General features: G+C 47.1%; 15 protein-coding genes, 1 long non-coding RNA gene and 1 pseudogene across 24 annotated transcripts; 6 read left to right on the top strand and 11 right to left on the bottom strand.

Moving 5' to 3' along the window:
* Positions 1 to 567: 567 nt before the first annotated feature.
* On the top strand, positions 568 to 2,118 carry LOC117836285 (protein BIG GRAIN 1). Its single transcript, XM_034715679.2, has one exon. The coding sequence runs from the start codon at positions 892 to 894 to the stop codon at positions 1,873 to 1,875; it is 984 nt and encodes a 327-aa protein (XP_034571570.1). The 5' UTR covers positions 568 to 891; the 3' UTR covers positions 1,876 to 2,118.
* A 7,181-nt stretch (positions 2,119 to 9,299) lies between these two features.
* On the bottom strand, positions 9,300 to 12,950 carry LOC117838352 (omega-amidase, chloroplastic). The gene is made up of 10 exons (XM_034718351.2): positions 12,721 to 12,950; positions 12,506 to 12,622; positions 11,629 to 11,853; positions 11,129 to 11,222; positions 10,861 to 10,935; positions 10,492 to 10,570; positions 10,219 to 10,234; positions 10,027 to 10,107; positions 9,740 to 9,822; positions 9,300 to 9,657 (listed from the first exon to the last, which is right to left on the bottom strand). The coding sequence occupies exons 1-10, from the start codon at positions 12,916 to 12,918 to the stop codon at positions 9,579 to 9,581; spliced, it is 1,047 nt and encodes a 348-aa protein (XP_034574242.1). The 5' UTR covers positions 12,919 to 12,950; the 3' UTR covers positions 9,300 to 9,578.
* Positions 12,951 to 16,155: 3,205 nt separating this feature from the next.
* LOC117838353 (uncharacterized) lies at positions 16,156 to 17,970 on the bottom strand. The gene has a single exon (XM_034718352.2). It carries the CDS (start codon positions 17,500 to 17,502, stop codon positions 16,510 to 16,512), a length of 993 nt encoding a protein of 330 aa, XP_034574243.1. The 5' UTR covers positions 17,503 to 17,970; the 3' UTR covers positions 16,156 to 16,509.
* A 5,998-nt stretch (positions 17,971 to 23,968) lies between these two features.
* LOC117836574 (nuclear transcription factor Y subunit A-7) lies at positions 23,969 to 27,372 on the top strand. Of its 2 annotated transcripts, none has more exons than XM_072291215.1 (6): positions 23,969 to 24,209; positions 25,424 to 25,561; positions 25,731 to 25,843; positions 25,948 to 26,016; positions 26,574 to 26,747; positions 26,918 to 27,372. In XM_072291215.1, the coding sequence occupies exons 1-6, from the start codon at positions 24,188 to 24,190 to the stop codon at positions 27,116 to 27,118; spliced, it is 717 nt and encodes a 238-aa protein (XP_072147316.1). In that variant the 5' UTR covers positions 23,969 to 24,187; the 3' UTR covers positions 27,119 to 27,372. The 2 variants fall into 2 exon arrangements, with proteins under 2 accessions (XP_072147316.1, XP_034571922.1); XM_034716031.2 differs by having other exon boundaries at positions 23,974 to 24,209; positions 26,577 to 26,747.
* Positions 27,373 to 32,453: 5,081 nt separating this feature from the next.
* Positions 32,454 to 36,180, bottom strand: LOC117836573 (uncharacterized). Its single transcript, XM_034716029.2, has 10 exons — positions 35,751 to 36,180; positions 35,580 to 35,654; positions 35,448 to 35,501; positions 35,264 to 35,342; positions 35,029 to 35,156; positions 34,758 to 34,841; positions 34,583 to 34,666; positions 34,358 to 34,509; positions 34,011 to 34,161; positions 32,454 to 33,297 (listed from the first exon to the last, which is right to left on the bottom strand). Exons 1-10 carry the CDS (start codon positions 36,090 to 36,092, stop codon positions 32,980 to 32,982), a joined length of 1,467 nt encoding a protein of 488 aa, XP_034571920.1. The 5' UTR covers positions 36,093 to 36,180; the 3' UTR covers positions 32,454 to 32,979.
* Positions 36,181 to 38,368: 2,188 nt separating this feature from the next.
* Positions 38,369 to 41,170, bottom strand: LOC117835807 (uncharacterized). The gene is given in 10 exon segments (XM_034715126.1): positions 38,369 to 38,455; positions 38,550 to 38,630; positions 38,721 to 38,762; positions 38,848 to 38,939; positions 39,048 to 39,117; positions 39,209 to 39,289; positions 39,355 to 39,500; positions 40,732 to 40,796; positions 40,882 to 41,026; positions 41,113 to 41,170. Coding segments are annotated over 10 exon segments (867 nt in total).
* Positions 41,171 to 42,994: 1,824 nt separating this feature from the next.
* Positions 42,995 to 47,343, top strand: LOC117837727 (adenylosuccinate synthetase 1, chloroplastic). Its single transcript, XM_034717472.2, has 4 exons — positions 42,995 to 43,322; positions 45,536 to 46,228; positions 46,307 to 46,618; positions 46,850 to 47,343. Exons 1-4 carry the CDS (start codon positions 43,026 to 43,028, stop codon positions 47,018 to 47,020), a joined length of 1,473 nt encoding a protein of 490 aa, XP_034573363.1. The 5' UTR covers positions 42,995 to 43,025; the 3' UTR covers positions 47,021 to 47,343.
* A 196-nt stretch (positions 47,344 to 47,539) lies between these two features.
* Positions 47,540 to 49,822, bottom strand: LOC117837728 (dehydration-responsive element-binding protein 2E). The gene is made up of 2 exons (XM_034717473.2): positions 48,766 to 49,822; positions 47,540 to 48,686 (listed from the first exon to the last, which is right to left on the bottom strand). The coding sequence occupies exon 2, from the start codon at positions 48,640 to 48,642 to the stop codon at positions 47,677 to 47,679; it is 966 nt and encodes a 321-aa protein (XP_034573364.1). The 5' UTR covers positions 48,643 to 48,686; positions 48,766 to 49,822; the 3' UTR covers positions 47,540 to 47,676.
* A 138-nt stretch (positions 49,823 to 49,960) lies between these two features.
* Positions 49,961 to 55,246, bottom strand: LOC117837726 (uncharacterized). 3 transcript variants are annotated; one of them, XM_034717469.2, is made up of 14 exons: positions 54,366 to 55,245; positions 54,190 to 54,283; positions 53,160 to 53,346; positions 52,817 to 53,075; positions 52,484 to 52,696; positions 52,311 to 52,397; positions 52,057 to 52,191; positions 51,863 to 51,976; positions 51,516 to 51,763; positions 51,361 to 51,441; positions 51,005 to 51,236; positions 50,764 to 50,862; positions 50,499 to 50,687; positions 49,961 to 50,238 (listed from the first exon to the last, which is right to left on the bottom strand). In XM_034717469.2, exons 1-14 carry the CDS (start codon positions 54,681 to 54,683, stop codon positions 50,143 to 50,145), a joined length of 2,352 nt encoding a protein of 783 aa, XP_034573360.1. In that variant the 5' UTR covers positions 54,684 to 55,245; the 3' UTR covers positions 49,961 to 50,142. The 3 variants fall into 3 exon arrangements, with proteins under 3 accessions (XP_034573360.1, XP_034573361.1, XP_034573362.1); XM_034717470.2 differs by lacking the exon at positions 49,961 to 50,238 and having other exon boundaries at positions 50,546 to 50,687; positions 50,764 to 50,810; positions 54,366 to 55,246; XM_034717471.2 differs by lacking the exon at positions 49,961 to 50,238 and having other exon boundaries at positions 50,546 to 50,687; positions 50,764 to 50,818; positions 54,366 to 55,246.
* Positions 55,247 to 56,402: 1,156 nt separating this feature from the next.
* On the bottom strand, positions 56,403 to 59,401 carry LOC117838707 (uncharacterized). The gene is made up of 7 exons (XM_034718835.2): positions 59,004 to 59,401; positions 58,740 to 58,795; positions 58,576 to 58,646; positions 58,041 to 58,481; positions 57,838 to 57,957; positions 57,564 to 57,747; positions 56,403 to 56,872 (listed from the first exon to the last, which is right to left on the bottom strand). Exons 1-7 carry the CDS (start codon positions 59,164 to 59,166, stop codon positions 56,714 to 56,716), a joined length of 1,194 nt encoding a protein of 397 aa, XP_034574726.1. The 5' UTR covers positions 59,167 to 59,401; the 3' UTR covers positions 56,403 to 56,713.
* Positions 59,402 to 59,842: 441 nt separating this feature from the next.
* On the bottom strand, positions 59,843 to 64,361 carry LOC117838705 (polyadenylate-binding protein RBP47B'). Its single transcript, XM_034718834.2, has 8 exons — positions 64,124 to 64,361; positions 62,585 to 63,068; positions 62,385 to 62,461; positions 62,182 to 62,312; positions 61,399 to 61,495; positions 60,855 to 61,001; positions 60,299 to 60,399; positions 59,843 to 60,208 (listed from the first exon to the last, which is right to left on the bottom strand). Exons 1-8 carry the CDS (start codon positions 64,241 to 64,243, stop codon positions 60,118 to 60,120), a joined length of 1,248 nt encoding a protein of 415 aa, XP_034574725.1. The 5' UTR covers positions 64,244 to 64,361; the 3' UTR covers positions 59,843 to 60,117.
* A 500-nt stretch (positions 64,362 to 64,861) lies between these two features.
* Positions 64,862 to 69,888, bottom strand: LOC117840354 (E3 ubiquitin-protein ligase BIG BROTHER). The gene is made up of 8 exons (XM_034720862.2): positions 69,470 to 69,888; positions 68,638 to 68,799; positions 68,139 to 68,373; positions 66,991 to 67,028; positions 66,461 to 66,505; positions 65,615 to 65,742; positions 65,315 to 65,423; positions 64,862 to 65,217 (listed from the first exon to the last, which is right to left on the bottom strand). The coding sequence occupies exons 2-8, from the start codon at positions 68,776 to 68,778 to the stop codon at positions 65,164 to 65,166; spliced, it is 750 nt and encodes a 249-aa protein (XP_034576753.1). The 5' UTR covers positions 68,779 to 68,799; positions 69,470 to 69,888; the 3' UTR covers positions 64,862 to 65,163.
* A 7,198-nt stretch (positions 69,889 to 77,086) lies between these two features.
* On the top strand, positions 77,087 to 80,383 carry LOC117836636 (transcription initiation factor IIE subunit beta-like; annotated as a pseudogene).
* Positions 80,384 to 80,644: 261 nt separating this feature from the next.
* LOC117836107 (uncharacterized) lies at positions 80,645 to 85,011 on the top strand. Its single transcript, XM_034715479.2, has 10 exons — positions 80,645 to 82,132; positions 82,705 to 82,769; positions 82,852 to 82,956; positions 83,038 to 83,142; positions 83,224 to 83,273; positions 83,441 to 83,537; positions 83,615 to 83,707; positions 83,793 to 83,960; positions 84,228 to 84,416; positions 84,686 to 85,011. Exons 1-10 carry the CDS (start codon positions 80,788 to 80,790, stop codon positions 84,833 to 84,835), a joined length of 2,367 nt encoding a protein of 788 aa, XP_034571370.1. The 5' UTR covers positions 80,645 to 80,787; the 3' UTR covers positions 84,836 to 85,011.
* A 2,430-nt stretch (positions 85,012 to 87,441) lies between these two features.
* Positions 87,442 to 95,657, bottom strand: LOC117836108 (uncharacterized). Of its 4 annotated transcripts, XM_034715483.2 has the most exons (8): positions 93,989 to 95,657; positions 93,792 to 93,901; positions 92,483 to 93,720; positions 91,441 to 91,699; positions 91,045 to 91,173; positions 90,147 to 90,214; positions 88,182 to 88,300; positions 87,442 to 88,041 (listed from the first exon to the last, which is right to left on the bottom strand). In XM_034715483.2, the coding sequence occupies exons 1-3, from the start codon at positions 95,411 to 95,413 to the stop codon at positions 93,657 to 93,659; spliced, it is 1,599 nt and encodes a 532-aa protein (XP_034571374.1). In that variant the 5' UTR covers positions 95,414 to 95,657; the 3' UTR covers positions 87,442 to 88,041; positions 88,182 to 88,300; positions 90,147 to 90,214; positions 91,045 to 91,173; positions 91,441 to 91,699; positions 92,483 to 93,656. The 4 variants fall into 4 exon arrangements, with proteins under 4 accessions (XP_034571374.1, XP_034571373.1, XP_072147261.1 ...); XM_034715482.2 differs by having other exon boundaries at positions 88,182 to 90,214; XM_072291160.1 differs by having other exon boundaries at positions 90,147 to 91,173.
* A 7,911-nt stretch (positions 95,658 to 103,568) lies between these two features.
* On the top strand, positions 103,569 to 106,442 carry LOC117836111 (uncharacterized). The gene is made up of 5 exons (XM_034715486.2): positions 103,569 to 105,027; positions 105,599 to 105,663; positions 105,749 to 105,853; positions 105,934 to 105,983; positions 106,150 to 106,442. Exons 1-5 carry the CDS (start codon positions 104,601 to 104,603, stop codon positions 106,181 to 106,183), a joined length of 681 nt encoding a protein of 226 aa, XP_034571377.1. The 5' UTR covers positions 103,569 to 104,600; the 3' UTR covers positions 106,184 to 106,442.
* A 155-nt stretch (positions 106,443 to 106,597) lies between these two features.
* Positions 106,598 to 109,118, bottom strand: LOC117836112 (uncharacterized). 3 transcript variants are annotated; one of them, XR_004636017.2, is made up of 3 exons: positions 107,612 to 109,118; positions 107,317 to 107,509; positions 106,598 to 106,990 (listed from the first exon to the last, which is right to left on the bottom strand). It is a non-coding gene; the product is annotated as an uncharacterized lncRNA (long non-coding RNA). The 3 variants fall into 3 exon arrangements; XR_004636018.2 differs by having other exon boundaries at positions 107,317 to 107,476; positions 107,612 to 109,116; XR_004636019.2 differs by having other exon boundaries at positions 107,317 to 107,467; positions 107,612 to 109,115.
* Between the last annotated feature and the right edge of the window lie 2,254 nt (positions 109,119 to 111,372).

The following is a 111,372-nucleotide window of genomic DNA, read 5'->3' on the forward strand; positions in this document are numbered from 1 at the left end:
GTCCTGCCGGGTGCACGCCCACGCGACACGTAGTACGCGCGCGCTGTGAAGCCGGCCAAGGACTGGGACACCACGTTCACTCTTAAGACCTCGGACGTATGCGTAACGGGAACCTTACTCATGCTACTTCATACTGTACTACCCTTCGTAATTAACGATCGAGCTTAGTACTGAGTCCTGATTAAACCAGCATGTTCGCGGTGGACCATCACCGACTCACCGGATCGGAAGGCACAGGAGGACAGGGAACACGGGTCGAAATAAAACCTGGGACGTAGTGTCGAAATAGAAATTTGGTTATCCTGCAGTACAGCAGCAGTAAAAACCTTCCGATGAAATGCAAATGCAACGCGTGAGCTGCAGCAGCACCAGGCTCGCACCACAGGACCAAATGGGACATGGCATGGGTACACAGGGGCGCCGCCGTACGCTTTACACGGGTAACTCCACCGGGAAGACCGGAAGGTGACGGTAAACGGGTGTGTGGGCCCACCGGCAAGGAGATCGTCATCACCCACCCGGCCACCCGCACGCCCAAACCGAATTAGCCGGGCGCCACCCCCGTTTCCACCTCCCCGTCGCCACGTCAGCGCCTCCCTCCGCCCGCCGCTATATCTTCACGCCGATCCCTTCCCCCCTCACCCTTCTTTCCTCCCAGCTCTCACTCTGCTCTGTGCTCTCCTAGCCAAGCTTCCACATTCCCAGCAACCTTCGCCGCTTAATCCAGCGCGCTAGACACCACCAAGCTCTCCTTCCGTTCCATGAACCACTGCTCCTAGACAGGCTTGCATTGAGCTCGAGCGAGTGCCTCTGCCCTCGTGCTCTGCTCGTGGCTGTGGTGTGTGTACCAGAAGTCCAGAACGCGAGCTTTCTGCGTGTTCGTCTGCTGGGATGGAGAGGTGGGGGGAAAAGGGGGCGGCTCCGGCGCCGGGGAGGGCGAGGCGGTACGCCGACCAGCCGTCCTTCTCGTCCACGCTGCTCGACGCCATATACAAGTCCATGGATGAGCCCGACGCCGCCGCCGCCGCCACCACCAAGAAGCAGAGCCAGGACCTGCACTACAGCTACTACTACAAGGCGTCGCTGGCGGGGAGCTACCGCGCCGGAAGGGCGGCGTCGGCGGTGGCGACGCCGGGGCCGCACGCCACCACGTCGAGCTCATCCGAGTGCTCCAGCTACGGCGGGTTCTCCTCGTCCGAGGCGGAGTCGTCGCAGCACCGCCGCCTGCGGCCCATCCGCACGAGCGTTGCCGCCGCCGGGGAGGCGCCCGCGCCCGCGCCGGAGAAGACGAAGAAGGCCGCCAAGAACAAGCCGGGCGCCAACATCCGCGCCAAGCTCAGGGACCTCCGCAAGCCGGCGTCCCCCGGCGCGCGGCTCGCGGGGTTCCTCAACGCCATCTTCAACGGCAAGCGCGCGCCGCCGACGCCGCCCTCGGCGTCGCGCGCGGCGGCGGCGTCGGAGTCCGCGTGCTCGTCGGCGTCCTCGTACTCGCGCTCCTGCCTCAGCAAGACGCCGTCCACGCGGGGGCAGCCGAAGCGCACCGTGCGATTCATGGACAGCGACACCGAGGCGGCGGCCGCGGTGCCGGCCGCGGGCACCGAGCGCCGGCGGGTGCAGGTCGGGGTGGTGGAGCTGGAGCGGATGCTGCTCCACCGGATGGAGATGGACAGCGACGAGGACGACGAGAGCAGCGACGCCAGCTCCGACCTGTTCGAGCTCGAGAACTTCGCGGCCGTCGCGCCGGCCGCTGGCGGGGCCGGCGCGTACAGGGACGAGCTGCCGGTGTACGAGACGACGAGGGTCGTGCTGAACCGCGCCATTGGGCACGGGCACGGGCACGGGTACGCGCACGGGAGGAGTGCCAGAGTGGTGTAATTTTTTTTCTGGATCCGGGTAACTGCAAAATGGTGGAGTAACTGTAAAATACGAGTGGTTTGGGAGGGAAATGGTGATTGGGGCAACAAGTGTTTGCTACTCTGATCTACTACTACTAGTGATCTTTGGGAGGCTTTCCGCTGGGATCTTTTTCCCCTTTTAAATTTTTTCCGGTGTCGTTATTGTGCGGTTGGTTCTAATTCTAGTGGAGTAACTCAGCAAATGGCATGCTCTTTTGTCCTCCTCTTCCCTCTGTTTTTTTCCCATGATTTTGCTAGACGATGTTGTTACCCATTTTTCACTTCAATTTAAGCAAACCCTGCATTTCCTCTTTAAATCTGAAGCCACTCTAAACGTGAAATCTCTGCAAGAAGCCAAGAAAGCCACTATCTAACTATACATGTTAATTTAGTCTTTGCCACGTGTTGTCAGCTGTTCAGCAAAGCACTCATAGCGTATGAGAACACTTTTCTTTGGGGTTCAGCCTTGAAAAAAAGCGAATTCCAATCGAAAGCAATCGATTCGGATACTGTAAGGATCGCGAGCCCCGCCTCAGTTGGATACCTGACGACGTTTCCATCTCATCGATGGCGAGCGCACTACCGCGCCAAAGCGTACTAGGTAATCAGTATACTCCTTAACACTGCGGCAGCCTCCGCATCGCTGCAATTTTTATTCCCCCCCCCCCCCGGGATGAGCGTGCGGCCGACGGAGCACGACGTCTGCAGAGAGATCAAAAGGGATGGATCAAAAGGTGAGATCCGGGGTAGCGTGATCGGCAGGCAGGGGCTCAAGTCCACGGCGAGGGATTTGACGGGGGCGCACACGCGCTGCCTGCTGCTGGTGCTCTGTTAATGAGTGAATTGCCAATCATTACTGGAATCATTTCCAGGAGTTGCCACAGCCTTACAGAGTTACAGGTAGTGATAAACAGCATGGAGCGCCATCCCTCCTGAGTTATTTGTCAGTCGACTGGAAATGGAAAACGTAGAGAAGGTCTGGAATTGAACACCACGGAAAAAAAAAACAAAAAAAAAGGCACCAAACTATAGCATTGCCATTTATTTTTCCATTCTCACTCGTGGTGATCAGCTGGCGGCTACAGGTCTAGGCGTCATCGATTATTGGTCACGTTGTAGCTAGCTCCGCCTCCATTAATGAGTCAGGTTGGTCGAGCAATGCACGCGTGTTTTGCCATGTTTGTGGCATGCCTCAATTTCGCAGTGCGAAACCAGGAAACAAGCCTTCTATCCCGGTTACCCGTACGGCCCTCAACAATCAAAATGCTAATCTTGGAGGCCCATGACTTGCTACCAAAGTAAACTCTTGTGAGGTGCTAGCTAGCCCTGTTCTTACCTTCTCTTGTTTATGTAGGCTAGTGAATGTGCATCCATTAGCGACAGGTCTACTACAGATTAAATATCAGGTAAATTAATGCTCTAAATACTCCGGATTAATGGTTTAGGCCGGTTCCGGGTTCGGTCAGGTGTGAAAAAGGACAGTCAAGTATTTCGGCTGCCGGGAAGGGAGATTTGTTTGAGCCAACTGGCTAGGCTACACATGCATGCAAGCTCGGAGGTGGCTTTCACCTTTGATTATTCAGCTGCAATTTTCTTCTGCATGTTCTGTCCGATATCGACTTTGTCATCCTTACAACTAGTATTGGAAATTTGGGAAACAGTTTTCCAGTGCTGTCGCTCCGTCGAAACTGACTGCAGCGTGTCCTTTCTACGCTCGAACGATTTACCCCTGTTGCTTATCATGGTACCGTCGATAGGCACACGGAAGATCTGGTGCTAGTGTTAATTCATGTGGTGCCTACAGGGCTGACTAGAAATTTCGAAATCAAATTATTCCGGGTCCCACGGGATCACAGTCATCATCGTGTAAAATTTTGAAAGACAAATTAAATCACTTCTTGTCTGCATCCCCTTTGATCTGAACTGATCTCTGGCGGAAAGGAAACTGTGCGCGCTGTATTTTACCATTATATTCCACCGAATTTCCTTTCACCTTTTCCCAGCTTTGGTGAGTCCCCCGGTCAAAAAAGATGAGAGTTCATCGAGCAGCAGCCACTTGAGGCTGAGGGCAAGCCGTCGTATTCGTGCCATTTTTTTATGGCTCGTTCCATCAATTGATTCCCATACTTTTGGAGCGTGGCTGCACCTGTACTACAACTAATGGACTTGGCAATAAAAAATAAAATACACTGCTGCTTTTTATACAGTTCTGATTATACTGTACAGCTATTTCTAAATCCATATATGCTCTGCTCCACTCATCCTTTTTTTTTATAAAAAAAAAACTATGCTGTGCTGGTTTTTTCTCTTTGCTAGAGAGGAGCAAATACCATGTCCATCAGCATATTTGCGTGCGGCTAGCTTGACGACAATATTTGAAGCCACTCGATTGATCTTTGTGCAAAATCATTTCAGACGCTTATATGAAATGACTGCATTTGCATGGACCACAAACACGTCCAAAATCAGCCTCATCTAGCACGCAAAGCCGCTGATGCAATTCAATTCAATTCTTTGATTAGCAACTAGGATTAGATAGCTACTGCAAAGTTGATTAGGACTTAACTGCACCAATTGGTGGGCTAAATTGTACAACCAGTACATCATGCTTTATCTCTTCGGAACAAAAAAACATCATGCTTTATGGACCACACACACATGCAATGCAAAACTGTTAGAGGCCGATAAGCATCATGGAAAGATAAGCACTTCCAGCTCAGAGTGGCTGCACTCTACTCCCTGCACACATTCTCTATTCTCTCCTCAAACGCATACATGATATATGTGGCTATGTCCGTGTAGGCTCTAGCTAGTGTTCCCTAAAAATGGGGTAGCTAGTACCATTGCCATCCTAGCTTAGCATATGCAGCCTTGCCAGCCAAGCTATAAATGTAGAGGGACAAGGATCTTCAGGGCTGATGAGGAAAGCAAGCCGGGGACCCCCTGCACACGGAAAAAGAAGGGCACAGCAGCACAAGTGTTACGCTCACGCAATAAGCATGTTAGTGATGAACTGTGCCTCAGCGATTTTAGGCCGCGTTCTGGAACGTCATGAAGGAATTTCTGCAACAAACTCCGAGGAGAAGTTGCTTCACTCAATCACTCTTTTTCATTCTAAACAACTACTACTCCATTATGTGATTCATTTCGTGAATGAAGACAATGATTGCATTAGATATTTTGTTCACAGTAGTTATTAGGACAAGGATGTGCCCGACAATTACTCTATTAACATTTCATTTACATAAGGCAAAACTAGAATCGTAAGCAAACGCTTTTGAAATACAAGGATATCAATGTGTTGGTAAAAAAAACATGCCCTGATATCGAAACGAAATAAGCATTATGATTTCCAATGGATGGTACGGTACGGTGTATGAAATTTATAGTAAACATACATGAAATAAGTATACTGTTGAGGTTTTTTAAAAATTATATTCAGGATCGGAAGTTCTAACATTCATTTAATAAGTAGGCGAGCATGTGGGTTGAACCTTGAAGGCTCTCCCACAACAAAGCAAGCCAGTGTACACAGGCACTAGGCCTGTGTATCTCTATGGATGAAGAGGCCTGGATAATGTTTTTATCCTAATAAGCAAATAAGTGAATAAATAGTACGCACAAAGTTACATGTGGAAAACCTCCGCGGAGGCACATGCACTGCTCAATCCTAGGATCAAACTAATAAGGCTGGCTACTTGTTCCTTGGACGATGCTAGCCAATAGAGAGAGCGCGAGGTCAAAACGCAGTTTGGGTCGTGATTTTTTTTTAGCATTACGGTGATAAAGCTTTCAAAGAACAATTTGGCTATCAAATTATATAGTATAAGAAAAGGTATGGGCTCTTGTTGAAGTAGCTCGCTAGTGTTTAGGATGAACACATATAGGTTTAATTTCTAGATGCTGTATAATTAAGAGAGGTTTTACTTGCCCATTGGCAGTTGACCCTTGTTTGTTTCTCCAGGCACTAAGCGGGTGGGTAATGAAAATTGCCCTATACGAAGTTAGGAAAGGACCATGGGGTTGAAAAGCGGGATGAAAAGCTTAACATACGAGAGATTCACTAGCTTTCATTAAGCATAAAAAAAAGGGTCGAGCAAACACTGCACTAGCAAATTCCTTTTGGGTTTTGTAATTGTGGTGTGGTTGCGCGAGGTAGGTGCTGGGATCTAGCTAGGGCGTATATGAGCTACAAGGCCTATGAGCCTAGCTAAGATATTTGTTATTATGACATCATGGAGCAGCGTTTGCGTGGCCTTACATCCAGCACCTACTGCTCACTCACTCACTCACATGCCTGTGCCTGTGCCTGTGCCTTGAAAAAGGCTTTGAGATTGAAAATTAAGAATTAAAGCTAGTACCAAATGTTGCCGTGGCTCAACGCGATGTATGGACATTTATGCCTGCAGTATAATCAACTTCCATATGGATCGGATAGCTGTGCAGTTTTAAGTTTTTGCAATAATCTGGTCGTGCGAGTATCGATCGAACGCTACGTGATTCGGTTTGAAACGGATGGCGGGGAGCGGTAATCTAGGCGTCCGGCCGTAGCAAAAAATAAAGCACGAACTCATGCACGTATGTACACGCTTACTAGCTAGCTTCCCAACAACAAGCATAGGCAGGCTTCGATGCAGGATGCACATGCATGCAGCCATGCAGGCAGGCAGCGTTTGACGTTTCCGCGCCCCGCCGCATGCATTATTGTTACCCCACTTCACGTCAAAGCTTGGTACAGTGCTTTCGCTTTGGCTAGCACGCAGGTTAATTGTTGGTGTGTGACTGTTGACTGTTGTGCGTTCAAAACTAGAGGTCTTGTTCAGCCGCAGAAGGTCAAAAGGGGTTGTGACTTGTGACCCAAAAGATCCAAGGTCCCCAACTAACGGGCGATCAAAAGAAGAGCGCGGTCGCCGCCGATCCCGAGGCGCGGGCACGGGCCTTTAAGATCATCGGTGGATCACGCAACGCGCGACCACCGGCGGACTCCTCCCCTCTGGAGTATGGACTCGCAAGCCCGGAAGCGGAAGGAAAGCCCCCCCTGTGCTGTGCTGCTCTGCGAGCCTGCGATGCCGCGCGCGCGCGCTTTCGCTTGGATCAAGACGAGGCGCGGTGCCGCCCCCGCACCCCGCGACGCCAGCGCACGCACGCACGGCCGGGCCCGGCCCCGGGCCGGAGACATGTCCGATCCGGCGGCACCTCGGGGCCCAGCCGACCGACCGATCGATCTCGGCGGATCGGATCCGATTCGATCCTCGCCATCATCTCGTCTCATCGTCCCCCTGCTCTGCTGCTGCTCCTGCTCAGGTCGATCCGTGTGTCCGATTGGTGTCTTGGTGAGGCCACCACCGCTTTACGTTCTCGGAAGCTGCGATGCGGTGCAAACCGGCCCTGACACGGGAGCCGAGAAAGAGCCAAAGAGGAAAGCGGCGGCAGCCAGCCAGCGCGCGCGTGGCCTCTCCGATGACATGCGGGCCCGACGTGCCACCGGATCGCCGCGCCGCGCCGCTTTATTTACCGCGTGCAAAAGTTACGGTCCCGTGCGATCGAGCCACGTAGTACAGTACACTTGCATGCGGTACGAAAGCGTATACGGCCAAAGCCGCCTCAAAAGTCTCGTGGGCGTTTTTGTAATCTTCCACTGTCGGATTGGATCATTGGATGGTTTGTGATGGGGAGTGGAGACGAGAGAAAAACTTCGCGGTAGCGGCCGCCGGGCGCCGGCTTGGCATGGCAATGCAATGATGGCCTGGCGGCTGGCGCCCTGCCTGCCACGCGTGATCTGCTCCCCACGTGCGAGCCTACGACGCTACGTGCACCCCCGCCTTTATCTTCTTTTGGTACTGCTAGTAGTAGGAACCGCAGGGGCACCACGTCGCTTCGCTTTGTTACTGCACGAGCACGGCCGCGGCCGTACGGCGCCGCTGGCCGGAGCAACTACTCACTCCTGCAAGGCTGCAAACAGCGCAGGCTGCTACTGCAACGATGCCGCATGAGCCATTGCGCTGAACGGACGGCGCAAATCCGCTGATCCGCGCAGCTACGATAGAGGAGTATCCTTGTACGTATCGCGATCGGCGCTGCACTGCACGTCTGCTGCCATGCTACCTCGGATCCCGATAGCCGTCACATGCTGTGCTAGCTAGTAGCTCAAGCTGGCTAGCCAGCACAAGTCTACGACAGTTTTGGCCGTGATGTCAGCTGAGCTACAGCTACCTGCGCGCCCCGGGGTCCGGAGGAGCAGGTAGAGGTAGTGACCTACTCCTAGGTACCTGTCGACACTGCTACGGCACAGCGTCCACAGCTGACACCAGCCGTCTGCGCTGCAGGTCCAACACGGAGGCACGCACGGCGCCACGGCGGCCTCCTTGAGTCGCAACGATGGCACGGGGGGTAGTACTCGTGTACCGGTGTACGTGCGTGTGGTCTTTGTATGCGCGCGCGCGCCAACACGTGAGCGCCCCAGTGCCGCCTGTGCTTCTGGGTCTGCTCTGATTCTGAGCGGGGTCTTGCGGTAGCATAGCAACTGCGAGATCGAAGCCTGCTGGCGGGAAGCGACACAGCATGAGGCCCATCCGATTTAAGCCAGAAACCGGTGAGAGAGGAGGCCCATGCGACGACGCCGGCGAAAGGCACTGCGGGTTACCACGGACACACAGCTTGCAATTTAAGCCAGACCATTGAGGCTCTGCTGATACTAGTGCTCTCTTCTCTTCGGTACGAGCTGCTTGTCGTCTCGCTAATTCATATACACAAATTCAGCAGAAATAATGCATCCAGTACTTTTTTTAAAAAAAACATACAGTACAGGATTTTCCCATACTCTGATTGTGGTCTTGTTTTCCAGATTACCACTAAGCATTCGGTACGCTCTACAGGCTAAACTCAACTCCTCAGTCTATCTATATAGTACATTGCAAAAAGGACATAAGGTTAAATTGCAAAGTAAATTGATGTTCTGAATTTCTGAGACAATCGACATCGGTTCTGTAATGTGGCAAAGCAGTACATTGAAGGGAAGTGGATTTGAACCTCGAACACAATTTGAATGGAAGGCCTTAAATTGGTTCACAGCTCCGGCGGCTGCTTCTGGGATTCATGAGCTCCCCATGCCTGCCTCAGCCACTGACAGTGTGCGCCACCTGCGGGTAGCAGCAAGTGCCTGTCGTCTTCGGAAGCCCTGTTCTTGAGGAGGTGCAGTTGCAGCGCTGCAGCCTGCAGGCTGCCCTGCACCGTCGCCAGGGAACCTGCCTCATCATTGATGGTTCTCGCATGTCACAGGTTGCCCTACCCCTGCCATCATACACATTTACTCTAGTACTGTGGATGCAGATGGCCGTGCAATACAAATGGGGGGATGGGTTCCGACAGAGAAATCAGTTCAAACTGGTGGAGCCAAGAAACAAATCAGAGCAACATCTTCCATTTATCTTTGTTTCATGAAGGCAAGACATCGTCTTAATAAACAGGACTAATTATCTTTGGCAACACGGGGCGCTGAAGGTACTACAAATTATGAGTGGCCTTATTCATCTTCTCCATCTTCCCACATCATAATTTCTTTAGGAGTATTACTCTAAAGACAAGGGCATGCATGTGCATCTCATGAACGAAGCAGTACGAGCAAGCCTACAGAGTCAACGACTCTCCTGCTTCTTCACAGGCTCACAGCTGCATCCAGGCTCGCTACTGAGAACCCAGTCTCTGGACATCTACCAGCTGGTAGAGATCGCCACGCCGTTGGTATTGCAGAGGAAGAAATTGCCTGGAGGACATTTGGTCCAGATGTCAAACAAAGGTGGAGATTGATAAGGTTACTGTAAAGTCTAAGATTTCATTAAGCTTACCTCCTCTGCTCAATCAATGAATAATCAATCTCTGCTATTATAGTTGTCTCCTCATGCTCAGTAGTCACAATCACCTCTCCGAACTAGCAAAAAAATGCAATGAGTTACTAATTGCATCACCACACTTTGCTACAGTACAGTTTTCAGATTATTGACCAAATCACAAGAAGTTTTTGCTACAACAGAACTAGTTTAGTAGGGGTGTAGAGTCATAGGCTGGAAACAATATATCTGGTGGTTACGGACAGAACTAAGAGGTGGCATATGGAAATCTCAAATCAACTTACAGGCCCAACAAGAGTGGAGTGCCCCCAAGCAACATAACCTGCACTGGCATCTCGAGCCGGACCACATGTTGCAACAAACAGCTGGCACCAAACAGTCAATTAACATTTGAAAGCTAAAGGCTAAAGCTGGCAACCAAGAATGTCAAGTTACAGCTAAGAAAAATGAAAGACCAGCATAGTGGTTCAGTATACCTGGTTGTCTGCAGCCCTGCCATTGCAAAAAAAAAATTAAAATGATGTCATCAGTACATGGGCAAAAGAAAAGTAGTGGAGACATTTCAGATTGATAATTATCCTGATTGAAAAGTTCTAATCAAGTTTTCACTACATTTAAGCATATTTTAGGTAAGTTAAAAAGCATAAATAGAAGTATGTTATCATATTTTAAGCATAAATAGCATATTTTAGCTCATAAAGTTTCCTTTGCATTGTTATCATATCTCAAGGTGCAAACTAATGTATTACCTCGCCCTTTGCAGCAGCTCCCAGTGCAATGGTCCAGTGGTCATGTTGAATGCACCAGGATAGCACAACAAATGAGCACCTGCAGTCGAATGAGCTTAGTCTATTTCATCAGTTTCATTATTTTTCAAATTGTCAGAAACAGTAGGAAGCTGTATTACTGTGTTCTTGTTAATAGTAACTAAAAATCCGAAAACTGAAACAAACACAGCATAATTGGAGTATGCTTTACTAGGAGATTCTGAGACTATGTGTATACCCATTCCACATGTCAAGACAACTAGGTTAGCATTCTAACAGATGCCATGGTCCAAATACAGTGGCACAGGCTATGAAGCAGAAGTTTATAAACAATAGACGAGGAAGTCATACCTCTTGCAGCATACAGCATTGCTAATTCCTGGAAACGGATGTCATAGCATATACCAATACCAATTCGGCCGACATCTGAAAAATAAATCAACACTGCCATTAGAAGATATGCTTCAGCAACAAAAACAAAATGCATTTCACAGACAAGTGACACTAACAAACAACCTGGTATTGCTTGAACATACCACACTAATAAACAAACAAGTGTTCAGAAGCATGGATGGCCCAATGATCTCATAGCTGCAGATGGAAGATTAATTGGACAAACCTGTATCTACAACAGTAGGACTCTGCCCAGCAGTAAGAGTCTTTGATTCCTTGAAAGTAATCTTCCCTGGAATATCAATGTCGAAAAGATGGATCTGCAAGTTCCACAATTTTCATTATCAGAATATGCAGGACTGAACTAAACTAGCTACTCATGATGAGAACAATGAAAGTGAGAGGGGACAAAAAAGTGAAAGTAAGATAATCAGCATTCCCATAAAGATGGATGTGGTCAAATATGCATCTACCAAGTGTCAACACCGCAATGTGTTCAGTGTTCACATTCACTGGAAGAGTGAGGTAATACCATTAGTTGGAGCTGCCAAGCTGGCATGATTCAGGTATTACTGCGAGTTGTTATAATGTGGGATACAATATAGCATTAATTAGATATATAAATTTGCCACAGTATTATGTGCATTGAGAAACGTACCTTTTCATGAATCTGATCTAGTCAATAAGAACAGAAAACTGTATTGCTACTAGGAGTTTCAACAGTACCTTTCTATGTTTACCCTTAAGCTTGCCATCTGAACCAAAGACGCAGCATGTATTGTACAAGTTGTTACCAGAACGTTCAGCTATGGACCCACCAACAAGAGTAATTTGCAAGCTGCGAGCAACCTCCGACATCATTGAAAACGAAGGGGCTGCATTTCCACCAGCTTCAATGTCCTCAGCGTACTCTGGAAAGCTGTCATTTGAGTACGGACCGTTCCATATCTCCTACAGGTATATGTAACAAAGCAACGTAAGCACGGATCATGCTTCTAAAGTGTTGCCTCATGAGAGAATATGATATCTGCGTGAAAATTTGCAATGGGTAATGTGAGAAACTTTTTCAATGATCTGAACCTAAAGTCAACATTACTGAACTGCCTGATGCATAAAACCCTTGAGTTGGATCCAAAGCGGACCCATAAGATAAATTTTGCTCCAATTTAAAACAGTGATCTTCCTAAGCCTAGATTAGTACGCATATAAAGCTTCAGAATTAGACCTCTGAACATGATATGATACAGTAAGCACTACCTCAAATTTCAAGCGATAATCTGCCAAAGCCTAGATTATGTAGGTATGTAACATTCCAGAGCTAGACCTGACCGTGATATAATACAATGACACTACCCCCAAAACCAACAATCGAATCCTCGGTCAGAGGCATAACAATAGCAGTCAGGGCTTGCACCTTGTACAATCACCGATCAATCGACCAAATGATGTGATGAGCACAAGCTCCTATGCACAAGTCTTCAAAGCGTTAAACAATTAACGCGATCACTACTAACCGACGATACCATTCCACTTCGAGGTCAACTAGCAGACATCAGTACCCAAAGAGCAGATGATAGCAGGAAGCTTGTTATTAGAGACTCACGGGGAGGAGCACGAGCTTGGCGCCGTCGGCGGCCGCCGCCTCGATGGCCGCACGCGCGTGCGCGATGTTGCGAGCCTTGTCCGGCGTCACCGAGAGCTGGCACATCGCCACCTTGAACTGGCTCACGGAATAGAACCCACAGCGAGGTCAGATCAAGCCCCCACCTAATTCAAAAGTCAAAACCGAAGGAATCCGAACCAGGAAGGAGGCATCACCTTGGAGAGAGGCGGGGTCGGGAGCTCGAGGGCGGGAGGGGAGCGCGCCTCCTCCGGACGGAAGGAGGAGGGGGCGGCGGCCATGGCGGCGATGCGGCGGAGTGGGAGGCGGGAGGAGGAGAGGCGAGCGCGGCTGGCGGAGCACGTCAGGCGCGGGGCGAGGAGCGCGGCGGCAGTGGATGTGGCTGCGGCTCTCATCTCATGCGGGGTGCGGTGGTGTAGCAGTGTAGCGGCTGGCGAGGAGGCGTGCGCCGTGACGGCGACCGGTTGGGGGAGTGGTTGGGTTGGGCGGATGGATGGGCATCAGGCCATCAGCTGCTCGTGGGCCCGGTATGTCAGCGAGTGATGTGGCTGCAAACGTTTGGTGATGGACTAGTGGCTGACAGCACTATTCGTGCTGGATTTTTACCTGAAGGCAAGGACAGCGCCGCCACCAGCAGTTTAGATGGCCGTCACGTCACCGTGCCAATCCAGTCGCGCCGCCGTCCGGTTCCAGCTCGCATCGCGAATTTCTGATCTCCACAAGAACCTTTTCAGCGAGTGACACCATGACAAGCCGGAGCAGCCTTGCGCGATGTTCCTGCCTTGTGCTGGGCCCTTTCTGTTGAGCACGGAGTACCCCCAGAAATCGGCCCAGCTCGACACGGAGTGCACACCCACCCAGAGATCGGCCCAGCTAGACGATCGACCGAGGATCATCAAGCCCAGCCAGCCTCTTTTGTTCAACAAATCGCGGGCCCGTGTACCAGATTTCACAAAGCTTCTCCTTTGCTTTACCAAGCCTAGTCCAGGAAACTCGTCTGCTCATCTGCTGCCGTTGCACCTCAAGCTGGTGCCTGGTGCACAGCACAGTACACTTTCGCCCAGCTTAACTCCGCATCTGAGCTCACACTTGATGATGCCTTAGTGTAGCACCATAGAATGAAACATTGAATAAGGTTGCCCGAGAAATGCAGTGGCTCCACTGGCGTGGCAGAGCATCATGCAGACAATTAACACTAATAAAGAAGGGAAGAATGAAAACATAACATTTAGTTTTAGTACACCCATCCTTTTTAGGAGCCTATGAAAGACCGGTTGATGCGTGCTGAGATTGATGAAATCATCGTAAACGGGAGACGTTGTGTATTACCACCGAAAGAACAATTAGCTGAAATAATGCTCGAGTGGTAAACTTAGAAATTGGTTACCATCTTTCATCTCACTTCGCCGGAAGTTATTGACTTACAGGACCAGTGAACGAGAATTAAATTGTGTATGTACTCCCTCTGTTCTAAATTGTAGGTTATTTTAGTTTTTTTATTCATAAATATAGTGTATGTCTAGGTGCACAATAATATCTATAAATTTAGAAAAGTCAAAACGACCTACAATTTGAATTTTTAAAAAAGTGCGAAAAATCATCAACGTCATTGCAAAAAAGTGCACAGTAGGTTTTTAAATGCGATGCTTGATACAATTGACACGACATTATAGCAGAGCTTGTGCGCGTTTTCGCCGCACGTCGTTGTTAACCGTGAATGAGGGGCAGCGACATTATAAGCTTCTTTCCTGTGTCACACTTGGTCTTAGCCTTGCCCTTGGCTCCAAGGAGATGGGAGAGAATTGGCAGGCGGTGATGACTCCGTTCTGCTCATCTGTATCCGCCTTGCAGGGGACTGCTCATCTGCTCCCGGACTCATTTTGCTCTCTTCTCGTGCCTTTTTGCGGCAGTGTCAAATGACTTGCTCGAACCACGCATGATCGATGGGTTGCCTGATGCCGCTGCAAATCAGGACAGTCTTTGCCGTCGACAAGGTCGTGCAAATCTAGGACCCTGCAGCCTCCTGATTGCGAGAGCGCGAGACAACACGTCCGTCCGTAACCTAGAGCCCGTAGCCTATCAATTGGGAGTAGTAGTAGGCAGGAAACGAGAATCTGTCCAGGGAAACGAAACGAATCGATCCTTCACCGGTGTCGCATATCAACGGCACCGGCAGCAGCCCCTGTTTTTCTATGCGGTGACGAGTGGATGTGCTGTACTGCTTATACCCCTGATTCTAATGCGCGAAGGTTTCTCGAGGCTTCTTCGACCGATCCAACGAGTCGGATAGGCATTGGTGTGCGAGAATTGGGGAGCACACGGTTGTTTATATTTAGTAATATTCCGCTTAGCAAACATCACCACCTGCCGCCTGATCCCTACAGGTTTTAAAATCTGCATTTCTTTCGCTGTCACCCCAGGCTTTCCCTCCTCTAATCAATCGTGCAACTGTTTCCTGCCCTCCAAGATCAAGGCCGCGTCTACCTGCAGTCCTCTCAAGTGACCAAACTCAGAACGGGTCGTGAGTGTCGTGACCATCACTAGTGCACTCACCTATCATGCGAACGAACTTTTCTTGCGCTTCCGCTCCCTTTTTTCCCCCTCATGTCCCAGATTCCGGGAATCCGTGAGCGTGAGGCTCATCGAAGTGGCGACACAGTGTTCCTTGTTCCATTGCAACTTCCGATGTGCGCGAATCACCTCAGGAAAGCTGTTGGATCAGGTCAGGTCGCAGCAGCGTTTTCCAGGGTACAACGTAGAAGGAAGCGAAGAAGATGGTGAAGAGACGCGACGCGACCGCGGGCACCACCCACCAAACCCAGGTAATCCATTCCAAGAAGCAAAGCAAGGTCATGACAGTGATGCAGCTAATGCACAACACACAGCAGACTAGGTAAACAAGCTTCAACACTACCACAAGTGATAAGTCCATTGACTAACGCAACAATGCATTATTAGGGGATCGTGGCTTTAGCTGAAACGATTCCGACTGTAGCTTCTCTGGTGGAGCAATTTTTTCAACCTCCAGCTTGTGCGGTTAGAAAAATGTTTGTCAAAACAGCTTCTCTGGATTGTTTCAGATATATAAAAATGTGAAATGTCCGCTATAACTTTCCTTATTTTTTTCTTTCCTTTTTCTTTTTTCTCCCTTCTTTTTTTCTCTTTCCTTCATTTCTGTATCTTTCTTTCCTCACCTTATTCCCAGATAACGCCATCCGCTCGCCTTGTCCACTCGCAATGGCATCCGCTATCCATCCGCAGGCGGCAGGCTCATGCTTCTCTGTTCTACCGCTATCCAACGCCTCCGCTCCACCGACAGCCCCTAGTGCCGCTGTTCGTTGCCCCATAGCGCAGGCTCCCGGCGCTGGACCCCAGCATCGCCTTACTCCACCTCGCGCCCTACGGCCCCAACGCTGCCTCCCCCGCCGCGGGGTCACGGTGGGCAAAAAGGTCAGTTGCCCCCGCGGCTGAGGGTGAAGCCATGGGGAACCAATTTGTTCGGCTTCCCCCACCAAAAAGCTAGAGTGGATTTCCCGAAGCTCCTGGATGGGAGCCATCTTGCTCGTGCTCCTTTGGTAAAGCTTCACCAGAAAACAGTTAAAGGGACCTTAAGAGTAGTGAACACAGGGAGGGAGATCAACACGGGTTTTGAGTTTTGACCGGAAATTCTCCATTTCCATAGAAGTTTTCATCATCATCATAGCAGCATCTGCAGCCGCAGCGCCACAGCAAAAGCCAGCAAAATTTCTGCATCCTAAAACCCTTTCTAGTTCTTCTTCCTGCCCACAGCCCACCCTCTATTACTCTATAGCGCCGGATCAAGAAACAAGAACGGCAAATAACTTGAGCTTATGTACAAGAGAGGATTCCTAATCAACCACCCCTCATGGATCATCGATCGATCTCGCTTCGAGGACGGACGGACACGGACGGATTCGGTCGGCTCATCACTTGAAAGATCATCGCTAAGGTTAGGGACGGAGGATCTAGCCCAGGGAGCCCTCCTTGGCCGAGAGCCGCTTCAGGAACTCGTAGGTGGTCACCATGGTGGCCGCGGACAGCGACATGGACCCCCACCTCGGCCCAAGCCCGCGGTAGCACGCCGCCCACCCGCCTTCCTTGAGCAGGCCGCGCACGGTGCTCGCCAGCGTGGGGCGCGCCGCGTCGGCCTCCATCACCTGGAGCCGCGTCTTCACGGTGTCCAGCGGCATGGTCACCAGCGCCGCCGCACCCCCGGCCACGGCGGCGCTCGCGCCCTGCACGGCCATCAGGGACGGGTAGCTCTCGGAGCGCTCGGCGCCGACGACGCGCCAGAGGCACCGCTGCGCCATGGCGTAGGTCGACCACCACACGGCGTTGGACGGCGCGTAGGTCAGGATGGAGAGGCCGAACCCGCGGTACAGCCCGCGGACGCCGTCGGCGAGGAGGATCTTTCTGAAGGCATCCGCGCCGCCGCGGTAGCGGCAGGTGGCGGAGGTCTGGACCATCAGCCGCTGGCTGATGACGTCCACGGGGGTCCACACGACCTGCGCGGCGACGGCGGCGGAGACGCCCGCGGCGGCTGAGGCGGCCGCCGACGCGGCGGGCTCGGAGACGCCGAGCCGGACGGCGGCGGATCCGACCGAGCTCTTGGTGGCCTCGAGCGCCGCCATGTAGAGCGCGCGCGCTGGCACCGTGCCGGCCAGCGACGCGCCGAACCCACGGTAGAACCCTCTGAGGCCGTCGCGCCGGAGGATGGCGGCGGCGGTCGCGGTAGCCGCCGCGGGCGGCGGCGCCACCTGCAGGTGCGTCTTGACCACCACGGCCGGGTACAGCGCCGCGGACACGCCCGAGAAGAGCGCCGCGCCGAGGACGAAGAACCGCGACTTGTCGAGCATCTCCCAGTTCACCTCCGCCGGCAGCCGCCGGATCTCTTCCGCCGCTGCCGCCGCGGCCGCAGCGCCGCTCTCCTCCTCCATATCCACGGCGCTAAAGCTCATCGTTTCCTCCACAGCTTCCTACCAGCAACTCTCTCGCCTACCAAAACCCAATCGAACCTCGCAGCCAAGAAATTCAAGCCAGCACCAGATGAACCACCATCTCGCCGCTGCAGACCGACGGCAGCTTCCCTTCCCCCCTCTCCGGCGAGCACACACCGAATGAACGAAGTGCAAGAAAAGAGGAGCGCTTCGGATCCTTGAATGAAACGGAAAAAAAAGCCAGGCGAGATTGGGAAGCAGCGCGGAGTGTGCGATTCTTTGGGATCCCGAGGGGGTAAGTGAATATTTATACGGAAGGTTGGTGGCGTGGCCACACCCGCACTGCCTTATCGGGAGAGGATATGGCCGGACGGCGACCGGCACGTGGCGGCGAAGATGCGTGTCGGGACGCTGGGTTTATCGGTTACTGTTGCGAGGGGTGACTGGAGACCGCCGGTGGGACGGTGGGCGTCTCCCATTGGCTGGATCTCGCGGGAAAGGTGGCCACCGTCTGTGTGAGAGGACGCCATTTTTAATGGGCGAGTTGGAGTGTTGCGCACACAGAGACAAGGAGCTCGCCCACAATAAAAAGCAATCAATATTGAGAGATGGGTCGCCGACACGCCGGCCCAAATATTTCTGTGTGCTATCGTTCGTGGGTAGATCCGAACTTGTAGCCAATAGGGTTTATATTTGAAGATGCATCATTGGCGATTGGACATAGGAGCTGGATTTGCATGATGAGGTGGAGCAGTAGTCTGCAATTTTAGAAGCTTACGAGTTTGATGCCGTGACAGGGAATGGTCTACCGAAACGCTCGAAATGATAAATGTTGGAAGAGTGTACGGTTTTTCTATGTAAAATGGTATCATTTTCGTTTTATGCATAAATACAAGTTCACTTTTTGTGTAGTTGTTTCACACATTCGAGTAACGCTTATTCGCTTTATGCATAAATACAAGTTCACTTTGTGTAGCACATTTGAGTAACGTTTATTGGCTTTATGCATAAATACAAGTTCACTTTGTGTAGTTGTTTCACACATTTGAGTAACGCTTACGTGCAAAATATTCCACACAAATAAAAAAACAGGTTGCTCGAGGACTTCGTGCTCGCAAGAGTCAAATGTTAAGGGCATTGATATTGTGCAGGCAGGAACCAAAAATTGCACATAAAAAGCTTTGATCACATATTATCTTGTTTATTCACATTTCTACAGTAGATGTAAATAATGAGACTAGCAAGGTAATAAGAGTGTTGCCAGCTTTCAATTGTATGGACTCATATGAGCGGTTCATTTTTTGCTCCACTGCATGCATTTCCTGAATTCGTGCTCTTGGTGGCGCATATCATGCAAGCAAACATTCCTTAAGTTGGGTGATTTAAACATTTTTTTGGAACCATCTTCCCCGCCAAACAAACAGAAACACAATCCCAGCTTGTCCTTAACAATTCGCAAGAAAAATAGTTAGGGAGTCACGCGCCAAACATGGAACAAGACGAGAGTGCGGTATACCAGCAGTCTAGTACTGTGACGTTCAGCCACAGTTCGGTTTTTCTTTTTCTCCCCTCCGGAGATGCCGGCAATGGCATGCTGCATTGTAGACGCGGGGCACCATCATTCGTCTCGGTTCTGTGGCCAAAAGTGGCTCCACCTCCAACCTCCAGACGCCACATCCACCACCCCTTGACGGGCGGGTCGCACCGAGCGGCCCCACGTACGTACGGTTTGGATCGCCACCTTTGTTGCGTTGCGATCTGGCTGCGTGTGCGCACGCACGCGCGAGGCGGGCGACGCGCGGTTCGTTGGGCGCCCGTAGAGTTGGAGAGGAGGATCCATGGGCTACGACGGGCGGATCTAGTGGGCGGGACGGGACGGGCCCAGCGTGCCCGGCCGTTGGATTCTCGAGGGGCCACGCGCCCACGCCACACGCGCGCGCCGAGGTCTGGGGCTCATGGCCTCCACGGGGTGTGCACACCTGCTGGTGGCTCTCTGTTGCAGACCACGACGTGTTTCGTCGTCGCTTGGCAGTCCGATTTTCCACGGGTGACGGGTCCGATATGTTTTCGTTCGACGGTGCTCCAGCTTGTGCACGCCGTTTTTTCTTTCAAATTTGTTTCGTTTTCGTTTTGCCAATACTTTGCTTGGAATTTGGCCGAAGAAGATGGCGAGTGTCCCAATGCTCAGAACCAAGACGAAAACAAGGGGAGGTAAGTAAAACCGTTAAACCGTTGGTACCGCAGCGCAGATTCCACATTCGTTTTAGCAGCACGTGGACTCCACGATTTGACCAAGTTACTGTTCCAGTAACACCGAATCCAGGGAATCAGGGATCGAGATGTTAGACAGGACAGCAAGCACCGAACTTAAGATTTTTCAAAGGTTGAGCGGTTGAGCCGAAGCGAACTGTACAAGTGAACCCTGTAGCTCTAGGTCACGGTCAAGCAGGTAGACGACAGAACAGTCGGTGGCGACGGCACTGTAGCTCTCGCCGGGAGTCATCTGAGGGGCTAGTTCCGCCCTGCGGCGGCCGAAAGGCTGCGGCCTCGACGCTTCCTTCTCCGACCCATCTCACTCGATGCGCCCTTCCTCGAGCCGTGGAGCCGCGAAAGGGTAGCAACAAATTTTCTTGTGAAAAAAACACATACCAGCCTACGTAGCATGTAAGCACAACCGTAGCTTCTCCTCAAAAGGATCAGACCAGCGCGCCCATACAAAAGAATCGAGAATGCAAACTACGTTATCTGCATTTCTTCTGCGGATCGCAGTAGTGTTCTCCAGCTTTGCTAAAGGATCGGATCAGTGTGTCTTTTCCAGTGGATTTTGTACATTAAAAAACGAACAGATGGCCGTGTGGATTTTGTATACAAGTGTGTCTTTTCCAGTGGATTTTTCCAGCCATTCTGTTTGCCCGCGCATGGCCTGGCTCCCCGTCTCTTCGCTACACTGTTTAGAACGTACGTGGGCTTCAATATTTCGAGCGTGGGCTTTTAGGCCTAGGGAGGAGATGAGGCAGAGAAAAGAAGCCCAGAAAAGAAAGGACGGCCTCGAATATAAACGTGATACGTCCAACCGTTTCTTTCATTTTGGGCCCACCTTCGTTTTCGTTTGCCCTCTGCTCATCTAGTCATCTTCCTGCCGGCGCGGTGGACTGATTCCGTGGGGCCGTTCGGTCAGGATCTACAAGGAGTTGCTCCTGCTGGGGAGTGGAAGACAGCCGCGGTGATGGAGAATTGGAGATGGAGGATATGCGCCAGGTCCCGCCATCGGGAACAGGCCGGAGCGATTTGGCGGGGAAGAGGCGGAGGCGCGGAGAGGCCAAGCAAGCCGTGGCCGCGACATGAACGGCGGCGCACCTGTTGCAAAGGTAACCCGCTTTTCATCTTACCATCTGCTCACTGCATGTCAAGCATTACTGGCACGATTTTTTTCGAATACATTACAATCTGATAATCGACTTTGACTAGCTTTTAGTTCTTTCGCCTAGATTATCAGACTAATAATATACTATCATATTATGAGCTGTTCGCTTACTTCTTCAAGGGAATGCGTAACTCGCACCATTTTTTTTTTCCGCCGAGAGGTTGACTCAATAACAATAAGATCTATAACTGAAGTCTAGCAAGTTTCCAAGACGTGTCGTCATGCTTCGTGGCCAATTCAATTGACCTGGCTAGCTAGTTAGACTTCCTATGACATGTTGAGGGCATATTACAGTCATTCACACTGCTATGTTCACATCATATGGCATTTCATCTGAAGTTTGTTCTAAGAAATATTGACTCTTTACTGCTACTACTAGTAGTTTATCTATGACCGATGAGACTCAGCCAAAATATAAGTTGAACTGTTTTGTGATGACATGTCAGACAAACTATATAGAACCATAAGAAAACAGAATGAACTCACTTGCTAGCCTGCTGTGTTGTTTTCCATTCATTGATGTGAATCGGTGATGCATGAAATAGCTCCTTTGTAGAACTAGCCCGCCTCCGTATAATTCTTTTCAATTGTTCTCCACCCAATACATTGGCATGCTGTTTTATTTTCTAACAAAGGCAGTGTTCTCCACCCAATAAATTGACAATGTCACATTCTAGTATTCTTCAGTTATCTTCCAATGTTTATCAGATTCGGAACTAAGTAGTATTTAACTAAATCAATCTGAATTCACCGTGGAATGCTGAAATGCCTTTACTTATGCAGTTCCTCTTAACGAAAAGCATGCTAATGCACGATGACGTGCAAAAATCACATGAATGCAAAGGGTTTGGAATTGCCAACCTCCATTCATATTCAATATGAGATCTTCTTTTTTGACTTTTTACGGTGGGCGCCTTATCCGCTCTACTTATCTTACCTTCCCAATGCATTTTGCAGAATTTTTTTTGGGCATTGTCTTATCTTATGCACGCCCGCTTTTTTGTTGCTATCTCTTTCACCAAAGTTAATCATGTGGCGCCAGTACAATTTACTAGTAGATTAGCATTAACAATACACGAATATAGCACCATTAGGTTGTCAGTTGAGAACATGGATAAGATTAGCCGTTGGAGAGATGGTGTCGTTCACCGTCCAGTCCAGCGTAAAGGTGAGGATTAAGGGGGGCTTCCCATTATATTTTGTCGTACCCATAAAAATACCCAATCCAATGCAATATAGCATTAGCTTTGGCTGATGGTACGATTGGTGGATAAGGATCAAGGAGGGCACTCAAGTTAATTTGCAATTTTATATATATCCCTTCTAGAATCTTCTAACTGGCCGAGCATTAGGGTTTGAAAGTTCAAAGCCCGTTGCTTTTGTGTAGCTAGTGCCGTGGCATCACGTGTGCTATGGTTTCCGCAGCCGTGGTTAACCTTGTAATGCGTGATTACGACTTAATCCTATACGAAGGATGTGCTTATCCGAACTGCATGGGACTCAGTTGACTTCGTGCATTGGTGTATTATTTCTTAGGCTGATATTATAGCAATGCATTCTTTCCGAATTTTTTTTTTGATGTGGCATCTTGTATAGTAGCTCTTATTTAAGTGTTCTTCGAGCTCTTGCAAGCAAATTGGAAAACAAGTCCCTTGCTAATTTTCTATCTAGTTTTTTGCTACTTATCCGAACAATAAGATTTTGTGGCCTTTTCATTTTGAACAATTTCTTGCAGTTAACTTGATCAGGAAAATACCCATTCTTTTTCAGTGGATAACATATAATTTTGTCACGCTTTTGAGTTTATCACAAAGCCATGATTCCTGACGAATCTTGTTTATATTTGTTATTATCTCTAGCAAAAGTAGCCCGGATATTTTTGGTGTAAAGTTGACATACTATATGGTACACGTCGTGAATCATGATCCCCACTACACTTACAACTGAAAAAACAATTCCAAAATATCTTATCAGCGATAGTGTGAAAATATTCACGAATCTTAACTGCATTAAACAATGATAGATGGGCAAGGATGGACATGCCAAAACCTAGCTAGCTAGGAATCTTGTTTCAATGATTCCGACTGAACCACCATCTAATAGTACTAGGTTTTAGGACCTTCTAGACCTATTACAGAAATAGATCAATTTACAAGTTTCTTGTGCAAAATAGCATGCCACGATGATAAAAAAAATGGATTTTGGTGGAAAAGGCATTTGGAGATGGGCCCATCAATCAGTTTATGCAAACAAGTAGACAAAGGGAGAAGGAAGAAACAAAAGAAAAGGCAGCATGGCTTGGGATGAGTCACCAGTTCTTGCCACAAGTGGCGCCTCCGCGACATGCCGCGATGGCGTCCCGGCTACTGATCTGAAAGCTACAGAGGCATAGTATGTTTTTTAAAGGGAGGATGGCGACAAGGACGACTACTTCTTCAGTGCAGGTCTACGTGATGAGAATACGACGGCAAGCAAGAAAAATCTCTGCTAAGCTGGAGTAAAATATTGAGAAAATCAAAGCTGTCCAAGTTGGTTTAATTTACTTGTGCTCATGGAATTACTGCATCTAGCCCTGTCAATGCAAGTCTTTCAATCTACATCAACTCTGTGTCTTTTCACTAAAAAAAAGGTTGTGTCAGTTTAGTTGATCTTTCATTGGCAATTGAGTAGAAAAGCAATTTGGAATATAGTCTGGTTCCTAAACTCACACGGTAAGTTAATGTTCAAGTGAAGCACGCTAACCGTCTCAGTGGCTTTGCTGCACCGGGCGTGATGACAGGCTCCTGACGTGAATAGGTGATTCATCAAGGTCTGCCTGTGTGACTAACTCAAAGTTGCTTGCAGACATATGTTTATATATATAATAACGATGTGCTAACTGCTGCTCAGAAACTGAAATGTGTAACTGCAAGTTGTTGTTACTCGTTTTGCTAAAGATACGAATTTGCACCCGATTTGTTAAAATGTACGAGCTTTTGTTTTTTTCCTGTCACATATGCAGCTCTCTGACCTCTTAACAAGTAACTCCAATCTGCTTTATTCAGTGTCATTAGACTAAAGTAGTTGGTGAGCAGACAGAGGAGGAGAGATAAGGGCCAACAGCTCAACAGAAAAACCAAGCAAGGCTGCAGACTGGAAGACCCCTCTCAGAGACACACACACACACACACACACACACAGAGAGAGAGAGAGAGAGAGAGAGAGAGAGAGAGGAGACCTTGCAGGGAGGCGAAGCAAGGTGGGAAAGAGGCAGCAAGGGCGCCGGGCTGCCGGAAGGGGAACATGCTCCCTCCTCATCTCACAGGTATTCCTCGCTGACTTGCCGTCTCCAGCCTCTCTGATCTGTGGCCTATTACTTCCCTGCGGTGTGAGCGGAGCTCTGCTTTTGCTCCCAGGCGAGCTGGTTTTCGGACCGTTTCTTGGTGATTCTGCCTGATTTGGGGTGGATCTGACTGGTTTATTCGTTGCTGGGTTGTTTTTTTGAGTTCATACGGCGCTGAGATTTGCGGGTGCATTTCTGGTCGGAGGTGAGGTGGTGGCTGCAGTGTGTGACCTACTGCACTGTGCCAAAGCCTTCTTCAATTTGCTAGAGCAAAACATATGTCGGATACCTGTTGGTTAATTGATTGTTTTATTGCCTCGTTACGTTCATGTCTGAACAATCCTTGTGAATCCACAAGGGTCAGCTGTGCCTGGTTGGTTTATTGTTAGGGGAAAGGAGCTGATTTGGACAGTGAGCTCGCAACACTGCAGCTCTGTTGGATTTAAGTAAATTCATGTAGCAGAGATTTGCATGCAAGTTAGTTTGTTCACGATTTGTTTCAAGAAAACAATTCGTCTTACATATAACTATTGTATAGAATTTTATGAAAACTGGAGGTGGGAAGAACTATTGACCATAATATGCAGCGCTAGTTCACTAGTGGGCCTATAGGTAAAACTAAAGTAATCACGATTAACTTGTCTCAGGCTCTCAACATATAGTTTGATTGCTCAAAAATTTATTGCGGTTGTGAAGAGATGCAGATGTGGTTGCATGAAGGATCAGAATTTCGGAGGGAGCTACCGAGTTGATGCATGGCACTGATGCAAAATATTTCTAGCTACCTTACTATCTTAGATGTGCATGGCTAGGTTACACATCTCAGATAACCAGTTTGTGTGGATTTAAGGGGCTAATAGCTGCACAATGGCTAACTTAAGTTTCCTTTTTCTTGAATATGGTGGAAGGTCGATTACTCGATTCTATTATGTTTTCATGTAAGGTCGTTCCATATTAGGGAGACTGCATTGGTTTGAAATCTCTTATTACTTTTTCTTGGGACTGACCCGTGTTTATATTTGGACAGTATGAACTGAAAAACAAGAATTGAGAATTTCCATGAGATGAGACGTAAGGAGAATCTCCAAGATATCGTCAATTTGATTTTTTTTTTGCGAGCCCTTTGTCCTTTGTAATATCTTTATCAGTCTAGTTTCTTGCAGCTAGATATTAACAACTATTGTGTCCCTCTGCAGAAAATGGCACGATAATGATTCAATTTGGTCATCAAATGCCTGATTACGACTCCCCAGCTACCCAATCAACTAGCGAGAGTCATCAAGAAGTGTCTGGAATGAGCGAAGGAAGCCTTAACGAGCATAATGATCAATCAGGTTTGGCTCATATCCATTCTGTTTTATTAGTACAGAATACTGCCATATCAGATCTCTTGCAAATAGAAAATGGTTAAAAAGAAAAAGGAATTTTCATAGTTGCAAGCCTTTTGTGCATACGTACAATCCAAGTTATTTGACACTCCTTTTTTCCTTGTATTAATTCTAGGTAATCATGATGGTTACTCGAAGAGTGATGAAAATAAGATGATGTCAGCTTTATCTCTTGGCAATCCAGAAACAGCTTATGCATATCCAAAACCTGACCGTACTCAGTCCTTTGTAAGTTCCAATTGTCGCAGTCCTTGACTAATTTTAAGTTCCAACTGTTTGCCAGTTCTCAGATAGGCAATCATGTGAGTTACACGAGATGCTTACATTTTCAGGCTATATCATACCCATATGCTGATCCATACTATGGTGGTGCAGTGGCAGCTTATGGGCCACATGCTATTGTAAGCGATCTTTATGCATCCAGCCTGTTCTTTCATTAACTTCTCCTACTTTCTGGTGCTAGATGTCCTTTATCCACTTTGCTAGCCAATGACTACCCTTTTGGGTCCAACTAATAGGATCTTTTCTGTGCATGCATGTGTGCCTTGAGTATTCTGCACCGGTTAACAGGAATATCTATTGAGACAGCACCCAGCATCATTGTGATTGATTTACCCTTGTATTCACCTTGCGAAATTTTTACTCCGTTATCAAAGCATTCTGCAGCTGTTTTTACATTCTTAGTCTGCATGAATATGTCATTGTCATTCTGCTGGTCACAGTGGCTTGTTTTTGTTAGCTCCAGTATAAGTTGGCATTGACAATTACTCCCTCCGTTCCAAATTGTAGGTCGTTTTGGTATTTCTAAGTTCATAGATGTTATTATGCATTTAGACATACGATATATCTAGGTACATAACAAAAATCATGCACCTAGAAAAGCCAAAACGACCTACAATTTGGAATGGAGGGAGTACAATTATAATTTCATATTTTATCTAATTTTTCAATAATTAAGCAGATGCACCCTCAGCTTGTGGGCATGGTGCCGTCCTCTCGTGTGCCATTACCAATCGAACCAGCTGCTGAAGAGCCCATTTATGTAAACGCAAAGCAATACCATGCAATTCTCCGAAGGAGACAGCTCCGTGCAAAACTAGAGGCTGAAAACAAGCTGGTGAAAAGTCGCAAGGTACTCTGTCGCTGCTAATGCCTTGTGTGATTTTGTTGCTGGAATTCCTCTTGAAAATGGCATTGGGGCATTTTCGCACCACGAATCAGCATCAGATTCATCTAGTGCCTTCTTTTTCCAGCATAAATAGAAGTACCTCACACATGCTACCAAACATAACATCTGTGCAGCCATACCTTCACGAGTCTCGGCACCAGCATGCCATGAAGAGGGCTCGTGGAACAGGCGGGCGGTTCCTGAACACAAAGCAGCAGGCAGAGGGCCCCGGCGGCGGCAGCTCGGACGCGCAGCGCAACGGCGGCCTGTTCACGAAGCACGAGCACAGCCTTCCGCCCGGCGATCGCCACTATCACCCGAGAGGGGGTGCTTGATGAACCCCCCACTGGCAACTCATCCTTGGCTTATCAGCGATTTCGACTCGGCTCTTGTCTTCTCTCGACTGAAAACTTGGGGGTTCCCGCAACTGTAACTAGGTGTGTCCGAATTGGCGGTCGCTCTGTTCTAGTATTACCTGGCACGATTGAGTCTTTGGGGGTCTGGACTCCGTGGAGAGCGGAGATGATGCAGGCGCGGCGCGAATGCCAGCCAGTCCGATGGTGAAACTGAACTTGTGTGACTTGTTCTAGGATCGTGACTGCTCTAATAATTGATGACCATTCTGTATGGTGCCTCGTGTTTTATGTTCGCAGATGATTGGTGCAGACCGTTGGACGTCCAGCCCAGCAAAACGGTGTACACTGTCCGGCCGAAATTGGGCCCGTGACGCCGCTGTGAGCCAGCAGCCGTTCCTTTGGGTAGCGCGTGGCAGCCCAAGCGAGTAGCGAGGGCGGATCAGGATCGCTGATCTTCCCGTCCACGTCAAATTGCTGCAGTCTTTAGTGGTCTCCGTACGAGCAGAAACCCAGCGGGCAGTGGAAGTCTCCTCTTTCCCGGCGGCGCGCGAGGCGTCTAGAGCGAAGCGAGAGAACGTTCCACGCGGAAAGGCAAGTGGAGGAAAACCGGCGGAGGCCGCGGCCCACGGCAGGATGCGTGAGGATGGCAACTGAACTGATGGTCAACTAAAATAAAACCTCTGGCAATCCATCCCATCTGTGCGTCAACCAGGCTCCTGTGGAGAGCTCCTAATCCTTAGGCTCCTTGCCTCGAAACGTAACCAGAAGCTCGACTGTTCCTTTCAGCCGCGCCGCCCATGCCCTGGATTTAGTTACCTGCAGGATGCTTGGCATGATGCACTGCTAATCCCAAGTAACCGTGCAGTTGCATCGCATCGCTGTCCAGATTACGATCGCGTGATGGGAGCTCAGTTGCCTCTCCAACGTGTGGTTCTTAGCTGATCCTATATCTTTCTCTCTCTTATGGAACCAGGTCTCATACATTATGAGGCTGATTCTATATGGAATCAGATCCCATACATAGAACCAGATCCTATGCAATATAATATAGGGAGAATGGGAGAGAGAAGAGAGGGATGGAGGGTTACGGGTCCTATATTCATAGATTCAACCTGTTTCTATACATTGGAGATAATATAATATGTAATATCAAATCATTGTTGGATCCCACCTTAAAATAGGGGTGCACCCATACATTGTTGGTGCCGGCTAATACTACTAGTTTGTTAGCCGTACGTTTTTTCCCATTTAATAACGTCCGTGTTGCGCCGAATCATCATGACGACACTTTCATTCATCACAAAATGAATGGAACCAAACTAACCACCGATCGATCATTTTCTACCCACAAGAACAAGGAGAATAAAAAAGAAATGCAGCACGGGTCGGTTGGCTCAGGTTCAGAGTTGCAAACCACATGATTGGCGGTGTGGCGCTGGTGCGATCGAGCCGCCGGCTCCTCTCGCTCTCACGAGGTTCTCGCTTTACATGCCCACGAACCACAAACTCCCAAACCGGCGGCCAACCCGTTCCCATCTCGCAACAAGGCCTCCGCGTATCAGGAAACCGTCAGACGCATGTCACGTCGCGCGAGGGGTGACGATAATCCCTCGCTGTCCCGGATCCCGGATCGACTAATCAACGTGGAATTCCGCCCTGCTTACGACGCTAAGCGACTTTGCCCTGCAAGTTTAATGATACAATACTATAACCGTGCCTTTCGCTTACACGATGGATCGACAACTATTCTCTCGGAGCGCACTAGAAAACTAGTTCCTCCGACGAAAATGTTGGGCATCGGCACACTGAATTGAATCCCGAGACGGCGAGAACGCTTCCAAGTCCCCGACGTCAAGTAGTGAGCTCACGTCGCTCCCTCCAGAAAACGCTCGCGCTCTTCCCGTCCTTGTGCTTATCCTTGGCCCGGTACCGGCACGCTATAAAACACGGCCACCTCAGACCTCACTCCCACAGCCAAAGCCGCCGAAAACGAGACGAAACCAAACCAAACCTCCCAGCCTCTTCCCCTGCACCGCGTCTCCACCAGACCAGATCACCACCAGACGCCGCGCGATAGGAGAAGAACACGCGCGCGTCCCCCGCCACCAGACGCTCGCCGTGCCGCCCCCACCACACCAGTAGCTAGCTACCTCACCGTCCGTCCCGTCCCGGCGGGCCCGTCTCAGCAATAACAAGACTCCCTCCGCGCCGCACGGTGCCGACCGACCGGCCAAGTCGCCAAGACAAGATCTGGTTGGCTCTTCGGGGGCACGAGGAGGCGCGCTCGCCCGTCGTCGGAGCCGCCGGGCGGAGATGCTGCAGCTGCTGATGGCGCTGGCCTTCTCGGCGGCGCCGCTGACGCTCTACGTGCCGCCGGTGCGGAGCCTCAGCCTCTTCGTCGAGGCCATGGAGGCCGTCTGCCGCGACTGCGCGCCATACTCCCACGGCGCCGTCCTGCGGTTCCGCCTCGGGCTCTCGCGAATCCTCGCCGGACTCGCGCGCGCCCTCCGCTAATCGTCGGTCGGCTCGGATCGGATTCCTCTCCTCCTGCTCATACACCCACGCCGCGTATGGTACTGCATACAACACCTCGTGCTGCCTCTTCTTCTTCTTCGTCTTCAGTTCTTCTTGCTCCCTTTCTGGTAGAGTTCTAGCGCAATCCATGGAGTAGCAGTTAGTTTTGCAATCCTTCTGTTTTCTCCTCCTTTTTTTTTCCTTTTCCTTTTGATGAGGATTGGGTGTAGCATGTAGAGCTGGAGATAAAGGTTGTTAATAATCTGTCCAAAGGGGAGATTTTGTGAGAGATGATGAGGGAATGAATATGAACTAGTGTGTTTGCGTGGGATGTGAGGTAATCCCCCTAGGAATCTGATGTCCTTTGTATAGCAGTTGTGACTTGGGAATGCATCGCTTGAGAATTTCCGCAGTTCAATTTGTCTTGCCAATGCTTGAATTTGACAACTTGATACGGACACGGAACTCTATTTTACTATCTATTTTGATCCAACTGTTTCTGACATGAAACCTCATCCCCTTTTTGGTTCGATCCATTTGTTCAATTGCTGTGTTCTGGAAACCGACAAGCAAATGCCAAGGAACGGCCGACGCGATGTGCTCCCCCAGAGTTGAGTTGCTAGCTGCAGACACGAGGAAGAGATTGGGGGAAACTTATTAGCTCTTTCGTGGGAGCTGATTCTCCGAGAGCGGTTGAAAATGATTTCCTTTTATTTTCTAGCATAAACTTTAAAATTAGGGTGAAGAATCATTTAATAGGATTAGGAGAAGTTATTTTTTAAGCTCGAATCACTTTACAGAATCAGCAGAGAAGCTCTAAAAAATATTTATCAGCTCTGAAAGTTCTACTAAACGCACCCAGAAAAATTATTCGGCAGAGCCTCCATTCGGAGAATCAGCCCTGGGGGTCTGCCAAAACGTATCTTTACTTACACAGCAGCTGTTGCGACTGATTGGTCACGGCATTAGGTTTGACGAGCTGGTGCAGCAGAGCTACCATTCTAATGCAAACGATGCCGACCTCTCGCCGACGCGGTGTTGAATACCAGTTTCTGTAGCCATCTGGCTACGCCAAGCATCCTTAGCCCCTCGCACGTTCCCGCACAAGCGTCAGTCAGATGGTCAGTCAGGCGACCATTTCACACACAGCACAATGCCAGTGTGCCAGCAATGATAAACCCCGAATGGAGTCGGTCAGGGAGATTAGTTTTCTGTCGGAGGAACGGATCGTTCGAATATACTTATTACAGTACACCCGGATATCATAGTCGAGGGATCAGTTTTCTTTATTACTCCCTCCGTTCCAAATTGTAGGTCATTTTAATTTTTCTATATTCATATATATTATTATACATTTAGCCATACACTATATCTAGATGCATAGTAAATTATGCATCTAAAAAAGCTAAAACACAATTTGGAACGGAGGAAGTACGGTCCCGTTTGGCACGGCTCTAGCTCTTGCGAAAATAACTTTGGCTCTGGCTTCTTTGTAAAGCGGCTTTTTCTAGCTCTGGCTCGTGTTGTTAGAAAAATGTTTGTTAAAATAGTTTCTCCTGATTTTTAGATTGGCTTGACTTTTAGATTGGAAAGAATATGTGAAATGTCCATAGTACCTTATCTTCCTTTTTTCTTCTTCCTCTTTTCCTTTTTTTTTTCTTTTCTCTTCATTTCCCTTTTCTTTGTCTTTCCTTTCTTATTTCTCTTTCCTTCTCCCTTTCTTTTCTTTTTCCCTCCTCTCTTCCTCATCTGGTCGGCCTCTCCCTCTTTCCTTCTTGGCGCCCGCCTCTCTCTCACGGGCTCCATGCCCCCACGCCGCGGCCCCACGTGAGTGCCGCTCGGCAGTGCCTGCACGCCGCCGCGCCGGCGGCGGCCCCGACCGCGCCTAGCCCCATGGCCGCCACCGCATCATCATCGTCTATGGCAGTTGCGGCCCACCGGCCGCGCCTGCCGCCAAGCTGGACTTTGCGCCATCATCGTCCACCCCACACCGGTGCCGTTCACTGCTCCTCCTCTGGGGACAAAGATGGAAAACGAGCTGTTGGGATGAGGAGGAGCCGGTACAAGCCACTATTTTTAGCTTCTCCCTGGTGGAGAAACGCAGAGAGCAAGATTTCCGAAGCATCTGCCCAGCTTTCGCTTGTGAGCTATTTTGGGGTTGGCTGTTTGGCACGGTTTCATCAAAAACCAGTCGAGAAGCTGCTCAATGAGCCGTACCATAGGGGGCCTACACGTGGAAACAAGGTAGCGGTCAGCGTCAGCGAAAGTTTCCACTTTGCTCTTCTAGAATGCGCGGATCATCCCATCATTTTATTATCACATTCGCGTAGAAACAGCCACTGTGCTGCCTGCGACTTCGGATTGATTATTGTAGCTGCAGCGTTTACGGAATCCAAATCCACTGGATCCGTTGACTTGCACAAGGAGCACGGGGGCAGCATCTCATCGTCCTGGAATTCCGGGGCGAAATGGCGTTCTGCGCGAACGCCAGTGGAGTCGGTCGCGTGAGCCTGACGCTGATTGTTCTTGCGTTCGTTTTAAGTAGCATCTAGGGCATCGTCCCCGGGACCTCACGATTGGCACTTTTCCTGAGAATCGGTGCGCGTTCTAAGGAAGGTTCGTGCGTCCAAAGTCACAAGCAAGATGGCAGTGTGTTGAGATGCCTCTCGAGCTTCTCTGATCAGACATGAGAATCGAGAGCGCTCGAGGAGAGAGAGGAAATTATCAGAAGATACTGAACCAGAAGTATGGTACGGCAAATCTGGCGCTACTGACAGGCACACGTCGCACACGATACCGATTGTTCGCTACAACCCACGTATGGTTCGTCCGAATTTCTACAGTTGAATCACGCGCCGACGTTATCCTCGGACAAGTTACAAAGTCGTATCAGTATTATACAACGCAACGATTTCTCTGTATGTATTAGTTTACTGCAGTACTGATGACTACTGAATCCAGACCCTTCCGATCAGCAGAGGGCGTGCCCAAACCATCGTGTGCTTTCCCGCTAGATCGGGAAATAACTGTCAACGATTAATGTCAGGTCAACCCATCAATCCTTCATCCTTGTATGGCCAAGGACGCTCGGCCGCCGCTTCTATCCGGAAGCAAAGCTTTTCTCATCTGAGACGCAAGATCGCCAACACATGCCACCGTGTCATCTTCCCAAGGGAGACCTGTAGTTCCGGCTTGGGCACAGCCTCAGTGATAGTTTCCGGAACACCCCGGGTTCCTGAATTGACAGGGCTCGCGAAACTGCCGATGTATATAGCTTTGCGGGACCGCTGCTGCAGTAAGAAAATGCCACCTCGACTGGGGTACCCTCAGGCTACTTTGATTGCCTCCTGTTCTGGTTTAACTATGTGTTCCAAGTTGATGATCCTTACCGGCTTCCCTAGGCTCGACTTGTCCTCCAACTTAGCGATTTCAAGTGCCCTCGAGCAGACGGGAAAGCTCATTTCATCCCACGAATCCAAAATTATGCCTGACCCCAGGCATAAATCTTCACGGTAGAACGCTGCAAACTGACCGGCTGCTAAACCCTGGTCATCTTCAGACAGGCGCACCACCAAAACATCTCCGTTTTCTTCGGTGTGCTCTTTTGTCACAGTGCAATCATGGAATTCAGGGCTATGCCGCACCTGAGGAATCAGAATTTTCATATTAGCAGTTGAGCACAGAAACCAGTAAATTCACACAGGAACATACTACAAAATCTTGACATAAAACAGAAACAAACACAACTCGATTAAGAGAAGGATGGAGATAGATCAGGCATCAGTTGGTTGGAAGCTGTAGAACCTCTTTGTTCTTGATTTTTTAATCAATTTCGAGCTAACAGTTTCAAACTACTTTAGCCATGCTATAGCATCAGGAATCAGCAAGTTCAATTAACTCCACATATCGACTACAAATTTCCAAAATGCAAAGAACCTTCTATTCTGCCAATTCAGATTTTCAAGCCACCAACTGTTAAAACAAGGGATCACAAGCACATGGCACATGCTGATGACTACAGCGGGAAGATTAATCGTTTAACCACTTATCTTTTATGCAACCAAATAATGAGGCCTATTCGATGCTAAAATGTAAAACAAGGGTATTAATGCCAGATCACTCAAAATTGATCAGTCAACTTAAGCTTTTATCAGCTTATCGGAGTCGTATTTATGCAAAACCACCATTGTAACTTGCACGCAGAAGATGGTTATGGCATCCAAATAATACCAGACAGAAAAGGCCAATAACCATGTATCATACTGCCCTTAGCTGAAACCAATACTTGCTTTTGATAATGTAATAGCCAAGGACAGGCTGTCTCGGGAGTAAGTGCTACTCTATGGAACCATGTTACCTTGCATTTAAGTCGCTCACTGTTTCCAGGTCCAGAATCATCAAACCAGTTCAGTGATCCAACACGAAATGTGCGCCTCCGCTTATCCAGTGAATAGTAATTCCTTGATACGAAAACCACATTTTTTTGAACATCTTTCTCAACTACATACCTGCACAAGATAAGGGATTCATTTAAAGAGCTTCAGGATGAACCCAAGCATACACATTTTACATGATCATGGAAATTTTTTGCCATACTGCAACTACATAGGGCAGAGCAGTAACTTTACTAGATAGGTTGTTGCCTAACAAGCTGATAATATGAAAGTATATAGAGATTGAGTACGCGTCAAAGGCTGTACATACCAAGGTCCTCCAGCAAGCCGCAGTCCTTGCCGTTGACCAATTGTGTAGAACCAAAACCCCCGGTGATTCCCTAGGTAATCTCCAGATTCAGCTTCCAATATGATTCCTTCCATCTCACCTATATGTCTTTCAACAAACTCACTAAACTTGACCTAGAAACAGGTACCTGTTTAGTTCCATGATGATACCATTTACCAAAAATAAGAAAGCAAGTGCAATGTTTACCTTTCCAAGAAAGCATATCCCTTGTGAATCCTTTCTACCTTGATTGGGAAGGTCCATTTGAGCAGCCAGTCTGCGCACCTCATCCTGCATAGTACAAGACAAAAACTTATTAATAAAGCAAATTGTGCCATGTGGCCCATGATATTATAGGTTTGTTGTTGAAAATCAACCAAACCTTTTTAATACATCCTAGAGGGAAAAGAAGCCTTCTTAGCTGAGCCTGAGATAGATGAGAGAGGAAATAGGTCTGATCCTTGATCTGTAATAATTAAAAAAAGAGAGAATTAAACGGCTGAGTCATATGACAGTACCAAACCAATTTAACAATCGAAACAAGTCATTACTGTAACCCCAGTTTCCTATTGGTTTAAAGAAAGGATTAGCAAACTGGCATCAAATCAGATCTTCAGAAATCAAATGATCTATCTGAGGGATGCACGAAGTACCTTGTCCTTAGATAATTGTAATACTGATGGCGCTTCAGTATTTTCGACAGAAGGATGGACTACATGTGCATAATGTCCTGAAGCTATGTAGTCAAATCCGAGATTTTCAATAGCTTCTAAGAAAGCCCCTGCACAAATAACAATAATAAAAACATCATTAGAAAAATTAACATCAACATAAATTCAGGCTTCAATAGAAGAATAACATATTGACATCAAAATACACTGGTCATACCAAACTTTATTCTTGTATTGCAAAGAACATCAGGATTTGGTGTACGGCCGCAGCGATACTCATTGATGATATGAGATACCTAGATATCAAATTGATGATATTTTTTTCTCAAAATAAATACCATAACAAGTGCATTGGACAAAGTTCAGGGGCAATAGAAAGGGCTTAAATGAAGCTTACTCACCACATGATTCCAATACTCGTCGGACAGATGGACCACCTCCAATGGCACATCAATCTACAACACCATACAGCAGTCCCTCAGCCAATGTAAGCGAAAATTAGTCGATGCACATATGCTGAACACTAGCCATACCTTGTCACAAACAGCCTGTGCATACTTTAAATCCTCGTCCCACGGGCACTCGGACCAAAAGTTCCTGAAATCTTCCTACGAATTACAGAACCAAATTTACGACACATCCTGCAGCGTAGCATTTCCAGTACTAGCTTGAATGGTAAACAATGATTTTTCTTAAGCGCATACCTGGAACCAGATCTTAAGGTAGAACGCGGTGCAGCGGTGACCGGCGGCGTGGAGTAGGCGGAGAGCGACGCTGCTGTCCACCCCACCGCTCACCAGCACAGCCACCCGCAACGGCGCCCTGTCCGCCGCCGCGCACCGCGTAAGGTGCTCCTCCACCGCAACAGCCCCTCCCGCCCCCTCGACGCTGGGCGCCGCGGCGGCGGCTGGAGGCGCAGAGGACGAGAGGGCGCAAAACGGCCGCGGCGGCAGGCGCGAGCGGAGGAGAGCTTTAGGGTTTAGCAGAGGCCGGCGCCGGAGAAGCGGGCGGAGGCCGGGAAGGGTGGAGGCGACGCTGCGCAGCATGGGTGGCGCTTGCCTCGAGCTCCCGGCGGCCGCGTAGCGCTTCTCGCTAGACTGGATTGGGTCTGTTTTTTCTTCTTCTGATTATGACTACGGATCGTGACCGTGCGTTGTTAGGCAACTATATTGCAAGACATGAAGCATTAAATAAAACAATAATAATGTGAAAACAAATACGAATATTAAAACTATAGTGCAGTATTTACTCAGGTGTAAAAATTTTAGTGATTACGTTTGTAACGTCTTGCTTGACAGTACGGTGACTGAAAATCTCGTGACTGAAAATCTGAAATTTTTTAGGTTGTATGTTCCAACACTACAAGCAGCACTGCTAAAACAGGACAGAAGTTGCATGAAGTGCAGAGCCAGTTGTTGTATATCAGCCTTATTGCTGTTAGTGAGTGGCAAAACTACAGCAGCATGAGTCCAAAGTCTAAATTCATATGTAAAAGGTACAACCTCTAGTTGGGGCAAATATGAGAAAAAGTTCTTCGGGAAAGCGTCTATCCTAATAATGATAGCAATTGATCTATCTATGCTTGAAGTCTATGCACCACGAGCCACAGCTTCTGACCCATCAACGGCTTCGGGCCAGCCAAGCACAAAACACGTTGGTTAACAATTGTTACGTGAACACAAAATGCAATAGTGGTTTCGAATAAAACTACAACACAAGTTCAATAAAATTTCGAGGATCGGTTAGTCGATAAACTCATGTGAGAAAACCTGTAAGCAAGGAGAGAGGTTACGGATCGCATTTCCATAAAACAATTTATGCCTGGCATATGTTTTTTTTCTCCATAAATGAGATACATCACCATTTCACATGGTGCATATGCTGCTAAGGATATTGGTGCCAATATGCACAATAGCTAGAGGTTAAACAGCCAAAATCACCACCATCCTACATACCAACCACTACGGATCAATCCAACAAAAAGACACTTTGACTTTGACAGAGATGACATGAGACAAATATATATTGTACCTCTCAATTCCTTCTCCAATTTGCATTCTTATAAATTTACCAACTGTTACTTTAGAACCAACCTCCTTTGACAAGTCATTCAGCACGGTCTGATAAGAATGATACAAGGAAGTAAAGCTATCAGAGAGACAATTCTGAGTACGTCATCAAATAAGTAAAAGATTCTACCAGACAACCTTAATGTTTGTGCTGTCATTTAAAAAATATTTTTGCTCCATGAGCACAACTTCTTCAAAGTACTTCCTCAATCGACCTTCCACCATCTGATCCATAGCCATTTGGGATTTCCCTGAACTTTCAGCCTAGAAATGTTACAAGTCGTCATGCCATGAAGGATAGAGTGCTAAGAAAGTGTGGCATGCTGCATGCTTGCCACAGCCATGGCAGCAAACCAAACACAGTCTTAAAGAAGTCAAACATTCCTAACTTGAGAGTGGCAATGTTTCATCATTAACCAAACATGCTGGAGGAAGAGTGGTATGTATCAAAAGTGTACCTGAGTTCGGAGTACGTCACGCTCATTTTTAAGAGCTGCAGCAGAAACCAGTTCTTTTGATAAGAATAAAGGCTTTGCTACAACAATATGCATTGCAATAGACGACCCAACTGTTTTGAGAGCATCAGAGAGCACTGCTATCTTCTGCTTCTAGTGTGACCAATCCAGCAATACAACCCAAACCTAAAGCAAAAAGGGAATGCTCTGTTATCTGAATATTTCATCCTTATTCCTGATAAAATTTTAAAAACTAATATTCAGGACCAAAAGGCAAAAATAATTCACCAGGACCCTAAGAAGATAAAACTATCTTTGCCAATGATGAAGATGAAGCCTGCATGGTGGATGAAAATGGAAAATATAAAATAATTAAAGCTAAAAATCTTGTACATGTTGTACAATAATAGTAGGCTTAAGTTAAAGGAACATCACACAGTCCAACGAATTAGCACAACTGAAAATGAGGCAAGCATAATCTACTTTACAGCAGTGTGCCGCCCAACTGTGTGCAGAAACCAAGCATGGACATGGACATGGGTTCCGTCTCCACCAAATCCTCCCCTTTCAAGGTGCGTCTCTTGGGCCCAGCACCGGTTGAATTATTTGGTTGTTGCCTCAAACATTTGTCATGCACTCCTCTGAGCTCCTTGCTTCCTATCATGCACACAACAAACATTGTGAATCTAAAAAAACCAAAACGATTAATAATTTGAAACGAAAGAAGTACTACATGATATCTTTGACATGATGCTCGCTCACATCTAACACCTCGACAACTCGTTGTTGCAAACCGATTCACTCTGCTTCTGCTTCCAGTGATTCTTGAATAACCTTCTCCGTGAGCTCCCTTGGAAGACCTCGAACGCTATCCGCTGTACCGACCTGGGAGATCAATCAAGAAATTACAAGGAGGACATAACAGAGAAATGAATTCACTGTTGTTCTGCATCTGCAAATTAAGCAACGTCGTGCTCACAAGTTCTTTGATGAATGGCAGTACTGACAGATATGTCAGCTTAAGCCCTCCAGTGACACAGGTCATGTCGGCTTGATTAACCTGAAGATAACATTACACAGGCGCTCTTCTCTAACTCATACAGTTTGTTTATAGATTGCATATTTGCAATTTTAGGGTGTCGAGGCTCACCACTCTGTTGATGAACTCGACCGGTATGTGCTGAAACTTGATCTGCAGGACAAAACATATGCCAATGTGATTCTCAGAACAAGGATCTTAACATTTCAGTTTTGAGAAGATACTGACATCTCGTTACCTCAGGTATGTCACATCCTCCTCTTGTAGCCCCAGTGCTTAGGTTGCTCACAAGAACAAAGTTCACCGCAAATGCTCGATCATCCGAATAACCTATCAACAAAATGAAGAAGATGCATAACATCCCCCTCTGAAGATGGCATTTTTTTTCAGCCATGACATATAAACGGTGACAACTCACAAGGAGGGAGAACCCCTCACCCTTGATAAATTCCCTGGCTTCTTCTGCACTCCGTGGTCTTTCCTGTACTATCCCTTTGCTCACCATGACCTTTACCCGCGTGCAAAATTAGCCGAATGGTTACATGATGTTCAAATCCACAAACTGAATCCACCAAAAGACTAAACCTGAATGTTCATACCTGGTCGGAGGTGATCAGAAGGGTAGTCTGGTCTCTACCTGGAGCAAAGTCACCATGGAGCTTCAGCTTGATGGCCTCGGCCTACAGTTGAACAAACAGATCATGTTGTGCTAGTGAACTCAAACAAAGCTAGTAAGAACATTGACCCAGGGATGGTCTATCAAGTCCATTTCAGCAACAAGCTTCTTAAACTATTATCCCCGTAAGAAGTAATTGCTAGTTGTTAGTATGAAGTCGTATCCCTTGTCGGCTAGGATCTCGCGGCCCGCCGGCGATGATGATCCCAGTCTGCCTTGGATGCTCCTTAGGGAAGTACATAGCAAATTGCCGGACAAAGAGGAAGGAACCGAGGAAGTGCAGGTGTTGATCGCACATGAGAATTGGTTGTCCTGTTTTGAATCTTGGCAGGATGATCGGACGACGCGACGGTATGGCGATTGAGAATGCGACAGTGTGGCGATGGACCACTAGCATGATTGGTGGGATGTGACGGGCAGCGGCGGAGGAGAAGGATGTGAGGGGCAGCGGCAGCAGGGAAGGGGAGAGACGAGAGGCACGAATCGATCGTAGGGTGGAAAAATGTTTTACACGGAGGGACGTTTCAAGGTGCGCGGAGGCTGGAGGGGAGTCCTTTGATCATAGGGCGCATACACCTCCGTCGCCGCTTCTACCGGGAACGGAGGGCTAAATTCATTTTACCGCGGGAGACGTTTTGATCTTGGTTTTGGTTTTTTTTAATGTAGAGATGAATCATCGAGCGTTTCAGAGTTACTTAGGAAAATTGGTTCCGTAAGATCGAAAGATCACGACCTCCGTAAAATACTATTCAAAGATATCAACCCTGTAAAATACTAATGAAAAGTGCAAATGTGATCTGAAAATACCAATATGTTAGATTTCAGCGTTAGCTCTGTTTATTTGGAAAAAAATGCCCCCAAACCGGTACCTGGCGACTAAAAACATAAGAAACAAGCACAGGGTCTCAACTGACAGCATTTCAACACAAGCTCACTGTACAAAGTCATCACATGTACTAACTATTGACCAAACATATGAAAAATATTATTCTGGTTCAACACATGGACTAATATTAACCAACACTCTTACAAGCAACATATTGACTAATGAAACACATCCTACAGCCAATATAGTGTACGTGAGCCAACTTAGTGCTCTGGTCCAACACATGCAGAACAACACATTCCCAAAATAGGTTTAGTACGTGACCTTTTCATACAGCAACAGTTCAATAAAATGATTCAGGATCACACTAGCCTAGTTTATGATGGCCCTCTTAGCAATACCTCCTGGTGATATATCTAGTTGTGCTGCCATTCTTGTTGTTGTTGGCCCTGGACTCACTGGTGTGCCCGGTGGTCTTGTTGGTGTAGAAACAGAAGCTGTCATCCTTCTTGTTGTTGGTTCTGGACTAACTGATGCTTGAATGGCTAAGGAAGTAAAGGGGCTAGCTATAGTTGTACTAGGTGCTTCAGTGACTAAAGAAGTAGAGGTTGTTCATGTACCATTCTTCTTGGACTTTTTAAAAGCATTCTTGTATTTTGAAGTACCACTTCCTCCCTTTCTTTTACTACAGAACAACAATGTAATCAAGTCATTTTGCATGTGGAAAAAAAAACCATTAGTAAAAACATGCAGCTTGAGGTTCAACATACCTAGATTTGGCAGGAAGTGATGGTGGTAATTCAACAGCAAGTTCGGTAGGAGGCTCAGAAGCAGTAGAGGTTGTTCTGTACCATTCTTCTTGGATTTTTAGAAGCATTCTTGCATTTTGAAGTACCACCTCCTCCCTTTCTTTTACTACAGAACAACAATATAATCAAGTCATTTTGCATGTGAAAAAAAAATCATATTAGCAAAAACATGCAGCTTGAGGTTGAACTTACTTAGATTTGGCAGGAAGTGGTGGTGGTAATTCAGCAGCAAGTTTAGCAGGGGGCTCATCGCATCCCTTTTGAATATGCCCAAACTGGAAGCATCTCTTGCATTAGTAAGGTCCCCTTTTCCCTGGCTCACCTCTACTCTTGATTCTTTTCACTCTCGGTCTACCTGCAGCCCTTTCTAGCTTTGGAAGCAACATCTTATTGACGCTCATTATTGACACACTTTTAGTGTCATTTAAGTGATATTTTCATACATATTCTTATACTAACCCACCACTTGGCACTTGAAATAACCTCGTTTTTGCATATGCATTGTATTTTAGAGGATATTCTATTTTTGCAGAAAATTGGACCTAAAAGTATTTTTTTTGATAAAGCTCCGAACGAGCAATGAACCTGTAAAAGACGAAGGTTAGCAGGCTCAGAAAGAGCCCAGGCCGATCGACCTGGTAAAGCCCAAGCCAATCGGCCTGGTAAAGTCTAAGCCGATCGGCCAAGGGTCTTCTGGCCTCCTCCGACGCTCATTTTTAGTAAGCACTCCTCCAACATTACTTAAGGGCTAAGTTTCTGAAGATATGGCAAGATGAGTTCAGGATCAAAGAGGATCAAGCAGAGATTTGAAAAGTTATCAAAGATCAATCTCATCCCGAAGCTATCGACGTGCCGAGCCCACATGCAAGTAAAAATAAGTTTCCATAACATCAAAGGAGACTTGGCGACGAAGGAGGGCGCGAAACGATGAAAGGAAGCCCTTAGGCCGATCGGCCTTTCTTCGCCCGATCGCCTTCCAATTTCTGCCACACGGTGTCCAGACTATAAATACTCCAATATTTCATCGAGCACGCAGATCCATCCACCAGAACTCGACGAAACCTAGGGCATTCACCAAAGGGAGCTGACAGCCACCACAAGTCTTCGGAGTTGTCTAGGAGATGGCTTAGGCCAGACCTAGCCGCCGTGGCCTCCCTGCGCGGTTGTGACATGGTGGAGATCAGGAGTAGGAGTAGATCATCGATGGTATGTAATCGAAGGTGATGATTTAAATACATCTATTATATAAGCAATGTTCTTCATGTTATCCGATCTGTTAGCAACTTATTGCCTCCTTCTATGCTTTTTGTCTACAGTGGATATGCTTGTTTCTAGTCTAGTTTCGAATTAGACTATCTAGCATGCTTGATGTAATTATGGTGATTAGATCTAGTATGTCGATCCTTCATGATAGTTAGACATGTTCACCTGTGTTCGTGACCTTAAACTGTCTGCGCCGATAGGAGGGATCGTGATGGGGTCTGCTCTGTGTAGGGTGAGGGTTTTCGAGAGGTTGACTGGAGGTAGTAGTTGAAATATTGCTTTGGATGGGATGCATGATTTGCTTGCTTATTAGCTAGATCTACAACTAGAAGGCAATAGGCTCTTGTTACCCTTGGTATGCTATCTCATATATATTTGTAGATGTGATCAATATATGCTCTATCATTTGTATCTATTATGTTTACCTTTATATGCAATCGATGCTTCGTGTTAGGATTAGATCTGTTGAGTTAGATAGAAAATCCTAGTTAGTTTGCTGCCGATCCACATATCGATAAATTTTGGATGGAATCCATTTTTGGTTTAATATTTTTTTGACATTCACTAATTTTTTTTTATAAAAGATTTGAAAATAGCTTATCTAAAATGTTGAGATAGTTTGTTGGGTTGTTATAGATCAGTCGTCGGCTGCTATAGATAGGAAATCCGAATGGGCCATATGGGGCGCGTCCACGGTCCACCTCGCGAGGCCGCGAGCTTAACAAACTTGCTCGAGCCGAGCCGAGCTTTCTTTCGAGCTCACGAGCCTAGCTCACCACCCGTGCAATCAGGATACATAACCCAGCACCCGACCGAGCCCGTCCTAAAACCCTCGAACCATCATGTCACTCTCCACACTCAGCCACCCGGCCGCCGCCGCCGCCGCCGCCGGGAGCGGGAAATCCCTTTCCCCTGCTTTCCCGGCGGCGCAGTCGGCGCGTCTTCCTAAGACACGGCCCCATGCCCCCGCCGCCGTGTCCGCCGCGGCCGCGGCGGCTGTTCACGCGGATTCCGCGGAGGATAGGGTTTCGGCGCTGAGCCAGGTCTCCGGCGTGCTGGGGTCGCAGTGGGGAGACGAGGGGAAGGGCAAGCTCGTCGACGTGCTCGCCCCCCGATTCGACATCGTCGCGCGTTGCCAGGTTAGGAGATGCGATTCCGTTTCGTTTGTGCGCTAATCCATGCCTGGGAAAGTTGTTCGGTGGCACTAGTGTGCTCTGCTATGGTGAGAATTTGGTAGTTCGCGGCGCGAATCGGTGGTGTAGAATTCACCTTCGTCTGGTGTTACTGTTGCATCCCTCCCGCTGGCAACCATTGTTGCGATATAACCACGATTTATGTAAAATTTGTAGAAGAGAGTAATGTTCCAACCTTATAGTTCCATATAGTTTTAGGGATTTGTAGATTGTTGATTTTACACCTTTTGGATGTTGGCTACACTGCAACTTTTGTCTGATTACATGATTCTTAAGATATTTGATGTTGACAGATAAAACGCTTCACATAAGACTGACAGATGCACCGGCGATAAATTTTCATTGCTAGCATGCTCGAATGTCTTGCCAGAGAAATTTTGGATGTATGATTCAACTTGACAGATTAAACATGTAATTGTTAATTCAAGCAAAAGAGTATACATTTTTTACTGAGTTGCACAATAATCTTGCCTGCGTGGTTATGTCATGGAGAAACTAATAAGCTGCAAGCTTTTATGCTATGTTGGGTAAAGTACTAAAGTACTGGTATGCTGGTTGTTGTGTTCTTAAAGCAAGCCACTGTGAATTACTTAACTTACTCAAGATTGACATTTCACTGTGTTTTGCATCTTCTAGTAATCTATGTACATGTAGATTGTCAGTAGCATGGGGGTACGACCAGTCCCTTATTTATTTGCTTTTTGCTGATTTCTGTGAGGAAAAAGTCTACATAACCCCCCAACCTATTGCAACGGGCTACTTCACCCCCCCAAACTACAAAACCGGATTTTGAACACTCTAAACTATGCAATACCATTCAGATTACCCCCTGGGTGGTTTCTCGGGACGGTTTTGCCACTTTGGCATGCCATGTTGGCATAGGCCCACTTTTCAGATCTTTCTTCTACCCTCACCTTCTCCACCTGCTGCAGTTGACTCGTCCGTGGCGCCTGGCTCCTCGCGCGGCCCGTCCGCGGCCCTGGCCGCCAGACTTCATGCGCCTCCACACTAGCCGCTCCCCGCGTTGCCCGTCCGCACCCCTGGACAAGCTGCTCCCAGCGCCGCCTGTCCACGTAGGCTGTGGAGCAAGGTGATCGGTGGGGGCAAGATTCGCGGCGGAGCATGACCTCGCGGCCGTGGGGCTCACAACGGCAGCGAGTCCTCGCCATGGTGCTGGAGCTCACAGGCGTGACAGGGAGCCGCGCTGGCCAAGCCCGTGATTTTCTTGCTTTTCTCTCACTGCTTTCTGCTCCAACCAGCGCCGGTCAAATCAATCACCGCTGATCAATTATTTGCAACAAGCACGGGTAAAATTGATGGCCCATGGACTCCTCTTCTCTCATGTGCAATCAATTTTGTTAGCTTAATTTACCGTTAGCTGCTGGCCTGCTGCTGCTCATAAGTCGCGTGGTAAAGTCCGTCAATGGCGGATAGTCCTCTTGGACATTGGCGCGTGATGGAACCACGCGTCCCAGATCAGGAGCAGGGGACGAACACGACTACACAAGGTGCTGGGCCGATTCTTGTGGGCGCGGAGGCGGCGAGCAGCAACCTGCGCGGGGTGGGAGCGACGAGCACGGCAAGGACGTGGTGCCTGTGTCGGCAGAGGAGCGCGGCCAGGAGAAGGTGCCAGCATCAGCTAGGACCTCGACTCCAGCGATTCAACGGCGCTGCCCGTCCCGTTATCTCGACGCACGTGTTGGGCTCTTGCCTCCTCTTCTCGTATAATGCGGAAGAATCTTCTCTGCATGACAAGGCGGCACCCGCGTGGAGGAAGGGCAGGGAGAGGAGACTGGCGTCGCTAGGGGGAAACCTGACTGACAAACGTCAGTGTGGAGGTCCACCTCAGCAAAACTGGGTACAAATACCGCTTGGTTGGGGGGGGGGGTGTCAAATTTATGGTTTACACAAGTTGAAGGTGCACAAAATCCGGTTTTATAGATTGGAGGGTCATGTGGTCGATTAGTGATATGTTGGGGGGTTATATAGACTTTTTCCTTTCTGTGATGAATGCTCCCTGAACTCTCAGGAATTCCCTCTGATTGTGTAACTGGATTTTTTTGTTCTTAATATTAGTACACTTCACATGAAGTTCTTGGAACACATCATAAGCATTCAGTATCAGGAGCCTTATCTTAGTTTGCACCATACTGTTACAGGGGGGAGCAAATGCTGGACACACCATCTACAACGCTGAAGGCAAGAAGTTTGCCCTTCATCTTGTTCCATCTGGTATTCTCCATGAAGGGACACTTTGTGTTGTTGGCAATGGAGCAGTGATCCATGTTCCAGGGTTCTTTGGAGAAATTGACGGCCTTGAGTCCAATGGAGTCCGCTGTGATGGAAGAATACTGGTCTCTGATCGAGCACATCTGCTGTTTGATCTGCACCAGGTTGTTGATGGACTTAGGGAAGCTGAGCTGGAAAATTCTTTTATTGGGACAACTAAGAGAGGCATTGGACCTTGTTACTCCAGCAAGGTAACTCGAAATGGACTGCGAGTTTGTGATCTAAGGCACATGGACACTTTTGGGGATAAACTTGATGTCTTATTTAAAGATGCTGCTTCAAGATTTCAAGGCTTCGAGTACAGCAAAAGTATGCTCAAGGAAGAGGTTGAGAGGTACAAGAGGTTTGCAGAGCGCTTGGAGCCCTTCATTGCTGATACTGTGCATGTGTTAAATGAATCTATCCAACAGAAGAAGAAAATTCTGGTTGAAGGGGGCCAAGCAACTATGCTGGACATTGATTTTGGTACTTATCCATTTGTGACTTCTTCGAGCCCTTCAGCTGGCGGGATATGCACTGGCCTTGGGATTGCCCCAAGGGTAGTTGGTGACCTGATTGGAGTGGTAAGCTATAACCACTGCAATTATACAGTCCGCCTTTCATGATTGAGAGCTTATATATTCTGTATACATTACGTGCAGGTCAAGGCTTACACATCAAGAGTTGGCTCTGGTCCTTTCCCAACTGAACTATTTGGAGAGGAAGGTGATCGCCTTAGGAAAGCTGGAATGGAATTTGGCACGACAACAGGTCGCCCAAGGCGATGTGGCTGGCTTGACATTGTTGCACTTAAGTACTGCTGCCAAATCAATGGGTTCTCTTCACTTAATTTGACCAAACTTGATGTTCTGTCTGGGCTGTCAGAAATTAAGGTGGGTGTTTCATATAACCAAGCGGACGGACAGAAACTACAATCCTTCCCTGGGGATCTTGACACCCTGGAGCAAGTACAGGTAACCTTTGACATGCACTCCCTCCTGTTCACCCTGCCAATTGAATCATAGCATTGTTTGGAGAGTTTACGTTATTTTTTAAAATACAATATGATATGCATGTCTCCAAAGGTTTTGGTAATTTGGTGGTGTACCAGTAGCCAACTTGATAATAACAATTAAGACAGGTAAGAATTAAGAAACTAAGAATACATATCTTTCATCTCATATATGCCTTGTCTTGTGTTTTAGGTCAACTATGAGGTGCTGCCAGGTTGGCAAAGTGACATTTCTTCCATTAGAAGTTACAATGAACTTCCCCAAGCTGCGCGCCTCTATGTGGAGAGGATAGAGGAGCTTGTTGGTGTCCCAGTGCACTACATTGGTGTTGGACCTGGGAGAGATGCTCTCATATACAAGTAAAAGCCACTTCATTTTGTCCTCGATTGGGCGGAAAAATGGAGCCCTAACTAGCCTTGAGCATTTTGCTCTTATTATTCATCTTCGTTGCCATGGTAGCTGTGATACAGCAAGGTTACTGACTGGTGGAGTGATCTAATGCGCGCACTAATAAAAAGTCTACCGAAACATCAGCTAAGGTGAATAAGGATGAGTTTTGCACTATGTTCAACTCCACCAATTGTTTGGTGGCCCATCATATATTTTGCACTAATTGTGAACCATGCCTGGTGGTTTAATGTGTGATATGAATCTATACCGGATACCCTGCTGGTGCTTGCCTTTCAGTTTCTGGTGAAAATGAGATACCCGATCGATGTATGCGCATGCTTGCTGAAATTTTGCTCTCCATTGCCTATGTTTTTTGTTCAACTCCACAAGTTTGTTGATGCAATTGAGCTACCGAAATATTGTTCTGGGAGAACAAATTATCAGCTATTAGAAGATGCACAGTTTTTGTAAGCTTGAGAATAACAGACCCAGTTCATCACAAATTGATGAAAGTTCATCATGCCAAACTCATCACTCAGAATAAGATTCCTACATGAACTTGAACGGTAAAGTCGTAGCGAAAGGTCCCATGTGCATGCAGATAGGCAGGACATTGCATGGAACTCAGATTACACGTCCCAGACAGGGATGGGAAGGCAGCTTCCGAACTGGTCGACCTCATGCAGATCGTCCATCTGGAACCCTCCGTTCACGCCGACGGCGCCGCCGTGGCCTCCCGCGATGTCGTTGAGGTCCGCAGCCAGCGCGTCCCAGTCGAACTCGCCGTTGCCGCCGAAGCCGAAGGCACCGGCTACATCGCCGTCGCCGTGTAGGCCCTCCTTGGCGGTGGCGCCGTCCTCGTCGGTCTTGAGCACGCCGATCTGCTGCAAAAACTCCCTGAGGTCGAGCTGGGGCTTGTCCGTGCCAGCGCAGGCGCCCTCGCACGGCTCGGTGTCGTCGTCGGCCGTCATCGCGGCCGTGGCCACCGCCTCCTCCAGGGCCTGGAAGCACGACATGGGCGGCGGCAGGGCCGCGTGGGCAGCCACGCCGCCGCCGTTGGTGACGGTGGAGCAGGGAGAGGTGGTGGAGGCCGGGAGAGGCGGGACGACGAGCTGGTGGGGAGCTCGCGCTCCGCCCCCGCAGGGCGGCTTGGCCGGCGGCGCCCCGCCGTTCTTGAGCTCCTGCAGCCTCTGGTGGATGACGTGGACGTTGTGCTGCGCGTTGAGGTTGAGGAGGCCGTAAGCCGGGACGGCGGCGCCGCCCCTGGCGGAGGCCGGGAGCCACCTGAGGCGCTGGTGCGCGGCGGCGGCGGCGGCGGTGACGGAGGCGCGGAGGTGGGGCAGGTTGAGGAAGGCGTCTGGCCCGTAGAGCCTGCGCGCGGCCTCGTCGTAGGCGAGCGCGGCCTCCTCGGCGGTGGCGAAGGAGCCGAGCCAGAGGCGGGTGCGCTTGTTGGGCTCGCGGATCTCGGCCACCCACTTGCCCCACGTCCGCTGCCGCACGCCCCGGTACTCGCACGCCGCGTTCTGCGGGCCGCCCTTCCCCCGCGTCGGGCCCTTCTTCCACGCGCGCTTCCGCCCGCCGCCGTAGCTCTCCATGGACGTCGACGTCGATCAGCTACCTAGCTCTGATAGATCCTCTCCTGCACGAACCCAACGCCGCTTAGCATTCAGAGCAAGTGAGCAACCAACAATGAGGCAACGAGTGAGACGTGAACGAACCTTTGCCGGAGAGCGGAGGATTTGGAGCTGCTTTGAACTTTGAAGTGGAGGGGAGGAGGGTTTTGAACTTGAGCTTGGAGTGGGCGCTGGGAGCTATAGGAGTGTAGTGAAGTGGGTGAGGAGAGTGTGACGAGGGGCGCGGAGGGTTTAGTAGAGTGGCGCGCGGGGGTGGGGGTGTGATCGGGCATCCCATGGGTTTAAATGTTGTCACGGCCGGGAATGCATGCTCGGCGCATCATACAGTGTCGCGCCTTTTCCAGACCTGTGACCGTGAGCTCTCGTCGGAGGCGGCATGTGACCGTTAGGCATCTCTAGGAAATGCACTGTACGATGCGATTGAAAAAAAACCATGCCGATTTTGAGATGATCTCAATTTTGTTTTTCAGTCTTTATTTGTCGCATGGTTTTGGATACCCAAATCCTTCACTTTTCTGATCGTTGGATACTTGGATTCACTCCTCTCCCTTCTCATTGCGATTTTGATTCTCTACCTTGGAATACCAACTTTTGAAATTTAGTTTCCATTTCAGTTTTTCCAAGTGAACAAATTGGTAGGGCAACTGCCAACAGAGTCTTGCCTGCGTGTACTTCACACATACTTGTTCAGGTCCGTTAACAATTTGCGTCGGTAGAAAATTGAATTTTGAGTATAGGATACATGATGCATGGATATGCACCAAGGAATCGAGGACGTACGGGTCGCAAGGCGATCGAGCACGTTGATTCGTCGTCCTGGTAATAAGAGCGGCATGAATGCGAGGTATAAAGATCCACCTCACAGCATTCTTGGCTCTCACGAGCGCGCTCTTCACATGCTCCTCGTCCACGTCGGATGCATGCATGCGATTCCTGTGCCATCCTGGCTTGTGAAGATCAATCTTGTTTGACCGGCTCTACCTTGCAACCAAGGGAAGAAACGGATAAACATGCCCATGTCTAATCTCCATGCATGTTAAGGCCAACATTGCTAAATGCATGCCACAACATATGGCATTCAGTTTGTTCAGGAATGCAGACTGACATCTATAATTATGTTGTCATAATCACATATCTAGCGAGGCAAGTGATTCATAAAGAACTGACGTTGATCGTCTGATCGTCTGCTCAATTACCTTAAATTTGCTCAGCAAACAAATGTAACACCGAGCAACAAAATTCTTTTTTTTTTCTCAGTGAGAGCCAACGTGGCTTGGCATTGCGAAGAACTTCCCCTTTTCAGGAAATGATTTAACTCGGGCCATCAGTAAAAAAAACAATATTTAGAAGACAAAGGAAAGATATACAGAATGTAAGAACCAAATCTACAGACCCCTTCCTAATGAGTGTGTCTACCTTTTTTTTTTTTTTTGCAGTTGCAATGCTGCCTCACTAAAACTTTCAGGAAGCTCTCGAGCAGATGGTAGGCAACCCAGTTTCCTTTGTTTGCAGGAGACCTTGCCGCCAAGGGTCATTGTACAGTTTATAATGCAATACCTGACAAAAGCATTCTTTCTCAGCAAATATGAACACAGCAGAACATTAGTTCTAGGGTGAAAAAGGATGCATGAGAGAATGGCACATGGTCAGGTAAAATTCAGGTAACAATACTAAACTTAATATGATTCACCAAAGCTTTCTACTGAAAATGTAACATTTTTCAGCTCTATCACATAGCAGATGCCAAGCACGATAACATCCACAATTCCATACCAAAGGTTTGAGGAGCAGGTTTACTTTGAATTTTCTGAAATTACCTGCATAAATGTCGCAAAGACATCATCATCATCAGGTAGTTTTGATACCTCAACAGACCAGGGTGCCTCTTCAGAGAACAGCCTTTTCTGTCTCTGTGCCTCCAGCAATATAGAGTCTCTATAGAAAAACCTCTGCCACATCTGGCGCACATTCCCAAGCATAAACTCTACTTGCGTTTCATTTATTCCCTGGTGATATGGAAACAATAAGCATGCCGTAGGCGGTATATCCAAAAGAAAAGGAAGAAATCAAGTTAAAACGTACTCGAAGTGTACTTATGAGGTTTGGGATGTCATCTTCTTGTAGACGGACTGCAAAACTGTTGTAGTTAAGCACATTTTCATACGGCAGAAAAATTCCATCCTACAATGCAAGCAAGAGAGTAGATAGGCCTGAATAAGAACCGCATGATGAAATGTTCCATCATGTCAACACTCAACAGCCTATTCATATACACATTATATTGTCCCTTGATATGTGACACAAGGAAAATAATGTTGTATACCTGAATTATGACAGGAATACATCCTTGAAGCATGCTGTCTTCCATACGCCCACTCCAGCCATCCCCTGGCAGGACACCACAGAAAACAGAGCTTGCTAGTTCCTCATAATATTTCTCAGTTCGTAAATAGGTCACTGTCACATCAGTGGCATACTGCCTTCCAAGATTTCCCTGCTTGTTTGGTGTGGAACCAAATTCAGCTGCTAGCTTCTGCCGAATCCCCATGCTATACCTGCATTATGCAATCGAAGCAGCTTGAGAAACAAATTATGTTTCATTTTTTCCCTAAAAAATGCAAATTCTGTCACATGTTCAGACAGACAGACACATGCACACACAGATAGATAGACGCGTACGTGTCTTCTGGGCGGCCTCCTTCATATGCTGGACCTAGATTACCGTTGAAATAGAAAAGTGTTGTACGGTTAATCCTTGGCCTGCAAAAGTTGTATTGTAAGGTTCCAAGGAACATAAATAGTTTCATAGGATATGTTGCTAAGTTTCCAGATACCTTGCCCATAGTTTTAACCATATCGCCCCTGGGTCAGGTTCCTTCCATGCCGGAAGCACTAGATCCTTTCTTGGATCAAAACATGGATGGTTGCCTCTTCTATCTAAAGGAATATGATCCCAGTTGTCTGCCCAATAAGCACTTGTTGAATTCTTATGTTTCGTGTTAGTGTTTCCCCAGTGGACAAGCATCATGCTGTTCCAGATTTCTCTTGGAGCATAGCAGGCACCTTCATCCCATGAAAAGAACTGCCTTTATGTAAGTTGAAAGGCAATCAATTAGCACAGCTATTGAATAAGAACCAAATAATCATTATACAGTTAATTTCATCCAAACATGAAACCCACCCATATGTGGTCTCTTCCCGAAGTGCGGTTCCAGTAAGGATACTGCTGAGCTATGTGATCATACGCCATTCTATAGTACTCCAGAGCATGGTAACTCCTGAGGCGCAGGTCCCTCTAAAATTGAAACAAACTCAAATTACTGGAGGGAGAACACCAAGACCACTGAAATACAGCATTTGGATCATGATTCTCACCGGCATTAGCAGATGTGGAGCATCATCAGATCTAGTTATTAGACATGAGTCAAGCACTGGCACATAGAAATAATCAGCTTCGTCCCCATTAAGAGTGCGGTGAGGGCTAGCAAGAATGCTCTCATAGAGTGCCATCTACATGGAAATAAAACATTGGTCAGATCTGCTTGCGCTGGGAAATTCATATCACCGTGAACATGGAACAGCAAACATTAAGAATATCTGCTAGCATCCAAGGTTAAAAAAAAACAAACCTGGGCACCATACAATTGCTGGGTCCACAATGTTCTGTTTCTGCCATCGTAAATTCTGTTCACACACTGAAACTTGAAATGTCGTCCCTGTAAAACATAACATAGTAATCTCAATGCTGCAACAAAGCTTAAAGAACACACACACAAAAAAGAAACTTGCGACATAGACTTACTTCAAGAAGATGATTGTCAAACTCAGCTGGCAAATCATATACATATATTAGTGGCCTTTTTTTCTGAACAATGGCCTTAACATTGATGGAGGTACTGTTTACAATTTTCAAGTCTGGTAAATTCACTGGTGGGTGGAGCCATGAGGGCAAGTCATGTGCAAGTGAATGCGCTGATGGGATACTGCAATCAATCCCAAAATAACCACTGTCACACTGAAAAATATTCAATGAGATTACAGGCTACAAAGCTAGAACATACAAAATAATGCGCCAAGTTAAATTTAAAACAAGCAATTTCATTTCTTTAGATAAATAATTTTCTCTGAGACAGACCTGACAGAAACCACCACGGCAATGTCCATGTCCAGAGCATTGGTTGATGCAGCTGCATTCAACACGTGTCTCACAGAACTGCCCCCAGAGTCCATCATATTTGCAATCACATTCTTCTTTATACTTCACTTTGGACGAATATGCATCCTCAGGGACCACATTACACCAGCCTAACTTACTTCTGTTTGTCGTGAATACGTTTTCCAGGTCGGGTGTTTTCCAATCGGTAAGCTTTGGATCATCAGGTTTTGCAGGAAAACTAGAAAGATGGACTAGAGAAGCTTAATAATAATAAAGTAACTCAAAAACACATATTGAAAATAAGTATCAACGATAGTCTTACATTGTTTTAAAACCACAAGCTTCTGCCACAGGGCGATCTGGGTATTTTGTTCCTGGACCACAGAAGCACATTGCCCTGGTTGTGTCACAGTGAGCTGCACATATGGAAACTATCCATCGTCCTGCAGGCCATTCTGGGGAACTCGGGAGGTTGCATTCCAATTTCAGAACCTCCTCACATCCTTTCCCTGCATTAGTCATATTGTGACTTAAGTTTCGACTAGGGATACAGCACCACAAATCAGAATGTTACGGGAATCTTTAGAAGCAAGAGGAAATATCAATATAAGCAAGGAAACATACATATGTTCCCACCTTTCCATGCATAACACCCATGTTCTTTCATTTTTAAATAAAAGATTTTTTTTTGAAAATCCATAAATATGGAAGGAACAATCCATTCCCTAGCAGAAATATGCAAGTAGATAAACAAGGGTCTAATCAGATAATTGAACAATAACCAGTAGCTGTTTATTGCACATTCCAGTGCCCATTTTTCCTTGGTCACATACTTCACAGAGATTCAAATCAAAATTTAGCTTGGCTGGTCTTTGGAGTATTGCATATAAGGCCTCAATACTGCATTTCTTAAAGTCATGAGTCCAGGCGCACACAACTGAATGGTCTATATTCTTTCAGACACGCATAATGGATGTTCTATGTTCTTGCAGGAGTGCGGAGTAATTTGAAGTCAGTATGCTACAGATCAAGATACGGACCTCGGTATATGACATACTCACAGATAATACTATGGAAAATATGCCAGCAAGCAAATGCCATTATGCGATTACCAAGACTTTGTAGATTGCATTATTGTGTCCAATCCAATATAAACACATCCACAATTAGCGTTTTGTGCTTTCTAACTCTACGGATGTTCTATTTATCATTTTTTTCACTCAATCCCTATCTTAAGTTCTTGAAAGCCAGTCCTTACGATTACTATGAACCATCAAATTTTCAGGCATACAAATTCCTGATGAAAATGTATTCTTATTAATAGAAAGTGAAAGCTGAAAAATAAGACCAACCAGAATATCCATGAAAGCATCTGCACTCTCCCAGATTATAGTTGCACACACCACGGCCACTGCAGTCTTTCTCACATCGCTTTGCACCTATTGCCTGTTATTAAAGAGCAACCCGAATTTAACTCAAAACAAGCTAAATCCAAGTCCAGCGAACAGGGACAAAGATAAGTGCAGACCTCAGTGACATTGACAGACGAGGAATTAGCATGGCACCCAGCAAGCCATCTCCCAACCTCAGCCTTCCATGGTGCGCCACGGAACACCACAGCACCATGCGAATCAGAAGGGAACTGCCCCCTGAGACGCGAATCCACCACCCCAACGCCCGGGAGAGCATTACTTGGGCGGCTTATACTGCTGCGAGCACCGAAGTAATCCAAGGAGGAAGGGAGGATTGGCACCATGAACACATGGACAGCGGTGACAAGCACCACCAGGGCGCCGGCGGCGCCCAGAAATGCCACTGGGCATTTCGTCGAACGGATTGCGAGCATGGTCAAACTACCATCTGGGCATCACACTTGGAAAATGCATTGGAAAATTATGCTTGTTGGATCAGAGCCGGCATAGTTCGGCCCTAATCGGTGGAAGCAACATCAAGGAACTGACCAACAAAAAGATGCTATTGGCCCAAGAAACTTTCATCAAACAGTCTAACAGAGCAAGAACCAATAAACTTGACGAGCACGGAAATTGGCGGCAAGAATTCATGGAGACGCCAACATCCGCAGAATCGACCATAGAAGACACAGAAAGACGCTGCGATTTGGACACAGGGATTCGAGGAATGGCATCGGGATGCAGGGAAGGAGAAACGAGAAGGGAGTATTGGGATGGAGATGTAGAAGACCTGAAAATGATTGACTCACCGGTGGAGAATTTTGGAGGCACGAGCCGTCAAATGTGACACAGGACAGGAGAGGAAAACCTTGGAATCAAATCACGAAGGAGCACGACTGGTCGTGGTCGGAGCGCATCTTGAGAAGCGGTGTTCGGGTCCGACAAATACCCACTAAAATTAGAGGGATTCCGAATGTGGCGTGGCTTGGCTCGACTTGTTGGCTGTGCTATTTGGGGCTGGCTGCAGCTCTGCAGCAGCCAACAGCACCAGCATGCAGCCTCGCTGGCTCGCTGCAGCTTCTACAGTGACCGAAAGCTGGCTGCTGCAGCAGCTGCAGCCCTGTTGTAGCCGCGCAGAAAACGCAGCTCGGCTCGGCTCGGCTAGTTTGTAGCTCGAGCCAGCTCGTTTTGGCTCGAGCCAGCTCGTTTTGGCTCGAGCTGAGAAGGAAAGGGCGAAGGGCGCCCAGCCAGCGAATTTGCGAAAAGCGCATGAATTCAGCACAAGCAATAGCCTTCAACATACAACAGCCAAAAGAAATTCGCAGTTTGACCTAGCACATTTGGCTCGCGAGCTGTTCGACGAGCTGAAACTTCAGTTCGGCTCGTTTCTTCCTACGTAGATCTGTTTGTTTCCGCTTATAAGCAGGTTTATAGGCAGATTACCGATGAAAATAAGCGAAAATCAAACCAAATATCTTGCTTATTTTTTCAGATTCTCACTTATATGATAAAAAAAATCTTCACTTAAATTATAATCAAGCATCCTAAGAGAAGCGGAAACAAAATAGTACTATGAATGAACCACGCAAATGATTTGAGTTATAGACGAGTTACAAGGAACGTCTTGTACATAAAGCCAGTGCCCAAGTACCAACCTTAATTTTTTAATCGCACCATTGTCGATGAAAAAACGAGTTCGTACTCTTCTTGAATGGACGATCAAAGGACAGCTCAATGCAACCCAAATCAAAGTGCTTTCGAATTTGTGTTTCTACTCCTGGTCAGTAACTGGAAAGTCTGTCACAGACCAGCTTAATACTAGTCTTGACAACGAGTTGCAAGTTCTGGAAGACATTTAATTACAGACCTCCGAACATTCCTAGAAGTTAGGACTACATAGTATCTTTATGCAAAAATTGTGAAGTTGCAAGTGAAGAAATAGAAACATCACCAATTCAAAGTAGAAAAGCCAGTACGATCAGGAGTAGAAACCTTCATGAATTAAGAAATTGGGCATTTGAGTAATATCAACTCAAGGAATGGATGCATTAGACTTCAAGCATGTGTGGTCTGTTTGTAGTTTTGAACTGCCAAGTAGTGGCAACTACATTCAAATAAATCATTAAATTGTATCACAACTATCTTGTCAGGAAGAAAAAGAAATATCAAAGTTTCAAATTTACCTCAGTATCACTTCAAGAGACAAAAATGCTGTTTGATTGGCCAAACAGCCAAGCAGCAGAACAACAACATTTTGCTATATCTCGAATTATACATATGGAAAAGACTCTCTCAACCTGTATGACTATACATATGCTTTTTGTTTATTTCCCGGACAGGGTGTCAGGTGCCCATCAAATGAATCAATCAAATAGGAACTATGAATATTAATTTGGGAATGAATGAAGGAATGGATTCTAACTACACCAAGTGTTGTTCGCTAAAATTTCGTATTATTCTGCTGCTACTCCACAAGGAAAGTGCAGGGCTTCAAGAACCAAAACATGCTACCGGAGCTCCCTTCTGCATCACAAGCTCTAGTATTGTTCATATCCTTAACCCCAAAGGGTTGCCTCACAGCATCTTTTTTGCTCTCCAGATCCTTAGTAAGTGTCCCCTTATCCTAAAGAAAAAGGTAATTACAGTCTGATTAGATAACTGCACAATCAAATATTCAAATTCAGATGAATAGCTCATTGGTAATGCCTTCTGTACAGTACAAAACAACGAGTTCAGTTATGAGATCCACAGAAATGTATGGTATGATCACACACAGTTAGCACAGAGTAAGGTGGGAAACCTACTTGAGACCAAAACACCAATATATTCACTATGAGGCTTACCATGAATACCAGGTTACTAACAAGCATCATTGTTAAAAACCCATAACAACGTTAGAAAATATGCATTTACCATAGGCCATTAATACATTTGGTAACTCTCTACTTGTGTTAAACGATGCTAGATATGAAAGGAAGTTACTTCTGTACCAAACCATCTCATCTGCATAATCAGCTTAAGTTGAAGTATGGTGAATTGGTGATGCCAATTTAGTTCATTGTAAGATCTATTAAATCATCAGGGGAAGAATCGGTCATAGGCAGTCATGTATTTTAGGGCAGAAGTCATAGCCAGTCATGATAATATATGATCTAAGATCTAAAACAGACCATTGGTTATTGTGAACATTTGCCGTTCGAGAATTTGAAGATGGTTACTCCCAGCAACGAAGACATTGAAATTTCACCAAGTAAACACCATGATCTAAAGCCACAGCACTGAATAAGCAAGTACTATAGTCATGCCGGATTCACCTTCAGCGGTTTCTTGAGTGGTAAGCCTGCCGCTGCCATCCCTCCAGATTTAACATTCTTAATACGGTTCGGCGATGGGGATGGAAACCGCTGTGGAGTCGGTGGTGTTGCCTTCACCTCCTTCAGCACAGAGGGTGACCTTTGCTTCCCTGCTTCCACCTTCAACCCCACCTTCTTTCCCTTCCTGCAGAAACAAAGATTCAGCAATTCAAGCAACAACCACTACAATCGTCTACGCATAAAGCTTGCATTGTGGTGATAATTTGCAAATTACATTGGGCTTGGACTCTTTTGCACTGTTTCTTGTCTTGCCACCTTCTTGGCTGTCTCTGAGGAAATGGGATCGCTGACGCCAGCATCACAAGCCACCTTCTCCATCGCATCGATCCCATTCCTGCAGAAATGAAACTGTCAAGGACCTGAACGTGCCAATCTGATAGCTGAATTTCTGCATTGCTTCGGTGAGGGAAGAATTACATTGGGTTTGAGCTGTGTTCCTCCTGGGTGTCTGTGACAGGCTGGCCGCCGCCGCCACCAACCATCCGCTTGAGCTCATCGTAGAAGTCTGAAATCTGGCCAAGTATATCCTTTCCAGAAAAGAGGTTCCTCGCTGAGAGGGTGCTCTTGAGCTGCCTGGGCGGGGCGTGCTTGTTGAGCAGCGCCTCCTTCTCAGCATTGTCCGGCCGCTTCTCCGCACTGGACTTGATGGCCTCCTTGGCACTCTTGTTCCACCGAGGGGCACCGAACGGCGGCCTACTTGGTGCCTGTCGCGGGGGCGGCGTCGCCAGCGCAGGGTCCTGGTTCTCGCTGTCCTCCTGGAACCTCTTCTTGGGCGCTGCCTTCGACTTCGGCGGCGTGAAGGTAGGAACGGCACCGCCTGCGCCGCCGCCCCGCCACTTGAGATTGTTATTGCCGTCCCTGAGCAACGCAATGGAACAAAAGGTCAGAACAAAGATTGATCAAAGGGTGTGCGCGAAGAACGCCTGGATTAGCGGGGAAAGTTCTTGGCAACCTGAGATTGGTGGCGTTGACGTCCCTCTCGCCGAACGGCAGCATGGCCGACACTGATCGCAGCAGCTTGCCCTGTTCAGAGTAAGAAGCGTGAGACGGGCATTTAGCTAATCGGGGGAAGAAAAGGGGCTTGCGAGAACCCAAGAAGGGCGAAGAAGAAAAGACCTTGGGACTGGGGCTCAGCCTGAGGAAATCCTCCGCCGTCTTCGGGTGCCGGCAATCTGCAGCGCCGCGAATCAAGAAATCAAGTTCCAATTTTGCAAGAAGAAGGACAAGGAATCCAGCACCAAGGAAGAAAGCTACGCGGATCAAGAACCGGGCCTGTTCTTGAACCACGGATCAAAGCGCATTGGTTCTGTTTTCCTCGCAATCAAAGCGCGGCGTGGGGAGAGCCAACCAAGAAAGAAGGGGAAGGGAAGGGCGGCGTACCGGGGCGACAGAACCAGGCCTCGTCGTCGATGTCGGCGCGGCCGGCGTTTGGGTCGGTGAGGTCGGCCCAGTGCGGGGCCTCGATGCCCTCGTAGGTCTCGTCGCGCACGTACCGCGACACCACCCGGCTCCAGTCGATGTCCTTGGGCTCCATGAACTCCATCGCCCCTCTCGCCCCTCTCCCCCCCTCCCTCTGTTTTCCCCTGCCGTGCAGGCGCGGGGGAGGAGAGCCCCGGGCGAGGCGAGAGCGATAGGAAGATGGAGAGATGGAGAAGGGGAGAGACGTTGCGGGTTCTGGTAACTTGGTCGCGGCGGCTCCTCCTTTGTCGCGCTCGTGAGTTGTGCGGGGGCGGGGGCGAGGCGAGCCGTTGCGCGTGTTATGACCACAGGGAAGAAGAATGGGGAGCGAAGACGACGACTCCGCCCGTTGGCTCCCGGCCAATTTTCCGACCGTTGGAGATCACCGATACAATAATGGCCATGCCCCATGGCGGTGGTGGCTCGCAGCCGGGCCCACATGGATCGGCACGCACATGAACATGGCACACAGGAGGTCAAAGCGAAGGACTCGGTGGAACGTTCCACTGCACAACCATCGAGGAGGATCGTTGGGGGTAGGCAGGCGTCACGCCGTCACCTGAGATTGTGACTCAGATCTACAGCAGGCAGAGATGCAGGATAGAGTACTGACCGTTTCAATCATCAGACGGTAACCATGAGAAGATTATTTTGGTTTTACCATTGGGGGAGAGAAACCCATCAGATCCCCACCAGGTATATTGCTATGCCATTGTGCAATCGAGTGAACCAGTCCAGGATCAAACAGCAGAAAGATCAGGTGAAAAAAAAAGGAGCTAACTTTCACCGCTCTCACAACATTGCACTGATAGTATTAAGCAGCAGCCTAGAACACACATAAGGGCCATGCCGATCATACATGAGATGTGCTCAGCATACACTAAGATGTCAGTGAGCCTACTGTAATCTCGCGTCTGATGATTGATCGCTGTCATAATAATGCCTACTGGGAAGGGGCCAAAATCATCTGCGAGGGAGACCCAGCTGCGTCCACCAGTATTGCAGTCTTCAGAGAAAGGCAACGTTGGATGCAGGCTCATGTCGGCTGGGGCAGCGGGTTCGTCTTCAACCACAAGGACCGCCCTAGCATGGCTCTACCGTGAACAGCCATGTATGAAGCATTCAGCCTAAGATTGCAAGGGGAGGCAAAGAGGACCATGCGTTAGAAAACACCTCTGCAAAAACAACGGCGTTAAGACAAATGTGACTGATCTTACTTGTCGACGTCAGGTATGTTCATTGGATCGTATGGCTCCTCTTTTTGTTCCATGCCTGGATGGCTACCAGCAACACAAGTAGCGTCACCAGTTCCGTCAACCTGCAAGAATGTGAAATTTGTCAAATATACAAGAACAAACTTTGGCCAGGCATGAAAATCACAGATCATTTGTGCACGGAGTATGAAACATGAGAGATCATCAAGGTATGCCCCCACAAATCACTTCCTCACAATGGGTGCAAAGTGCAGTGCTCATGCAAACTAACAAGATTAGCAGAAACAGAACAAGACAACTAATTCAGCAAATGCACATTCTGCCACCCAAAATCTTTCCCTCAGCTATTCAAGGTGGTGGACTATATAGTTCAAAAGGTTACAATTTTCTATTTCGGAAATCCTGCATCTGCTTTAACTTGAGGGCGCATCCTATAATTACATTGCTCATAAAAAATTAACAAGCATCAGGTCTCCACATTCACAACTTACTGATGAATGCACAAGCACACAGCAAAGAAACTCAGAAAAAAATATAATGAATGTTAGAAAATCTTAACCTGTTGGGGATACTGGCTATATCCAGCATAAGCACCATATGCATATGATGGGTCCTGAGCATATCCATATGTATCGTACCCATATCCATAGTAAGTGCTTGCCCACTGATTTGGATCTGCTTGCTGACTCCACACAGCTGATGGATCCTGCATATGGTTTCATGGAATGATAAATAAGAGAACCCATTGGATTCCACTTGAAGAGATTCCAGTAGGGAAAAACACAGAAAATACCATAACAAGAAAAGGAATGACAATTCAGGGAGAGTTATAAGAAAAATGAACAAAAGCTGCTTAGAAACTACATCAAACAAGCAATCCCCTATCAAGCCTGACAGGGAATAAGGACAATATCATGTGGCTCTGATTAATCCTCAATTCTAAGTGTTAACACTGAGTGAAATCTTCTTTAGCATGCTTATCGGTGCAAAGTCCCACACTAACACTAACAAACTGCTTCCACTTGATTTCATCAGGTCCCAGGTTGAAGAGATTTATCAAATGCCATAGGTTTATGCAGTAAAAATTTCAGTATAAAATATACCTGTTTACTTGCAGGACTTCGGCCCCATGAAAGGCGAACTGCTTGTTGGCCAATCATTGTGCCATGAAGACGTTGTACTGCCTCTTCAGCTGATGCCCTGTAATGGTAATAATGTAAATACACCATCTTTTCATTACATAAAAAAATAGATTCTACTAACTCCGTCCTGAAATATAAGGCATCCTGAGTTTGTCCTAGTTTGACCAATTTCATAAAGAAGAGTATTAACATATACCACATCAAAGAAGTAAACTATGAAAATATATTTCATAATGAATCTAATATGCTCATTGGATTGAGTAAATACTATTGTTCTTTTTCTATAAACTAGGCCAAACATAGAATAGTTTGACTTAAACTCAGACTCACCTATATTTCAGGATGGAGGTTAAGATAGGATCAATGTGAAATTCATCTGCTTGGGATAAATGTGAAATTCATCTGCTTTGAAGAGGGATTTTATATTAAAAAAACAATAGATATATCCATACAATATCAATTGTCCTCTCAGCTGAGTTATCAATGGAGTGGTAATACTGCACTGAAATGTTCTTAGTTTTGCTTGTAAAGCATACATTCCCTAATGATGTAGACAGGCATACTTATTTGAGGATGTTAAGACATTTGGATTGTGGACAAGTCCTGATCTGGGTATAAACTTAACCAGACACCATGAGTTTGGTTACTAGAGCCTCCCATGCCTTGGACAGTGGCTAGTAAGAATCTTGTCTATGTAAATTTTCACGAAATAGAGGAACACATAAGTTTTCCTATAGCACTTACCTAGCTGCATACTGTACAAATCCACACCCTTTACCGACTGGAATCTTTACATATATAAGCTCCCCAAACTGAACACATATCTGCCTCAGCTCATCTTCTGTCACATTCGGGTCCAAGTTACCAATAAATATCTGTAAATGTACCCCAAGGTAAATGGCATATTCAACAGATAAACTGACCAGAAATATGGTAGGGGTTCGTACCGTTGTGTTTGTAGGATCACTATCTGGTAGAACTGTCTGGAGCTGAGGCACTGCATAAGCTGTTGCTGGATATATCGCTGCATATTTAACATAACTTATATAAGAAAACCAGTTATAATAAGCTTGCGAAAGAAATATAAGTAAAATGAAGAATATCCAACAAACAACAACATAGTGAATCACAGATCATCTAATATTACCTTTAGCAGCTGAATACTGAAGCTGAGAGCCAGCAGATTTCTTAGGTATTGCAGCACTTATCCGCATAGGTCTTGTTGAGCAGTACACACCATTCATTTCTGTCATTGCACGGTTCTTTTCATTTTCATCAGCGAACTTTACAAATCCATATCCTTTAGATCTCCCAGTATTTGGATCTGTGACAACCTTAGCCCCTCTAACAGATGGATAGTTCACCCGGAATGTCTCCTGTAGTAAGTAATCTGTGACATCAGGTGCCAGGTCTCCTACGAAAATCGAATGATCAGGTCCTGCATCAGGACGCCTCTCACCAGAGCTGAAAGAGGCCCAGTTCAATCTGAACGTGTGCTCAGTTCCAGGCATTTGTGTGCCATTGTAAGTCTGCAGAACTTTCTCAGCAGCTTCATGAGAAATGAATTCTATAAACCCATAACCCTCTGGAAGGCTTGTTACTTTGTTGCGTATTATTTTAACAGATTGTACCTACGCTTCCAAGAAATACAGGTCTTAGTACAATGAATTCAAAACATAATCTCCATTACTCAACAGGAAAAATAAAACTGTACAACACAAAATATGCCTACATTCAATTGAAATTAACATGATACTTCTGATGTTCAGATGAAATGCAAACTTATATGGTAAAAGAAAACATGTATCATTAGCTCAGTGCCAAGTAAAGACAATAAGGGAACCCAATCACAGATCATACATGCAACTTCTGAATGGTCATTGCATTATCTCAAACAGCTGTCAAGGAATACTTTTTTACGCAGCTTAGAAAAATCGGATTTTTTATTGTTCAGAAACGGAGCTGCAAAAATTCACAATATCATCCTACCAAAGTTGCCAAAAACAAGTCCATAAAAATTTTAATGATCTCCTACAAGATCCCTAAAAGGGCTCATTGATATAGATAAAATAGGTCTAGAGTGTTACACTCCCATTCACCAAGACGCAAACAAAACAAGCTACCATTGCTACTGTGACTGCATATTTCAAAAGGCCTATGTGGATAATTTTTCTTGCTCAAGCAATTTAAAAATAGCACGTGTTGGTAAAGTTTTCACACCCAGATACAGTTGCCTGGACAATGCTCATGAATAATCGTATCGCTACTTATACCAGAAGCTCATCAATTTACGCGGAGGAAGCATATGACCACTGGAATGCACAATTATTTAGGTCAATTTCGAACAAAAAGGTTGCTTCGCAACCCTAGACCATGAAACCCTTACCACTCAGAATAAGGCGCGCATATGGATACGGTTGTCAACCTAGGTAGTTAACCTAACCAAACCCAACGAATTAGAAGCCACTACAAGTTGACTCTGAAGTATCCGAGAGCTAGAAGTACCATGTCGCCCGAATTCACCCAACCCGCAGCAACGCAGCCGCCGCTCAATCAGACACTGAGACTAACAAACCCAGCTTGAAATCACCGAATTCGGACCGAGCACCAACAAACCCTAGATAGAAACAGCTGCCTAATCTGGGCGCAACGCACGGTCTGGCTGGGTGAGCAGGGCGACGCGTACCTCCCCGGTGTGGGCGAAGCAGCCGTAGAGGTAGTTCTCGTCGGTCCAGTACTGGAGGTCGCCGATCCACAGCGTGCGGACCTCCTCCAGGCTCGTCGGCTGGTGGTACGGCGCCGCCATCGAGCGGCGCGAGGCTGCTTTGGCTGGGGTCGGAGGCGCGGCGGGGACGAGGGCGATTGGGGCTAGTGCGGCCGCTCTGGCTTCTCCCCTCCTCTCTCTCTCTCGGCGATGCCTGGGCTCGTGCTCGTCTTCCTTCTTCTTCGCCCCGTTTAATCTGAACCAGCTTCACGTGTTTCGGCCTTTTTGGGGCCTTTCTAGACCCATATTTGGGCACACCACAGGCAGGCTGGCCCAGTTCGCAATAGAGTCGGCCCGTGGCCAACATGCTCCAAGCCGCAGTTTGGGTGTGGGCCTTTGGCCCAAACTCTCCGTCTGCCGCCGCCATTTGTCCCGGTGAAAAACGACGAGGAGCTCCGGTTCTTCGGCGACTCAAGTCATACGTCATACCAGAACGGATCAATCCTCTCCAAAGAGAGAGAAGAAAGAAGCAACTCTGACACAGGGGGTACAAGAAAAGTTATACACATGCCGCCGGAAGCCAGGATAGCTATCGATACACAAATCCTGATCAACAACGGACAACGCAAACATGCCACAGACCTCAAATGTATCAACAGGCAGAAGCAGCGCGTAATGAATCAATTTTTCTCCGTCCGCAAAATCTTAATCATATGCAACTAACACAAACTGGCACATGCTCTTTGCAATGAACAAAAACATATCGGAGTGATCGACACGTCGAGCGTGCATTCGTCTAGCAGGTGGTCTTAGTTCACAGTCGAGCTCTACAACAGCCTACAGCAAACCTCTCGGTAGCAACTACATCTGATTATAACCTATATTTGATAATATGATGCTAATACACAATTCTAAAAGAGGGGACGACACGCTGGCTTCAAGCAGAAATCATGCGTCCATTTTGGGGCACTGGGCTCAGCTTTGGAGCGAGACAACTTCGTGGAGGCCACATGACGGATAACTCATTGCCTCTTGGGTTCCTCGCCAGGAACTTCAGCGAAGCAAACAGGGCATACCTGCGAAAGAAATGTACTTTATGTACTTTCCTCAAGCGAAAGAAGCGTGGGAAGAAATGAAAACCAGAAATTTTGGTGCCAATTCTTGGTTCCTGACCTTGTTTATGCTAAGCCATCTTGTCACGCAGCTGGCATGGTATACATGCTTGCAGGGAAGTGTCATCTGCAAATTTCCTCTCCTGTACTCCATCTGGCAAATCACACACCTGTCAACCAAAGGAAAGTCGTGCAAGTTAACTTCATGTCCATCGAAGAAGCAGTACAAAGTTGCTGCAAACAAGTGCATAATCTGATCCACTGCGGTAAGCAAAGATCATCATGTTATATCAAATATATATTGTTGCAGCATAATTTTTTTAACATAAAGACAGCATGAAATAAAAGATTATAAGCTGACCTTTCACGACGTGTTTTCTTCCTTGAAAAGAAACCACACTTGTACTTTGTGACAGGAAGCAGTGAAATGCGTTCTTGGGAGAGACCACGGCTCTGGGTTCCAACTGCCTCACCCAAATCCAACAATTCCTGTCAACAAAACCTTGTTAGTGATGGAGTTTTCAAAATAATCAACTTTGAAATAGTTAAAAGAAAACATTACCAAAGAATGGTTGGCGAAATATAGCTCAACCATTGAAATCAAATTTTATATCAACAGTTCCATTGAATGAACCAAAGAGAAGCAGCTCACATAGGCATTTTTGACAAGGAGTTTTTCAGATAAACAAACCAAAAAAGACATATGATTATTCAAGTAAGAACTAAGAAATGATTTCTTCACCTTAAATATTAAGCAATGAAGATGTCTATTAATTTAGACCAGCCAAGCATCATGTCCCTTCCACTCTTATTTGAGTTCACATGCATGCATCCAGCTCCCTTCCACTCTTATTTGAGTTGAAAAGGAGAGAGACCCATAGATGATGTGATTTGAAATGATCTAAGTAACTTTGTCAAAGGCAACCACAGTATGCAATTTTTTTAAAAAATAAAAGTAGTTGGCAGTGCAGTAAGGAGCCATAGCCTCCATTTCAAATTGAGCATTTGATGATAACTTGGTCGTGGAAGCACCCAAATGATTACAACAATGCATGGTATAATTTATGCAGTCTCTAGCCTATGTAGCTAAGTGTACAGGTCTAAAGCAGAGCAACAGGTACAGGGATACATATTTTAAGTATCTGTTTTACCTGAGATAACCAGCATGAGAACATGGACAAAAGATTGGTGCAGGGAAGTCACTAACCTCATATGTCATATTGTCAGGGTCAATGTTATCTTGCCAAACAACCTACAGATATAATAATGATTTTCAGTGAAACAATTGAAACCTGCCATCCGCAGCAAACAACATAAATGTGATTTTACATAACATATGGAAAAGAAACTACAGCAAGCATGTTTTAATGATTATAAATAAACAATATTTGCGCATGATATGTGGAGTTGAATGCATAATTGTAATATACAATGTGGAATGTAGAAGCAACAAAGATTAGGCATGTATATGGTCAGATATGTCAAGCTATTTGCTATTGGAGATGACCTTTTTTTTCTATTGCAGAACTTTATGTGATCCATACCCAAAATTTATAAAAGGCCCTTTTAGGTGCATCAGACATATAAATTGACTTTGAATTGGAAACATAAAAAATGTGGTGAAAAAACAACAAAAAGAGAAGAGAAATCCGTACAATAAGGGAAAATAATACCACGTGCACTAGCAGGAAATGGACTATTATGTAAAAGATAACCATGCTTAAAATATCCATTTACCTGAGGACTGCCCGGACTTTGGTGTACCTGTTGGATGCCTGTAAAAAGAACAACGTCAGAGTGCAAGGTCAAGATGGAATGATGGATTACTTTTGAGTTAAATTGTTCAAAAAAAATGTGCAAAAGTTAAAATGATTTGAAGAAGTTGCAAAGTGGCTGTCTGACTTTAAGGAAAAAAGCTTTAAACCTTGTGACTTATTAGTGCATGTTAATGTAACGGTCAAATTCAAAAGGAGGTATTTCTTTATGTATACTTGAAATTTTCTGTAAGGTTGTCATGAAATTAAGAGAGAGAAAAATCAAGTTACTGGATATTTCAACATGCACAAGTATGGTTCTAACAGTTGAGACCTCTCGTCTCCAAGCAGTAACATGCCCAAGGTTGACTAGTTTACAACCAAGAATCTATATTGAAATAACAAAATAACAAAGAGTACAGAGGTACGATACAATCATTAAGAAGCTCATTTTTCTGTTCCAATCTGTAATCAATTATGCTCTAGTGGGTAAATGCTAGAACAAAAATCTAAGTAAGATAAGAGCAATAACTGATGGTCAGACACTACAAAACTTTCTTTCAAAAAGGAAAATACACTACAAAACTCTTCCTGTCATGACATACTGGGAGTGAATGAAGTAATGCCTTCATATAGACAGAGATATTAGAGTTTAATGGTTATAGAACCATTGTTATTTGTTTACTGGTCCTCTTAGAAAGGAAACTTTAATGGGAGTATTATTTGCTCCTAATCAATTTAGATGTAAAATTACCTTGTTTTAAAACATTAGCACTCTTGAACAACTCTAAGTGGTATGCATGTCAAGTTGAAATGAAAATGTGATTACTACAATATATTCAGCTCAACAAACAGAATCACTAATATTAGGCTGCCAGAAGCAGATTGATAAGAGTAAAGTTTAATTCCCAGGTGAAATGGTGCAGTGTGCCAGTGTTATCCCATATCTGCATTCACCATCTGAAGATCCATGAAATCATTTTTCATTATTTAAACCCAAGTTACATTGATTGAAAAGGAAATGATAGTGATAAGTTTAAAGCATCACAGTATATTATTAGCAACTTAATCAGATATTAGTTAAAGTTCTCAAAATGATGTAACTTGCAGGACCTCTGTTTTCGAACTTACATTCCTCGGTAGCAGAATTTGCAGTTGAACGGGGAGCTTCACCACCCTGCAGTACAACATTGGCAGAGTCCACATTGTTTACAGGTGCGGTGTTATCCCATATTCTGCGCCCACCATCTGCTCTATGCATGTAATCATCTATGTCGTAGACATGGGCGTAACTATAGTAGTTTCCTGGAGCAGAATATCCATACTTGTACGAGTTTGTATGCATCATTGCCCAATATGGGTTACCCTGCACAATAGCAGCATAGAATTGTGAATTAAAACAGTCAATGGTAAGGAAATAAGGAATTGGTAGCTAAGGCAGTCGATTAAGCCATCTGGATTTAGCCTTTTCCCACCAAGTGCTATGCCAAAAGTAATTACATTGGTATGGCAAATACACAGAGTTACAAAGTCAAAAGTATGGCTATGGCAGGTCAGGTCTCAATGAGATGGAATCGATTGGCTGATGTATAAGATGATTTGAGAAACATGGCAATTACGTTTTGCATACCTGATCCTGAAAGCCATCCGTCAGAGCAAAGTCAGCATGAGCATAGGTGAGACCTTCAAAGAAATCCATGAAGCTCTCGGTGATGGTGTATGGGAACCCAGTGTTTATGTAGTGGAGTTCCATTTGTCGACTGCTGTTCATTCCTTATGATCAAACATGAACCTAACAAAAATTAACCATACAGAGTTGTATTTAACTTTGTCGCATGAAAAGTAGAAACAGAAACAATCGGATGTGTATCAAATGTTGGCACTGCTCTATATCATCTCATGTTGATGAAACCAGAGCAGGAATAGGTTGTTATCTAGAGATCAAAATAAAAGCCTAGTAATTGTACGGACTATAGAATTTGCACGCTGATCTTTAAACTGAACCAGCTGAGCAGCAAATATGCTAAGCAATACTGCAGATCTTGCTTACTGAATCTTAGTAAAGGATGCATATATCAGTTTGCCAGTTGATATGCGCATTGATAAGACAGCAGCCAAATTGTCATCATACGGCAAAATGATTTAACAAAGGTGGCCCTTTTCGCGACCACTGCTATAATGTGCATTCACCAAAGCGGAGGACTACGGACACATTCCACGCATCAACGCGTAATCCAGAAAAAAAAACCGTGCGGGAGGAGCGGAGTTAACGGGGGACAGTTGAACCTCAAAAAAAAAATGTGAAAACAGACTGCCATTGATACTCCATTAGCAGCAACCAAAATCGCAGCAAGATGGAAGATTGGAGCATCCATCCCAGAAAGGTTCGATTGCTCACATCAGAGGAAGGGGAGACTCAGACAAGAACAAAAGAACAAAGCAAAGCTAAGGATTTTACTTACCGAACAAAAGAAGAAAATGCAAGTCCCGGCAGATCTCCACCTCCAGTTCCAGTAACGGAGTAGAGAAGGAGGCGAGCAATGACCCCGTGCGAGAGAAGAAGTCGAGGTGGCGTGCTTCCGCGGAGGAAGAGGAGGATGTGGGGGGTGTCGGAGAGGCGGAGGGCGCGGCGCGCGGCGAGGAGGGGCTCTCCGGGTGGCGGCACTGGAGAGGCGTGGAATGCGCGGGAGAAGAGGGGAGGGATTGGTGCGCGGCACGCGGCAGGAGCGCGACGCAGTGGAACCGCGCGAGGTTGGCTGCCCGCCCGCGCCGACGACGAGGTGGTGGAGGGTGGCGAGGTGAATTTGGGGGGCGAGCGAGAAGGCAGGGCGCTGGAGGACGAGGCGAAGAACTAGTTCAGAGCGAGTTCAGACCTTTGGCTGATAGCATAGGATACCAGGAGTGGGAATGGCAGGCAGATGGTGCCATAGTGGGGACAGGTTTAAGGGAAAACAAATAAGTGGTTTTTTTTTCCCTTCGGTTCACTTTACTCATATCACCAAAATATAAGGATTCAAGATACATTTGCCAGCCTTTTATCGGCTTACGAATTTCTCTAGGCTCTATCCTTTTTTTGGTTTCGTGATCTATTTTTTTCCTGACAATAAATATCCGACAGAAATTAACATTAGTACTTTCTTAGCCAGCAAAATAGTCATGATCACGTATTAATAAGCCTCTTAAAATGAATAAGTTAAACTTGAAAAAAAACTTGTGTATATTTGACATGTATAGATATTTGGTTGATCGAGCCAGTCGACTGTAGAGGGTGCATGGAAATACATGGCACTAAGCAAAGTTTATTTGTCGTACTATATATAGGTGGTTGGTTATATTTCTTGTTTGTCTCTAAAGAATAAAGATCCAGTGCAAAATGCCAAGCACAGTCGACAAACCCACGGTGTTTTTCCACGGCTGCCCATAATCTCTCCCCCAATCTTTCGCCGTGAACCATTGCCCATTTCTAATGGTCCTCTGCTGCATAGCGTGACCAATGACCGTGCACAAAGGCAAAATTCCTCTCTGGCAAAAAAAAAAGAAGGCAAAATTCCTCTCTGGCAAAAAAAAGGGGGCAAAATTCCTCAGTAAATTGAATTACGGGGGCAACCTTAATTAGCCGCGCAACCACCGCGCGCAGTAATCTACTGCTCGCAAGTACAACAAGGAATGGGGGGAAACTACTGCACGGCACCCAAAAGCGCATGGCTATTACTACTGCTATCACCACCAAACCATGGACTTATTACCATGATAGCACCATGAAAAACAATGTAGATGCGGTACGAAAAACTTTATGCTTCGCAAGTACACTGGCCGTGATTGCCGAAGGGTACTACGGAGATTTCGCGAGCCAGTAAAGAGATGGCGTTTGCCTGTGGGTGTGGGACAGCTTGGCTTCACAACAGTTTTATTTCTGAATACGGTGCAGTTATTCCTCCCTTTTTTTTTGGCGAACCTGCATGCAGTTATTCCTAGCTGCGTTTCTGGCATATTTTGTGAGGCTTGCTTGCAAGCAACAGCATGTGTAGATTCTTGGAGGCGCGCGTGTACCCGATCTTAGCTTGCAAGTTACAAATGGAGTGTGCTCGGTTCCTCATCTAGCGTCGTCTCGCGTTACATGTGGTGTGCCCGTTACTCCATGAGCATGCAGAGTGCTCCAGCCAGCTAAGATTTGCCCGAGAAGTGAGTGTGAATTGGCACGTTGATCTCCGATCCGACGTGGCAGCACTGCTGGACCAATCGGGGAAGACCCACCTTGCCACTCCTTGCTCCCTCCCGACCGTGACGTCCAATCCCACCGGGTCCCGCCACGTGGCGTGCTCCGGTTCGAGGGTCTCTCTCGAAAGCGACGCGCGTAGTGATTTTTAGTAACTGATTTTTAATTGCCAGTTTAATCGACAAGCATTAGATAGGTTCGGATAAAGCGAAAAGGCGGCCCAGCGGACCGGGTTCTACTGCGACCTCAACGGGGGGTTTCCGTTCCTCCACAGGGGCGTGCTGATCCAGTCTCACTGTCAGTGGGTCCACGTGAAACTGGACCCACGCTCCAGTGACGGCGTGCCGACCTCTCCCGTGCGGGAAGTACGCTTGGGGTGCACGCAAGGGTGCGGAGGCGCGGGGCCCTACCCTCCCCCGCCGCCGGGTCCAGCTCCCAGGCGTGACGCTTGGAATTCCTCTTCCCCCACGGCAAGGGGACGAACACGCGGGAGGCGAAGGCGAGAGCATGACGTGCGGGCCCGCAACGGAGCGGCCGGCAGGGTGGGCCCCGTGATCCCGCACTGTTTCTCCGTCGCTTTTGTCCCCTCCCCCCCCGCTGCTGCTGCTTTTTCCTGCTTTCGCGCTGAAAAGCGTGCACGGGATGGGAGGAGAAGATCACGAGCGAGGAGGAGGACTGGAGGAGGGGGGGCAGCGAGCAGTCGAGCACAGCGGCGTCCCCGTGCCACGTACACCCGGTCCACCGGCGTCGTCCAGGACTCGCGAGCGTCCTGACAGGGTTTGGATTGGGCCTTTGTGGCTTGGATCTTGCCGTGCTTGCTGGCTCAAGCGTCAGATGCAGTTCATCGTCATCGTCGTCATCCACGAAGCGAACAGAGTTCTGTCGGTGTCGGCGTGCTGGGGCGAAGGAGGAGAAGGAGCCGTGGTGTATGGAACGGGTGCAGGGTCGATGGGGGATTGGGGGCGATGCGGGGGGCGGCAGGGGGATAGGGCGTCGGCGTGGAGGGATTTGATCAGACGAGAGGGGCCGTGTGCCCGTGCCGTCGTCTTTCTCTGCGCACTGCGCTGCCTTCTGGAAGGTACTTGTCCGTCCGGCGCCGTGGAAGCTTTTTCGCCAGATGGCCGCCACTTTGCTCTCGCTGTGCTGAGCTCGGGGACGTGACGACGATGAGGCTGGCAACAGGGCAGTCGGCGTGCATGGCGAAAAGGGGGGCGCCGTATCAAAGCCTCCCCCGACGGCGAAGCAAACGGCGCCCAAGTTGTTTTGTCAAGAGAGATACTAGCTACTCGAGTAGTGTTAGTTCTCAATCGAGACGGGGAAGGGTAGGCTCGTGAGAGCTACGCGACGACACGAGTATAGCAGAACGGAATAGTGGCCGTCGACGGTCGACACACTGACACAGACGAAGCTCACTAGCTAACGCAGCGTCTTGGGTTTGGTACGCGGCCCCCATCTCGCCTGGCCCTGCGCCGGCAGCGCGTGGCGCCGTGTCGCGCGGCCGTGCTCGTGGCGGCGCCCGGGAAAGCGGGGCTAGCTAGGCGGCTAGTGACCTTCGCGCTTGCCGAGATCATGAACAAACGGCGCCACGCGTTGGCGTACTGGTGGGTTACTGGCAGCCTGCCGGCCGGGTGCCCGTCTTGTCTATCGCTGAACGGTGCAGGCGCGACGACGTATGCGTGCCAGAGTTCACCGACTCCGGCGACTCGACATTGGCCATCGCCTTGTCAAGGAACATGTTTTGGTACACTCCCAGTCGCAGAGGTAGCTCGAATCCGTTGAGCTGCAAGCGACCAGGTCCACAGTCGCACCGGTATCTCGTCGACACGTACTGTACTCGCTTCTTTTTTGGCATGGGCAACGCAGTGCTACCGTTCTGCTGGCTTCACGGGGAACAAGTTGTGCGCGGGGGTCATGGGATGGCATGGCTGCAATGTGAGACCTGCACACCAAACCGTGTAACCAAATGCCAATAAGATCACGCATTATCATCAAATGGAACTACATAAGGGGAAAAGAAATTAGGAGTAAACCCAGAATGCAATGCTGAAGGCCACATAAAAGCACTGGGCCAGAAGGTTAGTGGGCCAGAATGGACCAAGAAGCGTAGGCCCAACAAGACACATCTCTCCTCTTTTTTTTGTTTTTAAAACATTGTGCAATATTCCCATGCAATGCAATGGAACAGAACTGTCTCGAGACTCGAGAGAACCTCGCCAAGACGAGAAAGTGGTGTGATCCACTCCGAACCAGTACATTGCATTTAAAGCAACTCCAAGAGGCTGTTAATCTTACCCCCAATACCTTTTTTAGAAAAAGAGAGAGAAAAATTGAACTACAACAATCCACCTAAACCTTCCCCAATTTTTTAGGACACTAAAAAACAGCCTGCCACCGCGTATATTTTAGCGTTGGCATTCCTCCCCCAATCCTGATTCCCGCACGCCCGCGCATCCCTTCCGATGGGCCCAATACGATGACGTGGTCTGTGTTTGAAATATTGGGGGCTATTTATTAGCGATCTGCTGTGGACTGATATGTTTTTGGGGGGAATTTTTTTAGGAGAACCCCCAATACATAGTTTTGGGGAAAAATTTTTTAGGATACTCTTGGAGTTGCTCTTAGACGTTTAATCCCTGTTTGGATGGGTTTCTTCCAAAATAGTTTCACCAGTGAAGTAAAAAATAATGATTTCACTTGATTTCCAGTTCATTTTAACTTCAGTTGATAAAATAGCTTTACACTACAGTATCTCGTTTTGCGCAAAACAGGTGAAGTCGAAATCAAAATAAACCCTCCCAAAGAGACCCTTAGTCCTTATGAAAGGTCATATAACTTCATTATTGCGAAAATTCCTCGTGCGCTATATTTGACATTGACACAGCTTTGCAAAATCGACTGTGAGGCAGGTAAATCAAGGAAGGCTTGTGGGCTGTTCCTGTGTTTTTGTGAAGGTAAAGAACCGACTCTCAATTCTCAAAAGTTCCATTCCAATGTAAGAATCTGATGCTATTCCAGTTGTGATCCTGAAGAAGACGAAGCGAGAGGGAGGTGCCTCGACGGAGCACTCCAGATCGGCGCATTTGAAGGCGATGCCCATGCGGCCGAAGAGGACGAATCTTGGAGCAGGTACGCACGGACCTGGAAGGCGACGAGCCAGACGGGGTAGCAATAGCATAGCCAACGGAATCGTCAGTTGTGCCGCCGCTTTGCGCCATCCCCGTCGCTGGGCACCGGGCGCTCTGACACACCCGCGACGGCGCTGCCTTTTGCAGCATCCCCAGGAGCTAGTGCCGTCAGCGGCGGCGGCGCGCGAGGGGATCCGGCCGGGATAGCGGATTCTCCGGCGGAGATCACCGGCGGCACCGCGACGTCGCCGGCCGCCATGTCGTCGGCGCCGGATTTTGTATAAAGCCCCCTAATCGCGATCCGTTTATTTTCATATAGCCCCAGAGATTTTGTAAATAACCCCCTCATTTGGATCGAGATTAATAATCGCGATCCAATTATTTGCGTGTTGCCCTTTTTTGCAAATAGACCCCTAATTTGGATCGCAATCAATAATCGCGATCCGAATATTTGCATATGGACCCTGGGCCAGGTGCGGCGGTCGCCGTCCTCCCCTGCTGTCGTTCCTGCCGGAAGCGCAAAGCTCCACCCTGCCGGCTACCCGCTCAGGCAGCAGCATCGGCTCTCCGGTCCCCTGGTTCTCGCAATTTGTAAGGAGCGGAGAGGAGGCGCGCCCGATTCGCCGAGGGAATCCAGCACCGCGCGGTCTCGAGCTCCACGCGGCCGGGAATGGCGGCTTGGTTCGTAGTGAGCCACGGGCATCCCTTCATATCCTCCCGGACCGCCGTGTGCCTGCCGCAACCAACCACGACGGTGGCTGCTGGCTCTGCCATGAGAGACGACGACTTCATCGAACGCCATCGCTGCAAACACAACGCTGGCCTCTGGTATTCTTCCTCGCGTATGAAATTCAGTAGCAACGTGTGTTGCCGCAGACACGCAGAATGCCAGCCGTGGCTTGAGCTCAGATCCCTGCAGTCGCCGTGCTAATTCCCCCAGCCAGAGCAAGAGCAGAGCAACACGTGCTCCAACAGAAAACAAGAGGCTCCGCGTAGGCAAAGACGTCACAGCAATCCAAGATGACCAAAAATTATCTCAACTTCTCAAGTAATAGTGTGCAAGCATCTGATTGTGGTTGCTTTGGCAACCCCCTCACACTTGACTGTCTAACTGTGTTGGCAAAATTGGCTATGGGACACCGTTCAACTATGAACTTTGTTATTACAAGCCACTAAAATTTTATGTCTTTGCTCTAAGGTCATGTTTAGTTCACTCCAAAATTCCAACTTTGACACTATGCAAAAAGAAGATTCCTCATCACATCAAACTTGCGGTACATGCATGGAGTACTGAATGTAGACGAAATCAAAAATTAACTGCATAGTTTTGTTATACTTTGCGAGACGAATCTTTTGAGCCTAATTAGTCAATATTTGGACAATAATTCACAAATACAAACGGAACGCTACAATGTTGCTATAGTAATTTTGACACCCCAAAGTTGGGCAACTAAACAAGGCCTAAGACGCTGCTCAAGAGAGATAATTTGCTGTAGGACACCGGACCTACTATTGTATACGATTTTAATAGAAAGCTACCCGAGTTGTCCAAACTACCCTCTGCATCCTTTTGCCTGCGGCGGACTATGCCCAATCGGCTAAACCCATCCTCCCCTCCTCGTCTTGCACGCGAGAAACAAATCGAGTATTTGGGCTTCGTCCCGCTGGAGCTGAGGAAGACTTTCGGGCCAGTTTGGCAGGGCTCCGGCTCCGGCTCCGTGCGCTTACCGAAGCACGGAGGAGCCGAAGCCGCACCAAACGGTATTGACCGCGGAGCCATTTTTTGGCACATTTGGGAGGAGCCGGAGCCGTTTTAGGCCTGCATGAAGGAGCCCAAAAAAGTGGCTCCGCGGCTCCGGCTCCTGCTCCGCACGAGGAGCCCCTCGCGAGGAGCCCTGCCAAACTCGCCCTCCGTATGTTCAGACAGTTCAGTGATCAGCAAAACAAGTGTCAAAACTTGACAAAATGAGCCAAAATAACACTGGAGGTCCAGTAAGACTATCATATAGACCCATTTAAGCCCATTAAACAACCGACCTAGTCGGCCTTTGTCACTCGGCCCTGGCGGCCCATCAACCTACCGGCTACCGCCTCTAACCTGACCACCACACGGTGTCGATCACGGAACTTAAACCGCGCGCCGGATTCGATCCCCCAAATCACCGACCAAACCCTACCCGCTCGAGGCCTGGAGGGGATCGCCGCCATTGAGGAGCCACCCCGGTCGAGTTAGAGGATTCCGCCGCTCTATCAGCCTCTCCGCCCGGATTCTCGCTTGATCCGCCTCTTCGTTGAGGACCAGTAGGTGCTCCCGACGCCTACGACCCCTTCCAATCCTCCATTGCTTACTAATGTTTGTATGAGGCATTGACCAAAGTTCTGAGGATATTATTACACAATTAAGCCCACGAGGATGGTTTGACTAATGAAAGTGCAATGGCAAATACTGCACAATTTTAATGCTGTGTCGTATAGGAAGTCGGTTACATACTACTTCCTCTGTTTTTCTCTTTGGTCCTTTTAAATTAGAAAACTGATCTTAATTTGAAGTTATTTAGAAGTAGGGCATCCTCCTAAAGTGTGTGGCACCTCAAACAGTGGGTAGTCATCTTATAATGCTCAAATCTCCTATTGCCATTGGTTCCTCTGAATTTAGAAATGTGAAGATCCTCCATGTAATCACATTCTTATGTCGCTGGTGCCATATTGATTATTAGCATTTGCATATTTCCTTCCAGATGGCTCTGAATGAGCGTCTCAACAAATTTAAACAGCAGCAAGAGAGGTGCCAGACTACTCTATCTAGCATTGCTGCAAACCAAGCTTCGATTTGAGGCCAAAAGTTGCTCCAGTGTTTCGACCAGCAAATGCCCCATTCGCTCCTGTAAAACCACTGCAGCCTGTTAAATTCTCAGATGATACGGAAAGGCTACAGCACATCAATTCAATAAGGAAGTCTACTGTGGGAGCACAGATCAAGTTAGTAATCGTACTGCTTGAGAAGGTAATTTATTAAAGACCCAACTTGATGCAGTTACTTGAATTGGCTACCATTTTTCTGATTCATATATTTACAAGTGAGAGGCTTTTCCCTTTTGCTGATAATTGGAAAGCGGTTAGTTATTAACATTGCAAATCAATCTGGCGTTGGACAAGGATTCTTTACATATGTTCAGCTGCTACATATTGATGTTATAGTTATTTTGTTAATTGCTTTTTTTGGATAATGATGACGTGCCTGAGCAATTGTACCATGCTATATATTCCTCCTGATTAAATAGAAACATCATATGGTAGTGGACTAATGGAGTAATCAGACATCGGTAACCTAATACAAAAAAATGGAATATTTGTTTAGACGGTTTTACCTCCAACACCGCTTACTTTAGTCCATTTTATTGTTTAAGAGCTTCCTGGAGAAAAAAAAAATCTCTTCGAACCTTCTTTCTGGAATATATGTTTTATATAGTGTTGTTTTTTGAGTTTGCAGACAAGACAAGCTTTTACAGCAGAGCAGATAAATGAAGCAACTTATGTTGATATTCGTGGTAACAAGGCTGTATTTGACAGCCTGAAGAATAATCCCAAAGTTAAATTTGAGGGGGAGCATTTCTTTTACAAGGTAAGTGCATTAAATATCGTGTCGCTAGCGATTTGACTGAATCAACACATTGATGAACAAAATAGAACATTTGTATAAAAACCTTTTAAATATAAAATGTCTCCATTTTCCTCTTCTGTCTCTAGCTTTCTGAACCACGCACGGAACATATATACCAGTTAAAAATCTCAAATGTCAGTTGAATTTCCTCACAGAATTTGTGATGAATCTTGATTGATTGCTCCTGGCAAGCTAAATCTTTTATAGTTTCATTTATTTATTTTTCCGAATTGACTTTTGTGTTATACACACAAATTATTTTTTTATATTTTATATTAGTCCTGGTAGAGATGGATGAAGTATATCTAAGCGATATCTAAATTTGGTAGCTTTTATAGGTCTTCATCCTTTTATAAGGTTTGATTAGATTGTGCATTGACCTACTTTTTGTACTTGTGCAGCCGACACATGTTTTGACAGGAAGAGATCAATTGCTTAGTTTGATAATAAAGAGTAAAGATTGCATTGCTGTCGAGGAGGTCAAAGATGCTTACCCATCCGTATTGGAAGATTTGCAGGTGTCTCTTGTCTGATATTTTGAATTGTGTGAATTGGTTTTGATGGCTGAACTGAATTGAACTAGTGCCAGTAAAATATTAAGAACCAATTACCTATAGTGTACGATGAAGGCTTGGCTTTCTATGAGTTTTCCAATGGTCATTCGAAGGTACCAAAGTTTGATATAATGATACCTTATTTTTTTTATGAGATGCCAAGATTTACATGATACTTCTTGGCACCAGTCCAAGGACTGGTGAAAAGCTCTTTATTTTAAATATAGAGAGTCTTGACTTGCAATTTGCCTTTATGCTGTAGAATTAGGTTTTCGTGGGTCTTCCACTATTTAGTTGCTTCTTACTCTGGTTTATCCATTTCTGGAACGAATAGTGGTTGCCTCATCTTTCATCTTGAATCATGATGTCCTGCCTGATCTGGGCAAGTAGCGTGGATTTGTATCTATTGTTTCCAAGGAATTGTCATGCTACTGATTCTGCACACTTCTGGTGGTGATCTAATGATAGGCAGTTTTGTGCAAGTCGACCGACTGCACAAGTGCACAGCTCCTTAGGGACGGAAGTTGTTTTCTAGTTAGGTTGAACTAGTGCTGAACCTCAAGCCAAGTAATGTGAATGCTTCCTTCGTATATTGATTTATCACTTCTAATTCATAACACTATTCACTTCTAGTTCATGACACTATTTTGGCGCATGAATGCTGTCAGTCCAGTGCACTGAAGTTGTGGGGTGACAAATGTATTGCAGTATTCGTTAAAAAACAAATATATTGCAGTCTGTATTTTCAAGGAAGGTGCTTTGTTCTCTGTCACATCATAGTTGTCACATTGGATGTTTGATACTAATTAGGAGTATTAAATATAATCTAATTACAAAACTAATTGCACAGATGGAGTCTAATTCGCGAGACGAATCTGTTAAGTGTAATTAGTCCATGATTTGACAATACCGTACTACAGTAACCATTTGCTAATGATGGATGAATTAGCTTTAATAGATTCGTCTCGCGAATTAGACTTCATCTGTGCAATTAATTTTGTAATTAACTCATATTTAGTCCTTCTAATTAGCATCCGAACATCCGACGTGACACTGCTAAAGTTTAGCAACTTTTATCAAACATCCACAAAGTTCAGCTCGGTAATCTGGTGTATAACATGTTTTTCAGGCTCTGAAAGAATCAGGTGACGTCTGGTGGCTATCAGGCACCAACTCCTAGGAAGACACGGCGCACTTCAACGACCGTCGATTCAGGATCACGATTGATAATGACCTGAAGCAGCTGTACCGGGAGATAGAGCTGCCACGGGACATGCTGGATATCGAGAAAGAGCTGAAGAAGGGTGGCGAGAAGCCATTAACCGACACCGTCAATAGGCGCGCATTGGCCCAGATCCATGGTGCCGCATCCAAGTCCAAGGCCAGGAAGAAGCAGCGTGGCATCACGAGCAAGACCAGGATCACGAACTACCATCTGCCAGAGCTTTTCAAGAACTTGGACACTTGAGCCGTCGGCTGGCGCAGGCAATGGCGTACAATGTGGTCGAGTTGGCAATAGTTTGGTACCAATTTTATGCGTCATATGGTGCTTTAACCGACGAACTAAGTTGAGTTGTACTATAGTAGTAGCTTCGTTCCAATACGATCTTTGACTTGGGTATCGACTTACCAGGTTATCCTGTCGTGAAGTCCACAGTTGACATGGTTTCTTGAGTCGCTTTAGAAAAACGAGTTGTGATGGACAAATGCGTACACTTGTAAGCTGTGTCCAAATTTTACAGTATAAAGGCTCAAGGGGGGCTAGAAGAAATAGTAGCAGAAGTGGATCGTCTGGATCCTCAAGCCCGTCGCACTGGTAATGCTTTGAGGATTTGAGGTAGAAGCCCAGTCGGAATCCAGCCGAGTCCTTCCTCCCTTTATTTAAAAAAAAAACGAGTCTCCTTCAATTCCCAACACCCGGCCTCCCCACCTCCAGACGGTTCGAGTTCCCCTCCCGACGCCTCGCCCTACCCGCCGCCCCCTCGCACTCCTCTTCCTCCCCGCCGCCCCCCTCCTCCCCTCCCTGCCGGCGCGCTCCTCCCCTCCCCGCCGGCCCCTCCTCTTCCTCCCCGCCGCCCCGCTCCTCCTCCCCTCCCCGCCGGCGCCCTAATCTTCCTCCCCGCCGCCCCCTCCTCTTCCTCCCCGCCGGCTCCTCCTCTTCCTCCCCAAATTCCGTCTAGTTTCTCCTTCAATTCCCAACACCCGGCCGAAATCTGAAGCGCCGATGGAATCCGGATCGATGGTCGATAGCGTCTCCTTCAATCCCTCCGGCGACGCCAACAACGCATCCCCGTGGCCATCCTCGATTCTCCTCGCCCAGGAGGCGTACGTCGTCATCAGCAGGAACGACACCACGGCCTCAGCCAAATCGAGGGCCGACCATACCGTGGAGGTCACCTTCTGGGTTGCTGACCCACCGGCCGTGTCCTTCTACACCTTCCACTGCTCCAAGCCCCCCGTCTCCGATTGCGAGGACGCCGACTTGGAAGTTCAGCCTCATGTGGTCGGCGCACAGGGCCCATTCATTCTTCTCCGCACCCGCTTCGCTTCCGGCGACGACGAGGATGAATACTTCATCTACAAAGGCGACCCGGAGTCGCCGTCCCTCGAAAGCATCCCACTCCCCGATGATGATAGGCTGCGCGGAGTCAGCGAGTTTGGAATTGTGCCCCGCGGTGACGGGGGCCATTATCTCCTTGTCGCCCTCTGTTACACGGCGAAATATTTGGATTACAGGCTTCACATCTTCTCGTCTGAGGATAGGACATGGAGGACTAAGGAACTGCTTAATCCATGCCCTGGAGTCCACACAATTATACCTGCGAAGGTGTTCATGCTGCAAGATGGGATGCTATGCTGGGTTGATTTCGCGCAAGGCTTGCTGATGTGTGACGTACTTCAAGAGCCCCTTCATGCACACTACATTCCATTGCCCGAGTTCTTACCTGAAAACAGACCAAAAGGGAAGCAATATGTCTCAGGAGCTAGTGCCAGGCGTTTTCGAGATGTCGCTTGCGTTGATGGTATGATCAAGTTTATTGAGATGGAACACCGCGTGATCACGGAAGAGATTATAGATGTTCCTACTGAAAAGCCGTTTAACCCCCGCGACAAGGATGTGCTCTACGACTCAGACTTGATCATGCTGAGCAAGCGCAAAGATGTGGACATCAAGCCCAAAATTCTGCGTTCAGTGAATGGTTGGAGTGCCATGACATGGACTAGGGAGGTAGGGTCCAACTGTTGGCTCAAGGGATGTGCCGTTGATGTTGATGACATTTTGGTTGACCACTCTGTTCGTCTGGCAAGTTACAGCCCTTGGAGCTTGAAATTCAAGAACAACTTAGCTTATCCCACCCTGAGCACAGATGCTAATGACCTTGTTTACCTCCAGTCATCCATGATTTTGAGAAATCCAAATAGATTGGCACGGGTAGTTGCTGTTGATCTTGCAGAGAAGACATTGAAAGTGAAAGCACTTGTGGGATATCCTTTTGGAAGAAGATATGACCCTTCCGAGCAAATATTCCATCCCTGTGCATTATCCAACTATCTGAAAAGGACTAAAGGTAATTGCTGACCTTCTGTTGTTATCAAACGTGTTGTGATCTGTATACTGGGAGAACCTGTGTTATGTGATGCTGTTTGCTAATTATCTTGTTTGCTGTTTAGACCCTATCAATGCCAACGTGCAACGCTGTTGGCGAAATTATCTTGTCTGCCGTTTAGACCTTTTAATGGCGACATGCCACACATATCTTTGTTTGGGTGTTTAGAGCTACATATGGTACTCTCTTGTGGTTTCTGCTGTGATTAACAGGGATATCAGTTTTTTGTATTTACCTTTATGGTCATATCTTAACCTATAAACTGTTGTTGGGATAGATACAAGGTGTGGATGGTCTTTTCTCTGCTGATTCATACTTACGTGCGTAGACCAGATTTTATCAACTTACAAAAAGTTAATGCTTCACTGATGTTTATCGAAGAACTCTAATTTTCTATGCATGGGTGAGTGCATATTTACAAACTGCGCGCTGTTTGGCTCTCCATCTGAGTCTGCAGAAAAAAAAAAACTTGAGTGCTATTGATTCCCTGTTTATAGCTATGGCATAGCTTATGGGTTTATTGGTTTTTGTAGGCATTAAACTCTCAGAAAGCGAGATCACACTGGGGAGCTCTTCAAATGAACCAAATAATACAGCTGTAAGTGTTTTTTTTATCATGTGTCTCTCTTCGTACTTCAAAGCACTCCCGCTAGTTAAGTTTCCCTTCGTTGTGTCTGCAGGTCTGTGTGGGTGAGCCTGATTCCTATGAATCTGAGAACAAACATCTCTCAGAATGCGAGATCACACAGTTGGGGAAATCTTCAAATGAACCAAATAATACAGCTGTAAGTGTTTTTTTTTATCATGTGTCTCTTCGTATTTCAAAGTACTCCCGCTAGTTAAGTTTCCCTCCGTTGTGTCCACAGGTCTGTGTGGGTGAGCCTGATTCCTATGAATCTGAGAACAAATGTCTCTCAGAATGTGAGATCACACAGTTGGGGAGCTCTTCAAATGAACCAAATAATACAGCTGTAAGTGTTTTTTTATCATGTGTCTCTCTTCGTATTTCAAAGTACTCCCGCTAGTTAAGTTTCCCTCCCTTGTGTCCTCAGGTCTGTGTGGGTGAGCCTGATTCCTATGAATCTGAGAACAAACGTCCAAGGCAGGTTTTTTACTCAGTTGCGAGAGTTCTCTGTTCTGTGAATATTTGTATAATCATTATCTAGTTTATAAATCATCGAGCTATTGAGTATTTTGAAAGCTATTCACTAATTAGTTTTAGCTGATATATCGGAGCTCTTTTGATTAAATGGATTTGATGTTCCTCAGACTATCAGCTGAGAAAGTCAACCATGCCCATAATGGAGCTCAGAGTCTTGTGCAGAATGTTCTTAGCTCAGAGGTCCATCCTGATCAAAACAATATGGTATGCGCTGAATACAGTATGTCCTGTTTCTTATGTGTCATACATACAACAAGATAATTAGAATGTGCCATTTCCAGCTTCCGCAGCACTTCAACAGATGGGAGGGGCCCGGCTACTGTGGCAACTGTGGCTACTGGGGCTACCCATCATGGCCCCATCGAAGCAATTCGGTATGCTGTATTTCATATGCCTTGTTTCTCATGTGTCCGTTTTTCATCATCATACAGCAACATTAATTAGAATGTGCCACACCAGGTGCCGCCGCAGTGCTTCAACAAGTGGGGTGAACCCTTCAATCCTGTGTATGCACCATCAGCCCCTGGCCTTAACATGCATAGTTACAGCAATTATCAATCGCTGTGGCAGCAGCCATCACTGTCAGAGCAGCAAACAGCACCTAGCAGGGCATTTGGAGCTTATGAGGTTTGTGAAGCTTATGATATGCTGTTGTGTCCTCATTTGACTTGCAGCTGTAGAATAGACAATCTCTCAATTAATTTACTTCTGCAAAGAATCTCCTTTGTGTTTTGTATGATTAGAAAGTTTAGACATAGGCACCATGTTTATAAATTTGATCTAAGTTTGTTTTAACATAATAGGTTACAAAGATGAAATTAGTTATGTTTACCATGCTGTACCGCTTTTGTCTTGTTTCCTACAGTTAAATTAATTAGAAGTTGCTATTCCCAGGCACCCCGTCCATGCTTCAAAGGTTGGTCTGGAGCCAGCTACCATGGGAATTCGCAGTGCTTCAACATGTATGCACCATCAGCCCCTGGCCTTAACATGCATAGTTACAGCACTTATCAATTGCTGTGGCAGCAGCCATCACTGTCGGAGCAGCAAACAGCACCTAGCAGGGCATTTGGATCTTATGAGGTTTGTGAAGCTTATGATATGCTGCTGTGTCCTCATTTGACTTGCAGCTGTAGAAAAGACAATCTCTCAATTAAAATTTACTTCTGCAAAGTATCTCCTTGTGTTTTGTATGATTAGAAAGTTAAAGACATAGGCACCATGTTTATAAATTTGATCTAAGTTTGTTTTAACATGATAGGTTACAAAGATGAAATTAGTTATGTTTACTATGCTGTACCGCTTTTGTCCTGTTTCCTACAGTTAAATTAATTAGAAGTTGCTATTCCCAGGCACCCCGTCCATGCTTTACAGATTGGTCTGGAGCCAGCTACCATGGGAATTTGCAACAATTCCCTGCCGGTATCTCTTATTCCTATGGTGCATGCTCAGACAATGCAACTACAATCAGTAGTGATAGCAGCTTCCCCCTACTCAGTTGACTGCCTGTGCAGCTTTGCAGTAGACACAGTGGTTTTTGGACCTCATGAGCTAAAATATTGGTGCAAATTATGATGTAGTACCATAACCTTTATAAGACAGTACCCGTGGTGTCAGCAATATACTCTATGTTCACTCTATTTCATCATAAAATGTAAGGCGTTTTAGTTTTGTCCTATGTCAAACTTCTAATTTTGATTAAGTTAATAGAAAAATATATTACATATTTACATCTACATTGCCAAATAAATGCACTGTCAAGACATTATACGGTGGATTTAAACAAAAGTTTGATGCTGTGGATGTTAAAGCATTTTTCTATAAACTTGATCAAGAGAAGTTTAACATAGGTCAACTAAAACGACTTAATTTTGTAACAGCGGGGGGCATTGGCTAGTACGTGCTGTGCATCGGAGCATTGTATGTTTCATTCAAATTGAAGTTTAGAAGATTCCATGGTTACCTTTTAGAGCACTGGCATGCAAATATAGCCCTACGCTTTTTTATCTCTTCTAGAATCTCAAAAGGAAACTGTTTTGCTGAAATATGAGCACATGAGTGAACGGGCCTTAATTAACTTCTGAAAGAAGATGAAAGTTCTTTGAAAGGAGCAAAAGTACGATAAAGTAGTAAGGGTCAGATGGTGATCTATCTTACAAAAGTGTGCTATCCAGTGTTTTGATGAAGGCCAAATGAAATATAGATGTTGAACCATGTGGAAACTGGAAACTAATCGCCTAATATCTTGTGAGTTGATCGTGCTAAATCCCTGAAATTTTAAACTTCCGTGTTATTTGATGCTATAAGGAAGTCTTGGAAGCCGTAGTTTTGGAAAAGAGGTGATCTGCGACGCGTATATGTTACGATTTCTTTTGCCTAACTCTTGGAAGCTGACTACTTGATTTTACCGCAAAGAGATGCTCACTATGAGTATGAGCAATGACGATATTTTTATATACTCAGAGTGAAATAATTGAAAACGTTTCTTACCTATAGTTTATCACCTGTACCCCCTCAGCGCAGATTTTCGACCCAATATATCTTCCCTTCTTCCTTATTAACTCAACCCGAGAAGGCCAATCTCCACGTACGAGAACAGTTAGTTGGCGGTAGGCTGCATTGGTCACTGCGATGGCGGCTAATTCGAGCGGCGGTCCACCGCTGCTGTTATCATTTGATCCTCCTCACCGCCCCGTCACCGCTGTTGTAGGTTGTGAACAAAACACTTAAGCTTTATCCTATGATTTCCTTGCACATGGAGTTCTAACGTGTTTAGAGGCTTCAAGTTCAATTTGATAATTACTGAAGCTTTCTTTTTCCTGTAGAAGCAACTGAAATTAATTTGAAATTTCATCTGCATAGATCTTATAAACCTTTCAACAGAGCTATCATAAGCGTCTGTGAAGTTTCAAGTAACAATTATTTATTTATGATCCATGCTAAGTACCGGGTTATAAATCTTTTTATCTAAACTTACTTTTTATACATTTCATAGTTGAACATTGCATGTTTATAATTTTCTAAACATCGTTTGATTATCAGCACCACCCGCCCACACCACCACTTAAGCCCCATCCACACCCTTAACCACTTTTAACTAAACTTTCCCAATGCCGTCAGTCATTGCTCCCCATGCGGTGCCTCGCCGCCTTGTCCACCGGCCCATTACCCTGACGTCCGGAATTCAAAAAAATCGGACGGTTCGAGACATGTTTCAATAGTTATTCGATGTTGCAATTATTGTTTCGCATGTTTCACAGTGAATGTTGCATGGCGAAAATTTCTATCCTAAAGTTAAACGACTTAATTAATTTTTCACATATTTTTTAATGTCAACCGGCTTAATTAATTTTTTCGTATATTTTTCAATGTTGCACCTATAGATTTTTGATATTGCAGATGTTTTATTTCGATGTTGCAATAAAACGTTCGATAAAAAATTCCTATTAAACGTCCGGACACTAGCACTTCCGATAGCTATAATGAGCGTACATGGCCATTGATTTGGTGACACCACCAACAAAAGGAACATGGCGAAACGAGGTGCCACAAGCGGCTGAGCACATACCAAAAGGCAACACTGGACCAGCAGGCTGCTGGGGAGAAGAAAAAAAACTGCCCAAGCCCAGACTCTAACAGGACTTGCCTGCCGTCCACCGTCGTGCCGTGCCCGTAGGCGCACAGCAGCGAAACAAGGAACTCGCTGTAGAATTCAGTCGATGAACGACGTCGGATACCAATCCAATGACTCCCGTGTGGGCTCTGCGCCTCTACCGCTCTGGGCTCTCGACTCCCGGGATAAAACCAATGTGAGCAACTTCGCTGTAAAGTTTTTTTTTTCGTTTATTTTATTTACTCCCCATTCAAGGAATCATTAACATCGCAGATTAATCTCGTCGAGAGAACCCAAAAAATGCGCTAAGCAAACGAAGTGAAGGAGCACTTCGTCAAAACCCACTTGAAGCAAACAAGAAAGAACATTAGGTCTCCAACGGTTTAACTAACAGAATGAACCATGCATTTGGCAACCAACAACGCCTCAGGTGAGATAAAAAAGGAACACAATGTCATCATCGTCATATAGTGGTCAAACAAATAAAAGCCCATATAAAACAAATGCAAAATCTCTAATTTCATATGGTTTCCACATCTATAACTTTCTGACGTCACCAATCACGCATCTTCAGTCTACATAGGAAAGATTTTTGCTCTGTATACCTGAGATCATCCCAGTGAAGTTTACATTACTAGTTTACATTATTCTCCACTTAGGAATATAAAGCATTGGAGAATGGCTTCCCATCTGAGCAGAGGTACCACAGCAGTAAAAACAAATGTGGATTCACCCTACTAAATCCTGGAGATATGAGGTTTAGGTCTTTTTCTGTTGCATGCTTCTTCTCAAAAGGTCGTCAGGTCGAGGTTGAGGTCGTTTTCTGTTGCATGCGCCTTCTCAAAAGGGCGTCAGGTGCTCTCTACGAAAGAACCACAGCACTGCTCCGCAAAATAAGGGAGTCACGACAAGAATGACCAAGGTGAAAAGGCTTTAAGCTGCCAACTGAGCAAGAAATCCCTGATGAAAAGGCCAAGTCGGCAAACATTCCTGAAATGCACACAGCAAAAGGTAGAGCATGATCAAGGTGAAGAGGCTTTAAGCTGCCAACTGAGCAAGATATCCCTGATGAAAACGCCAAGTTGGCGAACATTCCTGAAATGCACACAGCAAAAGGTAGAGCCAGTAAGCATAGTCTGAAACGAGGGAATAGCAACGTAATAAAATTTGTAATCATATATGGACATTTCAAAACGAAGGATAATTTAAAGTGGTAGTGTAGAAAGTGGTTTTACCTATTCCATAAGAGAGATCTGGGAATAGTGCTTTTTAGCCAGAATCACCAAAGATCTTGTAAGGAATATCTCTAACATGTCAATGTCATGCATTGTTGGCAAACATAGACATAATTTTCCTGAAAAAACAAAGGATAGCGCAACACAATTGTCACAAAAACACAATTGTTCAAATTGCATCTTACAATTACCAATCACAAACAATTATCGCATAAAAGAAAATATTTCTGTGTTACTTATCTCATAGCATTTAGAGATGTCACACCATGATAGCAGCCAGGTAACAAACAATTAAAAACAGACTGTTGATCATAAGGAAGCAGGGTGCAGCAGGAAAATTTTAACAGTACAAGGATGGGCTGAGATGCCTGTTTGCACTTTAAACTTGCACCAAATAGATGAAAAAAATGCATACACTCATGTCGAAAGAAATTATTCGGAACCAAAAAAATCTTTAAACAGGAACTGTATAATATAACTGTGCAAAGTTCACGAAATTAGGTGCTAAAAGTTTGCAGGTCTTGTCCCGACAGACTGATGAGAGTTTGTTTGATGATTGTTGGGATAGAGCAAATATGGTCGACGGCCAGATTTGGAAACACCTTAATTCCCTCACCATCTAATGGGCATGGTAAATCTGGAATCATCGCAACCGGTGTGTTTCCGATGGAGATTTTCCAAACATAGCTAGAGTGTTGTCGCTCCCTGGAGAGGAGATGCAGTTTTGGGGAATGGACAAGGCTCGAGACAGTTCTTATCTCATTGCCCTTGTGCCAAAAGGAGATTAGAGGTCTAGGTCGAGGTCCTTCTTTTACTGTTCTTAGTCAAGGTGCGCATGTATTCTGAGTTTATTGGTGTGAATGTTTTTTTTTGTGTTTATGGTTCCAAACCCTTTTTCTTCTTAATATAATGGTACACAACCCTACTGCGTGTTCAGAAAAAAAAAGGTGCTACAAATGCAAAAGGAAAACAATACATGCATGAAACAAAAGCAAATAGAAGACTTGAACATTTGAGGATTTGTATATCAAATAAATTATCATCTTAGAGCCACCCCAAAATTTCATGTGAGCAATTTTGCACCTGATCTAGAAGAAGCCAGTACATCATGAACCGTTAAGGTTAACAGCAAAAGATAAAAGACATCCATAACAGTACCTATTACTGCAGCTAGGAAAAAACAGCAACTGAAACAGGCAATCATCTCAGGTTAACAAGAAACAAGGTACTGTTATTGACAATGCTTAACTGTTTCCATATCTACTGATATGGCACATAAGCCAGAAGAAATTATAAAGTATCATCTGGTATATGTTTGTCGATCAATAAAAATTCAAGAAGGTAGGAGGATTCCATGGATTTCTCATCTATTCAGTGCAAAACTAATGAAATGAAAGAACAAAGTAGACAAACAATTCATACAATGTAAATAATTTTACAAACTTAATAACCCTTTCAAGTAATAGAAGGGAACCATGGCAATGACATAATTTTTAGAATCAAACTGAACCAGAATATAAAGATGCCTTGTACAAAACTTTGCATGGTTTACTCCATATATTGCAAAAATAAAGTAGCCAAGTTCAGTATTACGGAACAGATATGGCCCTGCTGTCACTCTTAGGAGTTAAGACCATATTAAGATTAGATCATTTGATCTAATGCAATCCTGAAAGAAGAGCTTCATCACGAGTAGCATCTAATATTATTCCGTATCCTTCAAGATGGAAAAGTCAAGAATCTGTGAATTACTCGGCAGTGAAATGGCGATAATTAAGAAGACCTATGCCAATTAACAATGACAACAATGAAAATGAAAGTAACTGGTTCGCTAATGCAACAGTGGGAAATTGGGAAGCAAAAAAAAACAAACTTAGTGAGAATGAAACTAATAATCTTAGTAGTAGCTGGTACTTGGTAGCTTAGCTTCACAGTACCAGCAAGCTCATGAAGGCATAGACATACCTCCTCATTCTCCATAGTGAGCAAATGGCTTGACCATCTAGCCCCCAGAAAATCTCATTCGCCAGAACCTAGGAAATGAGCATGGACAAGGTTTTAGAGATAAAGCCACGTATGCATCAATATTCTATCAGCACATTCAGATATATGCTCCCTCAGAAAGCAAACAGTACTGATGGTAGTAGTAGAAACATACAAAGAAAGTAACATGTAAGAATTTAAAATGATTGATTCGAAAACAAAATATCTACATATGTAGAAGTCAGGTTCAAATCAATCATGTTGAAAAGCGTCCAACTCTCTTAACATCTTTTTTCTCCAAACTGGGCAGGAACCTACCAACTCTCTTATGTGCACTCACCAATGCACCTCGGCAGAATTCACAATTTTTACTGCATGACCAAATACCATTAATAATACGTCTTTTAACTTAGAAATAAATGAGGTACAATACTTGAATCAAATTAAAAAGTTAGTAACCTCTGTATACCAAGATGACTAATGTGTGCAGCCAGGAAGCTGTTCATCAAAGTTAAACTGGGATCACATGATCTAGTTAAACTAGAATAACATGATCTAATAATGTTCATCCAAGTGCACATTGATGCACACATAAATTCCAGGCCTCCATGGGCAAGGAACTGCGCTAAGCAGCAAGTGCAAAATTAGATATGACATGGCTGCCTTCACAGATACCAGCATTGCTGTTGTTGCTAATTTTTGTATCAATCACTGCATCAGTACATCTTCAATGCTATCTCAACCCATTATTAGAAAAAAATATCATTATAACAGATAATGGCACCATTAAAGCCCAAAAGGAGTTAAAAGAAAGTATGATAATTTTAACTGGACAACAATATGTAAATCAGAGTTGGACTGAAAGTTTAACGACACTTACCTGGTCAGCCTCTGATTAAAAGTCTGTATGACTGCAGGTAGCCTGCCCAAGGCATACAATACTTCACCACTTATTTATTGAGCAATTTGTCTGAGGGTGCATGGTGGCTGGATGCATAGTAAAATTGAGCTGTTCAAACATGTGTACAGAATGGTATAACCCTCATTAATAATTTTCAACGCATATATAATCAGAAACCTTTTCAGTCATGAAATAAGAAGGTTTACACAAATTGATTATCAGTAATGTTATAGATGAAAATTTACAAATTACAAGAGAAAATTAGGTGAGTAACTAACGTAAGCAAATACCACCTTAATCAATTTCTGGCAACTACTCTAGAAAGCACTTTAAATTGAATCTAATTAAATTATTAATACAAAGTGGGAATCATACCTTAAGATCTAAATGGGCAATCTTAATACACACTCAAAAGCATCTCAGCATCCCACCTCCTCGTCAGGCTTTTGCAACAAAGGAACATTAGCAAGTATACTGTACTAGGTTGTACTCATTATAAAGGTGAAACCAAACAAAACTAGTTTCCCGATCCAAACATATCACAAGGCTGCCACCTTCCATTGTTGCCATGACCAGTGATGTCCAAAAAAAATTAGTGTAGGGACTAAGGTTGTTGGGCACTCATGCTGTAAATCTGTACACACAAGCAAAAAAAAAAATTCACAGAATAAGTGCCGTGTGTCACCAGAAAGGCTAAAGAAACGCCATTAATGAAGTAAATGAAATTTATGCCCACATGCATGCAGACAAGCTCAATTATTTCCAATTTCCAGCTGGAAACATTGCCAACACTCTTAGGGCTTTGATAATCACAGAAACAAGCTGGATAATATTTCAGGACCTCTATGATCTGTACAACACAGTTCTATCATCAAAAGAGAACTTTGCAAAAGCACATGTCAAATCTTAACAGTTAAGTTTTCAGACATCAGTTCATAAAATATGCATGGGCATCTGGTCAGATGATATAGCCTAGCTAGGTGATCAATGAGGATCCAGCAGAATTAGGACAAGACTGCTCAAATATAAGGAGTTATAAGTCAAATGAAATATATGGCAATTAGCAAGGAATCTAAAGTTACCCCCTTGTGGTAGGCGATAAGAAAGGAACCTTTCCATTCGCAGCAATGTGCCAAGACTTCCTTTTATGTTAGAAAGTAACTAATTATACTGACAGAAAACAACTAACTTGCAGATGAACTTTAGTACAGCAGGAAAAAAAGGCATTATTGAGTATTCATAAAATCCCAATCAATGCATGAAGTCCCAAACGATGCAAACCACAGGCAGAGAGGAGCAACCCAGGGAACCATGCTAAATAGCATCAGGCTAATATCACCAAAAATATGTAGTTAGCAGTTAGCACTTCACTAAAGATAGTGTAATAAACCAAAGAACTAGAGAGTTGGCATCTTACCTTTATCGCAGGCAGGTTGAACAAATCAATAGCTTCTCCAAAAAGCCTTTAAGGAACTCTGTGAACATTACTGGCTCTAGTGAACTTGTGAATCTAATGAAGCACCTCTTCGTGTAACTGATCAGCCCACTAGCCAGGTTTATCAAGATTGCCAACTAGGCATCACCCTTTAAAGCAGAAAGTTCTGTTGCTGTGTCAAATGGCTGTCCAGCAAGAAGAACAATATGTTCCGAGTACCTGGCTGGCCTCACTTTAAAGAGCACACCTCCTCTTATACCTCATGTCAAACACTGTCATGTAACTAATTGCTGAAGTCTGATCGTATCTGCTCTATGATCAAAGGGACGCTTCAATGTCTATGCAGACAGAACATTCTTTCTTATCTCAAACCATGCCTCCTGATTATCATTGCCAGTAGGCTCCAACTGGTCACCAGCAGAACTTTCTGAGAACAAGATCCTAATTAACTCCACATTGAAACTTAAGCCCACAGGGAAAACGCGCATGTCAAGACACAGATAATCAGTGGCTTCAAGCTGTCTTTCAATGATATCAAAAGACCCAGAGATATCTGCCACAACCCAGATATCAGTGGCTTCAAAACACTTTCTGAACTTTAGTTTCAGCAAGTCAGACTAGGTCTCCAGAAATTCATAATCTGAGAAGCTTAGTTTTGTTAGTTCCCTCTTAACTTTGTTCCTATGATATTGCACAACTTCATCACCTGTAACTCTCTATGTGAATAAAATAAAATAGACCACTTGCAGCTCTGCTGATAAATCTACCCAGATGAACAAGTATACCATTTGGCCCACAAAAAGAAGTACAGAATGAAATGATCTACCTATAAATAAAGCAGCATCCATGAATCGATAATACCCATAAATGGAGCAGCATCCAACACATAGTCAGTATACGCATTTTTTAGCAACAGGAACTTCTTGCAGCTGGCAGCTTAAAACCTTTCCACTTTGGTCATTTCACTAGAATTCCTCGTTTTGACCAGACTCCATACTCCAACAGTGCATGTGTTTCTGCACTAGCAAGCGCATAAAGATCTCCTGCAGACCTTTTGAGAAGAAACATAAGAGAGACCTCAAGCTCCAACCTTCAGAACTTCAGTAGGGTGAATCGACATTTTTATCTGCTCAGATAGGAAGCTATCCTCCATCCTTTACCCGGGAGCAATTCGAAAAACAGACCTCCGGTCTGCATATGTAGTGAGGATCTCCTTGAGCCTGAAATGGCACATGGTCAGTTCAAATAAAAAATGGAAGGAAACAAAAGTGTTTTGGTATGAAACACTTACATTTCATGATTATCTGTCTCGCTGGAAATTTCATCAAGAAAAATTGCCAGAAATTCTTCAAAGTAATAAGCGATTATGAGATCTAGTTCTTCAAATTCAGCTTCAACCAACTACAATGAAAAAAAAAGAAGGTATGAGTAATGAATATAATATAGGCAATACCAGAATTAAATGCTAAGAGGTCTGAACTCATATACCTCTGCATCATGTGGGCCATGGACAATAAAGTGGCGCAACAGCAAAGCCAGGTATCCATCTTGACTGGTAAAAGGAAAAATATTATGATTCTCATCTGTTTTTTTATTAACATTCGTACTGTAATCTTTCACAAAATGATCCTCTGGACATTGATGTTCCCTCCCTTTCCAATAGACAGTGGAGATGAAAGCATCTTTGGGAGCAATAAGTAAGTGCCATCTATCATATCTTGGACGGTTCATCTTTTTCAAGAGATTTTCCCTGGTTCTATTGTCCAACATTTTATAGAACGTATAGAACTCATGAAGGACCAATCTTCGTTTCGCTGATTCAACCAACAGAGGGTGGTTCCTGATGATCCACATAAGTTTTGGCCGCCGCTGAGACTTTGACTTACGTAGATTCTTCACCCGAGTAATAAAATCATCAACATAAGCAGGCCTCTTGCCATTCTCACCATATCTTGGCTTTAGAAGGACAGTGACCAACTGTTCCAGATCCTTGTTACTGTTTGATATTGAAGCGTCCAGGTTTGGTTCTTTATTAATGGTGACACACAATAGAGGTTCCTCTGAAACAAGCATATCCGTCACATCGAAATCCCCTCCCCAGCTCTTGTTCTTTGCATGAGTATCCTCAAATAACCCAACGTATCCATCCACAACAGATACTCCACTCCTTGTTGTCTTCAGAGTTTGAGGTTCAGGGATACTGCCAACAGTTGATCCCACTTTGAATTCATATGGCTCGATTGGTGGATATTTGTCAAGGAAATCCAATACGGGGATGAAGGTTATCTGCATTGTCACCTTCTTGATTCTTTTGGAATCTGAACATGCCCCATGTTCCAGACGCCTCTTCCTGGGCAGCGGCTGGGATGCCCATGCTCCACATGGAGGCACAATGCCGCCACCTTGTGGCTCACGCAAGAGCGGGCTTTGTGGCCTCCAATTCTGCCGCAACGGCTGTGAGCGTGCGCTCGTTCCATGCTGAGGCATGGCGCTGTATCCTTGTGGTGGAAGGAAGGAAGAGCTTTGGGCATTCTGTACCGAATGAAGTAACGCATCAGCCGGACCAGATGGTGGAACTCGGAACTGGAGGGTGGGGTCCCCGGACGCGGCACTGGGAGGTGGCGCATGAGGGCGAGGCGGTATCACCGCCGCGCCGTACAAGTTGGGGGCGGGTGCCAGATGGAACGGAGGGATGAGAGGGTTTTGTCCCCAGGTGGCGATCACAGGCCGCGGAAGATGAGGAGGTCGCTCGCTCATGGCGACGATCGTCCCCGGCGGCGGCGGCGGCGGGCTGTGGTTTGTTGGCGAGGGTACGGCGGCGGCGACGGGTGCCAGATGAAACATAGGGATGAGAGGGTTTTGCCCCTCGGTGGTGGTCACAGGCCGCGGGAGATGAGGAGGTCGCCCGCTCATGGCGACGACCGGCGGCGGCGGCGGGCTGTGGTTTGTTGGAGAGGGTACGGAGGAGCGGCGGTGGGTGTGCTTGGTTCGCGAGGATTTGATTTGGAGGAGCGGCGGACGGCGCGTGGGCGCTTGTTCGAGCGGCGGCGTTGGGGTTTTGAGTCGATTCGATTCGATTTGGTGGGGATGAAAGGGCGCGTGCGTTTCAGTCCGGTGAGGGCTACAGTACCAATCATTTTGGGCTCGCGGTTGTGCCTTCGATAATTTTGTCAAGCGCGACTTGTGTTTATTATATTTTGCACACTGCAACCAAATCACGTTTCATAAATGCATATATTTCCATTCATTTCAAAATTTCACGTAAAAAGAAAGGGAGGGAAAAGGCCACATTTCTCGCTCAAATTTGCCATGATGTGAGCTGAATAAGGTAAGGTTGTTGTCCTGACACCTAAATGACTCGTCTCATCTTGTTTACCGGATGCTTATGTATCAAGTCTGGACGAGTCACGAAAGAAATTGTTGTGCAATTTACAGAAAAATAAGCCACACGTTGATAGGGTTTGTGCTAATCTAAGGACGGAAGAGGATATGACGCTGGTGGTTGGGGAGGTGGAAGGAAGACAAGTCCTGCTGATGGTGTTTTTGCTTGAGCCCTACATGTGCTCTACTTTCTGCTCACCAGGACGTTTCGGTGTGGTGTGCGTGTGTGTGTGAGTGTGTGTGTGTGTGTGGGGGGGGGGGGGGGGGGGGGGGGGGGGGGGGTTCCAGTGGAGATCAGTAAATTACCTAAATAGGATTGTTATATCTAAAACCTAGCACAATACCTAAAAATCACAAAAAAATTCTCCAGTATATAACATACCTATATGGTTTGCTATACCTAAAATTTTTATATTATAATTTAAATTTCTCTCTCCTATATGTAAATATACCAATCCAAAGTGGATTGCTATATTTCTTTGCTCACCCGGGAACTCCAACAGCTGCTCGTACGAAACTTCCACCTGACGTGCACCCCCGACCTCCGTCTACGGCGCCGGCGGAGCACCGCGCCACCTCGCTCGAACTCACCTCCCCTCCCGCAACCCTTCTGTGACTCGGCACGCACCCTGCCCCGGCTCCGGCCACCGCCGCATAGGCACGGGCGAGGACGACGGAGGAGAAAAACATCATCGAATTGAGATGCAGGTCGTCGGAGGAGCTGGGCCAAGCCTCGATTCGGTGCTGAGCCGCCCAGTGGCGGTGGCCGGACCTCACCTCCGCCCGCCCCCAATCCACTATGCAACCGCTTAGGCCGCCGAGCCCGCAACCGCGCGCCTCGGCCAGATCCTGCGCGGGTGAGGGCGAGCCCCACCGTGGGAGCTAGCTAGGCCACTCGCGCGGGGCCGAGGTGGCCATCGGTGGAGGGGAAGGAGGAGGTAAGGAATAAGCATGGAAGCCATCGATTCGAGGCATCCGCCGTCGACTCGAGGCACCCGCCGTCGATCTGAGCCCTCCCGCCTTCCATATAAGCAGGGCCAATGGTCTTTGGTCTAAAAAGGAAATTGTACGCATGAGGTTGCTGCCGGCGCCAGGTTGCCAGGTCAGCAAACAAGTCCCAAAAGCGGGCATTCACGACAGCGCGAGACCCACGAGAAACGAGCAGCGCCACCGTGCGGGGAGGAGGGTGGATTTGGAGTTTTGGACTGTGGAGGAGGTAGCCTCTTGGAAGACGTTTTTATGCATGCAGCTTGGCGACATCTGTTCATCAATCATGCGCCGAGGGGATGGCTCGCTCTCGCTACCACCCGCGCTCACGCTCCCCCTTCCCCGGTCCCCACGACCAACCCTCGCCGTCGCCGGCTTCCCCTCCGGCGCCGGCGACCACTGCACCGCGCCCCCTTAGCCCGCGTTCCCCCGCATCCGCTCTCTCTCCCAATGCCGCGCCCTTCTTCCCTTCGGGCGCGTCAGGAGGACGAGGTAAGCATGTGAGGTGGCTCGACGCCGATTCCGACTCCGACGACGCCGCGTCCACCTACGCTTCCCCGCGCCGCCCCACCTACCGTGACGTCCTGCTACGACCGTCCCCACCGAAGCCGGCCGCGCCCCGCGCCGCTCCCACGCAGGCTGCCGCTACCGCACCTGTACGCGAGCGTTTGGGGCCGAGGAAAGGGGTCCGCCTTAGCCGCCGTCCAGACGGACGCCGCGGCCAGAGGACCCTGGTTCGTGGCCTTCCCCTGCGTCGGCCTGCTGACGAAGGTACGGGCGGTTCCAGCTACCACCGCTACTAACCCACCCGCTGCTGCCCCGGAGGAACAAGGTTGGACAACTGCGGTGGGGCGACGCACTCGTTCCAGGCGACGTCGACGTCAGCGGCTTGCGCTGCGGCGCCAGGGCGCGGACGGCCCGCCGAGCAAGCCTATCCCGCCGGAGTTCGCCGGCCGCTGCTTCAACTGCCTGTCCCACACCCACCTCATCACGACGTGCAGGCTGCCGACCAGATGTTTTCGATGCCGCGGGTTTTGGCACTTGGCCAAGGACTGCAAGCGGCCTAGGAGCCCAGTCGGCTCGGTTTCTTCCGGCGGGGGAGGTGACCGCCGTCTGGTCCCGCCGTGCCACTGTTCCCCCCGGACACCACGCGAATGCGGCGCCCGCGGACCGACACCCCCACCGACGGCCTCGTCCACCGGATACCCCGTCCGTGGCCGCCCCGTCATGCGAGGGATGGCACACGTCCGACATGCTGCTGGCGGTCATGCGGGAGGTTGGCAGGGGCAAGCACCTCCGGCGCGTCCAGACCGTGGCCTGCCGCGGCCGCCCTTGAGGGAGGGGCCGTCAGGCTCACGAGATGATGATGCCACGCATGATCGTGTGCCACCTATGTTCTACGACAAGGATACCCCGCCCGTCCATCCTGCTACAAGGCCCGCCGAGGAAACATGTTTCCTCGCTCGCGACGTCGAGATGGACGCGGCGGAGGGGCAGACGCGGCTGGCTCTGCTTGCTGATGCGCCGGGCGGGGCACTGGCCCTTGCGGTCGACGCCCTCCGTGCTGCCATGGCCACGCTGCCGGACGCCGCTGACAAAAACCTCTCCATCCGTCCCTTCTATCCTGAATGCTTCTTGCTCATGTTCTCCTCGCAACGTACACGGGACGCCGCGATGAGGGCCGGAAGCGTGCCGGTGGGGGACGTGCGGTCAGAGGGCGTCTTCCCCGGCGGTCCGGTCCAGCACACGGCGCGACGCCAGCCGGTTCAGCGCGCGCGGCCTGCGGTGCCTCCTGCTGCTTCCCCCACGTGCTCGAGTCCCCCGACGGACGACTTCCCGGCCCTCTCGTCCGCGCCGTCGGCGACTCCGGCGAGGCCAGGCCAGAATGCGCCGCCGCGCCCCACGTCGACCCAGCCCGCTCCGGCGTCCGTGCATGAAGCTACGCTGACCGGGTCAGCTATTCCGGTTTCAAACCTGGAGACAAAGGTGCTGCACCGGGCCGTGACGCCCCTGTCACTGCAGCAGCCGTGCCATACCGCGCCAGACGCCGTGCGCGTCCTTTCACCTGCGCGGCGCACGTCTCCCAGGCTACCTACTGCAACGGTAACCTCTCCTAGCGCGGCCCCCCCCCCCCCCCCCCCCCCCCCCCCCCCTGACGCGTCACGGGGGCCTCTCGAGCTCCGGAACAGTACGTCGCTCGACCTACCAGTGGAGAAGCTGCTGCCATACAGGCCCGGTCACGTCGAGCTGTTGGTAGACCCCATGCGCCTGGAGTCAACGTTGCAGGCACCGTTGTGCCCGCCAGCTGCTCCACATGAAGCAACACAGGCGCCCACACCCTTCTTTCGCGCCTACAGGCGTGAACCGGCCCAAGCTCCTACCCCGCGAGCAGCAAGGTGCACTAGCCCACCGCACGAGCTGCCCGTGACGGCACTGTTCTCAACACCGGTCAGGACCTACTCCCGCCGTGCTCGCCGTGGCGCAGACCACGCACCGCAGACAAGCAATCCCCTCAGGTGCTAGCTGACGCCGCTTCCTGGATTCCCGTGGCGAGCCGGGGTCCAACCGCGTCGCCATCACGAAGCTCCCCTACGAACACGGCTCGACGGCCAAGCACTGCTCTTGCAACAACAACTGCTCCTTCATCACCAGGAGCAACGCTAGCGGCGCCTGGCTCCGCCACAATTGCTAAAGAAAAGACTGCGGCCTTCTTAAACTCTATCCGTCTGACACTGCAGTCTCCCCTCGCGGACAGGGCGCCAGTCAGAGCGCCGACCGCGAGCACGGCGCTGACGCCACGACGAAGCGGCCGTCTCGCCGCTCAGCCGTTGAACATTCCGGCCTTCCAAAAAGGGCGAGGTGCTTGCCATGCGCAAATTAGGGATAATCGATTGCGATGCCGACGCTGATCATGTCGCCGCAAAGGATTTCGACAAGTTCTTTAAAGTCTACGATGCAGCCGCAACATTTTGCAACGCTCAGAGACATCTTTCCGCTAGCTAACGATCTGACAGATGACCAACTCATGCAGATCGCGGCCAGCGCTGGTATGGGAGCGCCTGGCATTTTGGTCGCCAGGTGTAATGCAGGAAGCGACGCTATGGAGCGCGGCAGGAGTAGGACCTTCATGCCTGGGGAGTTTTCAGCTGGCCAGCGTCCCTGAGCCACTAGTGGGCTAACGTTATGTTCTTGTTTCTTATGTAAAGGTTGCTCTAGTGCTTCAATGTAACAACTATTATAACACCGAATCCGTGTGCGTATGCCCGGTTGATCCACGTTGTAACAAACTTTCTCCTTCTTAATGGAAAGATACACAGCTCTTCTGCGTATTCTAGAAAAAAAATGCATGCAGCTTGGCTTGTTCGTACGCATGGTTTGTTGACATGTATTACCCCTGTACGCTTCAATGTTGTGTGTCCTTTTGGAGGCTTTCCAGCCAATCGGAGGACTTCACCAAGGTGACCCGGTCTTGTCGAATTTGTTTCTGTTTGTAGTTTATGAGGGTCCAATCGATGAAGTGTCATGTGTTAAGTGTTGATGGACGTGGGAAATATACCTGCACCAAATTTCTTCTCCAGATAGGGATGGAGAGACGTCGGCTACCTGTTTGCACCGTTGCAATTGTTTCTTGACGGGCGTGTGGAGCATGAAACCGGTGTATTATGCGGAGGAATTGATTTCGACGAGGTTCTTTTCTTTGTTTTCTTTTGCGTCGGTATTCAATTCCTCTTTGAATTTCATTTCGCCGGGTGTACCCACGACGTTAGTGGCGTTGCCGGCCTTGCAACCAACAACATGGAAGTTGGAGGATTGCTGTTTGTGAGGTTAGTTCTCCACTGCTCGTTTCTATGGGCTGGTGTTTTCTATCCCCCTGCTGCTTGTTAACTGGAGTTGGCTGGTGAGGTGACCGGTGTTTAATTCCGATAAAAATGGGGATTGCCCAGGGGCGTTCAACGGGAAAACAATATGTTTCTGGCGTACTACCGAAAGGCTTGAATTTTGAAGACTCTTCGTCGAATCGGATTTCGGCCGTGGGCTTCATCCTGGAGGTGGAAGATGACCCGGCTGCGGCAACATTGGTCGGCGGTGGCGACGAGCACTGGGTGCTCCTGTAAAGGATTGTTGTGCAATTTCCTTTTCATTCAGGGTGCTCAGTACGGGGGCTGGTGTAAGCCTACTGTATCAATAAAATCCAACCCTTTCTCTCTTAAAAAAATTGTCACATTCAGAAATTGCTTGAACACCAGATCTGAATACGAGGTACAAGAGAGAGCCATCTGGGCTCATTTCCTGAGTGCCAAGTTCCTATCAGCTCACAATTAGTATTTTCTCACAACTAGTAATGTGTTTGAAATTTTCTAAACGACACTTATTTTGGGATGGAGGGAGTATAATATTGTCATGGATACCCGATGTTGCAGACCTTAGAATACCCGGATCCCATTGCCTAATAGACACATCCCTCTTGTGCTTCATATCCATCAGATATGCATCATCATATAGTGCCACGGGCTGAAATCACTTAATATCCATGATTGGGTTTCGTTGAGCACTTTACAAGCATTACCTGCTAGTTGCCTTATTATATCAAGCACGGCCAAGTCAATGAATATACATCCTGAAAGCTGGTAACCTGCTGCACGTACCTAATTCATGTGCCATATGACCCTCATATGTTAAATTGGCCTCTACCTTTGCCTATTTGTGCTCTGGGCATAGGCAACCCTTAGAATCACCAAAAGTAGCGAGAGAGATATACTGCTGCCCTCTTGTTGCGTGCACCTTTTTTTGATGGTTCGTACAGCTGTATGTCCTCACAAACCTTTCCTGCAGTAAACACATCCAACTCTAGAAATAATGGCAAGCCACCAATACGAATATGCACGTCACTGACGTCCAACCTGGCAATATGATTTGTCTTCTCGTTGTCCATGTACTCATTGCCCATGGCTAGTTGTTCCAATAAGCCACAATGCGCATCCAGACCAGACAGTCCCAAACAGCATCAACGCAAGGCAGTTCATCTGAGTCCCTCTTGTAAAGCATCATCCCACACCACTGAAGCTTTGATAGACACCTGCTTTCGTTCTGCAGCCAACCTATCCTCAAGAGAGACAATTCGTCAAGTACGGCATGCACAGAATCCAAGCCAAGCTCCAAGAGAACAGCAGGACCGTTGAGCAAGTCATCGGTGTTTGGTGCGTCAGTTAGCTTACTCTCCTCACCAACAAAGTAATCTCCGCCTAGAGCTAACTGCAACAGTAAAACGTGCTGGTCGAGCATGTCTTGCACCTCCCTCATCCCATGCCACATCTGCAACATTCACTTGAGTTTTTGTCTTTTGGACGTGATCTGCTCAGCTTGTGCTGGCGCTCCTTCCTTCACTTCTCCCCTTTGCCTCAATTCTGATAGTTCAATTGTTGCTTGGCAATGGCCATGTTTGCCAAATTTCTCCTCCACAACATCCATGAACTGGTTTCAGGGACATAACTCGTGTTACCTGCAACCAGTGCTTTGCCTTACCCTTATATACATGGCCACCAAAATCACCCACATGCATTTGTTGATATTGTAAACATGGAAGTAACTGAGACAATCAGCCTTCCAAGCCTGCAGGTACTCACTTTTGAATATAGGGAAAGGAAGTTTTGAAAGGCTATTGCAGTTTCCACCTCCATTCCTCTCACAACCATGGTTCAGCACCTCCATAGAGTTAACTGTAAGCAAAGTTGTTACTTGTTAGGAACAAAATCATGTATTAGAGGCCCTAGAACGAGACACATGAATTTTGTTTGTTTGCCGCACTCTTAGATCAGTTGCATGCAACATATAGGAAGAAAGAAGACTTCATATCCCTGAGGATCTGTCTTGTACCGTTCTTACTCTGTTAAAATCTCTCCTACCGTTCTTACTCTGTTAAAATCTCTCCTGCAAGGATCCATGGATAATTCATTGATGGGTGATTCCAGTTTTGTAGTAAGGCAGAAACGTTTTTCATCAGAAAAAGAAATGAGAGAGAACTTATCAGAGTTCCAAACTGTAAAAAAACGGGCTTCTGCCTGAGCTTCCAAGGATAAAGGTAGATGAACCCGGAGGCTCCTAGCAGGCACTGGTAAGTTTCAACGTGTTGAGATGGGAGGGGGAGGTTAGGGCAGAATGATTGCTTGAGCTCGCCGTGATGTACCCAGCTATGAACAAGAAGATACCGTGTCGTGGCCATCACCGTACCCAACTACAGCGAAAGGCTACTCAATCGGCTGGCTCTAAAACCTCACGCCATCAAATGTCTACTAGGGGGGTGGGGATTGAAGAGGACGATGGGAAGCTAGGACTCGACGGATTTGGGGTCGGACGGAGGACCGGGTGATTTGGGGGCGCGGGGATGGGAAGAGCCGAAGAGGGATTCCGTCCCGACGTCCGTTGCGATCCCAAATTCCAAATCCAAAAGTCGAGTCAATGGCATCTTCCCCGTTGAGGAAACGCGGTCATAGGTGGGCCGCCATGCGAGCAGGCCCGATTGGAAATCGATTGTTGCACGGCCCACGCAAGCAGTCCCGATTGAAAATCGATATACGAGCTGTATCTGGTGTTTAGAAGCCCAGATTGGAACTGGGTCCATTGAGGTAGAAGCCCAGTCGGAATCCAACCGAGTCCTTTCTAAAAACGAGTCTTTTCTCAGCCAGTTCCCCATCCCCACCTCCAGACGTTCGAGTTCCTCCGAGAGGACGACAAGCAGAGGAGGCGTAACTCTAATACCCAAATTCCGTCTAGTTTCTCCTTCAATTCCCAACACCCGGCCGAAATCTGAAGCGCCGATGGAATCCGGATCGATGGTCGATAGCGTCTCCTTCAATCCCTCCGGCGACGCCAACAACGCATCCCCGTGGCCATCCTCGATTCTCCTCGCCCAGCGGGCGTACGTCGTCATCAGCAGGAACGACACCACGGCCTCAGCCAAATCGAGGGCCGACCATACCGTGGAGGTCACCTTCTGGGTTGCTGACCCACCGGCCGTGTCCTTCTACACCTTCCACTGCTCCAAGCCCCCCGTCTCCGATTGCGAGGACGCCGACTTGGAAGTTCAGCCTCATGTGGTCGGCGCACAGGGCCCATTCATTCTTCTCCGCACCTGCTTCGCTTCCGGCGACGACGAGGATGAATACTTCATCTACAAAGGCGACCCGGAGTCGCCGTCCCTCGAAAGCATCCCACTCCCCGATGATGATAGGCTGCGCGGAGTCAGCGAGTTTGGAATTGTGCCCCGCGGTGACGGGGGCCATTATCTCCTTGTCGCCCTCTGTTACACGGCGAAATATTTGGATTACAGGCTTCACATCTTCTCGTCTGAGGATAGGACATGGAGGACTAAGGAACTGCTCAATCCATGCCCTGGAGTCCACACAATTATACCTGCGAAGGTGTTCATGCTGCAAGATGGGATGCTATGCTGGGTTGATTTCGCGCAAGGCTTGCTGATGTGTGACGTACTTCAAGAACCCCTTCATGCACACTACATTCCATTGCCCGAGTTCTTACCTGAAAACAGACCAAAAGGGAAGCAATATGTCTCAGGAGCTAGTGCCAGGCGTTTTCGAGATGTCGCTTGCGTTGATGGTATGATCAAGTTTATTGAGATGGAACACGCGTGATCACGGAAGAGATTATAGATGTTCCTGCTGAAAAGCCGTTTAACCCCCGCGACAAGGATGTGCTCTACGACTCAGACTTGATCATGCTGAGCAAGCGCAAAGATGTGGACATCAAGCCCAAAATTCTGCGTTCAGTGAATGGTTGGAGTGCCATGACATGGACTAGGGAGGTAGGGTCCAACTGTTGGCTCAAGGGATGTGCCGTTGATGTTGATGACATTTTGGTTGACCACTCTGTTCGTCTGGCAAGTTACAGCCCTTGGAGCTTGAAATTCAAGAACAACTTAGCTTATCCCACCCTGAGCACAGATGCTAATGACCTTGTTTACCTCAAGTCATCCATGATTTTGAGAAATCCAAATAGATTGGCACGGGTAGTTGCTGTTGATCTTGCAGAGAAGACATTGAAAGTGAAAGCACTTGTGGGATATCCTTTTGGAAGAAGATATGACCCTTCCGAGCAAATATTCCATCCCTGTGCATTATCCAACTATCTGAAAAGGACTAAAGGTAATTGCTGACCTTCTGTTGTTATCAAACGTGTTGTGATCTGTATACTGGGAGAACCTGTGTTATGTGATGCTGTTTGCTAATTATCTTGTTTGCTGTTTAGACCCTATCAATGCCAACGTGCAACGCTGTTGGCGAAATTATCTTGTCTGCCGTTTAGACCTTTTAATGGCGACATGCCACACATATCTTTGTTTGGGTGTTTAGAGCTACATATGGTACTCTCTTGTGGTTTCTGCTGTGATTAACAGGGATATCAGTTTTTTGTATTTACCTTTATGGTCATATCTTAACCTATAAACTGTTGTTGGGATAGATACAAGGTGTGGATGGTCTTTTCTCTGCTGATTCATACTTACGTGCGTAGACCAGATTTTATCAACTTACAAAAAGTTAATGCTTCACTGATGTTTATCGAAGAACTCTAATTTTCTATGCATGGGTGAGTGCATATTTACAAACTGCGCGCTGTTTGGCTCTCCATCTGAGTCTGCAGAAAAAAAAAACTTGAGTGCTATTGATTCCCTGTTTATAGCTATGGCATAGCTTATGGGTTTATTGGTTTTTGTAGGCATTAAACTCTCAGAAAGCGAGATCACACCGGGGAGCTCTTCAAATGAACCAAATAATACAGCTGTAAGTATTTATTTTTTTATCATGTGTCTCTCTTCGTACTTCAAAGCACTCCCGCTAGTTAAGTTTCCCTTCGTTGTGTCTGCAGGTCTGTGTGGGTGAGCCTGATTCCTATGAATCTGAGAACAAACATCTCTCAGAATGCGAGATCACACAGTTGGGGAAATCTTCAAATGAACCAAATAATACAGCTGTAAGTGTTTTTTTTATCTTGTGTCTCTTCGTATTTCAAAGTACTCCCGCTAGTTAAGTTTCCCTCCCTTGTGTCCTCAGGTCTGTGTGGGTGAGCCTGATTCCTATGAATCTGAGAACAAACGTCCAAGGCAGGTTTTTTACTCTGTTGCGAGAGTTCTCTGTTCTGTGAATATTTGTATAATCATTATCTAGTTTATAAATCATCGAGCTATTGAGTATTTTGAAAGCTTGGGTTGCTTTGGCAACCCCCTAATACTTGGCTGTCTAACTGTGATTTCCTCTAAACCAATTTAGGATGATGGTGAAGAATCAGAGGACCTTCACATAGTTCTGGAACATGCCATGCCGTCGCTAGAGGCAGTTTTTCAGAATCTGGAGCGTTAAGCTGCTGTTGGTCGTCGCTTAAATTTGTGTTAATCTCAGAACTTGATAGGATTTGAAAACTTGAGGTTATCATTAGTGAGTTTTTTTATAGTGACGTGGCGTCATGGATGAATCAAAGATGAAGATTTATACAAAATTGTGTTCTCAGCTATTGTCCTATGTCATTCATTTGTAATTCATTCGTCTGCAGATTCTTTGTATAATAGTTTGGTGCTAGCTGATGGCTCGCAAATTCAATTTGAAACCGGCATGATCAATCCTGAAATGTCACTCAGAAAATGAAACTGGCCAGTTGCTATCCACGGTGCCTATAATTCAGGCTAGTCATCTTAGGTGAGCACACATGAAGCAGCATATCTAGAAAAAATTCCAATCAGCAGGCAGATATATTTCCTCATCATCGATGGGTGTTGCCACATACATGAAACTTAAGTTCAAGCTCGCAAATTGTTTACTGAACTATCCATCACAAACAACTCCAGAGCAGGACTGCTAAGCAGTAATAGACCAAAACTTGTTGATTTGGTTACAGCTTGCAAACATCGGAACCAGGATTAAGTTTTTGGAGCCCAGCTCACAGCAGACCATATGACTGGATTATTAGTACATCAAGCATAGGTGCCCATAAGTTCTCTTCACCAATCTATGCCCAAATTCCTTGAGGCGAATAGGCCTTTCGACATAGCAAATTACTGCCTTACTGGTGCTGATGACCTGATGACGTTCTGCACTTGAGCTTTTGCGAACTCTTCTGCAAGTGACAAGGAAGCATGTCAACACTAACACAGGTCATATTAACATATATCACCGGGAGAAACCTAAGATATCTTAGTTGCTCTGGATAAATCTGTTCCATGGCCTCTTCTTTTTATGATTCATGAACATCGGACAATAGGCGTACATGAATACTAGTTAGCTCTCACAACTATGTTCAGGCTTTGTAAGGACCCTGAATAGCATTGTGTTGTGATCATTTCAGCGTAAAATTGGTTGATTGCTACTTTGACATGGGATGAATCTTAGACAAACTAGAGATTTCAAGTGCAAAACAAGTAAAAGCATATCAGGGTCACCCACCATCTTAATCCAATGTCCTCTACAGCTGGGACTTTGAGGGAAGGGCATACATTCCAGCAGCAACTGCCTTCCTTATGGGCTTATATGGCCCATCCATGGTGCCAACACCTGGGGATAAGCAACTGTTGTTGCATCCCTCAACAAGTTGCCCCTGAAATAACTATAGCATCATTTGATTGCCGTCAGCTAGCCACTGAGGGGGCATGCAAGAAAGCAAACTTTTCAGTTCATGAGACAAACTTTCAAGTAACTGAGAGTGGAGCAACATTGAGTTTGGTGTGCAACTTATACTTACCCTATAACTAATATTTGCTCAAACAACTTTAGCCTTATAAATCCCACGCTAAACTCTAAGCAGATTCCTTGTATGGCTCCTCGGTTTCCTGGCAGTGTCATTCTGAATGTCCAATCCAACCACAGAGGGCAATATTGAAATATACTAGGATGCCTCAGCAAATCATCAACACGTAAACATTTCAGAATAAGGGATCACAATAGAACAGCAAAGAAAAGCTTAGAAAAGTCTGAACCAAACCAGCAGTGCATCATTATGAAGCAAAGGCCCCCAAGTAAAGTGGTGGCACACTGCACACAATGTCTGCTGTTTTAAGAATTGTAAGTGTCCTTATGGAACAAGAAATTATCCAAGTGTCAAGTCATAACTGTGGAAATCTGTCAAATAACACCAAAAACTTAAAAAACAGGGGCAGAAGATTGGATTCTAACAACTCAATATCCATTGGAAAAAAAAAACAGAACACATTCTCTGAATCAACAGTTCAAGATCATTTCCGCATAATCTCCCAGCTATGTATGATACTAATTTCTAGTGGTCATGTCAATGGTCGTTTTCAATTACAGGTAAGCAGCAGATCACATTTCACAAGCAAAAATAAGGCACACCTAAACAAAACTAAAGCAACTCAACACCATTATCAATAGCCCAAAGTAAAATAGTTGCACACCACATTTGCAGCTACGGTATGCTGTATGCCTAACCATAACCCGAGAGATCTGCCAAACAATATTAAGGAATACCTCAAGTATTCATTGAAACAATAAAAAAACAAGAAGGAACACACAACGGTTCACTTAATCTGCTTGAGGCTACTTCATCCTAACCATCTATAATCTTAGGCGACTCTAAGTTTTCAAATATTACAACATACAAATGCAATACAAGCAAACTAAACATTGGATTAATCACGCCAGAAGATCAATCAGCATTGCAATTCAGAGAAAAATGCAAGGGAGAAGCGGGGACTAGTCTAGAATCTAGAGGGGGAAGAGAAGACGAAGCGAGAGGGAGGAGGTGCCTTGACGAAGCACACTCCAGCTCGGCGAACTTGAAGGCGATGCCGAGGCGGCCGAAAAGGACAGAGCAGTTGGAGCAGGCACGCACGAGACCTGCAAGGCGACGAGCCGGCCCTGAAGGCTCCAGCTGCAGCTGCAGCTGCAGGGGCAGCCCCGCGGCGCGCTTGGTGGTTTTCAGCTCACGAGAAGCCCGCGGAAGTATCCTAGGCAACGAAACCGTCAGTGCCGTCGCTGCTCTGGGCGATCCCCGTCACTGGGCACCCGCGACGGCGCTACCTTATCCGCTTGCAGCATCTCCAGGGGCTAGGGCCGTGAGCAGTGGCTGCGCGCGAGGATATCTGACCGGAGGCACCAAGAGGGATCGTGGATTCTCCGGAGGATCGCGCGGCACACATGCAAATATGCGATGTCGCAGGCGGAGGTCACCGGCACCAACGCGACGCCGCCGGCCGCCACGGCGGCGGCGCTGGTTTTGTAAAAGAAACCCGAAGCCCCCACAGTTTTACAAATAACCCCCTAATTTGGATCGCGAATAGTAATCACGACCCGATTATTTGCATAATACCCCGAGGGTTTTCAAATAACCCCCCTAATTTGGATAGCGATCAATAATCGGATCCCGATTATTTACATATAACCCCATATATGTTTCAAAAGCACCCCTAATTTGGATCGCGACTAATAATCACGATCTGAATATTTTCAAATGGACCCTGGGCTCTAGTTTTGGATCGGCTTGTCCGCCGACGACCGCTGCCGTCCTCCTGCTGCGTGCTGCCGTTCCTGGCGGAAGTGCAAAGCTCCACCCTACCGGCTACCCGCTCAGGCACCAGCACCAGTTCACCGGTCGTCCGGTCCCCTGGCTCCCGCAGTTTGCAAGGAGCGGGGAGGAGGCGCGCACGATTTGTCGAGGAAATCCAGCTCCAGCCACGGGCGGTTTCGAGCTCCACGGCGGCCTTCGAGTATAGATGGCCATTTGGCCTGACGGCCCATGGGCTGGTCCACAGCACGGCATTTTGGCCCGGTCCAGGCACGGCTTGGCATGACGGCCTTGTAGGCCGGCTCGGCCCGGCCTACACCACGGGCCGGCCCTGGGCCGCTATCTCAGCCCATGGGTTGACCCGGCACAGCCTGTCCCATTTGGCCCGTGGGCCATAAACAGGCGGCACGGCCTGCCAGGCCTGACTCAGCCCGGTCGAAACCCCGGATAAATGACCGACCGTAACCTAGTGCCGCACGCCTCCACTCCTGCTGCTTCGAGCCGCCTCCCCGGTCTCCCCGCACTGCCTCCGTCTCCGCGCCTATCCTGCCTCTGCCGTCTCCCCCTGCTGGCTCGCTCCCGACGACCTCCGTGCCTCCTCTGCCTCCACCGCCTCCCCCTGCCAGCCTGCCCCCGGCGGCCCGGCAGGCCAGCCCCTCGCTCGTCGCGGCCTCCCCCGCCTCCCCCTGCCCCCGATGGCCCGGCCGGCCGGTCGCTCGCACGTCGCGGCCCCCGCGCCTCTCCCTGCCCCCGGAGTCGTGCCCCTCCGCCGGTCCTGTGGCCCTCCGCCGCCGCCTCCCTGGCCGGTCCCGTGGCCGTCCGCCGCCGCCTCCCCGGCCGGGACCGTGGCCCTCCACTGCCGCGGCGGCGGGAAAAGAGGAGCCGAAGCCGTGCTGTGGGCCGGCATGGGCACGGCAAGCCTATTAAGGCCCACCGGGCCAGCGGGTCGGCACGGCCTGCCTAAGAAGGCAGCAGGCCGAACCTGAGCTGCTCCTTCGGCACGTGGGCCGGTGCAGCCTGGCACGATTACTATGCGGGCCTAAACAGTCCGGGCCTAATCGGGCTCGTGCTAGGCTGGACCGGGCCGCCCGTTTGGCCATCTATACCTTCAACTGGGAATGGTGGTTTTTTTTTTAATCACAATGGTGGCTTGGTTCATAGCGAGCCGCAAGCGCCCCTCCGTCTCCTCCCCGGACTGCGGTGTGCCTGACACAACCGCGACGGTGGCTGCTGGCTCCGTGCCTCCGCTATGAGACCACGACTTCGTCAAACGCCATTGCTGCAAACAGAGTGCTGGCCCTCTCATGTCATGTTCTTATTACTTCCTCCTCATGTTTATGGTACCAAAGTGTGTTGCCGCATCTCACGCGTACAAGGTGGGTGCTTTGACGCTAACCATTGCTTGAGCGCTGCTGTCGGCTGTCGCCGTGCTAATTCCTGTCAGAGCAAGTGCAAGAGCCAAGAATAACACAGCAGAGCAACACCTGCTCCGACTGAAACATGCACATCAGACAATAGTCATACATGAATAAATCTACATGTCATTGTGAGAAACCTAAGAGGCTAAGATATGTTAGTATGCTTTGGGTAAATCTATTCCATATTTCCATGCCTTCCTTTTACGATTCTTGCACATCAGACAATAAGCGTACATGAATACTAGTTAAGCCCTCTCACAAACAAACAACTGCATCGTGCTTTGAAAGGACCCTGAATAGTGAAAACTAGCATTGTGATGTGATCATTTCAGCATGAAAAGTAGTTGCTTGATATATACTTTGCTATGGGCTGAAGCTTAGACAAACTAGAGATCTAAAAGTGCAGAACAAGTAAAAACATCCATGGTGCAAGAATCTGGTGCTACGACGCTTCCCAGTTGTGTTACATCATTCGGCTGTGTTTTCCTCTAAACCAGGACCACGGTGAAGAATCAGAGGGACTTAAGCATAGTGCAGGAATTTGTCAAGCCGCACTAGAAAGAG

Source organism: Setaria viridis, chromosome 9, assembly GCF_005286985.2.
Source record: "Setaria viridis chromosome 9, Setaria_viridis_v4.0, whole genome shotgun sequence".
Taxonomy (NCBI): Eukaryota; Viridiplantae; Streptophyta; class Magnoliopsida; order Poales; family Poaceae; genus Setaria; species Setaria viridis.

Excerpts from the sequence above, each read along its gene's own strand:
- LOC117836285 (XM_034715679.2), top strand. The coding sequence starts at position 892 with ATGGAGAGGTGGGGGGAAAAGGGGGCGGCTCCGGCGCCGGGGAGGGCG.
- LOC117838352 (XM_034718351.2), bottom strand. The coding sequence starts at position 12,918 with ATGAGAGCCGCAGCCACATCCACTGCCGCCGCGCTCCTCGCCCCGCGC. Across the intron at positions 12,623-12,720 it reads CGACCCCGCCTCTCTCCAAG|TTCAAGGTGGCGATGTGCCA; the intron begins GTGATGCCTCCT and ends TCCGTGAGCCAG. Across the intron at positions 10,571-10,860 it reads AATGCTGTATGCTGCAAGAG|GTGCTCATTTGTTGTGCTAT; the intron begins GTATGACTTCCT and ends ATTCGACTGCAG.
- LOC117838353 (XM_034718352.2), bottom strand. The coding sequence starts at position 17,502 with ATGAGCTTTAGCGCCGTGGATATGGAGGAGGAGAGCGGCGCTGCGGCC.
- LOC117836574 (XM_072291215.1), top strand. The coding sequence starts at position 24,188 with ATGCTCCCTCCTCATCTCACAG. Across the intron at positions 24,210-25,423 it reads GCTCCCTCCTCATCTCACAG|AAAATGGCACGATAATGATT; the intron begins GTATTCCTCGCT and ends GTCCCTCTGCAG. Across the intron at positions 25,844-25,947 it reads CTGACCGTACTCAGTCCTTT|GCTATATCATACCCATATGC; the intron begins GTAAGTTCCAAT and ends TTACATTTTCAG.
- LOC117836573 (XM_034716029.2), bottom strand. The coding sequence starts at position 36,092 with ATGCTGCGCAGCGTCGCCTCCACCCTTCCCGGCCTCCGCCCGCTTCTC. Across the intron at positions 35,343-35,447 it reads ACGAGTATTGGAATCATGTG|GTATCTCATATCATCAATGA; the intron begins GTGAGTAAGCTT and ends TTTGATATCTAG. Across the intron at positions 34,667-34,757 it reads CTCTAGGATGTATTAAAAAG|GATGAGGTGCGCAGACTGGC; the intron begins GTTTGGTTGATT and ends TGTACTATGCAG.
- LOC117837727 (XM_034717472.2), top strand. The coding sequence starts at position 43,026 with ATGTCACTCTCCACACTCAGCCACCCGGCCGCCGCCGCCGCCGCCGCC. Across the intron at positions 43,323-45,535 it reads ACATCGTCGCGCGTTGCCAG|GGGGGAGCAAATGCTGGACA; the intron begins GTTAGGAGATGC and ends ATACTGTTACAG. Across the intron at positions 46,619-46,849 it reads ACACCCTGGAGCAAGTACAG|GTCAACTATGAGGTGCTGCC; the intron begins GTAACCTTTGAC and ends CTTGTGTTTTAG.
- LOC117837728 (XM_034717473.2), bottom strand. The coding sequence starts at position 48,642 with ATGGAGAGCTACGGCGGCGGGCGGAAGCGCGCGTGGAAGAAGGGCCCG.
- LOC117837726 (XM_034717469.2), bottom strand. The coding sequence starts at position 54,683 with ATGCTCGCAATCCGTTCGACGAAATGCCCAGTGGCATTTCTGGGCGCC. Across the intron at positions 54,284-54,365 it reads CGTCTGTCAATGTCACTGAG|GCAATAGGTGCAAAGCGATG; the intron begins GTCTGCACTTAT and ends CTTTAATAACAG. Across the intron at positions 53,076-53,159 it reads GCTTGTGGTTTTAAAACAAT|TTTTCCTGCAAAACCTGATG; the intron begins GTAAGACTATCG and ends CCATCTTTCTAG.
- LOC117838707 (XM_034718835.2), bottom strand. The coding sequence starts at position 59,166 with ATGGAGTTCATGGAGCCCAAGGACATCGACTGGAGCCGGGTGGTGTCG. Across the intron at positions 58,647-58,739 it reads GGCTGAGCCCCAGTCCCAAG|GGCAAGCTGCTGCGATCAGT; the intron begins GTCTTTTCTTCT and ends TACTCTGAACAG. Across the intron at positions 57,748-57,837 it reads CAAAAGAGTCCAAGCCCAAT|GAAGGGAAAGAAGGTGGGGT; the intron begins GTAATTTGCAAA and ends TTGTTTCTGCAG.
- LOC117838705 (XM_034718834.2), bottom strand. The coding sequence starts at position 64,243 with ATGGCGGCGCCGTACCACCAGCCGACGAGCCTGGAGGAGGTCCGCACG. Across the intron at positions 62,462-62,584 it reads TCAGTATTCAGCTGCTAAAG|CGATATATCCAGCAACAGCT; the intron begins GTAATATTAGAT and ends TTAAATATGCAG. Across the intron at positions 60,209-60,298 it reads AACATACCTGACGTCGACAA|GCTGAATGCTTCATACATGG; the intron begins GTAAGATCAGTC and ends TTGCAATCTTAG.
- LOC117840354 (XM_034720862.2), bottom strand. The coding sequence starts at position 68,778 with ATGAACAGCAGTCGACAAATGGAACTCCACTACATAAACACTGGGTTC. Across the intron at positions 67,029-68,138 it reads AAATTCTGCTACCGAGGAAT|GCATCCAACAGGTACACCAA; the intron begins GTAAGTTCGAAA and ends TTCTTTTTACAG. Across the intron at positions 65,218-65,314 it reads GATGGCTTAGCATAAACAAG|GTATGCCCTGTTTGCTTCGC; the intron begins GTCAGGAACCAA and ends TTTCTTTCGCAG.
- LOC117836107 (XM_034715479.2), top strand. The coding sequence starts at position 80,788 with ATGGAATCCGGATCGATGGTCGATAGCGTCTCCTTCAATCCCTCCGGC. Across the intron at positions 82,770-82,851 it reads ATGAACCAAATAATACAGCT|GTCTGTGTGGGTGAGCCTGA; the intron begins GTAAGTGTTTTT and ends TTGTGTCTGCAG. Across the intron at positions 82,957-83,037 it reads ATGAACCAAATAATACAGCT|GTCTGTGTGGGTGAGCCTGA; the intron begins GTAAGTGTTTTT and ends TTGTGTCCACAG.
- LOC117836108 (XM_034715483.2), bottom strand. The coding sequence starts at position 95,413 with ATGAGCGGGCGACCTCCTCATCTCCCGCGGCCTGTGACCACCACCGAG. Across the intron at positions 93,902-93,988 it reads ATGGCCCACATGATGCAGAG|TTGGTTGAAGCTGAATTTGA; the intron begins GTATATGAGTTC and ends TTTTCATTGTAG. Across the intron at positions 93,721-93,791 it reads GAGACAGATAATCATGAAAT|GCTCAAGGAGATCCTCACTA; the intron begins GTAAGTGTTTCA and ends GTGCCATTTCAG.
- LOC117836111 (XM_034715486.2), top strand. The coding sequence starts at position 104,601 with ATGCTGAGCAAGCGCAAAGATGTGGACATCAAGCCCAAAATTCTGCGT. Across the intron at positions 105,028-105,598 it reads CTATCTGAAAAGGACTAAAG|GCATTAAACTCTCAGAAAGC; the intron begins GTAATTGCTGAC and ends TGGTTTTTGTAG. Across the intron at positions 105,664-105,748 it reads ATGAACCAAATAATACAGCT|GTCTGTGTGGGTGAGCCTGA; the intron begins GTAAGTATTTAT and ends TTGTGTCTGCAG.